Source organism: Natator depressus, chromosome 2 (assembly GCF_965152275.1).
Source record: "Natator depressus isolate rNatDep1 chromosome 2, rNatDep2.hap1, whole genome shotgun sequence".
NCBI lineage: Eukaryota > Metazoa > Chordata > Testudines > Cheloniidae > Natator > Natator depressus.
Window position 1 is genome coordinate 78,620,485 of NC_134235.1, and position 144,179 is coordinate 78,764,663.

The following is a 144,179-nucleotide window of genomic DNA, read 5'->3' on the forward strand; positions in this document are numbered from 1 at the left end:
TGAAAATAATATTGCCTTGTAAGAAACTATTGTGTCATATTGCACAAGTTTGTCATTCCAGCCTCACCCAAAAAAATGAAGATTTCATACACAGCAATTTCATCAGCAGAATTTCTCTGTCTCCATTTTCAATATGAAATAAATAAATACCCTGTGAAGTTATCTGTCTGACGTTGCCCTTGGAGATAGTCTCTAATGATCAAGTCTGTATAACATAAGATCTGTATCATTTTTTCCTCTAAGACCCACTGTAAATGAGAGATTTGTGCAATATATGACTTTTAGATGATATGACTTTAAGATGTACAAATACGTAAGACTGCTTGGAATTATGCACTTTACATATTTCAACAAGAGACTTTAGAAAGAATCAAGGAACATTTCCGGAAGATTACAGGGAACACAGGGGAAATTTTTATTTAAAAATTGTATATACAGAGCTGATGGTAGGCACCTGAAGAACAACTATTAAACATTAAATTACTAAGCCTAAACTAACTAAAAATTCCTAATTCCCATACTATCTCCAAACCTCAATCAGCCCGATGGGTTCTGAAAGAGACAGTGTATTTAAAGCACAGTACTAATTATTCAGGACTCCACATTTAATGACATCGACAGATTGGACTGGCCCCATAGTTAATACTGAGCACTGTGACACAAGAGTGGATTTCAATCTCCAGACCCAGTTTCTCATTCCCTAAGCCAGCAGAGGCTGGGTGAATTGCAAAGGCAAGCCTGTTCTAATGTGGGAGACACTGATGAAGGATGCACATTACTGTTCCTGCTAATCCCTCTATCTTAATTTGGCCCTCAGTGTTCTTCCCCATACCTAACAGAGGTTTGGATTTTAGATCCTACTCCTTACTCTGGCTCCATCCGTTACTGGGCCATATACGGTAATACTATCTTATTCCCCCAGCCTGGAGTGAACCATTGTCACTTTCAGTTGCTATTTGCTATGAAAACAGTGGCTTCTAGATAACAAGCGTTGACATGACACACTCTGCAAATACCACGTTGTGGCAGCCGGGAAGATAATGTGTGTTACCACTGAATTCACAAGGGAAAGAAATTTGCAACATTTTAAAAATGCAGGTGCACAAATTACTCATGCCAGGAGCAGCAGTGGCATTTTGTAATAAAATCTTATGTTTGTTCTCTGCTATTGAACACACATACCTTTGAGTTCCCAGAGAGAGACTCGTATTATGCTATCCAATGAAAAGTTTGCAGATGGATTAAATACATGTACAAAAGGAAATAAAATTTGCAGATTTAGAATGGACGCCATCAACTCTTGTACTGTGTATGGAATTCCCATTGATGCCAATCGGAGTTTGGTACATAATTGAGTGTAGAATTTTTGTAGCTTTCCCAAGGTGGATTTTTGGACCATTACTGCAAGATAGCATAGTATTAAAAATACCACAGTATCCTACAGTAATGGTCCAAAACTCAACAAGTCAGCTCCCAGTAGGTGATGAGCACTGCCTTTAGTACACAGCTTGTGAGGGCCAAAAAAATTCTTAAATCTTTTCTATTTTGACTGCTTGGCCTTTCTGATATTTTCCTTTTTATGGTACTGATGCTGGAAGCAGGAGAAGAGAAAGATGGGAAGCAAATGTAATAACAAAACTCACAATAGTCAACACTGAACGAATGCTGAGTCTGTGTTCCTGTGATCATGAGTATAAATGGGAATGGGACATGGCACAAATGTAGTCCATTCACATGGCAATTTGAAGGTTGTAATACCAGTGTCCAAGTACTTCTAATCTGATTGTTATCTTGTGATCCCTATGGAATACCCAGCCTCCCATAAGTCATTTTCAGGCATATTCTTTGAGTAGAAATCACCCAAAAAACCCTTTTTTTTAGAAAGCTGGTAGGTCAGGTTGCCTCATTATTCATGGTAGTTCTCATATTTCAACACCTGACCATCTTTCATTTTTATTTGAAACAAGCACTCATTATAAGAAATCTGCAGTATCCTATAGTAATAAATCAGTTAATTGCCGTCTTCATTCATTACTCAGTTAAAACTCTCATTGAAGTTAATGGGCCAAATTTTGTGAACTGATTAACAACCTACTGAGCACCCATTCGTTTAATTGAGTTGTCAGAACTCAGGAATTGGCGCAGGGGGGAGTTTTGTCTGAGGCTTTGGCCCTCCCGTGACACTCTGGGTACATTTACACTGCCGCTAGACGGTATCATTCCCAGCTCAGGTAGCTGTATACGTGCTAGTTCTACTCGAGCTAGCACACTAAAATAGCAGCTCGGGCTAGTCACCCGAATACAGGCCTAGGGTCTCAGACAGGATTGTACTCGGGTGGCTGCCGCAAGCTGTTGCCTGTGTTGCCATGACCACACTCAAGCATAGCTAGGGTTCATATGTCTACCTGAGTTGGAAATTACATCTCCCAACTGCAGTGCAGACTTTCCCCCATGTAAATCGTAGGGCTATATCCTGAGAGGTGAGGAATGGAGAAGAAAAGAAAAACACTAAAAGGAAACAGAAGCATTTCCTAACTATACTGTGAATTTTCTCTCCCTTACTATACGCCACTACTAACTTCAAGCAATCGGCACGAGTAGATTGATCAGTCATCACGTAGGGCATGCTGAGCTGATGGATCAGCAGTGGCATATGTGCAGCTGTGCAAGTCTGGTATAGAGGTATTTCAGCCTGTCTCTGCTAACTCGCTACACATCTGCAGACATCTTTTGTTTCTGTTGTTGTCATTTCATCAATCAGGCATACAAGAAAGAGGAATTGCCTGCCCTACATAATGGGCTCTGTGTCTTTCTCACTTACTACTTCTCAACTGCGAGCACCATCAGACTCTCTCCAACAGGAACGTGGGTTGTTTTGGTATAATAATACCATCTGCTATCTGTTCTTTAGTTCTTGTTTCTTCTAAACAAAATTTTTGGTCTTGAGTTCGTGCACAGAGGAAGAAAGGACATTACACTTGTGGCCCGATTCTCCTCATTAAGCAGTTTTACATGGGTCTTACTCTGTTGTTCATCTCAAATTGCTCAGGTCTGAGAAGAGAATCAGGCCCTTAATATTACTGAAGAGTGTCACCAGTGTTTCTCCAACTGACATGTTTGCCTGGTGCTCTTTTTTTGCCGATGTCTATGTTTATTTTGGCTGTACTCGGGTTTCATTTGCTGTATGTTCCCACGTGTAATGCTGTGTGTTGGTTTCCTGCACACTCCTACATGTATTTTGGCACTACTGAAAGATAGTTTATTGCAAGCTTCCATATGAATTTTGCCAATACTGGAGGTTGGTTAGCTGCATGTTACTATTGAGCATACAGATTTGTAATGTTGAGTAAGATGTTTGCATTTAACAATTATTTTATTTTCCTCAGAACAGAAGGAGGACAACAGTTGCTTAAAGGAGAAAAGAAGTTTGTGATTTTAGCTTGGTAATGACACAAATGAGCAATGGAAACTAAGAAAGTATATAATATTCCAGGTTCCTTGAATCCAAAACCAAACCCACCGGTGACTTTGGTTTTGCTATGGAAAGGTAGAATAGAACCACTGAGGTTTCATTAAAACCAGAACCAACACATGATCACTTTGACCCATCTCTAGTGTATGGGGATATAGACATCAAAACTCAGTTATAATTAGGACAGAAAAATCTTACAAGCCCTCCAAAATGAGGATATATCCATTTGCAATTTAGGCATCTAGTTTTGAATTTTGGCTCTATGGTAATTAGTTAATCCCAAAACAATCAGGAAGTTCTCAGGTCTATTGTACACTTGATACTCTATGCATGTTAACTCACATTGACAACAATACTATAATTGTGAGCTATTCATGGGGTCTGAGTGTGCTTATCCAAGGAAGAATGACCACCTAAGAATTTACTCATCAGTGCATTGGCACAGTGTGGCATCACCCCAGTATAGCTCCACTGTGCATTAGTATGGAGATTTTTGGCCTTATTTTTCCTCTCATTTATGGTTTTAAACAGGAGGAGCTCTACTGACTTCAGTGGAGTTATTTCTGGTTTATACAGGTCTGAGGGGGAAATCAGGCCTCAATCCTTTATTGTGATTTTTCTTTGCTGTTTGTCTCACTTGTTTTAGGCCCTTTCGATGTAGTTTTCATTGTCAGTTATTATATAATTAAAGAGTAATTGGCTTAATGATGCAATTAGTGTAAATGTGTGTAGTATTTGCAATGTTAATGACATAATTTCTTTGGTAATGACATAATTATGACGTTTAACCATGTTGTAAACATCCTAATTAAAATCTGAGGAAAATACGGACTTATCTTTGGTTTCGCTATTTCAGGAATTTACAAATATTTTTATTTTAAGACACACTAGAAAAATAATTGATCACATTAGATTTAGAGAGCTTGGATGTTTGGGGAGGAGGAACGTGAGGAATCAGAGATGACACCACTGTCGTATTGACTTTGCTATCAATACAGTGCAAGTGAGGTGAGACTGACTCTCCATTTCCTTCTGGAAAGGTAATGAAAATCCCTGTCAGAAGCACAGTTTGCTATCATTGCTGGTCTGTGCTACATGGTGCGCACAGATATCTACACATGTGCATATAACAGTCAGGAAACTTCACTGCATGCCAGGTTCTAACCTCACAACTTTAACATACTTTGCCATGAAATTACCATTGTGTCAATGGCATTACTGTTGGTTACTTACTGTGGACTTGATTCTTCAGCCCTTGCTCATGTTATGTATTACTTGTTTACCCAAACAGTCCCATTCACTTCACGTCATTGAGTAAGGATTACAGAATCAGGTCCCATATTGTTAGAGAGCTCAGACAATATGGTGATGGGCACTATAGAAAAAATCTACACTAGATTACCACACAATATCCTGCTTTGTTTTACTTTAGAACACAGGCAAGACTGTCAAGCAATCAGATTACTGCATGACTGATGAATATTTATTTAGGTACATCATAAAATTGTAAAAATTCACCATTCATAAAATAGCTCACTACCAAAACATTCTCCCACCTAGGCACCAATAGTCCAACTGAAATGTATAATACTGTAAAGCTGTACTTTATGACCATACTTTTTGTTTATTGGCTACAGCATAGAAAAGAAAATCCCATTTCTGATCCATCATGCTATAAGGACACCAAGGGCACTGTACTCATTATATTCATTATGTAAAGCGACAGTGTATTAATTGCAGTGACGACTTCTTTAAATTAATTTATTTTAAGTCATTCTTTAATTCAATATTAATTAAAATGAACAATTTATGGTGCCTTGTTGCCTGGTTATAACTTCTCCTCTCCAGCTTGTGCAACTGATGCTGATGACACCAGGTCCGCTCTTTCATTTCTGCTGATTTAGGGCGAATGTGAATGCACTGCATCCAATAAAGGCAAAGTGACTAGGATTTACTGCAGGGGAAGTCCACGGGCATTGGCCATCAGCTCAGGTTCAAGATGCAGGGCTGCATTTTAGTTCCCCGCAATTGCCATTGCAGTCAATACGGAATCTCAGAACCACATACACAAGGTGTTTGGGTTCTGTGCAACCTTGAAGCCAGTGGATCCTCCTCTGGCCCACAGTGCCCCATCCCATCACAAGTCTCCATTCTAGAGTAAATGGGGACAGAGTGGAGTTTTGGGATTAACTTCATGACTTCCAGAATCTCCTTTATAAGCCACTCTGCTGGCAGCCCCACCTGTACAGCCTGACTTCAGAGTACAGAAGCCTTTATATTTGTCATCTGTAGCAAGGGAAATGCTTCCCTTATTTTTTATGCATTTTAACATTAGGTATAATATTGATTAATAAAATCTGAATGTCTCTTCCCATATTACAGCCTTTGCCTGATTTCGTTTCAATATTTCTGTATCTGTGGTAAACTGACATCAAGATGCAAACTCTGATTGCACTGCTACATAATTATCAATGAACTGAAAGGGAGTTTTGCCTGAGTTAGGAGGCATGAGGGACAGATTGTCTTCTAAGATGCATGCACAGAACTCCCCTTGAAAGCAACGTGAGCTACACCAGAATGAGAATGGCAGGGTTTTGGGTCAGGACTGCAGGATTTGACCCCTACTTACACTGTAAGCTCTTTGGGGCCAGGATCATCTCTTTTTTATGAGTTTGACCAGGGCTTAGCACCATGGCCCTGACCTATAACTGGGGCTTTTAGGGGCTATCACAATACAAATAGATACAATAATAAAAATATGCCATTAGTTCTATGGTTGCTGCACAATGAGATTTGGCTGTAACCAGGACATTTTTAAATATACTTTTTTTTTGTATTTTTCCCCCGTTGAGGGACTTCTCCCTACAACATGCAGCTAAATAAAGCCTTTGGGGACAGAAAACTTTCTGTCGATACCAAGAAACAGCCACTAGTGATGAGCACGTGACAAAATGTTTGACTTTGGGTTTGGAGGCACACCCACAATTTGGACACCATCCCAAACTATCAGAAATTTTACGGCAATAGCCTGGCAACTTTATTTATGGTAATTTATATTCCTGAGCAGGCTGGACGTACCACCAAAATAGCATTTATCACCCATTTTACTTCAGGACTTCATCTCCTGGACTTGGCTGGAGCCAGCAAGTGTAGAGGCATTAAAAATGGAGAAGAAAACAAACAAACTAAATGCAACAACAGAATACCACAAGGAGGGAAAGGTTATCCACATTTTTGATCCTCAAAAAGGGTTTGGTACAATTTTCACTGAATCCAAATTATTTATTCATCCCTAACAGCCAGCTTCTTCATCACAGAAATAATAATATATCTATAGCACTTTCCACCTGGAGATACTGATGTGCTACACAAAGACCGTTGCAAAGAAGGTAAATACTATTGTCTCCCATTTCTCAGATGGAAATACTGAGACACAAAGTGTAGCATACAGAGCTCATCTTTCAAAGGAACCATAGGTGGCAACTGTCCTCTACAAGAGGGGGAAGGTCCTTGCTTAAGTAGCTTCCCCCACACACCCTGGCCACATCCTCCAACAGCTCAGAGCCCTCCAGGGTTCTAGAAATAATATGAGGAGAAGTGTCCCTTTGATTAAGCTATAAGGAGAGGTAATTAGCAACCTCAGCCTTTAGCTGCTGGTAATATTGCCTCAGTCTCCTTGATGGCAACTGAGCAGTTTCCAGTGAAACATAATACTAATAAAACAATCAGAAAACCCCAGCACACCAGGGCCTAGTTCCACAAAGGGACTTAGATGTTGCAACACCTAACATTTTTAGGCACTTAATCACCCAGTGGTTTAATCACAAACTCTGGATTAGGCGCAGAGGCACCCTATACAATGCATGAGGAAAGATAGGTGATTGATAATGAGATCTATGAGAGCCAGCACACTAGGCAGGGAGCTGCCTAAGCTAGCCAATGGCAGACAGTGAAGAGGGAGTCATGCCCTAAGCCCCACCCCTCCCAGTGAGTTAGGCACCTAAGTTTGCGTGGGAGGAAAGTGACTATCTCTGCTTGGAATCCAGAGCTGTGAACCCTCTCCTGAAGTCAAGTACCTAAGCCATTTCTTGCAATAACGGCAGTGGCACATGCCTTACTCATAAATATTTAATAAAGGGCTCCTCAGGCTAGCAGAGAGACGTAGAAAATGATCCAATGGCTGGGAGATGAAGTTAGACGAATTCCGACTGGATATAAGGTGTACATTTTTAACAGTGAAAGTAATTAACCATTGGAACAATTTACCAAGGGTCATGGTGGATTCTCCATCCCTGATCATTTTTAAATCAACAGCGGATGTTGTTCTAAAAGATCTGCTCTAAGAATTCTTTTGGGGAAGTTCTATGGCCTGTGTTACACAGGAGGTCAAACAAGATGATCACAATGGTCCCTTCTGGCCTTGGAATCTATGAACGCCACACAAAATGCCAGGGAAGGGGAGCAGGCAGGAGGAGAAGAAAAAGAAGACACCCATATAACATTAGGGAACTCACTCAGGATATAGGAGACCCCAGTTCAGTTTCCCCGCTCTGCCTGATGAGGAGAAGGGATCTGAAGAGGGATTCCCACCTCTCAGCTAAGTGCTCCAACCCCTGGATAACAGTCACTCACCCCCTCTCTGGCCCAATTAATATTAAATTATTTAAGTATTTATGCAAAGTGGGACAGGTTCTACAGGAGAGATGGACTGTCCAGTTCAGTGGTTGGAGCACTCCCAGGGCTGGCCCACAACATTTTGGCACCCGAGGTGGGGAGCTCAAATGATGCCCCGATACCCCCTCGCTTGGGCCAAAACTTCGAAAGGTCTCAATTCTGCCTTCTTCCTGTTCTACTCCTCTCATGGTACTTCTCTGCTACCTACCCCAATAAAGGAGAACTAACAACTTGAAATGCCTTGCTCAAAAATTTTAAGTAACACTTAACTTTCAAACACCTGAACAGCAAATGTAACTTTTCTTGTCTGCATAATAAACACTGGCATTTTTATCTGTTTGAATAATCAAAGTGGTCCTTTCCTTGCCTTCTTGGTTGCAAAGATTAGAACTGCTTCCTGAAGGTCCACAGTCTGGGCCAGCTCATGCTCTATTGAGATGGTTGCAAGGCCGACCAGCCTCTCCTGTGTCATTGTGGAGCGTAGATGTGTTTTTATTAACTTTAGCTTGGAGAAGCTGTGTTCTCCACTGGCAACTGTTACAGGAAGTATTAGAAGTATGCGCAGAGCAACAAAAGCATTTGGAAAGAGGGTGGTCATCTTATTTGTGCACATATATTCCAGAACAGCCTCTGGAGTTGATCCTGCTGAAATGTATCTTGAAAGGGCTTTCTGTTCATCACTTAAATCACTCGCATCAATATTGCGCATGTCATCATGTGTCAACACTGTCTCTAGTGCCCTGCATTGCTGGTGCAGGTCTTCTTCAGGTATAGTGAGGAGTTTTGGAATATCATACAACATCCCAAATATACTGCTGTGTTCCTTGAGCTGCATGAAATGTTCTTCAACTGACTGTATTGCATAATCTAGCACCTGGTTAAAGAATTCAACTTTGAATTGTTGTTTGGGGTCTCTTATAGGATTATCCCATGCCTCGTAATCAAAATGTCTTCTTCTCTGATGACTCTTGCATTTTTGAATGGGTGGGAAAATAGCTTCAGTGTGAAGTTCCTCTGCCAACTTCTGTGCACTGTTCAGAACGCTTTGAAATCCCTCATCTGACTGGTAAGACTGTAGGTATGACTTTGCTTTGTCCAGTTGTTCCATTGCTCCAGATATATCAAGGCCAACACCTTGGAGTCTCTTGCTTACAACATTTATTTCAAACAGTATGTCATGCCACAACACTAAGCCACACAGAAATTTGAAGTTATGTATGTTTCTGGTGATTCCATTTCCCTCTGCCACTGTTCTCCCACGAACAGTTCCTGTCATAACATTATCCTCCATAATGGCAATTATGGCATCATCTGTTTTCCCAGTTTGGTGTTTGATAGGCTTAATCACCTCCACTCGACTTTCCCGTCATGTGGCACTCAGTGGTTTCATTGTCAGAGAGGATGTTCCCAGATGTTGCTTCAAAATTTGCCATCGATGAGTTGATGAAGAGAAAAATACATAGATGCTTTGAATTACATTAAAAATTCAGCAGCCTCACTAGAAGCTGATGCTGCATCACTGACCACCAAGTTCAATGAATGAGAACTGCATGGGACAAAAAAAGCTCTAGGGTTTAACTCTCGGATCCGTGTCTGCATTCCTCTGTTCTTTCCTCTCATGTTGCTACCATTATCGTAGCCCTGACCTCTCATGTCAGCTATTGCAATTCCCATATCTTCCAGCTTTTTAAGAAGCACTTTTGTCATACCAGCTCCTGTAGTATCATCAATGTCAATAAATTCTAGAAAATGCTCTCTGACAGTCACCATTGCAGGGACATTTTCACTAGGTTCTGTTGTTGTTACAAAACGCATCGTTGAAGTCATTTGTTTCGTATGGCTGATGTCAGGTGTGCGGTCCAGAATAACAGAGTAATATCTTGCTGACTTCAGATCTGCCACAATCTTCAAAAACTATATGATCTCATTTTGAATTGTTTTTCCAAGGTAGTGGTGTGTGTACATTTCTTGGGTGGTGACTCTTCTTAGATGCTCCTGGAGTACAGCATCAAACTCAGCCATCAGCTCCACAGTTTTGGACAGCAACCATTCGCACAATGGCAATGAGCCTTTCAGAACATTTTGCCAGTAAAGAGACTCTGATGCAATCTTCTCTTGATGCTGATCATCTATGGTGGCCTTTAACCTTAGTCTCATCTCAAGTTCTTTCCACCTGTGGAATGCTCTCTGGTGATTTGCTGCCTTCTCACGGCATGCCAGATTTCTAGCCAGATTTTTCCCGTCCTTTGTTCCTGTAGTACCCAATGTGCCTGGCACATTAGACTGGAAGAGTTTGCAACAAAAACAGTATGCAGCATTCTGGGTTTTTGAGTACATAAGCCATGGCCTCTCCACTTTGTCACCATTGGGGATTTCACACCAGTAATGTGTTGCACGGAAACTTCTATTTTCATTGTCTTTGGGGTACATGAAGTTTTTCACTTGCTGTCACCCATGCAGTACAAGGAAGTCCCTCAGGCTACTGCTCAAGTGGGTCCACAGTCCTGGATCATCTAGCTTTAAGGAACTAAACTCAGCAGCAGCTGTTTCTTGCGCCTCCACCACACTCTTCTCTGATCTACACTTTTCTTCAGGAATGTGCATGGTTACATCCATTTGAGATGGAGATATCGATGCTGCAGTAGCTGCCAGGTCACCTGCACTCTGACTAACTGGAAGATCAGGCATCTCCTCATCACTCACATCCTTACTGGGGCCAGAAGGCTCACTGTGAACATTTGTGTCTATGTATCTCAGGAGAGCTCCTTCCTGCTTAGATAGAAAAGCTTCCTTTGCTTTCTTTCTTTTTCTGAATGCTGCCCCAGAGGCGCATTTTCTTCTTTCACTCTTGACTGCTGTTCTGTGCCAGCTATAGCGGCTCTCAACACACAATTGAAGGGGACAAATAAGCAGGCTGGGTGAGGGAAGATAACAGCGTCTTAAGGGCCTAACTGGCTCCTACTACTTCAGTTGACTGCCTGTTCTCCTCAAGTGGGTTCAGGGAAGCAGCAGGAAACAGGAAGCTCCCTGAGAAGCTGGTGTTAATCAGTCCGGGCTCCTGGGGGTGCTAGACAGGTACATAAGAGGCTCCTCCTCCTCTCTCTCCCTGCAGCTTCTGCTGCTTTCTGTTATTCCCTCTCACCTTTTCTCCTGCTTGCCTGTTATGTCTCTTGTGCCCTCCTTCCTCCAGCACAGCACTCTACCATCTCTGTGCATCTGGAGCAGAGAGAATACATATGCACCAGCAGCAGACACAATTTTCTACACCCTGGGTCCTAGTGGTGCCCCCAAGTCTGGCACCTGAGGAGGCCACCTCAGTTTGCCTCATGGTAAGGCCAGCCCTGGGCATTCCCCTGAAAGGTGGAAACCCCCTTCTCATTAGGTGGAGGGGGAATTGAATTATGATCTCCCACATCCCTGATGAGTTCCCTGCAGGTGAGACAGGCAGAGCACTGTCTGCCTTCACCTGGTTTAAGTGAAGTGGGAAGTGGGAGATAGGTGTCTGGGGGCCTAGAGTGAGGCAGCAGTCCTCAGAGCAAGTGCACAGGCAGAAACTTAGGCACCTTGGGGACTTTTACAGCAAACATTTAGGCAGGGAGTGAGTCTAGGCTCCTACAGGGTTAGAGCAGGGGTTTTGTAGATTGCAGTGGGGCCTAGATCTGGGCCTCTAAGTCCCTTTGTAGATCTGGGCCCAGGCTCCAATCTGGTAAGCCTAGGATGTCTTTCAAGCAAATATCTTGTCTCAAAAACAATAAGAATTTTTTTTTTTTATAAATAGCTAGTCACTACTGAAAAGGAGTACTTGTGGCACCTTAGAGACTAACCAATTTATTTGAGCTCACGAAAGCTTATGCTCAAATAAATTGGTTAGTCTCTAAGGTGCCACAAGCACTCCTTTTCTTTTCTCGTTACAGTGTGTATGGTAACACCCATTGTTTCATGTTCTCTGTGTATATAAATCTCCCCACTGTATTTTCCACTGAACGCATCCGATGAAGTGAGCTGTAGCTCACGAAAACTTATGCTCAAATAAATTGATTCGTCTCTAAGGTGCCATAAGTCCTCCTTTTCTTTTTGCGAATACAGACTAACACGGCTGTTACTCTGAAACTAGTCACTACTGAAATTCCCCAGTATTTGATCACTGCTATATAAACCTTTCCCAGCATGCTTTTTGGGAAGCTGGCCTTATACATTTGGAAGAGACCAGCAACTTTAATCCTAAAATGGCTGCTTTCCTCCATCTCACCCTTCTGTCTTGTGAGTTTTATCTTTTTCATTTTAGATTATATGCTCCTTGGCCTTAGGGTAGTGGCCATGTCTGTGAGTTTCTGGGCAGTTCCTAGAACCAGTGAGCCCTGATCCTGAATGGAGCCTCTTGGTACTACTATAATATAAATATTAAACAATAATAGTTGAAGAACTAGCACATCCTCCAATTCAGGAAATATTTTTTCCTCTTTATGAAGTATCTTACTCCCATTGTTCTCAGGAGCAGTTGGTCCTGGCTGTTACATACACAAAAAAAGAGCATGACCTAGACATTGGGGGGCAGGTTGATTTATAAAAAAAAGAAAGCTTTTTGGAACTGTTATATGTAATGCAGGATGAAATGAATCAGTGGGCAGTGCACAGATGAGAGAGTCAAGTTACACAGTGAATGTAACTGATCATATGACTATCTTCATCACATGTAATGAATATTTATATTATGTCCAAAAATATACATTAAGGTTGGAAAGTTAAGCATCCAATAGGTAGGAAGTGGCAGAATTATGGTTGCCCGTGCAACCTTAACTTGGGCCCCCTAGTGTGTATGCATTATACTAGAGTGGATTGAAAAATAGGGACACTTTTTGCAAAAAGCAAAACCCAAACTTGTTGGTCAAAAAACTTTGAAATATGAAATCTTTCAGCTAGCTCTAATGATGATACATACACTACAGGAGTGCATGCTTTTCTCCTCACACCCCATATTGTGTTTATCACAATGGGGCCTCGGTCCTCAATGGGACCCTTGGGTGCTATAATAAACAATAACATAACATCTCCTGCCATACTTTATTGTTTCCCACCCCAAAGGCTCCTCTCAGAAACTCAAGCAAATGCACTGACACACCCACCTTCCCCAGAATCTGCTCTCACTTGCAGCCACCCCAGTCCCATTCTGCATGCATGGGTCTTGTTACACAGGCTCCCCTATAAAAAGTCCCCCCACCCTCCAGTTCACTTTCTCTGCATCCCCATGCTCTCTCTCCTCCTCCTCCTCTAGCCCATCCGTTATCTCCATGTGCTGTCCCCTCAGTGTCATGCAGGAGGGTCTGTGGCGGCTCAGGAGGAGGAAGTGCTGGAGGAACTAACTTCTTCTGGGCTGGAAGGCTGAAAGGGCATGTCTGCACAGTAGGTGGAAGTGTGCTGCTCAGCCCAGGTAGACAAACACACTCTGTCTCTCGAGCTAGCGCACTAAATATAGCAGTGTGGATGTTATGGCATGGGTGGTGGCATAGGCTAGCCCCCGACTAAAGCCTGCCCCACCTTCTGGGTCCATACTTGGGTGACTATCCCATGCTGCTGGCTATGCCACAATGTCCACATTGCCCTTTTTACCATGTTCACTCAACCTAGTGTGAGTGTCTACCCAGGCTGGTAGTCCCAGCTGTGTTGTAGACCAGTGGTTCTCAACCAGGGGTCCTGGGCTGCAGGCAGGTTTCAGGGGGTCCACCAAGCAGGACCAGTGTTAGACTTGCTGGGGCCCAGGGAAGAAAGCTGAAGTCCCACTGCATGGGGTTGAAGCCTGGGCCCTGAGCCCTGCCACCTGGGTCTGAAGCAGAAGCCTGAGCAACTTAGCTTCACAGTGCCCTCTGTGGCATGGGGTCCTGGACAATTGCCCTGCTTGCTACCTCTTAACACTAGCCCTGGCTTTTATATGCAGAAAACCAGTTATTATGGCACGGGTGGGCCATGGAGTTTTTATAACAGGTTTGGGGGGCCTCAGAAAGAAAAAGGTTGAGAACCCCTGTTGTAGACTTGTTTGGGGTACCCACCCCATGCAAGACCTGATTAGAGAGAGAGGGCCAATTAACCCTGTGACGGGCTGCACCTGGAGAAGATTCAGGGCTTACAAGATTTAATTGGTAATGAAGCCCACCTGGACAGGCTAAGCTGTTATAAATCCCGGCAGCAGAGAGTAAGAAGGGGGCTGTAGTCACTCTCTGGACTTAGAGGGAGAGAATAGAGGCTCTGGGGGAAGGGCATACCCAGAGGAGGGTGGAGAAGGAGCCTGATAGAGGCAAACTCAGAAGCAACCCAAGGAAACAGCACCAAGGTTTGGGACAGTGCAGACCTTAGCTGATGGTTGTAGGGTCCCTGGACTGGAGTACTGGGTGGGCCTGGGATCCCTTATAAGCCACTGGGGAAGTGGCACAGTCTAGGCAATAGACTGGAAGACTGCCTGAGACAGATTGTCCAGGGGGACTTTGATACCCTGGAAAGAGAAGACTAGGAAAGAAAGAAGCAAGCCAGGAAGAGTCCAGAGAGAGAGACAACAAGGCAAGTGACTAAAGGAAGGGCCATCAGACCTGAGTGGTGCTAATCCCCCCAATGTGGCCAGCAGAAGGCACCCAGCCATGAGCGGACATATACATACCCAAAGTGACCTGGAAATGGGGGCATCAAATGGTGATAAACAGCAACAGGTGGAAGCATGTTTTAAAGGAAGAGGGAGAAGCCTTTTCATTTCTAACTCTCCAGCTCTAGGGCAGGCAGACGTTTGGGGTTTTGCAGGGGTGATGTTGCCATGCAGGAATTAAAGGGCACCTGTGGTTCTGCAAGCCTGCCTCCGAATGCTGACGAGCACGTGAAACAGCTCAGTCAGGACAGAACATGTTCAGTGCCAATGGAACATTCTGAGACTTAACAGCAAGGTTCTAGCAGGTTCTCTTGAGCCTGACACAGACTGGAAATGGTGACTTTGAACAGTTTATAACCTGGCCAGATCTGGACAGGATTCACAGGGGCTGCAAAAGGTACCTTTCTGACCCCAGGATTATCTTGCTGCTAAATTTCAAGGCTTTGATACAAACTAAAGGAGCTCTGGAGTTCTTTAAAATAACAGTTGGGAAAAATGTATCATCGTGTGTGAGGTAATATACATATAGAAGTTATTATCACTCCTCCTATAAACTATAACACTGCATATTAACAAGCTCACTACAAATCCCAAATTATCATAGCTAGTGTAACCCTTCTGCCAGGTGGAGCTGGCAGCAACCAGGGCCGGGTTCAATATCTAGGTGTTCCCTTTCAACAATACAACACAGAACCAGCTTGAGCACCTACCCAGTAACCTGGGAAAATTACTCACCACTCCTGGGCACCTCTGAGAGGGAGGGAAGTCACCCAATGTTAATTAGGGAAAATGCCACAGGCAGGATTCATAAACCTAAAACTGTGAGCAAGACACCTACCCCAGAGTACGTGGGGCAGAGTCTTCTGCCTCATGCTCTTGAGTCCAACAACCAGAAGTTCTTTTACTGTGCCCCCTTCTGCTCCCTCACCATACCCCACTCACAGTGGTTGTCCTTGGTCAGTGAGGACCCAGGGTTCAGAAGTAGATCTGTGTGAGTTCACTGCCTACCTGGGGAAGAAGACACCTGGCTTGCTTGGCCATCTGAGCACTTGCTCTGGCTGGCCGCCTCGCCAGCCGCTGTTCCTCTCTGCTGACCGCCTCGCCAGCCACTGTTCCTCACCGCCTGGCCACCTTGCCAGTCACTGCACCTCCCACTGTCCAGCTGCTCGCTACTTTTGCCAGTCGCTCCTACTGACCATCTATCAGTCCCCTCCTGCTGCCACCTGCCTCTCAACTGTGATCTCTGCAGGTCAGTCTCCTCATAATTTTTAGCTCTCAGCAGGCTGGGCAGGAACACTGCCCCACCACAAGTGACTGCATCCGTTCACGCCTCCCGGCAGAGTTCCTCTGGGCGGCGTCCACCGACTCCCTTGACGCCTTTGAGGAGCGGTGGGCGCTGTCCGGGGTCCTCTGCTCGGTGTCCCCGTCCGGTTCCCTTTTTTTGACCCTTTGACCGCACTCCCGTTCCTGTTCTTCCTTAGTTGTCCCACGTAATCATTTGGTTTCCAGGTCCTGTGGATCCCCCCCTTAGGCTGGGGGGGGATCCTTTAGCAGTGGGCGAGCTTTGCCCGCCCACTTCCTGGATCCCAATAGGACAAGTGACTGCAGCTCTCATTGAGTACTTAACATAACAACAGGCTCCTAATGAAGGTTGTTTAGCTCTATCTTTGAACAGTGGGGAGGAACAGGTTAATCCAGACTGGGGACCCTTAGGGAGGGTCCACATCTCCTAGCTGGGACACTTGTATCTACCCCTCTTACTTTCACAGGGGTCTGGCATTCAAGCCCCTAGCTTAACGAGGTCTTTTCAGCTGAGGATGACCCGTTCATTTCAGACAGGTTAAGTACAGTTCTGCTTCCCTTTATTCATACAGTAAAGACAACATTGATAAAAGCATTTCACTACCCCTGCATTCAGTACTAAAGTGATTGTAACCCAACACTAGCCAAAGTTGATCACTTTGGGCAACACTGCTCTATCTACTGGATATCTAAGCAGAATAGGTGTGTTCATGTAAATACAGTTTGCTCCTGAAGTCTCTCCTCCTCCCAGCTAAATATCAGGAGAGAGTTCATTCAGACCCTGCTTACACTAGTTACAGACTTCCCAAGTCTACTTAATTTCTGATGGCACTAATAACTATTCTATTTACAAATTAGGAAGACGCTACAGTGATTGAGGCCATCCAAGTGTTGGGGGGCAAATTTATAATTATCCAGGTCAACTATCTGGCAGCTGGGTGTTATAAAAGTGCTTTAGGTTTTACCCCCACCATGGGTTTGACTGTGCATCTTGCTGCAACACTTCACGTTGCATCACATCAGGTTGCACCAGTCATATCTTGTCACTACAAATCACTTTGTTTTTGTAATGCAACTTGATCGACAAACCCAATGTGATATGCCACAGTCCAATTTGTCAGCCAAAATGACAGACAGAAAGAAACTTTTGTTTGTTTGTTTTGTTTAAATAAACAGAACTTGCTGTCCTTAATGGTGTTGCAGCAGCACCTAGAGACCCCATCAAGATCAGTGTCCTATTGTGCTGGGTACTATACAAACACCTAGTAGGAGACAGTCCCTCCCTTAAAGATGTCCCTCAGTGCATGAGGGAAATAAGGATTGAGTGACTTGGCCAAGGTCACATTGCGAGTCAGTGGCAATGCCAGGCATAAAAGCCAGTCCTTGCCCAGTCGAGTGCCCTAGTTACTAGACCACTCTGTCTCCCCATGACCATGCAGTTTCCCCCGCTTCTTATGAAGCTCTGATAATATTTAAAAAAATCTGCTCTGCTTTGTGCCAGGTAACAATCCTAAACTAAAGTGCCAGGGGAGTTGCACTGTATGTAAGAGAGCAGTATGACTGCTCAGAGCTCAAGTATGAAACTGCAGAAAAACCTGAGAGTCTCTGGATTAAGTTTAGAAGTGTGAGCAACAAGGGTGATGTCGTGGTGGGAGTCTACTATAGACCACCGGACCAGGGGGATGAGGTGGACGAGGCTTTCTTCCGGCAACTCGCAGAAGTTACTAGATCGCACGCCCTGGTTCTCATGGGAGACTTCAATCACCCTGATATCTGCTGGGAGAGCAGTACAGCGGTGCACAGACAATCCAGGAAGTTTTTGGAAAATGTAGGGGACAATTTCCTGGTGCAAGTGCTGGAGGAACCAACTAGGGGCAGAGCTCTTCTTGACCTGCTGCTCACAAACCGGGAAGAATTAGTAAGGGAAGCAAAAGTGGATGGGAACCTGGGAGGCAGTGACCATGAGATGTCAAGTTCAGGATCCTGACACAAGGAAGAAAGGAAAGCAGCAGAATACGGACCCTGGACTTCAGAAAAGCAGACTTTGACTCCCTCAGGGAACTGATGGGCAAGATCCCCTGGGAGAATAACATGAGGGGGAAAGGAGTCCAGGAGAGCTGGCTGTATTTTAAAGAATCCTTATTGAGGTTATAGGGACAAACCATCCCAATGTGTAGAAAGAATAGTAAATATGGCAGGCGACCAGCTTGGCTTCACAGTGAAATCCTTGCTGATCTTAAATACAAAAAAGAAGCTTACAAGAAGTGGAAGATTGGACAAACGACTAGGGATGAGTGTAAAAATATTGCTCGGGCATGCAGGAGTGAAATCCGGAAGGCCAAATCACACCTGGAGTTGCAGCTAGCAAGAGATGTTAAGAGTAACAAGAAGGGTTTCTTCAGGTATGTTAGCAACAAGAAGAAAGTCAAGGAAAGTGTGGGCCCCTTACCGAATGAGGGAGGCAACCTAGTGACAGAGGATGTGGAAAAAGCTAATGTACTCAATGCTTTTTTTGCCTCTGTCTTCACAAACAAGGTCAGCTCCCAGACTACTGCACTGGGCAGCACAGCATGGGGAGGAGGTGACCAGCCCTCTGTGGAGAAAGAAGTGGTTCGGGACTATTTAGAAAAGCTGGACAAGCACAAGTCCATGGGGCCAGATGCGATGCATCCGAGAGTGCTAAAGGCGTTGGCGGATGTGATTGCAGAGCCATTGGCCATTATCTTTGAAAACTCACGGCGATCGGGGGAAGTCCCGGACGACTGGAAAAAGGCTAACGTAGTGCCCATCTTTAAAAAAGGGAAGAAGGAGGATCCTGGGAACTACAGGCCAGTCAGCCTCACCTCAGTCCCTGGAAAAATCATGGAGCAGATCCTCAAGGAATCAATTCTGAAGCACTTAGAGGACTTAGAGGAGAGGAAAATGATCAGGAATAGTCAGCATGGATTCACCAAGGGCAAGTCATGCCTGACTAATCTAATTGCCTTCTATGAACAGATAACTGGTTCTGTGGATGAAGGGAAAGCAGTGGACGTGTTGTTCCTTGACTTTAGCAAAGCTTTTGACACTGTCTCCCACAGTATTCTTGCCAGCAAGTTAAAGAAGTATGGGCTGGATGAATGGACTATAAGGTGGATAGAAAGCTGGCTAGATTGTCGGGCTCAACGGGTAGTGATCAATGGCTCCATGTCTAGTTGGCAGCCGGTATCAAGTGGAGTGCCCCAAGGGTTGGTCCTGGGGCCGGTTTTGTTCAATACCTTCATAAATGATCTGGAGGATGGGGTGGATTGCACCCTCAGCAAGTTTGCAGATGACACTAAACTGGGAGGAGAAGTAGATATGCTGGAGGGTAGGGATAGGATACAGAGGGACCTAGACAAATTGGAGGATTGGGCCAAAAGAAATCTGATGAGGTTCAACAAGGACAAGTGCAGAGTCCTGCACTTAGGACGGAAGAATCCAATGCACCACTACAGACTAGGGACCGAATGGCTCGGCAGCAGTTCTGCAGAAAAGGACCTAGGAGTTACAGTGGACGAGAAGCTGGATATGAGTCAACAGTGTGCCCTTGTTGCCAAGAAGGCCAATGGCATTTTGGGCTGTATAAGTAGGGGCATTGCCAGCAGATCGAGGGACGTGATCGTTCCCCTCTATTCGACACTGGTGAGGCCTCATCTGGAGTACTGTGTCCAGTTTTGGGCCCCACACTACGAGAAGGATGTGGAAAAATTGGAAAGAGTCCAGCGGAGGGCAACAAAAATGATTAGGCGACTGGAACACATGAGTTATGAGGAGAGGCTGAGGGAACTGGGGATGTTTAGTCTACGGAAGAGAAGAATGAGGGGGGATTTGATAGCTGCTTTCAACTACCTGAAAAGGGGTTCCAAAGAGGATGGATCTAGACTATTCTCAGTGGTTGCGGATGACAGGACGAGGAGTAATAGTCTCAAGTTGCAGTGGGGGAGATTTAGGTTGGATATTAGGAAAAACTTTTTCACTAGGAGGGTGGTGAAACACTGGAATGCGTTACCTAGGGAGGTGGTGGAATCTCCTTCCTTAGAAGTTTTTAAGGTCAGGCTTGAAAAACCCCTGGCTGGGATAATTTAATTGGGGATCGGTCCTGCTTTGAGCAGGGGGTTGGACTAGATGACCTCCTGAGGTCCCTTCCAACCCTGATATTCTATGATTCTATTCTATGATTCTATGAATCTATACACTATGATCCACCAGTAAAGTGGTTTAATATAATCTTTCTTTTCTAGTATGGATTGTCCACCATGGATAAACAGCAGTCTCTCAAACTGGCTTGCCATCAATAAGCAGTGCCAAGCCCACAATGCTTAAAAAGGTAAAGTCAGCCATATCAAAACCAGTGTAGGAGTTTCACATTCAGAGGAAACCTAAATTCCATAAGAGATGCAGCACTTGCCCCTCTTCATTTACACACACAGAGTTCTCCCCTTGCCTGAGGAGGGAAATTATCCCTGTGCTTTGGTTGCTTTTTGCCAACTATGCTTGTGTACAGTGGTGGTAAAGGGGCCATCAGGCTGCTCCCTCAATCCTGGAAATATTCTTGAACCACGGAACCTCTGTAGCAGGAGCAGAGCTGGCTACATTGGCTCTGCACTTCCCGTGCAGGAACCTGCAGTGCTTGAAGGGTGGAGGAGTAAGGATGGGGGTGGTATACCAGACATGGCAGGAGAGGTGGCTGTGGAGTTCACATGTTTCAGTTATCCCATGGCTGCTACAAGGCCCATGACACCAGGGATGCAAGCCAGGAGAACCCTGAGGGATACCCTAAAATGAGCAAGAGGACGAACAACCCCATGGTAGTCCTTGGGTCAGCAGGCACAAATCAGCATCCCCGCCGTCCCTCAGCTGTTCTCCACAATGTGCTCCACAAATCACTTGCCCAGGGTCCTCACATCTTATCTCTCTCTTCCCAGCTATGCAACAGAATTTGGCAATTCCACGGCATTCAGACAATGGCTGACTATCTGGATTTGGCCCATTGTGCAGATATTATTTTGGTTTTTCATGCCAACTTTGTTGTCACCATATACAGTGAGCCAGTGTCACCACCACCAAACAAACATCGCACCCTGCCCCTTCCCTCCCACCCTGTAACAAAGAGAAGAAAACGAAGAGCAGGACTTGTTATTTAATATCTGTGTCAATGTCAAAATGAAGGCATGCATTATTCTTTTGCCTTTTGCAATGAATGTGTGATACCTGATATAGTAGGTATTAATAAAGTAGAGTGCTTTATGCTATTTATATTGGTAATATGATTTCAGTAAAATCCCCAGCTAAGAGTGTAGGAATGTAGATTTTCCTTTTATATTATTGCCAAGCCATGTCTGATCAAGTATATAACATGCACAAGTTTTCTGCTGGTGTATGCTTTATTTTGGATTTGCTTTAATGAAAACCAGCTATCTGTCTTTCTCAAACAGATGAAGTGGTAACGGGGCACCAGAGTAGTGAATGACTCCAGGATCCATTAATGTATTTTAGGGTATGTCTGCATTGTGTCTGTGGGCGAGCCCCCCAGCCCAGGTCAACAGACTTGTGCTAACGAACTAAAACTAGCCATGTAGACATTCTGGCTTGGGCTGGAGCTCAGGCCCACAAGTCTGGAGGGAGAGGCTTGAGAATCCCAGCTCCAGCTACAGTTTCATCTTCAAAGCACTGCCTATGCGACAAGCAGTGGATTATGTTCTCATAGGGTGATTTCATATTAAAACACTGAGGCAGATTCTCTGCCCTGCTCTGCTTGGGGAGGGAGCAGAGGTAAACTCCTACCTTGGAATTCTCTCAGCATGGAGGACTCTTCAATGGTCTGGTGCCTGCTTCACCAGCTTTTACTCCTCCCTCTCTATAGTTCCCCAGTACAAAAGGTAAAATGTGGATGGAAAGGGGAATGGCTGGAATGCTAGGTGCTCCAGCAATTCCTAATTTAGGCACCGTTGCCAGTCAGTACATGTTACAGCACCCTGCAGACTGCTTTAACCAGAGTCAGGGCTAAAGCAGGCAGAGAATCAAGGAATTCATTACTGTGATGGGGTGTACCAGGCCCCCTGCTGGGCGCTTTGTGGTCCTACCACACCCCACCCCAGGGAAGGAGCAGCAGAGGTGGGTCCTCCAGGCCTGCCTAGAAAGGCTGCAAGGAAGCAGCCAATCAGAGCACAGCAGACTCAGTTAAAAGGCACTACAGGGCTAAAGCAGGTCAGTTGCTGGCTGAGACTAGAAGGGTGAAGGAGGATTAAAAGGTTGTGAAACTCTGCAGGTAAAGAGGCTTGAGGGAGACCCTGCTCAACCAGGGGAGGACTGTGAAACTCTCCGGGCAGAGAGGCCTGGGACAGGGAACCCTGAGAAATCAGTACTGACTGAGAAGCTCTCCTGGCAAGGAGGCCTGGGAGAGACCCTGTTTAAACATGGAACAGACAGAGAGTTCCAGAAGGAGATGGGACAGAGTGGGAAGCAGCTCAGGGAATGCTGCTGCTGCAGCAGCTATTAAAGAAAGCTACACGTGGTTGCTATTTGTAGGGTCCCTGGGTTGGGACCTGGAGTAGTGGGTGGGCTCAGGTCCGGCCACTGGGAAAGTGGCCTATGCCCCAAGAAGGGCATAAGACTCAGTACTAAAAGCCCGAGAAAGGGACTAGCATTTAAATAGGCACATGGATGGCTTAGACTCTGAAGAGGTCCAACCATTTGGTGGACTGTTACCCCAAGGGGATTCCTTCATGAAGTTAGACTAGCTGGAGGGCTGAGCCACCTGGCGAGGAAAGCTGCCAACAGGGGGTGGTGGGAACAGAGAAAGGAAAGAGTGCAGGATTGCACCCAGCTGATAGGAGGCGCTCATGAGAGGTGAGTGCACCCTGTCACAGTTACACCGTGTAGGCTAGATGCAGTAGAGAATCTGAGCTATCGTTTCAAATTTACGGCAGTAAGCTATTAGCTAGGGATGAATATTCATACTGGTGCAGATGACTTAAAAAGAGCCCTGAATCTTCGCTCCAGAAAAGGACACATTTATTTTCACTTGAAGTTCAAAAAAACTTGGTCAATCTTTTTGGAGAAGAGGGAAGAAAGAAATTTGGTTTTTGCCATGACAGGTGCTTGTTTATTTTGTTTTAATTTTCATGTACTTCTGTACATTCTGGATTTAGCTAGGACCAGAAACTACTAGCCATGTAACGCAATAGGTCTGTATGGTGTTTTGGATAATCTTCAGATGAGGCTTGGATAGGCCACAGAGAAGCACCCAAATATTTATCACCAAACTTCTTGAATTTGCCAGTCTCTGCTATTGGGGTACTACTTCCAGTCAAAATCCATGACTTTTACCATTTAAAAATCTCTGGGAAGAAATCTTCATCCTTTTCCATCTCATGTGACTGTCACATGACTTTTATTATGCATCAGAGGCCACGTTCCCATGATCCTCAAGAAACAACAAGGGTTGTGGTTACAGAAAGTTGCAGGGTGTGAGATGCATTAAAAGTACCCTGTTATAATGTGATAATGATGCCGTGTCACAAGTTTAGCATAACATGGAGGGCAAGTCTTCTAATACTAAAAATGGACCTGAACAACAACTCCAAAAAACTCCCAACCTTTGAATGTTGACTCCTGATCTAAATGTTGCAATGGGCTAATATTTCTATAATAGGCTGAACTCAAACCTTGGATTGTGCCACCAGCTCAAGGAGCTTGGCTTGTTTAGCCTAACTAAAAGAAGGTTGAGGGGAGATATGATTGCTCTCTATAAATATATCAGAGGGATAAATATCGGAGAGGGAGAGGAATTATTTAAGCTCAGTACCAATGTGGACACAGGAACAAATGGATATAAACTGGCCATCGGGAAGTTTAGACTTGAAATTAGATGAAGGTTTCTAACCATCAGAAGAGTGCAATTCTGGAATATCCTTCCAAGGGAAGCAGTGGGGGCAAAGACCTATCTGGCTTCAAGATTAAGCTCGATAAGTTTATGGAGGAGATGGTATGATGGGATAACAACATGATTTTGGCAATTAATTAATCTTTAAATATTCATGGTAAATAGGCCCAATGGCCTGTGATGGGATGTTAGATGCAGTGGGATCTGAATTACTATAGAGAATTCTTTCCTGGGTATCTGGCTGGTGAATCTTGCTCATGTGCTCAGGGTTTAGCTGATCGCCATATTTGGGGTCGGGAAGGAATTTTTCTCCAGGGCAGATTGGAAGAGGCCCTGGAGGTTTTTTGCGTTCCTCTGTAGCATGGGGCACGGGTCACTTGCTGGAGGATTCTCTGTTCCTTGAAGTCTTTAAACCATTGTTTGAGGACTTCAATAGCTCAGACATAGATGAGAGGTTTTTCACAGGAGTGGGTGGGTGAGATTCTGTGGCCTGCGTTGTGCAGGAGGTCAGACTAGATGATCATAATGGTCCCTTCTGACCTTAATATCTATGAACTATTTTTGGACATCTTCAGATCTACATCAGAGTTCTTCAGTTGGGGACCATCTCTAGTATTTACTAAATAATTTCACAATATACAACATCTTCCACTGAACTGCAATTAACTGAGGTGCACAGCTATCTGGTATTTTCAATGATATTGCCTCTAGCAGCTGGAGGAATGAAAGCAGTACCAATAGTGGCTCAATAATCCCTACTGTGAGTCTGATTTGTTATTACCTATCCATAGGAATGATATGTCTGCCAAGTACAAGCTCCAATGGAATAGGTCCACATGTTGGTGTACTAATGGTTACATTCAGTTTGGTGCGGAGGTGTCACCCACTAGTGACTGGAGGACTGAAATGCTACAGATTCTGACCAAAAAGAAGTTATCTTTTAGCTTCAGCTTACCAGTGAAGCTACAGGAGAACTTTTTTGGTCAGAAGCAGTGGCATTTCAGTGAAGCTAAAGGAGATGTGAGGGTTGTAGGTTTAAGTCCAGATATTCATCATATAAGACACAAGCAGTATCCAGCTACTATTAAAATAAAGCTCCTTCTTACAATCATCACTCGTAGCATTAGAGCATGTTTTTTCCCCCTCTTGGCCCATATGAGTACACATGCAACCCCCCTCTAAAGGATTTCTTCTCCTTTTGCCTGAGGGGTCAAAACTTGCTTTCTGCACCATGTCCCCCTCTATAGGCGTGGCTCCCATACACATCCTGTAGCCAGCTGACTGAGCCAGTACCATCTTCCTTACCTCCAAGAGGCTCAAAAGTTATTTCATGGCTCGGTGAATATGAGACAGTGTCAGTTTCCCCCTGTAGACTAAGAACATCCCCCTCCATGACAAACATGAGGTCTAACCAGCCTGACAACTGCACCTATGTTGCTGTTGTCAATCTAGCGGGGAACAACTTCCTGAACTGCTTGAAGGTAATGGGACACGCAGCACATTTTTCTCTTGTCACTGTTACATTTTATTTTTTTTAAATGCAGAAAATCAGAATGTAAGAACTAGGGCTGGGCCTAAATCACAAAATACGTGGCCTCTAGGGAAGTTTGGATCTGGATCCAGATCTCAGTCTGAACTCTAACAGCTCTAACAACAAAGCCCTCCACTGACCACCCCAGTTCTTTGTTTATACTTCCTATCGCTCCCCTCCATAGTGTTGTCTTTTGGATTCCATCCTACATAGTGTCAATATTTCAGTGTTGCTCCTCGGCTTGCATTTTGTTTAAGATGTATGTCAGCTTCAAATAGCAATGACGGAGGACATGAATTACAAATATTATGATGCATTAAGCTGTGAAAAGACAATGGTTAAATAAGGAAGCTGATCGGCTGAGACCAAAAGAAAATAAGTGGAATTCCATCAAAAGGAAAGATGAATGAACAGAGCTACAGTGACATCTGCTGGTCCGTTCATTAGTATTAGAGATGGTACTGAAAATTGGCACAGTGAGGGGGGAGCGGAATTACACGTTAAACTTAATAAATCCTAAACTAAAATCTTCTTTTTGATGAAGATACATCATGTTTAACTGCTATAATGTATAATTCTGCACCCAGGAGAAAAACAGTGATTGGAATGGCAGGTTATTATATTTATCATAAAATCATACACAGCAGGGTTGGAAAGATCCCTTTGCCTTTTAGGATAACTACTACCCATGATGGCCTAATTTTTCAGAAGCGAGCAGTGATTTCAGGTGTCTCAATTTGTAGGTCTTCATCTTGTCAAACCTTAAAGGGGCCAAATTTCTGGTAAGTGCTGAGCACCTACCCTTTGAGAATTTGGGCCTTTTTAAGGTGTCTCAATATGGACAGCCAGAAACAGAGGCACCCAAAATATCTGGTGCCTGTATATGTGTGTTTGCGGGGAGGGGTGCTGGAGTGATCGCTATGAAGGAAAAATATCAATTTACAAGACATCTGGAGACGTGGCTTCACTCTGATCTGTACCTTTTAGCCTAATAACCATGAAGTCCCTGTTAAATACAATCTTCGCAAATGAGATGAAAAAAATTCCCCTTCTCCCACAATCTAGAAGATCATACAATGTTTTTATTTGCTTTGAGTAAGGTATATTTCTTAACATAGAAAGGAGGTTTCCAAAGCAGCATATACTTTAGCCTATATAATGATTGTCAGATTTCAATAAATAAATACATGTTTATTTACTACTTACCATATCTTCTCAAGCAAGATGCCTTCTCAGCAGGACCTCTTTTCCTCAAATGAGATATTAATACTTTTCTGTTGCCATTACTAAAAAATTAATAAAGTTCTCATCCTTTGGAAAACAGCTGAATTATTTAAAAATATGCAACACGCACCTTTGCTTTCTTAATCCAGATGACAAGGGGGTAGGCAGACAGAGTGACAAAAGGAACTTTGCATTTCATCTCTAAAATACTGCTTTGAGATTGCTGTAGGTGGGTTTAGAGTGCTGTAATTTTATGGTGCACAGAGCATCCTTCTTGCACATCTAAAAACTGAGAAAAAGAGATCACATTATTGCAGTATGTGGGAGGGAGGAGATATATAAATAACAGAAGTGCATAAAATATAGACATGAATGATACCATTGGACACCATCCTACCTTATACCTATATTAATCGGAACCAGTAGCACTTAACAGCAATAAAATGTACATTTGATAAAACAGTGCTAAGAGGAGTATCCTTAGGAACTGTGCAACTCATCCAAGATTGCCCCCATAAACACTTCACCTGCCACAAGACCACTAACAAATATAAAGAAGTTGGATGAGACTTCCACCCTGTCTTCATAGCCAAGTGCTATCATTGTTGTTGAGTAAGTGTTTATGGAGCTCACTTTCCAAATAAAGTAGGGTTTGGGGATTTTGTTTTAATTTCCTTTGTTTAATCAGAACTTTTCTCTGTTGCCATCCATACATGTTCGAGATGCTTATTCTCTGGTTCAGATAACAAATAATCCAAACCTTCTGCCTAGGGAGAAGGGAGTGTCCTAATCAGCGTTACATGCAATGCATTCTGGCGTACTTAATGACTAGGGAAGTCTCTAAGTGAAGTATATTTATGGGGAGTAGCACCTGGAGGGCTGCCAAAGAGGCTGACTACCGTATAGTTTTTAAAAGAGAGTGGCCTATTAGAAGATTATGGAATGGGAAGGGAGTGTTATGGGACTATTGGCAGCTCAATGAAAGGGAAAGGAAAGCCTAATTGCTCCGGGAGCGTTGGCGAAGAGAGGGAACGAGTGAACTATTGGAAGGTTGCAAGAATGGACCTCAAAAGGTTTGGATAGTAATCTAACGTTGGGGTTATGTGAACCACGCTGTACTTCCTAGGCCTTTGAAGTTCACTTGTCCATGTTGCCTGGCCGTTAACATCTACTGTAGTTTCCTGTCCCGAATTCTGAATTTTCGGAGGTTGGGGTTCTATTTTTACCACTTTGTAATTATGCTGCATTGAAAATGCAATGTCATATTGTTCCAGCCTGCTCAGTTCCCACTAGAGCTGGGTAAATAAAGAATTTTGTTATTGTTGTTCACTGGCAATTCTGAAAAATCAGAAGAAAAATTGTTTGGGTTGAACAAAATATTTTGTTTGACCTGAAACAAAAAGTTTAATTTTGATTGACCATTTTTTAATGTTTTGATTGTGTTTTTGATAAAATTAAAAGAAAATTTTAAACAGTCATTTTGAGCTGATAAATTGAAACATTTTTATTTTGAAAATATCAAAATGAAGGTTTTTTAAATTAAAAAAAATATTTTTGTTTTGTTTCAGTAAAAAACTAATTTGGTGAAATTGACACAAATTTGTGAAATCTTTGCATCATTATATCTGCATTTTTGTCTGAAAAAAGTTTAGGGCAAAAAATTTCACTGAGCTCTAGTTCTTATCCATTTCATTGCCTACACCATCATATCATGTTGCTCAAATGATTAGCTCAGTTGACCAGGGCTTCCCATCCACTCTTACTGTGTTATAGTATTATTATTTAGGGTGACCATACATCCCGTTTTGGCCAGGACAGTCCTTTTTTTTAAGCCCTGTCCCTGCTGTCCAAATTTTTTTGACAAAAGTGGGCATTTGTCCCATTGTTCTTGCCAGCTTGAGCAGTTGACAAGAGTAAATAGGCCAAATGTCCACTTTAGTCAAAAAAGTGAGGTGCGGGGGGGAGCTGCGATGCCAGCCCCGCAAAGGGAGGGTGGGGGCTTGGGGGAGCAATGAGGGCAGCCTTGTGCAGGGATGGGGGTAGGGGGCCTGAGGCGAGCGGCTTGAGCCAGGCCCACATGCAGGGTGGGACAGGGGCCTTGGGCCAGCCCCATGTGGACAGGAGGGAGGGAGGACTCAAGCTGGGCCCTGTACAGGAGGCCTCGGGCCTGCGCCGTGCAGTGTCCTGTTTTCCCTTTGGGAAAATATGGTCACCCTATTATTATTACTAGGCAGAGTTAAGTCTAATACAGAATGGAAGGATTATACTGAAAAGCCAAAAAAGGAGAGAACAAGACAAGATAAGAAACTTGAAGACTGTGAATAAGCTAAAAGAGCTGATAATACTGGAAAATGGACTGTACTCACAAATATGGAGTAGTGAATGGAAAACAGAGCAAAGGCTATTGGCCAAGAAAAGGATGAGACCAACTGCAAAGCTTAATATGTGATCACCTCAGGTAGTGAGGTGGTTTTATCACCCATGCTGATTTTGCTGTGTCTGTCCCATGTCTCGTGACCCAGTTATTCCAAAATTCTTCCTGAGACTGGCAGTGTTACCAGATCATGATATGGTGTTGTGCCATGATTACTTTGCATTGTGATTTGAGGGAACAAATACCATGACAGCTTGACACAACAATCAGAAGATAGTTGAAAAAGCAGCAATGCTATTTCATGGTAATGGTGGCCTTCAGCCTGCATTGGCTAAAATAAGGCTCTGAGGGTGACTTTTTTACCTCTGTGATGACTACTAGGAGTTTTGGACCTGCTGCGTTTGCCAATATCTTTGTACTGCTAATCTAATCAGAGGCAGATTTTATTATGGGTTGTCTTTTGCTTTATATTCCATTCCCTTTCCTTGATAAGTTGCAGCTTGCAAAATTAAAACACACCATACTTTATGCATCTGGAGTTAAGGCCAATAACATACCCAGCTTGTCAGATATGTGCCTATCAAAAAAAAAAAAAAAAAAGCTGAGGTGCCATGTTTTAAAATAAAGTGAGAGGGTCACACAGAAAAAATGTCAGCATGTGGATTTTTAAAAAATAAGAAAGAGTAACACACTAATATCTCCAAAGAGAAAATCAGCCTTCCCTGGCCCATGAGCCACATGCTTAGTTTGTCGTGTTGCTTCTAGGTTGGACTATCTTAGTAATGTGCTTTATTTAGGGAGCATCCTTGGAAACTACTCAGAGCCTTCAGCTGGTGCACAACATGGCTCTCCGCTTGCTTAGCTGAGTGAGCCATGACAAGCACACTAAGTCTAAACTCTGTGTCTGTACTGGTTTCCTATGTGCTTCTGAGTGCAATTCAAGTTGTTTTAATCTATTAAGCCCTACATGGTCTGGATTCTGGCTACTTTAGACAGTGCCTCCCTTTTACGTACCCTCTCAAAAGCTGAGGTCTGCCAAGGCACTCTGACTAAAAGTGCCAAGATTTAAGGCTGACTGTAGGGCATTTTTGTTGAAGGGTCCATGACCTTTGTAGTCGTTCCCCTCACCAGTGTCAGAATTTATTGAACCTTCAGGATTCACTCCATGGTGCATCTTGTTTGTCCAGACAGTTTCTTGGATAAAAGTTTTTGGAGGAGAGATACCTCATGTCCAAATGGTTGGAAGGGGATGGTGTTCTGAGTTCCTTTAGATTACAGAAGTGGTTGTGATTGATCTAGGATGTGCCTGCTTGCTGCCAGTTCAATGTGGTTTGTCATTTTAAAAACGGTAAAGGTGCAACGGGACCTTGTCTTATACTGGCAGTTCTGAGAAGCATTTCTAATAATAGCAAGAAAAAAGAATCTTGAGTGATATTGGTGAAGGGAAAACAGGGTCATGTGTTTGGACCCTTTCTAGCTCATTTGAAGGCTCTAGGTTCAACAGAGAGAGGCACGCTCTGGAGTCATGGGAAGAAGCCCATAGATGAGTGAATGAAAAACTTTAACCCTGAAGCAAATATCTGTACTTGGTAAACATTTGGGGCGGGGATTGTCATTTAGTATATGTCAATTCAAAATCTATCACAAGGGGGCACTGACATGTCCAATAATTGTGGACTTGGGATAATTAGAGTTCAAAGAATTTTGTGAAATTAAAGAGAACTGTGTGAAATAATGGAAATGCTGGTTTGGTTAAGGCAGGAAAATCCTTAGGCTCATATTTGCCTATTTCCATGTAAAATATGCAGAAGGGTGTAATTAAAAGGTCTTTGGTTTGTGGATTGCTACCACTTTAGAAGCTTCACTCATGGTGAAGAGTTCCACTGACTTCAATGGGGCTCCTAATAGAAGTGAAATCACCCACGGGGTTAAGTGTTTGCAGGATCAGGTTCTTAGAACCTGACCCCCCCAATCACTTACGTACATTATTAACTTAAGTATGTGACCCTTCTGATTGTCTGCAGGATCAGGGCCTTCCACTGTAAGTTTCTTGGTTCGAGGACTGAGCACAGTGTCAGCAATTAATTACTGAGTAATTAATAATAAGAATACTTTTAATATATGGAATTTGATAAAGCAAAATGTCTGGGTTTGTGTTAAAAACATACACAAAAAGCCTATAAATCCAATTGAGCAGGCTGTATGTAACCTTCCTCTGACTTGACACTGCAATAATGTATACAATTTCCAAAACCATGTTGTAATTGAACACAATATGTAATCTGCAAATGCTTGTTTTACAGGTGACTCAATCCATTTGTCTGATTCTTGCAGCCCTGCTCTGTATGCATATCACATGCAAGATCTTGTTTCCACATACGCAGAAAGATTTGATGCGTCTTTTGTGCTTTTGACATCCAAACAACCCAGTTCCCATCCTGACACAGCAATTGAAGTGTGTTCAACCTGGCGGCCCTGAGTGTTTACTCTTGAATACATAAATCAGTTATTTCACTGCGCGGTTGTAATTCCTCAAAAATTATATTCTGCCCAAGTCTAAGGCTTTTAAAAAACAAACAAACAAAAGACAATCCCACATAGGGCAGTAGAGAAATGAGCTGTGTAGCTTGTCACCCCCTTAAGAAGTGTTCATTTTCTGCCTGCAACAGTTGTCCTTCAGCAGGCGGCTAATGAAGCAGCAAAAAGGGGGTGGGGGTGGGGGACGAAGGCTTGTGCTCCAGTGATGTGGAATTCTGGGACCTGTAGATTTAGTCTACCAAGGCTTTTTTTCCTCCCTCTGGGGTATCAACAAAGCTGTATGACACTCCAGGCTCCTAATTCATGGGCCAGTGGCTGTTCATTCTGCTACCTGCTGGGCCTCCGTCATAATGATGAGTTCCAGCCTTCAAGGGTAATATTTTACATACTGTAGCTATCTTACTCTCTACACACAGAGGTACAGATTACATCGGGAGAGTAGCATGTTCTATACATGCATATACCAATCCGAATAAACATCTTGAAGGAAAAGGGAAAGTAACTATCTAGGAAATATCAGTTGATTATAGGAGGGGTGAATTACTGAAGTTTGGAGATAAATGTAAAACACATTAACTGAAAAACTCACAAGCAATATATGGCTTTATTTATTTCTTCTGATTTTCAGGGGTACTGAGTACTCCCAGCTCCCATGGATATCACTTGGAATTGTGACTGCCCAGAGCCTCTGAAAATCTTAAATTTGCAAAGAATGTGTAACTACCAAGTAAGCTGGTAGCTATACTAAAATAAACAGACACTCAGCTCAAAACCTACATTTCAAAAAAACTTTTTTCCATTTATTAACAACTAGAGCTGGCCAAAATGTTTCAAACCATTTTTTTTCTTTGAAAAGTAGCCATTTCTCATAAATGTGGCCACTTCTCATGGACGTTTTCTTGAAAAAGTTGTTTTTTCTGAAATTTTCTGGGATTTGGGTCTTTTTCTGTTTTGATTAAATTAGAAAATGAAAAATGTAGCATGATTTTCTGATGATGGTGTTGTTCCTCCTTTTTTCTCCCTTTCTCTCCCCTTTTCAGTGACAAAATGAAAAGAGGAAAATGGAAGAAGGAAAAGGAAAACCAAAAGCTGAAAACGTTTCATATCTGATAATGTTCGAATTTTGAAATATTTCATATGCCCAGAAATTGTGTTCCTTTTCAAACTTTGGAAAATGACTTCAAAGTTTTCTAAATTTTTCAGAACAGGTTTTTATATTTTTTGACCAGCTGTAGTAACAACACCTTAGAAACCTCAAAGTCAAATGTGTTTCTAGATTTGTCATCCTCCACTTTTACATGCAGAGGGGAAGGGATTGTTGACACATCCTGGTAGTTTCTGTTCACATGCCCTGGTATGGTAAGCCATGCCCTTTCCTGTCCATTCACTCTATGCTGTGGAGAAGGGCATTCAGGAAGCTGAGGGAAAAGACTTTTATCCCAGACACAGTGTGTTATGAGAGGGACCTCACTGGACATGGCTGATATTGAGAGGGTTTCCTCCTATTCTGACAATCTCCTTATCATCCATAGCTTCCCCAATACAGAGACTATCCTGATAATTGAAATAAATAAATACTACTGTGCAATGTGTAGCCTTTTTTTAATGGCACCATTTATCTGATCTGACGGACAGTAGAACATAGCTTCTAGCTAAGCAGTGTCTCATTTTTTTAAAATATCAGCTAGGTAATAAAACAAATAAATACTTTAAAACTATCCAAAATTAGAGCTAGTCAAAATTTTCCAAATTTTCATTTTTAAAATAATTTTTCCCTTAAAATTTCAAATTTTTCAAAATTGCAAAAAGAGAAAATAATCAACTGTGTTTTCAGGATTCCCACCCCCAAAACTTGTCAATCAGCTCTACCTGAACTTAATAGTGAAACCAAGTGATTGTTAAATATAGCCATTGTTTATGTACTGTTGTTAGAGAAGAGGTGGCATTATTTAGTGATAAATTTAAAAAAAAAACTATTAGGGGAAGTGTTTTAATAATAACTGTTAAGCTTTTTCTTTTCTTTTCTTTAACTACAATACTAAGAGGAAGGGCTAAATTGATTCAATTTTTAAAAAGCATCCTCCCAAAATTTCAGCAAAGCTTAATCTGAACAAAACCTTACTTGTGGGGCAAAGTTCACCTAAGTTTTTCCCACATTATTAATCTTTTTCACATGCCTTTGAATATCCTGGTACAATTCAGGACCAAAACTAGAAATATTGGATTCCTCACAAGAATTCTAACCAGTAGGGCAGTGTTTCCCAAACTTGGGACACCGCTTGTTCAGGGAAAGCCCTTGGTGGGCTGGGCCGGTTTGTTTACCTGCCGCGTCCGCAGGTTCAGCTGATCTCGGCTCCCACTGGCCGTGGTTCACCGCTCCAGGCCAATGGGAGCTACGGGAAGCGGCGCAGGCTGAGGGACATACCGGCTGCCGCTTCCCGCAGCCCCCATTGGCCTGCAGCAGCGAACCGCGGCCAGTGGGAGCCGCGATCGGCCAAACCCGCAGACACAGCAGGTAAGCAAACTGGCCCGGCCCACCAGGGGCTTTCCCTGCACAAGCGGCGTCCCAAGTTTGGGAAACACTGCAGTGTGGCATACTGCAGTATGGCATATTCATAAAACGTGAATATTTTGTATAGTGCTTGGATAAGGAACCAAAATTTGGAGTGCCTCTCCAAACCCAATTCAACTGAATTTGTTTAGGTCTAACCACCAATTTAAAATATTCTTCTATTTATTTTTATTACAGTAGCAACTAGAGGCTCTGGCCAACACTGGGGCCTTACCTGCTAGGTGCTGTTCATAGACATAGCAAGAAAAAGCCCCAGCTTCATGGAGATTACAGTCTAAATAGACAAAACAGCTAAAGAAAGTAATACTTTCCCCATTTTACAAGTGGGAAACTGAGCCACCGAGATTAAATGACTTGCCCAAGGCAGAGAAGGGGACTGAAACCCAGATCTTGTGAGTCTTAGACTAGTGTCTTAACCTCAAGATTACAAAGCTGCTTCTATTTGAATTATTCTTGAAATTTGGTTTCCAGCTTCCATTTATGGTGGCAAAATCAAAGTTACAGGGCATTTCCAAAGACAGGACTAGGGATTTGTGCATCACAGAATTACCAAATGGCATAATGATAGTAACCTAATTACATGTTCAAAGAGAGACCGTATTATACTTCTGAAACAGTTTCATTGGATTCTGAAACAATTAGGTCCATTGATTCTCTGGGCTGTCTACATGGTGCGTTACTCTGCATTAGAGGGGCATGAATTCTAGTGCACACTAGCGTTTGCTGGGTCCACACAGGCCAGTTAGTGTGCAACATGCTAGAATTTACTTCCCCTCCAGTGCAGACTAATGCACTATATAGACATGCCCTTTCTTCCTACCCACCACATCCTCCCCTGAAGCTTCTATTCTCGTTTTTACCTTGCCTTCCAACACTTGCTCTTCTACATGATTCCTATAACCACGCGGCAAAGTTCTATCAGTTAATTCCTTCCCTGTGACCCACTTTCTGATTCTATTGCTTCCTCTTATTATCCCCCACCTATTAGTCCAGTGACTGTACACATACACCACTGATTTCCAAGGTTATGGTTGAGGGTACTATGACTGAGATTCTGTTGAAGATCCTCCCTTCACTATACCATGTATTTTCAAATATTTTTACCTCAAAATAAGTTGTTTGAGAGAGGATGAGAGCCAGAGGTTGTGTATTGTATTTCTGTCTTGCAAACAGGTGCCCTAAGAAACTTCTATTTGTAGCAACAAGATCCAGATGCTGTAGGGTACTCCTTTTTCAGGACAGTCTGGTTCTTTCCCAAGAGTTTTGCCTTCCCCCCTGAGCGGTAACCTCACAAAGTTTTCTCGTCCTGGTCTGGCTCCTCGGTACTAAGAAACTCATAACTAATTACTATGACTTCAATTCTTAACTTGACCAGCTGTGTCAAAGCAAGAGAGCCATAGTCTCACAACTGCTGCAGGATCTATAATTTATCTTCCATATAAAAAAATCAATATTGGACAAAAGAATGACATTTAAAAATCATAAAATAAGTAGCTTGGTTTTACCTAAGATGCTTTTTTCTTCCCTTAGTTTTATATAACATGCACTGCTCTGTTTATATTCCTCTTGCGCCTTTTTGTGAGCAGAATAATTCTCTTCCTGCTTTAGAAGACTTCTGGACAAGAGAAGAAACAAGACCATTGAGGAAAGATAACAAAGGATGGGAAAGCCTCTGAAGATGTTGCATTTTTAATGCTCTGAAAGAGGGTAGGACTGTGTAACTTGTGTTTTTCTTAATTCTAAAATAGTGTTTCAAAATAGCATTGTTTTCCAGGTATACAAAGGGAAACACTTCATTGTATACAGTGACGTTGCCCCTGTGCTTGTTCGCAGGCGGAAAGTCACTTACAGTCTCACAGCAACAAAGCATCACGAAAAACCACTTATTCTTTTAATATTAGAGCAGCAGCAGCAAACACTTCATCAAAGATTTAGTGACCAGTTCTGCCTTACTCATGTGAGTAGTAGGGGCTGCAGGATCAACCACTCTATGCTCTCTTGCCCCAAAATGGAGCCCAGACTACAATTCACCTTTGAGGATTTTGTTCTCTCTGGTGATTTCAGTAAGCCAAAGGAAGGGGGGGGGGAGGGGTATTAGTACATTAGGCCCCTATTCTACTAAAACTTAGACATATGTATAATTTTACTTGTGTGAATTGCCCCTCTGATTTTGAGACTACTCATATGAGTAAAATTATGTATATGTTTACATGATCCATTTGGGCCTTAATTAGTATTGGGGCCCCCCAGGGATTGGTATTAGAACTGCTGATATTTAATAATTGTTTTGAGGCAAATGAATACACTTGGATACCAAGGCAATAAGCAACTTATGAGTAGTTAGGAAAGACAGAATTAGACTGCAAAGTTGGTGTGGATTGCTGATAACAATAAGGAATCATTGTGGATCATTCAATTAAGGTATCTATTCACTGTGCAACCTGATTTACACACACAAACATGTTTTGCACATTTAAAAAAAGAAAATAAAATAGTACATACAAATATTTTAGCATGACATTAGGTCTGCCACTCTGCTTCTTTACACCAGCCTTTCGCACACAAGTGTAACTTCATTGACTTCAATGTGGTTGCTACTGGTTTTTATTGCTAAAAACAGAGTCAGGTCTGTTCTATGAAGAAATGATAAACCAGGATTTGTAGCACTCTTTAATTTTGGCCACTTCACCTTCAGAAAGGTATAATGAAGAAAGAAATAGGTCAAGAGAATGCAGATGGTTAGAGATACCAAGGTACAGCATGATGTACATCCAAGTGTCTACATAAACTAGGATTATTTAGCCAAGAATCTGGAAGAGCAGGAGGGAATTTGACTGAGATATTCAAAATTATAAAGGGTATAATGAATAGTATTCAGTTTCTCGTTTTGACTCTGTCTTCTTTTATGGCAGCAAAAGGACACTTGGTGGAATTAAGGGGCAGTAAAATAAAAACAAATAAAACAAAATAGTAATATACAGAATTCACAGGTCATTGAATTAAATCCTCTGGCAAAATTTATAAAAGGGCAGTTTCATGACTACTGGCTACATTTGTAACTTTGCTCATATTCCAGAATATAAACTGTTCAAAACCAAATGTTTTTATTTTAAACTCTCTTTTTGTAGGGAACTGAGTGAGAATTGCCAGTACTGCAAACTCCATGGATCGCACAACAGCATAGGAATGACATTTCCAATTTACATCAGTGCAGTGAAGCTCAGAATCTGGTTCAGTGGGTCCAAAAGGAATAAAAATGGCTTCCCCACAAATATACCAGGTGAGGGGAAAGGGAATGAAATATTGAGAGTAAGAAATAAGGAGGGAGTTAATTAATGATTATTCAAAAAAGGCTGAGTTAATGAACTGCTGTTTTAATACTGGTCTCTAACAGGGAAAATAAAGGAGAGGCATGTGATCAAGCAGGGGGTGTGACAACTGTCAACAGATATTTGGGAGGATGGGAGAGGAAATGTGAAATATGGTCCAATAGCTTATAAATAGGAGTAGAGGGATGAAACTGAGCCAAGAAAAATCAGTGTAAAGAAGTTGTCCTGAAAAGAAAAGGTATTAGCAGTGATCAAAATCCTTATTTTCCCTGATATTTTGTTTTGGTGCAGTGGTATTGGCATGGTTGTCTTGTGTTCTTGCTTTTGCTGTTTAGTTTTACGTTGTGTATGTGTTGGGGGGGAGGGGATGGATTGTAGCCAATTATTTCATTTAATCATCTAATAGAGGATTTATTGTTGTGGTCAAGTAAATTAATTCATGTGTGATGGATAGGTTTAAGTAGGATAGTATCATCAGAATGTAAGGTTAATAGCATTTATGAGTGATGAGTATGTATTAGGTATATCAGCAAAGTAAGGCTATAATTAGGGTGACCAGATGTCCTGTTTTTATAAGGACAGTCCCGTTTTGGGGGACTTTTTCTTATATAGGCGCCTATTACCCCCCCACCCCCGTTCCATTTTTTCACAGTTCCTATCTGGTCACACTAGCAAGTCCTACAGGTTGAGGCCTGTAATATTTCAGCTTAGCCATACTAGGCTTAGGCCTAAGAAGGGTTGACAGAAGTAGGTTACCCAGGAATAACCCTGTACCAGTAAAGTTACAATTTACTGTAAAGAATGTGCCAATGGGTGATGTTTGTGAAAATGTCAGAATGTACTTGTCTAGACTGCAAGACACCAGATTGTAACATCATGAGAAATTCTGCAGTAACTGCAGGTTACCATGGGGACTTGTCTACATAGATGCTAGGGGGAACTAAGAGGATAACCTACGAAAAGTGGAGCACCTCAAAGTTTATGGGGTGTGGAAGTGCACATAAGGATGTCAACCCCTTTTTCCCTATGTATATGTATGAGCCTTAGGAGGTGTAAGGATAACTCAGATAAAAGGTGTTGCCCAGTGTATGTGCTGGGGGAAGAAAGGCACAGGGAGATGGCAGAATAACAACCATGGGTAATGAGAAGGAAGACAATAATGACTGACACTCCAGGGTCCCCCAGCAGGAAATGTGAGTGATATTGGTCATAGGACTAAATTCTCTGCATTTTATATCTGCTATTGGATTTTAGTATTTGTGAGATTGTTTCTCTGCTTTCTGAATTTGTTAATACAGGAGCTTGTAATAAACTGGAATAATTTCTTGTGTGCTTCTAGGGTCTCTTAATGCTAATAATATTCCTGATTCTGTAGCCCTCAGGAGACCGAATCTTTAACCTGAGCAGTCTAAAAGATTACTCAATATATACCCATCCATCTATAAGGCTACAGTATGTTTTGGGGAGATTTTAGTGTATGTAAGGGTTGTGCAGCTTTTTTCTTTACTGGTTCTTTACTGGTCCTGAAAGTATTTTGTACTGGACAGCCAAAGTTTTTCTAATTCTAGAACTTTGTCAAATATTGGACCTTAAAACTAAATCATTCTGATTACCATTTTGCTCTCTTTTCTCCATTTCAGTTGCTACATGATTTTAGCAGCTGAAAGCTTGTGGAAAAGGTTAATGTTTATAGTTTTTATGGTATAAAGCACTGATTTCTAGAACACTCGTTACAAAAGACTAACTTCTAAACTAGCATGAGAATTCAAGCAGGGAAAAAAGAAAGATGGTATTTAGAATGATATGACTTTAAAGGTCTGATCTCACATGTTACTAGAACTAGAAATGAATGCTGTGTACAGCTAGGAAGCTTCTAATGGTTTGCAAGACAGCAATTAAGCCTTAAATCTGTTACTTATTCCTCATCTACAAATACTTTTGCTCCTGGTCCCGGGGCTGAATATAGCAGGTCCCAAATTAGTGTAATTCTTCCTCATGATTAGATTGTGGATTAATCTCCCAAAAAGAAGGGGTATAAGCTGTTTATAACTAGATTGTAGCCATGTATGCTTTGCCCAGAGGATAATCCAGCAGCCGGATGAAATGACCTAATAGGTTGTGAATGTCTCTAATTTCTGTGATTCTGTGACTTGTTAAACACCAGTACATTATCTCTGTTTCTCCAGTGGATTTGTGAAATATGAAAGGTAACAAGGAATTTTCTGGAAACTGGCAAGCAAAGATTTTTTTAAATAGCTATACACTTTCCTCTGACAGACATTGAGGATTTTCCGTTATATAGGCAAGCTTCTTCTCATTGATTAGAACCTTTTAAATGGGTATCCGCTATCCTCCTGTTGTCCAGTCTAGCAAGCAATACAATATCCTGACAGCCACGAAGTATTCTGATTCTGCATTCACATTTGTACTGCCAGCATATCTCTGATATTCGTTAGCGTTCTGACCCTTCTTTCCTGTTCATGTGCACTGCAGCTGACCTTCAAAAAGATACAAATTCCAGTTTATATTGCTTCAGATGCAAGTGAGTGAGTCAGCACCCTCAGGGAATAATGAGGAATTCATTACTACTACAAAAGTGAAAGATGTAGAGGAAGCAATGTGTGTTTCTCTTCCCACAAAGAGAGAAAGAAATAGAAGACAAGAGCACCAAGCAGAAACCCAAGGAATTTTGGGAAGTAATCTGACTTGGTGGATGGGACTTGAATCCTTACCATCTTGGGCTGTGTGATCTCATTAGCTTTCACAAACTAAGATATGTCTGGCCTGGTCAGTACTTGGAGACCTCTAAGCAAGGTAGGGATGCTACATGGAATGGGACTGATTATTCCTCAGGTGGCTATCTTCATGAACAGCCAAAACCATTGGGAGCACTGTGCTGTTGAAGGTGAGGTCTTTCAGATTGATGTAAAAACCAAGATCACTCCATTATACAAATTAGAAATGGAAAAGACATATTAGAGTGTCTAATCTGTCCCCGTGTTGGTGCAGATTATTCCCTCTGGTGCTATATCAGCTTAGTTTTTTGTTTTTTTAAAAATATCCCAAGTGATGAAGATATGAGATCCTTCTGCACCCATGTAGTCATTAAAGATCCCGTCACATTTTCCTCAAAGATAAGGGTGTTAGACTTCCAATTATAGTATGACTATTTAAATTCCTCCTGCAATTACTTCATCTTCTTCTTCACTTTCTATCCCATGCTGTTGGGTAGTGCTGCTGTGAATTGTTAAAAGATTGTCCTGTTCACCAGAGAGGTGACTGCATTTAGAGTACATACTGCATTTGGGATCCTTGGGAATGAAAAGAGCTGTATACATGAAGGTTTTTGTTATCAACTGCTTAAGATGTAAATGTAATTGGAAGGAAGTAGAGAAATTCTCATATTAAAGAGGCAATGTTGCATATGTATACCTTGGACATGGGGATGCACCCCTTAAAAAGTTTGTATAAGTGTCCACTATACTGTATACTCTCTCATTCATTCTTATAGGTATAAATGGAAAATTCATTTGGATTTAAAAGCACACCCAGAAGAGCAGTGAAAGGTTAAAAATTTGATTGGGAATCTGGTTTTGTTTTAGTTAAAACTAAAAAAATAAAGGAAAATTTAAAATGTAAATATATTCTTAAAATACTTTACACTTGTTTGTGTAATTGTTAAACAGTTTATATACTTATTTGTGGTCCATAACAAACCATTGGATATAACTGTAAATAGTTTGTGGGGTTATCCTCATTTTTACTATTCTCTATATTAGATTTCCATAAACCACAAGATATAGCCTTATATTTGTTTTCTTTCAATAACATTTTTGCATTAAGCTCTGAAAAGTCACTAATAGTTAAGAATACTGAACTACATACGTATTGACATCTATGGGCAATATCATAATGCATAAAGATGTCTTGTAAATTACAGTCAAACATATTTCTCATTCACAAGGATGCATTAGATCCAGTACGTAATGCCAAAGTCTTGAAATGGATGGATTTAATGATGGTAAAATACTGTGTGGAATTTGGTCCAAAATCCCCATTTCCCAGAAATTAAGGGATTTCTTCAGTGCATGGGATATAGATTAACCATTCTGCTTAATCCAGTCATAATACTCCACTGCTTTATTGTTTTTATAAACATGCTTTTTGATATGTTGACTGGGGGTGTGCTGAAAAGTGCAGGTTTTTTGTGTTCTGTGTATTACAGTATTCCTGTCAAATCCTTGCTTCAATCTCTCAGTATAATTAAAACCTTTCTCTGGAATACAATGAAGTGTAAACGTGAGCTGTAGCTCAAGAAAGCTTATGCTCAAATAAATTTGTTAGTCTCTAAGGTGCCACAAGTCCTCCTTTTCTTTTTGCGAATACAGACTAACACGGCTGCTACTCTGAAACCAGTATAATTCCAGTTATCTGAATTATCTTTATCCAAAAACCCTAGTTATCTGAATCCACAGCGTGTTCCCCATGTTAAATAATCACCTGCTAATAAGGTCTCAATTAGTCTCTTAGCACCTGTTAGCACTATCAATGGTTGTGTATTTGTATAGCGTTTCTGAATGGTTATCTGCAGTTACTGGGACCTAATACTGTTTCAGCAGCAACCACTGTTTGGCAGGGTAATGTCAGTATTAGTGCTAATCAATGGTTTTGTATTTGTATAGCAGTTCTGTTGCATCAGCTGCCTCGGAAGGCTGTGCAAAAAAGAGATCTCAATGACAACAGACTGTGATTACTCATTTTTTAAAGAAGATATAATATTCAGAATTAAATTATGCCCACTGTGCTTTTAATACAATTTTGGTGTTTTATTAAACTCAGTAAAGTTGGGTGTTTTTACTTTTTAATAAAGTATCAAGTATTAAGGAAATATCAGTATTACTCCCCTTATTCCCCATATTTCTACATCAGTGTGAAACTGCAGCTCAGAAAAGTACCTCCATTTATCCAAGTGCCCAGTTATCCAAAAGTTTGGGATGTCCCCCAGGCCTTTTGGATAAATGGGAGTGTATTGTATTAATAGTTGTGCCAGCTACTAGCATATCTCATTTTTCACTCCTTTGTGGAAACAGAGACAGGAGCCATACACCTAAGTCATAGAAGTTAATGAAGAAAAAACCTATTAAATCACCTAGTTCCTCTTCCTGACAGTGCAGGATTATCCTCAGCTGTACATATTTGGCCAAGTTTTATCCATACTAGAGAAAATATCCTATAGCAATTTGTTCTTCCACCACTTCCGCTTGACACTAGGGGTTGAGCAAATTGGAGTTGTTCAGATTTAGAGAACCTTCTGAAGGGTTTGGATCAGTCAACATTTACACACTTGAATGTAAGCACTTTGTCAGCCTCCCGTTCTTTATATAATTATTTATTATGTGTTCCTTTAAATGAATTTAGTAATTATGGAAGGTGCTGGATTGACAGCCCCAAAGATTGATGTCCTCTGTTTTCTCACAGATTATATACAACATAAACAGCTGCAGATATAGGCTTCCCCTATACAACCTACAAGTTTGGAGGTGAAGAACTGGTAGGGAAGCTCCACAAACTTTTTCTTCATATCTGGTATAATGAGAAGATTCCAGAAAACTTGAGAAACACTAACATTGTTACAATCTTTAAGATAGGTGGTAAGTCGGAGTGTGGAAACTATTGGGGCACTGCCTTGCTATCTACAACAGGGAAAATTCTTGCCCATATCCTCTTAAATCAATTACTTCTACTTGCTGAGAAAATATTGCTGGAATCTCAGTGCAGTTTTAGACCACCCCGCAGGACAACCGACATGATCTTCATTGCCTGCCAAATTCAGGAAAAGTCTCCGGAACAAAATCAGGACCTGTATGTGTCTTTCATCGATTTGACAAAGGCCTTTGACTTTGTCAGTCGTGAAGCCCTGTGGAAGATGTTGGCCAGATTTGGCCACCCTCCAAAATTTATTAAGGTCCTAAGGCTTCTCCATGATCAGATGACTGCCATGGTTCTCTGTAATGGCCTTGAGTCGAAACCTTTCATCATCAAAACTGGGGTTAAGCACGGATGTGTTATTGCCCCAACCCTGTTTTCCATCTATTTAGGAGTCATTTTGGTCCTCATTAAAGATCACCTCCTCAATGGAGTTGACATTCAATATAGAATGTCTGGGAGGCTTTTTAATCTTCGACATCTCTGCTCGAAGTCTAAAGTCTTCAGGGCATCCATTAACTATCTTCAATATGCTGATGATTGTGTCATCCTTGCGCACATTGAGAATGACCTTCAGTCCACACTCGATTTTCTTGCACAAGCTTACCAAAGCCTAGGACTCTCACTCAATACTGAGAAGACTAAAGTGCTCTGTCAACCTGCTTCAGGCCTTGCACATGACCCACCACAAATCACCATCAAGGGTCAGACTTTGGAGACAGTTGAGCACTTTGCTATCTCGGTAGCCAACTTTCTCAAAATGCAAAAATCGACAGTGAGATCCAGCACAGGATCCTGGGTGCAAGTGCTTCCTTTGGGAAATTGCTCCGATGCGTTTTCATGGACCATGACCTATGGCAGGACACCAAGATCCAGGACTATGAGACAATTGTTGTTCCTACACTCCTCTATGGATGCAAAACCTGGCTGATGTATCGACATCACCTCAAGAGTTTGGAGAGGTATACCAGTGATGCCTCTGGAAGATCCTTCGTGTCAAGTGGCAGGATTACTGCACTAACGCCAGCATCCTGCTGAAGCCAATGTCACCAGCATCGAAACACTGATCCTCATGCACCAACTTCGCTGCGCTGGACATTGTGTGCAGATGCCAGACTCTCGCCCAAAACAAGTCCTCTACTCTCAGCCCACTGTGGACAGAGATCCCGTGGTGGTCAGAGAAAACACTACAAAGACACACTGAAAGCGTATCTTAAGAAAACTGATGTGGACATCACAAGCTGGGAAGAGCAAGCCACCAACTGATCCCAATGGGGCCATATCCTCCATCAGGCAGTGACCCACTTTGAGGAGAAGTGCCTTGCCCTCGAATCTGAAAAGAGAGAGAGGAGGAAGGAAAAAGAAATAACTTTTCTCCCAGTAGGCCACTGGCCTGCCACAAAATGTCTGCACCTACTGCGGGTGGATTTGCCGTTCTAGGATCGGACTCCTGAGTCATCTCAGGACCCATATGTAAATCCGTGATAGAGATCATCCTCGAATCAAGGGAACACCAATCAATCAATCAGTCATAGGCTTCCCCAGTTTATTTTCATTGCCATTGCATTGATAGCAGTACTCTCTGATGGGTACTTGTCCTGGAAAGACCACCTCTAGGAGTGAGAAGATAGTACAGTCTTTGGCCTCTAAGCTGAGATGACCAATAGGAAAGGGAAAGTAACTTGTGTTAGTTATGGTGTCTGTGGGGTGGAGATGTATATCTACTAGGAACCAGGCTTAGAACATCATCTCATTTCACATGCTCTGCAGAACAAACAACACATGCTAGCAGCCTTCCGTCTCAAGAGATCTGGGTCAGATTCAAATCAGCAACCTAGAGGTGAAAGTCTCCATATCCCATTACCAAATCCTGAGACATCCAGTCCCCTATGCACATGTTAATAGTTGATCATTATGAATTCCATGTTGGGATAATTAATTACTGCATCTGAACTCTGCCTTAGGATTTATGAGATCATCTGGAGCCTATAATTTATTTTGTTTAGTGCTGTATGAAATTTGCTCCTTTTTTAAACTTTTTTTATGCTTTCAAAAGTGCATAGTGTTTTATACAACATGCAAGCCACAAAATAAGTATCTCATACTGGGTCTAGAGTAGCCCTACAGGATTTGTTAGTAGGCTATGATGAGCGGCCATGCATCCAGCTAACAAGCTAGCCCAGGGGATAAAAAACTCACCAAGTCACCAGAGACGGATGCAAAGTGAGAGCCAGGGAGATGGCAAAGAATGTTGCCATCTGATGAGCCTTAGAGGTTGTTTCACATATGAAAGTAAAGTTTTTTGCAAACGACTATTTTTTTTTCAATTATACCCCAGAACAATAAGTGAAGTTTATTTTTTAAATGTATATGCTACTGGCCTCATTTATTTTTATTGACAAGTGCACCAACTGAAAGCCAAATTCTTCAGACGTTACTCAATCCAACTTTCCAAGAGACTGGTAAGAAATTACTTCATTGAGCATTTGCTTTAAATAAGCACAGAGTCAAGGACTGCAGGAATTTGGCCCTTAGTGTACCCAAGTGCAATTCCAAGAACGTTGCCAGAAGCCCAATTCTATATGTAAACAGTTAGGGAAAAGCATTCGCAACCTTTTTACTACTAAGCGTGCTCGTTATTCATCCTCTGCTGCAGGCATTTCTCTCATTTTGGGCTTAAATTATTTCAAATCTAAGGGCCAAATTCTGCCCTCAGGTTTATATGTATGATTTATTCCTTGAATTATACATATTTGTTTGATTGGTGGTTAGTTTTGTTTTGATACGTTAGGCTAAAAATACTGTATATTGATTTTTCTCACCGGCCTTTGTGCTGTTTTCATTGGTGCCAATAATTGGTGAGTGTCTAATCATCAGATGAAAATTCTCTCTCAAGGTATAGAATACCATCCACATTTGTTAATAATCATAAGCCGCTATAAAACCTCAATTTGTACAGTATTCGTCTATGCAGCAGTATTAACCCCTACATGTTACTAAAAGCATCTACAGATCTTCCAAAAAAGTGCCATGCCAGAAAAATTACCTGCATGCAATGGAAATCAGAAACACTCATTCCCTTCCTTCACCTTTCCATGTGCTAGGAGCCACATTTACCCAAAACTCTAGTAAAGTCCCTGCAGGTTGCTTCCAAACCAGGAAGATTTCTCAGTATTCTAAAAAATAATCTCTAGCTCACCCGTATATTATGGGCTTCATGCAAGAATCACTTGGTGAAACTCAAGGAGGCCATAATGGGCCATAAAATCTATGAATCTATGATCCACTGAACACCTGTGGATCTGCACTAGCTCTGTGTGCATAGTGCTGGCTCTTTAGTTCCTCAGTCAGTGGCAGCCCAAAGGTGCGCCCTGTCCAGTCCTGGGTGAGTGCACCCGCACTTATGTCTCTGTAGCCAAAGTCAATGTATTTGCTCCAGTCAGCAGGGCGGTAAGGCCTAGTGGCCACAGCCCACTGTTGGCAGGGAAGGGGGCCGCCACTCATAAAAATGGGGTGGTGGTGGCCCGGGTAGGGGGGCCCAGTTAGGTGCAAGAGCTCATGCCACTAAGTCAGCAGGGGTGGTCTGACCAAAACACGCTGACTCAAAGTTTCAGTTCCCTAACCAGGATACTACCTAATTCCCCTGGGCTGCTTCCTACTGTGGCTCCCGTTGCTGCAGTCGGAGCATCTCCACTATCTCCAGGTTACCTGGTCTGCACTGTGCCCAGCAACTCCGGACTCTGCAGGGCCTACATGTGTATCCTGACATCTACCTGGGTTGTGGCATCTCCGGCTCCCATGGCCTTGGTCTTCGACTGCTCCTCATCTGGAGCCTGCAGTAAGTGTCCTTCCCCTTTGTCACTCAGTCCCAACTGAGCTGAGCTGCTCCCTTTTATACTAGTGCATTTGGATTATGCCCAGTAGAGCTGAGGGGGCACGGTTTCCTCAGCCCACAGTGTAGGGTTAACCCTTCCCCACCCAGTGCGGGGTGAGTGTACCCCATCACATTCTCCCTTAAGGGGATATCCTACCATGGAGATGGCTCAACAAAACAAATAACAGCCCCTGCCTGTATTAATGTTTTCATTTGTGGTCTAGAGGGGGAAAGATGTGTCCTTCCTGCCCAACCCCCTTAATGTGGAGCTGCCCCATGTCTGCACCCAGCATGCCCATCCTCTGTCACCTTCCTCTGTGGGGACCCTGAGGAGTCCTAGAAAGGATGCAAGGAAGGTGCTCTTGAGGAGGCTGAGACTTCTCTTTCTGTGCAGCAAGCATGAGGTCTATGTTTGGTGTGTCACCTCTTCTCATAGATCAAGGGAGATTCACTTTCCCCAGGTCTCCTGCTGCTATTCGAAAAGGCAGGTAAACATATCCTCTACTTCAGGTAAATTCAGCAAGTTTGCCTGGATTAGCCTTTACGTTACCATTCTCCCTCTATTCTATTAACAAGCTGTGTGAGTCTGTGTGCGCATGCACATACATGTAACTCCAAAAAAGCATAGCCTCGTCACGCTATATTTGAATTTCATAACTAAACCAACACAATCTCATGTGTTACTATGAAGATGTGTCATAGTTCCTCCGACATTTTAAGTTTTAAGCTGATGTCACATCAGCATTTTAAGGATCAGTAACAGTGTGGCACTCTATCCACCTCTACTCATTGCTGGGCCACATGGAGAGGTTGATGAGTCTGCTACTGCCTTGCCTAACAAGGCTGAGTCTTTTAGCTCAGGCAGTAGGGGCTCACGCTCTGAGATCCTGAGGTCCCACGTTCAGTTTACACTGCCAATGACCCACCCAGGGGCATGATGTTACCTAAGTTGATTTTGCAAACCATATAGGACCTCACTGCCCTTTCCATGTCTGAGCAGTGGCTGGACATTGAGAGAGGTTTTGTAGAGGTCCCATGGAGACTGCTGAATAGTGCTCTACTCCACTGAAGAGTCTGTAGGAAATGTGTAGGATACTATGTTTCCTCCTGCAGTAGAGGCGGATCTTACGGAATTCACAGAAATTCAGCACTTTTCAAAGGCTGCCAGGGTGCACAAAATGACAGTTTCACCGATAATCAACCATAATCCCTCTTGGAATCAGGAACAATAGCACTTAAATGCAATCAAATTATCAGAAGTCTCTTTCTTTAACTGTACCACCCCTTCACATGGGCAACAATAATCACACTTCTTTTGTAAAATTAAAATAGCTGGCTGATTTATACATCTACTGCTGAGGAGGTATTTGCACTTTGGAATTAATAGCTTGGACAGGATGTTCTGTCAGATCACCCAGGCACTTAATAGCATGTGGCACTTGATATTTTGAATAACCATGGCACTATTAGCCCAACCTGGCTGGTATTTCAGTCCACTCTGGCACTAATAGTCTGGAAGTGGTAATTGTTTTTCAGACTAATGAGTACCCTAAAATCTGCACAAATTTTGATTAAAAAAAAGGATGTTGGAACTGCCTGCTGCCTTTTCTTTACTCACATTCCCTGTCCTCCTCTTCTCTCCTCCTCTAACAGTCTACTCTGAACCTTTTAAAATAACTCTATCCTTGAAGTTTAAGACCTATAGTCTGACGCCCTAGAATGTGGGGGGGCTTGTATTGACACCTGTTGGTGAATGAGTGAAGAGAAGCCCAGAGTTGCTCAAGAACTCCAGCTAGACAGAAGTTCCATCCAGGAGAGAGGTCTCTGTCGGCATCTGTTGGTGAACAAAGGGGGAAATGACCTAATGGGTCAGGCCTTATTTGCATTTCTGTTTTGTGACCCTTTGGGGTATTTTGGTCAAAGTTCAGTGGTTTTTTTAGGTGTGGGGTAACAAAATGTTGTTATCCCTGTTGAGAAATGAAAGTACCCAAGAACTGCACCAAATGTGCCCTGAGGAGAGGTCACCCTGACCAAAGGCTCAGTCTTCCACTGATGGGCTGTGGAGCTGGATCACAAGCCAGAGATGAGAAAGAAAGAAGAAAGCTTGCTTCCTTCAACCCTGGTGGCAGAATATCCCAAATAGTAAGGACTCTGGTCAGGTTCTTATACGCCACTGATGCCCCCTTGAAGACTTTGTGAAGAAGTGGTTTTGAGGTGTGTGATAGCACAGAGAACAGCAACATAGTGGGAGGAACTCTGGTGAGGGCCCACCTCCCTACCAATCAATAAAGGTATAATCAGAACAGCTGGTTTACTCCCCTTAGGAGCTAGAGATGGACTTTCCTGGACTCTGGACTCTCTGCCAAACAATAAACAGTGCATAGGGGAGTAGGGGAAAGAGGACTATTGCAAACTGTCCTATTGAACACCCATGCTGTGAGAATAGGTCTGAGTTTAAGACTATTGCCAGGATGCCCTGGGGAGAGGAGACTTTCACTTAATAGTTCTATAAAGGCAGCAGAGCGTCCTGTGGCACCTTATAGACTAACAGACGTATTGGAGCATAAGCTTTCATGGGTGAATACCCACTTTGTCAGATGCATGTAGTGGAAATTTCCAGAGGCAGGTATAAATATGCAAGCAAGAATCAGGCTAGGGATAACGAGGTTAGTTCAATCAGGGAGGATGAGGCCCTCTTCTAGCAGTTGAGGTGTGAACACCATGGGAGGAGAAACTGCTTTTGTTGTTGGATAGCCATTCACAGTCTTTGTTTACTCTTGAGCTGATGGTGTCAAATTTGCAAATGAGCTGAAGCTGAGCTTTGACACCATCAGCTCAAGATTAAACAAAGACTCTGGGGATACACCAAATTCAACTGCAGGAGTCAAGGCATGAAGTATCCCAGAGAGGGACTAGCCAGTGTCCCTGCAAGAGTCGGCGTATTGCGGGCGGATTCCCTACCGACTTTGTGCCGAACCCCTTTGCCACTACCAGGGTGGAGCAGGGAGGGCCCAGGTCCCCCTACTCGGCTGCCCCACCAAACCCCCTTCTATTGACTTTGGCCATTGTGCCGCACTTCCCTGCAGCCAAGGGGAGTCCCACTGACTCTAGCCATTAGTCTGTGCTTCCCTGCAGTCCAGGGGAGCCCTATTGACTTGATTGTCAGATCAGCATTTTAAGGATCTTTAACAGGAGAGTCCTATTGACTTTGGTCATTGGGCCGCACTTCCCTGCAGCCCATGGGAGCTCTGTTGACTTTGGCCATTGGGCCACGCTTCTCTACAGCCAAGGGGAGCCCTATTGACTTTGGCCATTGGGCCGCGCTTCCCTACAGCCCAGGCGAGCTCTGTTGACTTTGGCCATTGGGCCGCACTTCCCTGCCACCAAGGGGAGTCCCACTGACTTTGGCCAGTAGACTGTGCATCCTTGCAGTCCAGGGGACCCCTTGTAAATCTGGGCATCAGGCCACACTTCCCCGCAGATGAGGGGAGCCCTAGTGATGCCAGCCATTGGGCCATGTAGCCCTAGGCCAGCCATTAGGCCATGTAGCCCTATGGCTGAGTGCAGCCATATTGAATTAACTGTGGGGTTACCCACCCTTATCCCACCCGCAGGGTGATGCGGTTTACTTGCCCTGTGACAGTCCCCTTTTCTCTCCAGATAATATTTTGTTTGCAGTGTACAATACTTCCAGTGCTTGTGTTGAAGGAAGCATTACCTACCAAGGGCGCCCAGAAGGTAAGTTAGTTTTCCTTGGTTTTTAGGTGGGGGCTTGAGCTGGTGGTGCTAAGTTGTCGAAAAGGAATATCTAGAAAATTGAACTGGCCCTTTTTGCTACCAACACCACCTGGCAGAAGGGTTACAGAAGACTGTGCATCTTTAGCTTCACTGTCCACCTTTCCATTCACTATTAATGTTATTGATTAATTACGTAATTTTGGATTTTTTTAAATATAAAGGGAAACATTGACTATAATGTGCATAGCAATTTTGGGAGGAGGCAGAGCCATCTCACCATCTTCTGGTCTATCCATGATCTCATTTGTGTCCTGTCACACTTTGTTTGCATTTCCACTCTACTCCTGGGTGATGTTAGGGTTTTCCAAGCCATGCACAAAGTCAGTTGTAGAGAGTGTTAGACAGAATTCTGTATTCTACACATCTAGGAGGTGGAGTACCAGGGTTCTGCAGGTTGGAGTGGTCAGTCTGATCACTCATCATTTACTGGCTGATAATCAGCAAAGGTTTGCAGCTGTATGGAGGTCCTGCATTAGTTATTAGAAATGGCTGACCCTCCTCCCCAACCATTCTGATATCAGGTCTGCCTGCACCAATCCTCACTGAGCCCAGTTGGATTCCATGCAGGTGCAAGGATTCACCTGCATGGACCCTATTGCAGGACTAGGACAGGGGTGGGGGAACAATTTTTATAGTGCAGGTACTAAGAGCCATTGAACCAAACTGTAAACCCTGTATATGATGGAAACCACTTCAAGCCAGGGGGTGCAGGAGCATCCCCAGCATCCTTCATTCCAGTACCTATGGACCAGGGAGGTCTGTATTTGAATCTTCCAGTCTGACAATTCCTCAAATTCTTCCTGCAGTTCTTGAAGCATTTCTAAATCCCAGAATCTGAATTCTTTATATCTTTTATATGCATCAACTGGGATTCTGACTGGCTGCTGAACCATCCTCCTTTTCAGTTCATGTGGAGTTTTTAGCCCTCAGTTAAATGCTCTGTGGTTATATTTAGTTATAAAAAGTTTTACACAACAGGTAAATGACATTAAACTGTTCAATTTTGATTAGCCTATTACAGTTACGATGCAAGTTTTACACTGACTATAAATCATTACAAAAAGTGACTTTTTTTTTTTATTAACCCGAAGCAAAACTGCTCTGCAGTGTCATGATGAGGCAAGCCTTAGAACCAAGCTGCAGCTTTCCCAATAGCTCTGCCACAATACGTAATCTAAACAGATGTTCCTTTCTGCGTTTTGAAATGGTGTCAGTAAAAAAGTTAGAGGGTCAGTTACAATTAGTGTGACAACTTTGGAAGACAAGGAGGAAATCTGGTGGGAGCGGACACCCCGGCCTTCAGTACTGATCTTCGGCCCTCTCTAGTGTTGTTCTAGCAGTTGTCTTTGAGAAGAAAACAGCAGGGACTTTGCAAGGAGCGGTGTGGTTGTGCCAAAATAAAGCTTCATATTTTTTAGCTCTTCCTTTTTGTTCTACCACAGACTTGATGTCTGCTCCCTAGTAGAAGCAGCGGTTAGTTGTTGCCCAGTCTAACAGTTCATGAAAATAAGTGAAAGAATGTTGTACAACCTTCCTGTCCCTCCCCACAAACCCTGCCACGTACATATAAACTCTATTAGCAGAAAAGAGCTTTCCTTAGCACATTGTTACCGATGTAAGTTACTGACATTTTTAAGGAAAGCCAAAGCAACTTTGTTTTATTAGTGCTATTTTCTATGTCTTAACATTTCACATTTAGACATGCTGCCAGTCTACAGGGAAATTGCCTCTCTAAGTGATTATTTGATGTTGCTAGTGTCAGAGGTAACAGAAACGGGAAAAAGAAGATTGAGCTAGTAGTAACTAGCCCTAGAAAGGATACAATTTTTTTTTTTGTGGCAGCTTCCAAAGTACTTTGTGAAGAAGAGTGATTTGGAAACGTTATCACTGTGATTATGTTACACTGGTCATCGCAAGTGGATCAATATTAGAAAATCTTCCTTTCTGGGAAAAAAGGGGAAGGTGAGCTTACGTTCATCCTAGAGCACCACTACTGAGAAAAGGTCTGATTCAAAAACCATTGATGTTCATGGAAAGAGTCTTATCATTGACTTCAGAGGTCTCTGGATCGTGCTCAAAGTGTGCATAATTTATTAACACTAGCAGACTTCTTTAGCTGTACACTAATCAGAGATCAAACCTTGGGCTTAAGGAGTTGAGAATCCAAAACTTATCTACATGTGTAGTTTGTGAGCTGGACTCACATCTAATTATAATAATACTTTTCACTTCTATAATGCACAAGTACAAGTTACAGAACAATAAAATGCTACTGTAATGTTTAAATTGTTTACATCAGTATTTAATTCACATTATTTAATAATGCTGTGGAATGGTATGGAATAAAGCATGAATTTGGTCTTACTCATCAGTGGCCTTGCCCTAGAATGTTCATTTTCCGTTGGTGTAGAAAGGAGCAAACCTCAAAATGTTTGGAGCTTCTGTAAGTTTAAGTTAGGCACCAAAAAGTGCCTCACCTTATCGAAATCTCATGGACCTGAAAATTAGGATGGACATCTTACCATAATAGGCTGTCTGTTGGGATTCCAAGTACTCCTGCTCCTATTTGGCTAGAATTAGAGAAAGAACAGTCTTTTTCTGGGTATTTTCTTGTTCTGGGTAGAGCAAGGAATTGCAGCAACATGCAAAAACTACAAATAATGGGGCAAGCTGTGCTCTAGTGAAGACACTAGGAAAACTCCCATTGACTACAATAGGAGTAGGAGTAGTCCAGTGAAAACCAGAATATGGGGAAAAAGTTAATGGAATAGTTTTGATCTTCATGAAAGTTCAGTTTAATTTGAGCTTTGTAATCAAAAGTTCAAGGAGGTGTTCTTAAGACATCTGAGCTGATGCATTCATCATTAACACAAAGGCGGCACTTTGGGTCGCAGCACGATCTGTGTAGTGTAGGGACACTGGCTCATGGCCTTAGTCCTCCGATCTGCTACTTGTGAAAGTGCTGTAAACCTTTGCTGCCTTTTTGCAGTGCATTTATATTATTTAAAATGGGACAAACCCTGGCAAGATAGAGGCTACTAATGCATTTCTCACAGCAGAATGACTCAAATAAAAAACCTTCTGTGCCAGTAATCCACAGGCATATTTCCATGAATAGGTAAAATGGAGATTTTTACAGTAATATCTTGCTTTTATGTAGTGCCTTTCATCCCAGAGTACTTTACAAACTGCAACATGGCCTTCACTCAGGGCAACTTCCATACTCCATCCCCAGTCTTAAGTGTTTAATTAGGTTTAAACTGTGCTTCAGTGTTGATTTTTATATTTAAACCCAGTTTAAATGATCCCAAATTGTTTTTCATTATAATTTTGTTTAAAAAAAAAATCCAGCCTTTCCTAGGCAACTGACTTTTGTTGGCCTCTTGAACAGTGGCTTCAGACAGGCTTCGTTCGAAATGCACAGACCACCACTAAAACGCAGCCACGTCTGGGGTGGAATGACAACCAGCAGCATATGGCTTGCGGCATGGCTGAATGTGGAGGAAAATGTATTGATCAAGAACGCCAGGGTAATCATAGAATCAGAGACTATCAGAGTTGGAAGGGACCTCAGGAGGTCATCTAGTCCAACCCCCTGCTCAAAGCAGGACCAATCCCCAACTAAATCATCCCTGCCAGGGCTTTGTCAAGCCTGACCTTAAAAACTTCTAAGGAAGGAGATTCCACCACCTCCCTAGGTAACCCATTCCAGTGCTTCCCCACCCTCCTAGTGAAAATTTTTTTCCTAATATCCAACCTAAACCTCCCCCACTGCCGCTTTAATCCTGACTCTTAAACTGTTGTGGGATCCTTAATGCCCACTCAGGGTAAAATCTGGCCAGCGGCCAATGGCAAAACTCCCATTCTCCCATTGGTTTAAAATGGGGCCAGGGTTTCACCCATGGAGTAGACAGATCCTTGTCATTTTAGGGGTCACCTGAAATTCTCACACACGCAACAAAATAAATAAGCCTTGATTTATTTACCTAAGGGTGATGAAGGCCTAAGCTGATGCTTCTGGGAACTGAATCTAAGTATTTCAGACTTGTTCCTTAGACCACAAAACCCGCCCCTCCTGAGGAATGTGACTATAGCTCTGTTTTTTTAATACTTTCTCTCAAGGTGCACCTGTTCATCTGCTATGTAATTAGATGTGTTTGTTCTAGGGGGAGGGGTGAATTTTTTTTTAGTGCTAGCTTTAATGGTGTTGAAGCAGGTAATCATCTATTCCTTAAAATCCCTGGCAGTTTATCAGAGAGAGTGTTTTGTTTCTTAATGAGTGCTCATAATAGTAGGGGGGCTTGATGGTTTGTTTTTTTCATACTTATCAAGGTATGATGTATTGCCATGAACAGCTGAAAATAAGTTCAAATGAATGGATAAAATCATAAGGTGATGAGCTACTATACAGTAATGAACTCCCAGTTTTGTGATTTGGCTAATAATGACCTAGGACCTGGATAAAATTTGCTGAAACAAAAAATAAATGCAGACACTCCTGCAGGTTATGAATACTCTTCAGCTGGAAACCAACATCTCTAATATATCAGAGGCAACCATATGTTAAAGTGAGGCAGGCCGGCCTTAGAATGTGCAAAGTAAGATGATTGGAGGCCTTAGGGACACATCTACAAATAGCAGGGTACACGAGAAGAAAGGAAGCAAGAAATTTGGCTGCCGGGGTGTAAGGAAAAGGTCTGTGTTTCTGAGGTGAGGGCACAGCTAATAGATCTTTGTCATTTTGGAGATAGATGAGGGTGCTTCTTCCTGGGGAGCCTTCAACAGCTGGTAGAAGGAGGTTGAATTGGGATATCTGTCACTGCTGAGACTTGTGTATGTGTGGTTGTGGCTGTGTATTAAGTGATAGGTGGCAAGTTGGGGGGTAGTACTCATGCACTATGGTGAGGAGGGCCATATAGGAAAATAAGCAGATAGCCAGGTATCATATGCCAACAGATGGGGAAAGGCACTCTTAGGTATGTGTTCAAAGGAAAAACTGATAGGGTGAGCTGATTCCAGAAGTGAAGGGCCCAGCTTGGCATATACAAGGGCTAGCCCTATGGTGAAGGGGACACAGAAACATCCGGGGTAAAAGTAATGGACTTCAGAGGATATGGAGGGAAGGGATCAGGAGCTGGTTTAAGTTAACTCCCACCCTCCCTTCTTTCCTTGTGTCAATATGAGATTAATTGTTACTGGAGATTGGCAAACTCTGACCAGAGAGGAGCAGGTATAGTATCACTCCGCGTAGCAGCCATGTAGAAAGCAGAGCTCACTGCTCCCTTCCCTCCCTCAGAACTTCACGAGGGCTGCAGTTGGCTGAAGCGCTGAGTAGGGGTGAAACTCCTCCTGAGCTGAGTCTCCAGGTCTGGTGCAGGATTCTCCCCCTTGGAAAGCAGAGGGAATGAAGGGAGCACTGAAAAGTCATATGATCTCAGTTGTTCGGTGAATCTACAGCCCTGTGAAAACAGGCTAAAAAGTAAAGATGGAACCCAGTCAAAACACCTGCCTTATTATTGTTTGTTATTGCACTAACCTTCTTAACACTTGCCTAAACTGTCCCCACCTTACCACTGCTTCCCACAAGCATCTCAACTTCTCACTTTGGACATCCAGTTATGTTATAAATATGGGTCCTGGGTAGACAAGTACCCAAATTGACCTTGGACATTTGAAATACACCTTTGAGCATAGACACTAATATTTCTAAGGCTTTCTGACCCATCCCTTCTTCAAACATAAATTATTTAGTATACTTTGATGTGCCTTTAGATTGGCTAGTTTTTCATGAGGACTTCTAGCAAGAAGCACCATTGCACAAGGAACATGGTTCTTTGAACTGCTCTAAATAATATGAGTTTCACTTTCATCCAAAGAAGTGTTAAAGATGCACAAAAACACATCAGAAATTTTGTGCTAGTACCAGTGATTACATTACTTTCAAAAGAGAAATAACATCTCACCCTGAAACTCAGACTTATTAGAAAGAACAGCTAGAATCTATTAAACTATAGAAATATCACACAGAGAGCATTCATGAAAGAATTTCCTAGGCAACTTGCCACGGTATGAAATTTTTCATCTTGTATACATTGTCTCATTACTTACTTTTCCCCCTTGTTAATGATAAAGTCATTTGCTGTGATAATATGTTTGTAAATTAAAAACCTTCTACTGTAAAACAAACAATTTCCATTACGGAATCTTTTATAGGGTTTTACTTAAACTTTCAGAACCCAGGTATTCAGTGCTATGGCTGCTCATATTGAGATAATCTTGTGTGTGCAAGAAGCAGACCAGCATTTACACATGCAATTCAGTTAGCTGTTCACCTAACTATTGTTAGTGACACAGTGGGTACTCACGTATTTTTGAGGTTGGATCCACATTTAAACATTAAGCCATCTGTCTGTTCAAATCTCAAACCTTTAAAAACTATTTATTCTGCCAGGTTTACCAACTAATTTTCCATTCTTGTGTAATTCATTTCCTCATATGTTAAATTAAAATTTTAAAACTAATATGAAATTCAATTTTCCACCAGTTTCTGCTGCTTATTCTCTCTGGGGCTGTGCCCCCCTCTTCTTTTCTGCTGTCCTAGTCACAGCTCTCCATATGTGGCCATCAGATTGCTTTGCCTTCGATCTAAACTTTACAGACAATCTAAACTTGTTGGGTCATGAATCTTATGTTAAATTTTCAAAAGCACCTCAGTGACTTAGGGGAGTATGTTTCACTGAAAATCACTGGAAAGTCATTGAAAATGGAACTTGAGTGCCTCAGTTCCCTTTGAAATTTTACCCCTTGTCTTTTAAAATTTGTTTGGAATTCATATTCATAGATTCCAAGGCCAGAAGGGACCATTGTGATCATCTAGTCTAACTGTATAATGCAGGCCATAGACCTTCCATAAAATAATTCTAGAGCATATTTTAACAAAAACCAGCCACTCTTGATTTAAAAACTGTCAATGATAGAGAATCTACCATGACCCTTGATAAGTTGTTCCAGTGTTTAATTACTCTCACTGGTAAAAATTTACACCTTATTTCCAGTCTGAATTTGTCTACTTTCAACTTCCAGCCATTGGATCATGTTATACCTTTCTCTGGTAGACTGAAGAGCCCATTACTGAATATTTGTTCCCTAGATAGCTAATAATAGACTGTAATCAAGTCACTCCTTAACTGTCTCTTTGTTATGCTAAATAGATAGACTCAAGGAGATCATTCGCTATGAGCCATGTTTTCTAATCCTTTAATCGTTCTCATGGCTATTCTTTGAACCCTCTCCATTTTATCAACATCCTTCTGACTTTTGGGCAACAGATACAGCAGTCTAGTGGTGGTTTGGATACAGCAGCCTAGCCGTGGTCACACCAATGCCAAATACAAAAAAAATAACCTTTCCTACTTGAGATTCCCAGTTTATGCATCCCAGGATTGTATTAGCTATTTTTTTTTTTTTTTTTGGCTATAGTGTCACATTGAGAGCTCACATTCAGCAGATTATCCACCATAACCCCCAAATCTTTTTCAGAGTCGCTGCTTCTCAGGATAAGAGTCCCTCATCCTGAGAGTATGGCCTATGTTCTTAGTTCCTAGAGGTATACATTTACATTTAGCTGTATTAAAACACACCGTGTTTACTTGCACTCAGTTTACCAAGCAATCCAGATTGCTCTGAATCAGTGACTTGTCCTCTTCATTATTTACCAGTCCCCTAATGTTTGTGTCATCTGCAAATCAGTAATGATTTTATTATTTCTTCCAGCTCATTGATAAAAATGTTAAATAATGTAGGGCCAAGAACTGATCCCTGCGGGACTTCACTGGAAACATGGCGCCTTAATGACAGTTCTGTTTACAATGACATTTTGAGATCTAACAATTAACCAGTTTTTAATCCATTTGATGTGTGCCATGTTAATTTTATATTGTTCTAATTTTTTAATCAAAATGTTGTGTGATACAAACCAAACGCCTTATAGAAGGCAACAGAATCAACTGTGGCTTTAGACAGTACAAGTAATAACTTTCTTTAAAAGACACTGCGAGAATTAAGTGTGCCTCAAATATGTGAATCCCATGTAGCTTCCTTTGAGAATCTGTTTAGCAAAATATTTGGTTCCTCAATGGATATTGTTTAGTTACCAAGAACCTGAACAGAGTTTTTTTAAAAGATGTTGCTTAAAACACTGAATCTGAGATGCAATACTAGGTATATTTTGCTGCCTTCAATACTGCAACTTATCATAAAATGTGTCAAAATTAAATATTGTCCAAACCAGGAAATATTTAAATAATAATAATGAAAAATGCTTTTTCAGTTTTTCAACCAGTCATGTAGGTGGGTTTTTTTTTCATTTTAACAAAAAAAAATTGAAGAAAATCTGATTTTTTTTCTTTTCCTACCACAGCTTTAGGTCTGAGTGGGCTGATGATTAACTGACACCGTTTTTCTAGATACATACTGCCTGCTCCAAAGCCGCCTGAAGTCAATGGTGAGCTAAAAATTAAGTGAGAATCCTTAACTCTGCACGTCCTGGTCCTTGAGAACTGAAATCAAATCCTTCCCATTATCTTAATATATTTGTGGTCTGCATCTTTTTGTTAACCCTTTGGCAGTGGGTGAGCGCACACAGCCAGGAGCACGCTATGCAAACACAGACATTAAATTGCTGGAGAAGAGAGTAATACAGTACTGGAAACTCACATGCTTAGCTACTGGACTGAAGGCGGTAGGCTGAGGTAAGTCATTAGTATTAGCAACCCCTGTGTCGTGTTTTTTCTTCTATTTAAAAAAAAAAAAGTTTTGTTCCCTAAACAGGCTCACATGTTGCTAATCAATGTGTAACAAAGACCCTTTTGTGTAAAACATGATCATTTTACACAGGCGATATATCAGTCATATTCTTGGAAGGGCTGATGCACTGGAGTTCTTTAAAAGTCAATTTTTTCCCTAGAGTCTGTACTCCATATATCACTTGTATGACCTGAAAAGCAAAGGGACTCCACATGCTGTAGGGTTCAGTAGAAATTATTGCTGGAATTTTGGAGTACAACAGTAGGGCCGTGATCCTCACAAGTCTCACTTTTTGTTACTATAACATACGAAGAGTGCATAAGGATCAGAGTTCCAAGCCAGCTCTTCTGTTTTGTTCTGTCTTTGTGCTACATTTTGTTTCTCCCTTTTTGTCTATCTGAGGGTCACCCAGTGCAGCCGACGACATTCTTAGCCAAGAGTTTTGTGGTCATTTGAACAGAGGTTGCTATGTACTGTTAAAAAATACTTACACATATAAGGTGTGCCATTGTACTTAATCAGAAGTGCTGAAAGTCAATGGAAGTATGCAGACTGATACATGTAAAAACATCTCTACTTATGACAACCAGTTCTGCATCTTCAGTGCATTACAACATTCTATCAGAGGAGTCTCCAGTATTAACAAGCAGCCTTCACCAGTGTCAGTAGTACTGCGGTGCTCAAAATATGTGCATTGAATTTTACCTTTCTATAAATAAAAGAGAACAAGTTTTGATCCAACTTGAGTACTCCATATTTGAAGTCAATGGAAGCCTTGCACCTCTGAAAATATGGCCATTTTTATTTAGATGCCTAACAGTTGGCCCCCAAGTTTGAAAATGATGTCCATCATGCTTGTTGAGGACTAGCACCTTTGGGCTGATTGTTACTTTACAAGCTGTGCTGAGGAAGGGGCAGCATGTAGCTGTTAGAACTGTTCAGGAACTGGAATTTCCATTCTGTGGGAAACTCATGGGTTTGGGGGGAGGGGAGAATGTTCTGAATCAGAATGAAAAGCGGAATTATTTTTAATATGGGGCCAACAAAATGTTTCATTTTGACTTATTAAAATATTCATGTAAGTTAAAATAATATAAAACTCCACATCTGCCTGTTGACACTAACAAAATGAAACGAACCCTTTGGCCTTTTCCTGCAGAAGAATGTTTCAATTTTGATGGAAAACTGTTTCATCAAACTTCTTTCAGCCAGTTCTAGCATCTGCACCACCCAAGCAGAGCAGAGAATGATTGTGACTCAGAGTCCCCCTTCCTTGGAGGAGAAGTTAGCTTACCCTCTTCGTGGAGCAGCTTGCTCCCCTTGTGTGCCAGACCAGCTATAGTAGCCATCAAATAGGAACAGGAGAGTAGAGCCAGGACTCCTCCTACTTTCCACCTCGCAGCACCTTCCCTATAACCCATTTTCTCATAGCAAGGAGTATCAAGTGACTTTCTCTGCTCTCTCCACCATGGCTAGAGCTGCAGTCTGGCCAGGCCAAGAAAGGGTGCAAAAAGGAACTTATTCCCTTTTACTTCCTTGCATGGATCAATAAGGGCTGTGGCAATCTAGTTTTGTGGTTGGTTTGGCAAGAGAGAGATTTTAAAAATGAAGCAATCAGAAAAGTAATTTCTAGGCACCTGCTATTTTATTTAGAAGCACCGCCTAAAGAAGACCTGTTCCTTCTTGCTGTCTCTGAAGATTCTCCTGCCCAACCTGGACCTGTAACAGAGGCTGCTGCTCAAACAGTTTGCACGAGGGAGTTTGTAAATGTCTTGTTCAAGGCAAAAGTTTCCCTGCAAAAGCCCCTGCCTTAACAGAACTAGGATAAAGCTATGTGCATGCAAAGTATTGCAGATTTTATTATTTTAGGGCTTGATCCAAAGGACCCTGAACTTAATTGGCATCCTTTCTGTTGTCTTCAGTGGATGATGAGCAGCTGCAATTCCCATTGACTTCAACAGGAGCTTCAGGAGTTTGGTAGCTCTCAGGATTTGGCCTAATGTACATAAATGTGCTATTACCCAGTTTAGAGAAAACAGATTCTAGTTTAACAATAGCAGTGGCAGGAAACCCACACCATCACAATTTTCCTTGAAGAAATGAGAAGAAAGACAAAGTTGAGACTTGAGATGTGGACTCAGTTTCCAGCTCTGCCAGAGTCATCTTGTATGATCTTGGGCAAGTCACTTAGCCCCAGATCCTCAAAGGTAGTTAGGTGCCTAACTGATTGATTTCAATGAGAATAATAATACTTCCCACTATTCGTCTGTCTTGTCTATTTGGCTTGTAGCTCTTTAGAGGAGGGACCATCTCTTACTATGTGTCTGTACAATGGGGCCCTGATCTCTGGTGCTTCTAAGTGCTACTGTATAATTAATAATAATAATGAAGTGTAAACAACATCAAAAATAATATGGATATAGCATAACATATATATGGATAAGCAAAATAAATTCAAAACGAGATGTTTAACGACCTCTAAATTATCGATTCCAACAGCTATGGTAATTTGTAGCATTGCACAGAGGTAGTATTCGCTAACATTTTCCAGGCTAATAATGGAGTTCAGTGCACTAAATGCACGTAACAATTTCAAGTCATCCAATGCAAGTTAATAGTATTCTTGGAACCTTAATTTTTGCATTTCCTGAATGTTTGTGTTTTAGCTGTACAGTTTTAACACTGTATTAATGTAATTGTTGGCACATGAATATGAATGTGAGTGTGCATGGATAGGCTGGACGTGTTGTTATTATAGGGCTAGCTGTAAGGAAAGAAACAGCGTGCATAAATGATGCTTCATTCTAGGGCTGATTGGGAAATAGGCACAGCAGAAACTTGAACTTGGGTCTCCCGCATCCATAACTGCTGAGCTATTGACTTTTTTTTTTTCCCCTTCTCCTTTTCCCTCTCGCTCGCTCGCCATCCTGGACCTATGAAAGCTTTTTCAGAACTGGTACATTCCAGTGAAACGCTTTGGTTTTGACAAACCGACATTTTTCCAGATGAAAAACCCCGACCAGTTCTACTCTACTCTATCCCTTAAAACTGCTGCTTGCTCTGGGCCTGGAGGCTTTGTTGGAAGCCATTCACTGCTCTTTGTAATGCAGAACAGAGTTTGAACAGAGTAAAAGGCAGCTTAGTTTCAGAAACTTGCTCCAGACTGTATTCATTAGGGCTGTAACATTGAAAAGAAAGGAGACTGTTGCTCATGAACACATTTAAAACATTCGGCTTTTTGAAACAACTTCCTTTGTAATCATTATCTTGGCTTCTGTCCCTCTTTCATTTAACCTCATCTGCCTGACTTTAAATTCATGGAACAGATTTGCACTGCCTTGGACTCCATGCAATTGGCTGCTGTAATATTCTTGAAATTTTTTTTAAGCATTTGATACCATTAATCATATTGCCATATGTAATAAATTGGCTGCCTGTGGTCCATTGCCTAAAACGGTCACATGGTTCCAATCACCATTCTGCCAACTGAAAGTGGTTATTGGAAACTCTGACTCTTCCTTTCAGCCACTTCTATTCCGAGTTCCACCGGGTTCTATCCTGTTTGTACTGTACGTTAATGACCTGCTGGCTGCATAGATGCACAAAGGCCAAGACTTACAAGTATGCACATGTTTGTAAGTGCCGCTGTACATAAGCAATAATCTGTTTGATATCAAAGTCACATCATTACAGTCAGCCTTTGACAGCATTTGCAAGGCTTGAAGGCTAATGCAATACCTTTCTAATTTGCAACTTAAACGTCTGCCAGAATGAAAAAACAAAACAAAAAAAAAAGTATTAAATTTAGCTGTGTAAGATAATTCAGAGAACAAGAACATTTCTGTTATGATTCGGCTTTCGCAGTTGTCAGGGCTCTTGTCATCTCACAGCTGGAATGCTGCAGATTTGTAAGAACAATAGAATTATTTTGGGGAGAAGAGAGTACAGTGCTCTTTGTAGCACTTCAACTGTCACTTTGCCACAGGCTCTTCACATTTGCTTTTAGTAGGGATGAACAAACTGGTTTGGATAAAACTTCCTTGAACCTTTCCCTAAAAGGTTGAGCCATACCTTTTTCTGAGCTGGGAAAATAATCCAGGGACTGTAGAGATGGGCCCAAACACAATTCTGGATCTGAATATTACTTATCATTTGTGTTGCTGTGGTGCCTTAGGGCCCCAAGCGGGGATCAGGGCCCCTTGGTGCTAGGCACTCTACAATCAGAACAAAAAGAGACAGCCCCTCTCCTAAGCAGATTGCAATCTAACATCCAGGGCCACCCCAAGGGCGGGTGCGAGGCCCGGGACAAATCAGCCTGTATGGGTCCCCCTTAACATTTTTTATACAGATGAAATCTGGTGTGGAGAGGGGACAGCCGTGCTGGGGGGCAAGGGATGACGGAGAGTCACAGGGTGGCACCTGTGTTGGGGGGGGCTCCCTGTGCTGGGGGGTCCCAGAAAAGGGGGGGTCCGGGGCAGAAGGACAATGGATGGGGTCAGCCTGGCGCTGGCATGTTCCGGCAGTGCTAGGACACTGGTGACCGGTGCAGCGGCAGGTGACGCCGGGAGCCGGGGGGTGGGGCGGAGCAGGGAGGACTGGGGTCGCTGCTGCTGCTGGAGACTAAGCCCGAGCCCCACAATGCCGAGCAAGGAAAAGAAATACAACACACGTTTCTCGCCAGTGAGTGGGGGCCAGGCGCCCCGCTAACCCCCCAAGCCACCCTGGCCCCCCGAACCCTTAACCCCACCCCCCGGGCCAGCCTGGCCCCCCAGGCAGCCTCCCCCCAGGACCGGCCTAGCACCCCCCACACAACACATGCACACTGAAGCGCGGGACCCTCCAAAGCACGGGGCCCGGAGCGGTTGCCCCAATTCACCATACCCAAGGGATGGCTCTGCTAACATCTGAGAGTTTCATTGGCTTGGGCTAACTCTCTTCTTCTCCCTATCCTCATTTAAAAAATAAATAAAATAAACCACAGACATACCTCTGCATATCTCACCCACGGCAGGATGAGAAACAGAACTGCTGGGATAGTGTAAGGGAGGCTGTTTTCCATGGAATCCTCAGAGGAAAGCTCTAGAACGCCCATGGAAGAGATTCTGTTTTGAAGAATCCATTTTTACCTAACAGAGGAGCTGGGATCATTTGGTCAATGTTCAGAGAAACATCCAAAACAAAGCTTTTGAGGCTCTCTGTTGCTTTTTAGTAGAGATGGGCTGAAAATATCTTTAAAATGTAATACTGCCTAACACATACTGTCCTGTTTCCCATTGCTCCTCCAGACACAGGCCCACATGTTGCTTCTTTCTTTGTCCCCCATTCCGCAGTTATTGACCTGAATGCTTAGGCCAGGTAGAACCTAGGTGGTGACTCAATATGGCTTTATCTATGCTACAACATTTTGTAGCTATTTTTCACACAAAACTGCTAGCACTGGTGTAAGCACTAGTGTAGACTGGGCTCCAGCATATTCAGCACTGTTTCATAATACCGGGATGATGGGGGCTTTATAAATACATAGAGGAGAGAGAGTGCGATGAAACCCCACTGAGAGCAAGATTTCAGACCAGACCTTCAGACATAGGGGTGAAAAACCTAAGCCTGGTCTACTACAACATGCAACAGCAGTATCAGTGATGGTAGAAAACTGAGCAAAAAGAACAGGAGGACTTGTGGCACCTTAGAGACTAACAAATGTATCTGAGCATAAGCTTTTGTGAGCTACAGCTCACTTCATCGGCTGCATTCAGTGGAAAATACAGGGGGGAGCTTGTATATACGCAGAGAACATGAAACCATGGGTGTTACCATACACACTGTAACCAGAGTGATCAGGTAAGGTGAGCTATTACCAGCAGGAGAGAAAAAAACCTTTTGTAGTGATAATCAAGGTGGGCCATTTCCAGCAGTTGACAAGAACATGGGAGGAACAGTGGGAGGGGGGGAATAAACATGGGGAAATAGTTTTACTTTGTGTAATGACACATCCACTCCCAGTCTATTCAAGCCTAATATAATGGTGTCCAGTTTGCAAATTAATTCCAATTCAGCAGTCTCTTGTAGAGCAAAATGAGCAGCCTCACCTCTGGATGCAATTGAAGGCACTCGGCACATCACAGGAGTGCCCAGCACCCTATGAGATTAAGCCCTAAAGTTGCTGCAGGGTCTATAGAACAATCTCAGTGCTACTCCTATTTCCCGTGTTCCCCAGAAGGGAGAATCCTGGGCATAAGGAGAACAGGCTGAGTGGGGTCCTCCTCTTCACCCCTTCTTTGTGCTTCAGCCAATCACGGCCCTCGCAGGAGAAGAGCTGCAGATTCCAAAACTGCTCTGGCTACTGCTCAGAACAATTCCCTGGGAAGGGAAGCTGGAGGAGCCAAAGAAAAGTTGGGATTCTCACTCCATGAGCCAGGGCCAGTAAAACTTCTAATATGTGAGTTGGCAGCACTGTAGAGTGCTCAGAGGAGAATGGTCCTTTTTGCAAACCTCAGTCACATAACATGGAACAAAGTTCCAAGGGCTGTCCCCTGCTGAAGGGCTGGAGACCGTATTCATTGACTGCAGAAGTTGCTATTACAACCCTGCACTAGCCCAAGGCTGGATTGGTACGCATGAGCAGCCAGGGCACTATGTCATAAATAGGCATAAATTCAATTGGAACCACTGCCCTTAATTTACCAGCACTCTTTGTGTATGGTATATGCGCACACAAACTGAAGTGTATTCTGGGGAGTCCAGTTTTGTGGTTTGCTCCAGAATAAAATGTCTCCCACCACCATTTCTGGGGAAAAGGGACTGTCAAGTGAAAGTTAACCGCAGCTAATTGGCCCTGCTGACCTATCCAGACACTTAAGCCCGTGGCTGGAGAGGAGAAGTAACTTGAGGTCCTCTTCCTTCTCCAAGCAACACTTTCCCTTCTGATGGTGAAACAGAGAGAGACAGGACAGCAGAGACACTGGAGGAAAGCAGAAAAAAGGGTATGGGGAGTACAGAAATGCTGGGAAGGAAGGGTGAAGAGGACACCAAAAAGGGACAGAAAGAGGAATCCTACTACCACAAAAACAAAAAACAAACCAACCACCACCTGGTGTTAGGGATTGCTACGCAGCAGGGACTCACAAGAGAAAGTCCACGTTAGCATAAGGGAAGCAGTAGTAGAGTTATCCACTGTGTTTATGAATATGCCAATGAATCCCTTGCTCTTGTGCTTTTTATGAATGCTCAGCTAGAAAGAACCACTGGAAAGAAGTAGAAGTAGTTTGAAACAAGGAGACAAAACTAGGAGCCAATAGCGTTCACCATTCCTGAAAAATAAACCGGTCAAAGTGACAGTGATTCGACTCATTTAGCATATATAACGACCTCAGCTTGAAGACTCCATACAGTCTCACTAAGGCAGCAATCCAGCAAAGGCTTACATATGTGCTGAGCTTAACACACTATGAGTAGTCCCACAGACTTCAGTAGAACTACTCAGCTCAGCACGTGTATAAATCTCTGCAGGACTAGAGGCTAACGCCCTGATTCAGTAAGGTACTTAAGTACATGTCTTATTTTAAGCACAAGTTGTTCAGTTTAGGTCAAGGAGCCTATTCTGGTGCTCAGAGTTAAGCATGTGCTTAAGCACTTACTGCATCAGGGCATTAGTGTTCAGTCATTGCGCAAAGGCCTCTAAACAAAACAAATAACTGGAAATATAAGCTCTTTGGGGCGTAGTTTGTCTCTTTTTCTGTCTGTTGGGTGCCTAAAACAGTGGAGCCTTGACCCTGATTGAAACTCCTAGGCACTACAGAAAGAAATAAAATAATAATAAATAATAAATAATAATATAATAATAATAATAATTAATAATAGGAGCAGGACCAAAATATTCTTCTAAGAAATGAAGCTGCAAAACTACTTCATTTGCTTGTAAAGATTGTTAACTTTTTGTGTAACTTGTCAAATAATGTAACACAAACATGTGAAAACATTAAACAAATGGAAGTTTACAACAGGTGCTACTCAAACCAGATAGTCAATGGTAACAGTACAGGAATACACATAATTCTCTAGCTTTAGGGCCAGAGGGAAATCCAGCACTAAGCAAAATTTACTTCAAAAGACTAAGCTTCCCCCCCCTCCCCCCCCACTTTTTATTTCCAAACTCCACCTTGTATCTCCAATATTATCTTGGAAACTGAAAATCTGTTCCACTGGTAATAGCTCATTTATTTAGCTTCACCAAGAGGACATAGCCAAAATAGGCTAGAGAGTGCCTGACATCATGCCAACAAGAGGCATTTCCGATTACCAAGAGCAATAGAAAAGATGATTAGTCTGTCTCCTGAAGATCCTGCTCTCCAGGAATTTGTTTTCAGAAATTGTGTTCACATGATCAGGCTGGGCTGTATCTGAATCCAAAATCCAGGAATCTTAATCCCTTTTTTTAAAAAAATGGTTTGCTAATGGCTAAGTAAAGGAAATGTTCCAGTCTGAGGCATTCACATTTTGATTTGCATTCTACCACACACAATGTCGCAAAAACAGGATGAGGGAAGTGAAAAAAGGATTTTGAAAAAAAAGGCTACGTGAACACTCTCAATTGCACTGCAGTTTTTACCGGTGCCTGGGAGCTTTTTTAATACTGTTGAAGGGATTAAGTAGACAAGGTGCTCTAGCTGTCTCATGTTGTGCACGTAACAATCTGTGGCTGCATATATAAAGAGATCATTGTGAGCTAGCCAAATATCTGTAACATTGGGAATAGAACTTAGAAACCTGGATCCAAAAGCCAAAATCAGCAGCCAGCAAAGAGAATTACTGATATGTAAACAGGTTTTGAGTTTAGCTGATCTAACAAGTAGTGGGTATTAGAAACCACTGGCTTCTATGACACATTTTCTCATATTTTTCTGTATGAGTCCTATCTTAGTACATCTCTAGGCTTTCAAAAGGAATTATAGTCACCCCAAATTGGACTGAAACCCCCTTTCTCCAATTTTTAATGCAATATCAGTACTACGAACATTCAACCTCTCAAAAATAAAGCAAGCCTATTGTTTCCTGTTACTAGATCTGCTTGCCAGTCCAAGAGTAAATTTTATACTAGATGTTTACCAGCTTGAAGTTCTCTGAACCATTCTGGCTCTACTATAAACAGAAGTGTGTTTTGTTACAAGTTGTAAATACACAAACTGGAGTTTGCATTTCTAACAGGTTTGGTTTCATTGAGTCTCTCAGGACTCTTATACCCTCTTAAAATAGTTTTCCACCTGCTGATTGAAATTCTGAGAGGAATATTTCTTTAGAGTATTTAATGGAGTCAGTAAATACTCCAGTGCAAGCCCACTTGGAACCCACTCCCTGGCAACAGATGCCAAGAAGCTGGTAGCCCTGGTATCTGGGATATTGCTGTCACAATCTATGTCCTGGGGAAGACATTCCTTTCTCTCCAAGGGGCTTGAACTCTCCTCCTGATCTGAGACTTTCGCCCCTTTCCAACCAAGTGTAAGCTGTAAGGGGATGTGGTCTTCTTTTGTAGATGGGGATGGCCTAGTACTGCCCCTGGCTCCACATCTGGGTTTAAGTAGTGGTGAAAAATTGGTAGAATCTGCCCGCATTTTCACAACATTTCCAGTCTCAACAGACAAAGAAGTCCTAGAGGGTCCCTCAAAGTCTTCGTCACTATTGTCTGAGAGAGTAACTGTGGTGTAACTTGGCAATTCCAGCACAGGATACAATTTGTTTCTAAATCTGCAAACTAAAGACACAGAGTCAGATGCATAACCCGTACTTTTTTTTTTTCTTTAAAAGCAAATTTGTTTCTCAGTGTATGGCCCTTATCTCCACAGTATCTGAGCATCACAGAATAATTGATGAATTTTATTCTCTTCTCAGCCCTTTGAGACAGTAAAGTAGCTTTCCCAGAGTCACACAGGAAATCTGTGGCTGAGCCAGAAAACTCAGGTTTCCTGAATCTCAGTCTCTTACCCTACCCACTAGGCAATCCTTCTTGCCTCTCTCATAACAATACAGAGATCAGTTGATTTGAAATGATTGGCTTAGAACAGGGGTGACCAACCTGAGCCAGAATTTACCAATGTACATTGCCAAAGAGCCACAGTAATATGTCAGCAGCCCCCCAGCAGCTCCGCCACACTCCCAGTGCCTCCCGCCTAACGGCGGCCCCGCCAATCAGTGCCTCCCCCTCAACTCCTGATCAGCTGTTTTGTGGCATGCAGGAGGCTCTGTGGAGGTGGGAAGCGAGGGCCCGGTAGGCTCAAGGGAGGGGGTGGAAATGGGTAGAGTGGGGGCAGGGCCTGTGGCAGAGCCAGGGGTTGAGCAGCGAGCACCCCCCGCCACTTTGGAAAGTTGGCGCCTGTAGCTCCAGCCCCAGAGTTGGTGCCTATACAAGGAGCCGCATATTAACTTCGGAAGAGCCGCATGTGGCTCCGGAGCCACACGTTGGCCACCCCTGGCCTAGAATTAGAGCTGGAAGTCTAGTGAGAACAGACTCAAGAGATTTCTGCTATTCCCTGACCCCAGCCATATCACACACGTTACAGGAGCTTTCCTTGCAGCATTAAAGTGCTTGCTGGTTTTGACTGGGGCTGGAGGTGGAAGAGCAGAGGCATGAAAGTATGAAGGGAATAAAAATTAACCCCAAACCATCCTGAGCCAGCCTCAATGCTTCATTTCACACTTGAGTTCAGCAGCCCCACAGGCGGGGACAGCAGGGTCTCATATTTATTTATTTCAGAATTCTCACTTTGCAATTCAACTATCTTTCTCTGCATTTCTTTCCTCCCCCCGGAGTTCTTTCCTTGTTGGCAGTTGTTGCTCCTGTACTGACCTTTGAACTGGGAGCCTTCATTGATCTGTGCATGGACCCTTCAGAATGCCCAGCAATTCAGTCTGTCCTCCCAGCAGACACTGCACTGCTGGTGCCAGGACGCTGCTGGAAGGCTGGCTGAATAGGTGTCATATGTAGCAACCATAGTGATGTGGTGAGAATCTCCCATAGTTTAAGCAGCATTACCACCACCTGTATCTAAAGTCCTCCACATAGCTGAGCCATGCTATGTAAAACGTGCATATTTCAGCAAGGTCATACAGTGCGTCAGTTGCCTTGTGCCTATGTTGCTCTTGTGCTCTCAAAAGGCTGACAACCTGCTAGAGATGAAGCATGGGGATGGGAGGCTTCCTGCAGTCTCTTCCTACACAGCAACCCTGGGGTTCAATGGGGGGAGAACCCTTAAACTTGGGGGTGGGGGAATCAATACACACTTCCTTCCATATCTTTTCTTAAATAGCTCTGGACAGATGCAAACCTAACAGGTCTTGTGCACCTGCTGGACGGGATGACATCCAACCCTTTCCTGTACTGTCACTGCCAATGATAACTCCCCTACTTCAGTGGCTGCCTCTTGTGATCCCTCTCAGAGAGGCTGCAATGGGTTCCCAGTTTCCTACTCAAGGGCAAAAGTTGTTTTAAAAGTCCCATGACACAAGTTTTAGATTTGCACATATTTCAACCAGGAAACTGAGACTGAATTGCAAGTGCTTCGGAGGATAGGATTAACATTCAAGATAATCTAGACAAATTGGAGAAATGGTCTAAAGTAAATAGAATGAAAGTCGATAAGGACAAATGCAAAGTACTCCATTTAGGAGGGAACAATCAGTTGCACACATATAAAATGGGAAATGACTGCTTAGGAAGGAGTACTGAGGAAAGGGATCGGAGGTCATAGTGGACCACAAGCTAAATATGAATCAACAGTGTAACGCTGTTACAAAAAAAAGCAAACATTATTCTGGGACGTATTAGCAGGAGTGTTGTAAGCAAGACACAAGAAGTAATTATTCTGCTCTACTCCAAGCTGATTAGGCCTCAACTGGAGTATTGCGTCCAGTTCTGGGAGCCACATTTCAGGAAGGATGTGGACAAATGGGAGAGAGTCCAGAGAAGAGCAACAAAAATGATTAAAGGTCTAGAAAACATGACCTATGAGGGAAGATTGAAAAAATTGGGTTTGTTTAGTCTGGAAAAGAGAAGACTGATAGGGAACATGATAACATTTTTCAAATATGTAAAAGGTTGTTACAAGGAGGAGGAAGAAAAATTGTTTTTCTTAACCTCTGAGGATAGGACAAGAAGCAATGGGCTTAAATTGCAGCAAGGGAGGTTTAGGTTGGACATTAGGAAAAACTTCCTGTCAGAGTGGTTAAGCACTGGAATAAATTGCCGAGGGAGGTTGTGGAATCTCCATCATTGGACACTTTTAAGAGCAGGTTAGACAAACACCTGTCAGGAATGGTCTAAATCAGGGATCCTCAATGCGGTGCCCGCAGGTGCAATGGCACCTGCCGGGTCAATTGTGTGCGCCCACAGGACACCGCGCCGCCAAAATGTGTTGCCATTTCTCGGCGGCATTTCAGCGGTGACGCTCCTTGCCACTGCCGCTTCTCGGCAGCATTTTGGCGGCGGGGTGTCTGGCGCCCGCCACAGTCTTCTGGGAATAGGAATATGCTATTCCCACAGAAAGATTGGGGACCACTGGTCTAGATAATTAGTCTTGCCTCAAGTGCAGGGGACTGGACTAGATGACCTTTCGAGGTCCCTTCCAGTTCTATGAATTATAACAGCATTTGTTATGTTTAAAAATACATTTTCCTAAACATATTCCTATGCCATGGTGTGAAGTGATGGGGATGCAGGGAAGTAAGGAGGGTGACATGGAGCAGCATTTCGTGCAGAAATAAAGGTGGAGTGGTGCATCCCGAGCTCTTCAGAACTAACAGCCACAGAAAGGGGAGTGTAGTGTAACTTGGGGTGACCCAAACAGGAATGTGTCATTTACACATCCTCAAACCCCAATTACTAGTTCAAATTAAGGGTCTCATACATAGCGTGGGATGGGAACTTTGCTAGGGTCTCAGAAAAGAGTATTCTTAAAACCATGACTGTAATTATATAACTCAAGTCAATCCCTTTTATATAGGTGAAATTGGGAAAGATTTGAATTCTGATTCACGAACAAGGAACTAGGAACTTCAGCCTTCACCTGTGATCCTGCAGTTGGGCTTGTACAGTACCCCCTACAAGGCAGCAAACTTTATATAGCTCATACCATCTCCCCACCCCACAACACTCGGTGCAGGGGGGAAGGTCAGGGGAAGAAGTTGGCAGAACAAGAGGATAACCCTACCCAGGAAAGAGCCCCAGAAACCTCAGTCCCCAACTTCCTTCCTTATAGACTGCCAGCAGGCATATGACCACCTCACTAGGACAAAAACCCAACCTACCATCACCTGGCGGTACTGCCACCTTCCTCTTGGTGGTGGGCCTCTTAGAAGGCCCTGGCTCTGCTTCCTCCTCTGCAGAGGGCAGTTGGTTGTCTGCATACCTCTCTGAATCCTCCATCACTGCCTCTGGCTCCTCCACTGCTAGCTGGGGTCTGGGGACCTGCTTGATCTGACCTCCTGGTGCCTCACTCCCCTGATCAGAGGGAAACAACTTTGGAAAGCTCATGTGATGTCACACAGTGGCCACAGGGGCAGCCTCAGGATTTGGAACCACCTCAGCATTTGGCTGAGGCCCAGCCTGGGCACACAGAGCAGGAGCAATACTGGCTGTGGCAGCAGTAAGCCCTTTATGAGGGCTACCTCTCCCATGTGAGGGTGGAGGCCTTGCTCCAGAAGCTGCATGAGAAGCCCCATCCAATCATAGCAAAGGTAACAAATTTCCTCCAGCAGCTGAACTTACTGGGAAGAAAGGAGTTGAAGGCTGCAATGCTAAGGGAGCCCGAAGCTTGGAATGGTGCTTTCTGGGCATTTTAAAGATTCACCTTAAGTCCTGCCAGTGAGACAGGGGTGACTAAAAGGTCAATCTCCCTGCAACCCTCCCTTCCTTTTAGGAAAGGATAAAGGGGCTGCTTAGCGCTTTCCGGCAGCTCAGGGTTAGGATGAGCCAGAAGAATGAGATAATCCATCCACAGCTACTCCAGCCAGGAGCAGCTGGGCAGGAAAGGAGCTAGCACTGCAGCTGGATCATTGAGTGAGCAATTAACACCAGCAGCATACAATCCACTAGGCTGCTCTCTAGGGCTGCTGGCAGTCCATGGAGATCAGGAGGGGGATGGCCAGTAAGGGTGAATCACATGGTTGGTTAGATCGAAGAGTCAGGTCTTACAGAAGGCACAGCAAAAAAAAAAAAAAAAAAAAGGCTGCTTCGTTCTTAAAGAGACAGTGCACCTGAATCGGAATTTTTGTTCCAGGTGAGTTAGGCTTATGTAAGGGGACTGTTGTCCCCTTACTGAAACTCAGTGGGTGTGTTTTGGTTGGCTAGCTCCCAGTACCAAAAGAATGGGGAAGGGTCAATGGGAAATCAGGACCCTGAGACTAACAGCCCCCAGGAACAATGGAGAGAGGCCAATGCTCCAGGTCAGCCTGATTGACAGGGCAGGCAGGCTAATCAGGGAGTCAGGATGCCAGGCGGGGTCCCATCCTCCCTGTGAGCTGGAATTGCCTGGGTCAGATGGAGTGGGGCCGAGCTAAGGAGAAAGCAGGGGCCCACGCTGAGCTGGGGAGCAGAGCCGTGCCAGAGCCAGAGGGGCCAGAAAAGCAGCCCAGGAAGCAGGTCAGTGCTGGGAGCAGAGTCACAGAAGCAATCCACAGAGCAGACCTGTGCTGGGAGGAGAACTGCAGCAACCAGAGCTAGAGGGGCCAGAGAAGCAGCCCAGGGAGCTGGAGGCAGAGCAGCAGCAGCCATGCTGAGGCAGAGGGGAGCTGGAGCCAGATGCAGTGAGCAGCTGGGGAGAGCGAGGGGGACCCTGGGCAGTGGGCCAAGCGTAGGGAGACGCCCCTAGCCAAAACTCCTGGCAGGTCAGACTTGGACGGGGATCGTAACCCTGATGAGGCGGGGGCAACGCTGGGAAGAAGAGTCCTGCCATCTAGAGCCTGAGAGCACGTGGCCACTGCCCGAGCAAGTGCCTGACCTGCAGCATCCCTGCAATATAGCCAGGGCCTGAGAAGGAGGCCTGGGACTGGTGAGAAACAGACTGAACTTCCCTTCCATTCCAGAGACGCTGGTTGTGATGTCCCCGTGCCACAGAGCAGGGTGATGTGTTTTCCTTTAACCTTTCCCATTTTTTCCTTATGTTTTTCAATTGATTGCTATTTAATAAATTGTATTTGCTTTGAACTATATGTAAGGATCAGTGGGTCAGAGAAGCATCCAGTTCAGAGAAAGCAGAGAAACCCTAGCCCCTCGTGTCACTTATCCTAAGTGACCACGACAAGGTTGGGGGTCGAGCCCCCCAGGAATCCTGGGCCCAGCCTCGTTTGGGTTATGAGGACTCTGCTGCACAGGAGAGTGGAAGGGGAGCCCTTGAGGTCAGGCAGGCCTCTGGGTAAAGGAAGTGGGAGCAAGGACTCCGATCCTTTTGTTAGCCCATTTCACCAGGGTAGTGTATAAGCCAGGAAAGGTCCCCACAATAGCAGGACCATTCCCCCGCTTACACTTAGTGCCGGAACTCAAGGGGCGGGGACGCACAAATGTGGCTTTAAATCACCTTTGTGCTTCCTCATTTCTCTATGGAAAAAAATGTTTTATTGTATAATTTTACATTGATCTAATACATTTGTTCAAGTTCAAGACGCTACTAGATAGACTGGAGCATTGTTCTCTTCACATCCTCCTAGAATCATAGGATATCAGGGTTGGAAGGGACCTCAGGAGGTCATCTAGTCCAACCCCCTGCTCGAAGCAGGACCAATCCCCAATTAAATCATCCCAGCCAGGGCTTTGTCAAGCCTGACCTTAAAAACCTCGAAGAAAGGAGATTCCACCACCTCCCTAGGTAACCCATTCCAGTGCTTCACCGTCCTCCTAGTGAAAAAGTTTTTCCTAATATCCAACCTAAACCTCCCCCACTGCAACTTGAGACCATTACTCCTCGTTCTGTCATCTGCTACCACTGAGAACAGTCTAGATCCATCCTCTTTGGAACCCCCTTTCAGCTAGTTGAAAGCAGCTATCAAATCCCTCCTCATTCTTCTCTTCTGCAGACTAAACAATCCCAGCTCCCTCAGCCTCTCTTCATAAGTCATGTGCTCCAGCCCCCTAATCATTTTTGTTGCCCTTCTCTGGACTCTTTCCAATTTTTCCACATCCTTCTTGTAGTGTGGGGCCCAAAACTGGACACAGTACTCCAGATGAGGCCTCACCAATGCAGAATAGAGGGGAATGATCACATCCCTCGATCTGCTGGCAATGCTCCTACTTATACAGCCCAAAATGCCGTTAGCCTTCTTGTCAACATGGACATACTGTTGACGCATATCCAGCTTCTCGTCCACTGTAACCCCTAGGTCCTTTTCTGCAGAACTGCTGCGTAGCCGCTCGGTCCCTAGTCTGTAGCAGCACATGGGATTCTTCCGTCCTAAGTGCAGGACTCTGCACTTGTCCTTGTTGAACCTCATCAGATTTCTCTTGGCCCAATCCTCTAATTTGTCTAGGTCCCTCTGTATCCTAGCCCTACCTTCCAGCGTATCTACCACTCCTCCCAGTTTAGTGTCGTCTGCAAGAGTGAATGGGAAAGTGTGCATGTGGATTCCCATAGTGCCCCAATATGCCAGGCACTGTAGAAGCAGAAAAGAAGATGCAGCCCCTGCCTTGATGAAGTTCAAACAAAGGCCAAAACAGAAGAAAGACTTGTGTGTTTTTAAACAAGTATCACTTTGTGTTAGATAGACGTGTGTTATACACAGACCCACAAGTTGAGAGAAAATCCAAAATGTCTATGGTTTATTTTTTCACACTCACTGGCTCCTGTGGCCAAACTTTTTGGTATAGACTGGTTATTTTGATACATGCACTAATAATCACGAACAAAAAACTTTGAGCTAAAAATGCATCTGTCCTGGCAAATCTTGTGTTTGCTCCTTCTCATGATATTTCACAAGCAGCTAATTGAACGCAGACCTATTAAATGAATAATGTTAGACCACAGCAAGCTTGCTTGGTTGTTTGACTTCAGCTATGTATGTGTTCAGCGGCAAAATGCTTCTTGCACTTTCTGATCTGTGAGAGACTAGAGCATCATACCATGAGTTGCTGCTTGAGGAGGAGGAGGGAGTGGGTGGGTCAGGGATAGTGGCCCAGAACTCAGGGTGGGTGAATGTCTGATGATCCTAGGGTTTCCAACAGTCCCTTACTACATCTCTGTACAACAAGATCAGGAGTTTCTGAGTGCTGCAAAATGCAGCCAGAAATACCCCTGGTGATTTATAGGTGAGTACTTCTTATTAATTATTATTTCATTTATTAATAATATTGGGAGGAAGGGGGGGTGGGGTTGCTAAGAAAACAGTCCCTTATTTTTGAAATACAACGTTGGCAGCCCTCTCCAGCTCCTATAACCTAATATACTGTGTCACTGCCTTTGGGAATTAAGAACCCCTTGACACATGCCCTTGGCTGGAAGGTCAGCATAGAAAAGCCTGAAACTGGAGCTCTCCAGCTGAGAAAAATAATCCAGCCATGGTTTGGCAAAAAGCTTTTTTCTTCAGATTTTTTGCCTTGGCATGTTGCTGTTGTGCACTTCACGTCTGATTAAATTAGTCACATTGCATTATACCATATCAAATGTGACATGATGCAATGGAATGTGAACAGTGCATAAAGATGTACTGGCATCAGATAACTGCTACCTGCTTCTGACTCAATAGCCATGCTACCAGCAGTTAAGGGAGGCAAATGATGTCCAAAACCTTCTTTGCCATTAAACCATGCCTTTGCAGCTGGATGTTCTGTTGTTGTTGTTGTTGTTGTTTTTTTTTTTTTACTTTAAATCAGGGTAGTAATCAGATGCACCTGGTTTAAGTATTTGACTAATCCTCCAAAGCCTCTGCATATCCTCAATGCAGTGAATTATACAATATTAGGTGTCTAATCAGAAATCAACCCATCTTTTTAAAACTTACATGTATAGTAACCAAAAGAAGACTAACAAGATGCTAGATACACACACACACACACACACACACACACACACATTGCAGCCTATGGAGAGAATGGCGGAGATATAATGTTATTGTCTATACACATAGTGCATATTATTTTTAGGTTTCAGGAATCACACAGCAGTGGATTACAAGTGATTACAAGAATCAGAGAAGCTCCTTATTACAAGGGACTTGTACAAAATTGCAGTTTATTGCTTCAGCACTTTCATCCATGTCTTCTGCCAGTGGAGTTCCTCTGGTCAGAGGGAAACAGAGAGAGGACAGTGCTTGCCTTTTCTTGGAGTAAATCCCCATACATCACAGTGGGGCTTTGCTTGCACAGAAGGGTATCATCTACACCTCCATAGGCAAGTTCAACTTAATCTCTTAAAGGACGTGCTATCTAGACTATACTCCAACAAATCTGGCTCACTAACTGGAAACTGATTGGAATTGAGTGAGGTAGGAGAGACAGCCTTAGGGGGAGGTTCATTTTAATCCTCACTATTCTACCTGTCCAGGAAATGAAACCTTTCCCCATTTTCCTAGGGTGGTCTATATTTGAAGTGCATAATACTCAGTAAATCACTTTTAACCCTTTCCTCGAGATACTTTAAGCAATTATTAACTATCTATGCTTATATAATCAGCCATGGAAGACCACAAAGTCTGAGTCAAAGGAAGGGCAACAGATCTTTATTTCTGCTGATCCAGTGGCTTCAAATCTCTTGCACTCCTAGTGTGGAAGGACTTGTGGTACTATTCCATCTGTAGACTGACACTGAAGCTATGAGAGGAGTAACAGGGGCTGGTCCAATTAATTATTCTGAACCTCACTATAGCTACATGTTTATCTAACCCAAAGTCCTGTGCCTTTGTTTTCAATTATATACTGTATATATTTTTCATATTATGATTGTCTGATTTTAGTAAGCCAGCTCTCCTGTGGGCATAGGTTCTAAGGCTGTGCAATAGCTCAACAAGCAATTATTTGGGATTGTTTATTTCTGATTATGCCACGTATTTCCAAATGTTCCCTGAAATACAGAGGTATAATCCACCTAGAGGCTGATATAATCAGCAACCATCTACTTGTTAGTGGTCTGTTCATTTTCATGTTCCTATGAGTAAAGAAAGTACCATACCAGGAAATTTTAGAGGTACTAAATTTCATTTCTCATAGTTAACTCCTTGAGGACAAAGAGGGAAGTGGCAAAGGTGAGAACAGGGTGTCACCAAAAGAGGAGCTGACAACAGCCAGTGGGAGAAGAGGTGTCTGGTTAGAGTGAAAGAGAAATATTAAGATTGAAAGAGAAGGAGAGGGTCTTATAAAAGAAGCAGCATGCCCCTAGTGGTGCTGGACTGGGCCTCAGGAGTCCTGGGTTCTATTTCCACCTCAGCCATGACAAACCATTTGTATGACCTTGGACAAGTCATTTCACCCGTCAGTGCCTCTTGTCCCTCACATCTTTCTTGTCTGTTTAGAGTAGACTGTGAGCTCTTGGAGGCAAGGACCGACTCTCAGAATGTTTGTACAGTGCCTAGTGCCATGAGGCTGATCTCACTTGGGGTGTCTTCTAGGCACTGCCATCATAAAAGATAATCAGAATAATAACTGAAGAAAAGATACAATATCGTTGTTGTATTTTTAAAATTAAATATTGTTTTCTAGTCCCTCAGAAACAAGTTCCCTTTGGCTCTTTGGCCTTTATTGGTTGTGATACCACGATGCCAAGAACCAGTTTTGAATCTCCTAATCCAGGGGTTCTCAAACTGGAGTTCATGACACCTCAGGGGAATCACGATGTTATTACATGGGGGTCACGAGCTGTCAGACTCCACCCCCAAACTCTGCTTCGCCTCCAGCATTTATAATGGTGCTTAATATAAAAAAATAGTGGTTTTAATTTATAATGGGTTGCACTCAGAGACTTGTTGTGTGAAAAGGGTCACCAGTACAAAAGTATGAGAACCACTGTCCTAATCACATATTCTGGGATTTTAATTTCTAGTGAGTTTTCATTCTAAGGTGGAGCCTTACAACATAGGGGTAAAATCTCAGCTTCTGAAGACTGATAGGAAATTCATTAGGTTTCATCAAATTCATGCAGTTGAAGTGGTATATCTAAAGGAAAACCAATATGTGAAGGAGGAAGGATTGCAGTCTTGCAGCCCTTATTCTGGCAAAATTCCTATTGAATTCAGGGGGACATTGCCCGAAGAACTGCAGGACTATGCCCCTTTACTCCTTGGAATGCAAAGTGGGTATTTTGTTACCATTGCAAGTAAAGCATGGCTCATCCAATGTGTTTCTATCCCCTCCCTGAGCTCTAGTGGTTTGTTGGTTGAATCTTTAGGTAAACTTTCTTCCAGTGTGTGGTCCAAAAAGGAATTGATATTCCTTTATGAATTTTCCCTATGGCCCTATTTCCATTTAATCTTTTCATGGAACCTCTTTCTTCTAATCCAAATCCATGCCTAGAAGGATTTTAGCAGCTGAAATGACTAAAGGTTTCATTGCTGTAATTAATGCACATATACAAATTAATAATTGCTGAGTCAACTTTTTTATTTGGCTAAATTTGGCAGGACATAAAACCAGGGTTCTCAAACTGGGGGTCAGGACCCCTTAGGGGCTCGCGAGGTTATTACATAGGGGGTCGCGAGCTGTCAGCCGCCACTCCAAACCCCTCTTTTCCTCCAGCATTTATAATGGTGTTAAATATATAAAAATGTGTTTTTAATGTATAAGTGGGGGGGGGGGTTTGCACTCAGAGGCTTGCTATGTGAAAGGGGTCACCAGTACAAAAGTTTGAGAAGCACTGACATAGAAAGAGGTGCCAATACAATTTCCCACTGAAAATGATAAATCTATGACTATATTGTACTCTAGCTCCTCCCACTCTCTGATGGTCAAATGGATCCTTGATCTGAACCAAAACCTGCATGGTACTTTTTTCAAAAGTTTGAATCTGTTCCAAGAAAAGTTGTCTTCTCCCAAAATCTCCCTGTGTTTAGCTGTTAGTTTATTAGTACTGGAGGACCAGTAGCCTCTCATTTGGGACCTGAAAACTCTCAATATATATTGTGTACTCTTCCATACAGTGTATTCTGGACCTGACAGGGAAAGCAAGGAGCAGAAGGGGTGGCCCACTGGAGAAGAGACAGCAAGGAGATAGCTTTATTGCAAAAGGGTGGTCCTAGGAGGAAAGTGGGATGCCATATAAGGATTTTTGTGGTTTTTAAAAGTATTGTTATCAACTCTCCCTGAGTGCCAGGGCACAGCAAAGCAGCTGCTGAAAATCTGATAAGGTAAGGGAGCAGTCTGCAGCCACAGAGTATTGCTCTTGTAACCTGATCCCTAACTCAGCAACAATTTTCCTTCTTGCCCCAGCCACACTCAGCTTGCACTAAAGGCTGCAATCAGACAAAGACAATGCAGCAGACACTGAAAAAGTCCAGGGCTCTATGCATGTTCATCAAGTCTTTCCTGAGCTATAGACACTACAGCCCTGATCGTGGGCTATGTTCCAGCCCATTTATGCTGTGTGAGCATCATACTGGGGTTATAACTCAGCTAGATGACCCCCAAAATGGGAATTCCCCTAATTCATTCATGGGTTTTCCTGGGCAGCATAGGTCCAAAAGAACAGCCTAGCCCTAAACCATGTCCCCTTTCAGCATGCAGCACAGAGGAATGGTTGAGGTGGGACAGGTGTATGGATGGATGACTCTAACCTCTGGCTACTCTGGGATGAAAGATGGCTCCATAAGGAGCTGATGGCAGCAGGTGTATTTAGAGCAGCCCCAGGGCTGCTCTAACTTACATGAAGGGCTATGCCAGTGCCTAGCCCAGCCCAGAATCTAGGGGGTGCATAATGGTGTACAGCCAGCTTTGCTCTCCTGGTTCATGGGCTTCATCTCTACTTACTACAGTGGCAATAAGGTTTGGGTATAAGTATAATTCAACCATTTGATTTGTCAGGAGACCAAACCAGTGTCACTCAGTGCTGGGGAAAATGGAGAAAAAGCTTCCACTTGAGTGGACAAACCTAAGACATCATTGAGCCTCTCTTAAATTTGGTTTGGTCTGCTGAGCAGGACATTTATGAAACAGTGCAGGAGATTGGGGCAGGGGGCCATGGTGACTAGGACACAACCATGGTAATTTGGAGAGAGTACTTCCAGCACAAAAGAAAGGCACATTCAGATGAGCAGCCTATGTAGTGGGAGAATCCATATTTGCCTTTGTGGCAAAATTATAGTCTCGGAAAAAAAACATGTGACTCCAGGACTCTTACTAATGTTATTAAAGCAGATGCTGAAAACAAGCTCCGCAGTGTGAGTGTGTTCAATCATTCCAGAGCTAGAAACACTACTGCAGCAGAGAGGGCTGCTGTGTGTTGGGAGATTGTGTGTGGAGAAGGAATTACAGTAACTAGGAAACTGTTGTGAAATAAATCTCAGTAGATGTTCATCAGAAAAGCATTCCAAATGTTTAGTGTCTGCTGCTAATGCCTAACATCTTCAAAGCATTGCACGCTATGCCAACAAACCCTCTCAGTGTCTTTGTGAGACAAGCAGGAGTTAGCATCTGCATTTTACAGATGAGGAAACTGAGGCAGAGATGCTTAGTGACTTGCCCAGGGCCACACCGTGATCAAGTGACAGATCTGGAATTAGAATGCAGGAGTTCCTGATTTGCAGTTCCCTGCTCATTCATCTAGATGAGGCATCTTCAGAATGGCATCCTCGTCCTTAACTAACAAGACTATTTTGCATAAAAGACTGCAGAGGAAAAGAAAGCAAGACCAGGCAGTGGATGTGTGAATTAAAGAGAGAGAGAAACCAAGGTGTTTCCTTTAGCTACAAGTAGGGCCTTTTTAAGAATAAACTGTTTAAATACAATGCTGTCTGTTGTCTCTGAAACTGTGTCCCTTGTCTCAGTTAGGAACCCAATAAAGAGAAATCCAGTTCAGAAGAGATTATCTCACGTGCTTGTCTGAACAAAGCAGCCATCATTTAAGCTTCATCCAGTAGCTCCCCGCCCCTCTGATTTTGTACTATGCCCACTACATTGTAGGGGATTCCAATGATTTTAACAGGTGAGTTAATTACAGGAAAAACGTGTTGGGAAACCCTTCTCCTTTCCATGTTTAATCATCAAAACACAATACGGTCTAGACTTCTGGCCCTGGAATGTGCTTATACATGGATTTTGATGTCAAACAGGATATACTTCATATGAATTCTGTAGCACTTACATAATATTATCAATTAATTTCTGTTTTGTGGTTTTTCAGAGGTTTCTCCTATTACATTCATGAGCCTGCATGGACTCCCTCTGTTAGCTAATTAATACCTCTCCATTTTTTTGACCAAAGGTTTTGCTTGTCTGCTTTGATTCATCTGGCTGTAGATCCCAAGATTTTGGGGGGCCATGTGCCCATTAACAATGTAGCTTTTAATACCAGTTTCTCTCATATTAAGGGTTCAGGGTAAATAATCTCTCACTGTGTCATTTTTTATTTTGAAAATAATCATTTTATTTGTGTTTTGATATTAATGATGCCACTTTCCTTTTATGTGGGAAGAGGAGATAACAAAATGTGTCCAAGTAGTTAAGTGCTCAGAAAGACTCCTCCTTCAGCACACCGTCTGGTTCTACTCACGGTAAATATGTGGAACCATGGCAAACAAGGCTGTCTTGCCTAATGAGTGAGATTGGAAATGGATGTTGTGTGCTGTGGGATCAAAATGATTTCTGCAATTAACTATTGAGAGAGCAAATATAAAATTTTATCCCATGCTTACCTTATTCTGCATCCCCATAATTACTGAATGGAGGGCTGAGGCCAATTCTTCAGTGGCTGTTTACAGCATCCGGAAATTGAAAATCTGACTCTTTAGGAATGATGTCCTTTCATGGGTAGCATTGAAAGATAATGTCCCCTTTCCCCTTTTAATACGTAGGAAAAAGTGCATCTTGCCACCCAGTCTACAACCTGTCTTAATTATTCCTAATCTGGGTGACTATAAAGAACACCTTCTACAATTTGTTTGGGTTTTTTGTTTGTTTGTTTTTTTTTGTTTTTTTTTGGACCAAATCCAGAGCTGGTCTTCACATGTTATGCTGGGCTTGCAAAATAATTTTCTGGGACCACCCCAGACTAAACTGACTCCTCATGGTGTCGCTAACTCCTCTGAGTCTTGCAATATCTGATGCCTTTCTTAAAACCCTGCTCCTGGAATCATGTTATTGAGTATTTCGGTTTTCATTTTTTTTAAAAAACGAAAAATATTCCTGTGCAGGAGAATTTGCCTTGAATCTCTCTTACCCCAAATCAAGGAAACCATGCTTGTGGATTTTCTTGGGTGTCCAAGGCGAGATCTAGGCTCTTGTGGGTACTGTTAATAATCCATTATTTTTAGGGGAAATCCAGCCACAAGCCTTCAGTCCTAATGACCCGTTTATACTGACAAGGTTCTTGACAACAAAAAGGACTACACATCTCTTAAAAAAAAAATGTGAAAGTTGAGATCAGTCTTGTTGCCTATAGAGTCTCAAAATCAAGGGAATTTGCAACTACATATTCCAGAGGCCCCATTGACTGGTTCTGACAACACAGGGTTCTTACTACAGCTCTTGAAATGTGCAGACTTCCTCTGATACAGGACCATTGAAGTTCCCTAAAGTGGTATTATAGCCAGCAAAAATAAGTGTTGTGTCATTCTGTTGCAAATTTGCTTCCTGATGATGATGTGAGTGAGGTAATATCTTTTATTGGACCACCTTCTGTTGGAGAAAGAAACAAGTTTTCCAGCTACACCGAGCTCTCCTTCAGGTATGGGAAAGGTACTCAGAGTGTCGCAGCTAAATACAAGGGTGGAACAGATTGTTTAGCATAAGTAGTTAACAGATATTGTAAGAAAGGTGACGTGGCTGTTAACATCTCTGCTGTCATAGTACAAAAAACGGGGGTTAGTGGGTTACTGATGGCGTTATAAGCCACAAATGAAGTGTCTGTATTAAGACCATGATTTTTAGTGTCTAGCAAAGTTATGAATTTAAGCTCCGAGGCTTGTCTTTTGAAGATGTTGTGCAGGTTTCCTTTTGAGGACAAGGACTGAGAGGTCAGATATGGACTGATTGTTTTTGTGAAAGGTGTTTGCCCAAAGATGATAGGGTGTTTTTATCTTTTATCATTTTTGTAGTGAGTTCATCTGAGAGCACTGTGATTGTCTGGTTTCACCCACATAGTTGTTACTGGGCATTTAGTGCACTAGACAAGATACACCACATGTTGTGATATGCATGTGTAGGACCCTTGTTGTGGGGGATATATGTCTACAGGTTTTGCATCAGTTGTTCTGGCAGGGTCTGGTGCTGCTTTGAGTTGGTGTATCCTGGTCTGTGAGGAGCTTGCTTCTGATGCTGAGGTTGGTGATGTTGGTGGATTGTTTGAAGTCCGGAAGAGGGAGTTCAGGAAAGATTTCTTTAAGGATGTAGTTGCCATCATAATTGTTTAAAGAAACCTCATATGGGTTCCAGTGTGGGGTGGCAGGTGACAACTAGGGGTGTGCAGTCAAAGGCTTTTCCCCCCCTATATTGAAGCAGGTTTTCTTGGAGTATTTGGGTGGCCCATTCCATGATGAGATCTACTTCTCTGACGAAGTGTCCTTGTTTGGTGAAGGCATTTTAAATGTTAAGATATGTATCCCTGACTTTCTCCTCAGAGCATATTCTGTGGTTTCTGAGTGCCTGGCTATCGATGACAGATTTCTTGGTGTGTTTGGGGTGGTTCCTAGATCTCTGATGGTATGTAGTGATCTATGGGTTTCTTATATGATTCCATTGTTTTCAGTAGGATTCCATTGTTGAAACTGATAGGAAGTTGATGCTGGTGTGGAAGTGTTCTAGAGAACGGTGATGGTGGTTGTTGAAATTGTGGACTTGAACTTCTGGAAAGGAAGAATATGAGGAAGGGAATATGAGGATGAAAATATCATTGGTTTCATGTTGCATTTGTCCAGAAATTCTTCCTCAAGGTGGCCATGAAGAGGTTGGCATGTTGGGGAGCCATCCTAATACCTATGGCTGTTCCCATGATTTGGACAAAGTGTGTTTGTTGAATGTAAAATGTTCATGAGTGAGGATGAAATGAATGAGTTTGGCAATGTGTTTGGGATGGATATCTGAGTGTTGTCAGTTATCTTGTAGATATCTGAGGTAAGCAGGAATGCTGTCATTGTGAGGAATGATGGTGTATTAGGAAGGTGGCATCTATGGACTGGCAAGAATTGTATTCTTAGAGAGATTGTTAATGTTGCAGAGTTTCTGGAGGAAGTTATTTGTGTCCTGTAGGAAGGTGGCCCTTTGTGTGGTGAGTGGTTTGAGGATAGTTTCTATTCCTCCTTATTCCTTCAATAAAAGTGCCAAGGCCAGATATGATGGGTCTGCCTGGGTTCCCTTGTTTGTGTATTTTGGGAAGCAGGTAGAATGTCCCTAAGTGGGTTCGCGGGGAATGAGGTTGTAGAGGTTCTCATGGAGTTGTTTGGGGAAGGATTTGCTGATATCCTTAAATTCCTGGGTGAATTGTCGTATGGGAATCCTCTTTCGGTTCTTTATAGTAGCTGGTGTCAGAGAGTTGTTGGCCTCATTAAGTATACATCTTGGTTGAGAACTACAATGGCATCCCCTCTGCATATCATGCAGATGTTTCTGAGACAAAGACAAGCTACAATACACTAGATATTAGTGTACACCCACATAAAGATTAAACACACCGCCACCACCAACAAAACTATTGGCCTGCACATTTATATTGTTTTTTACATCCACACATGGAGAAATCCAAAGAAAAAATATGCTTCCCTAAATTTTCGATAATAGCCTTATTATAGACAGGGCTGGTAGCTCCACCTATTATTAAAGTAGTTTGGAAGTTTCCATGATAAGACCCTGTTTTCAGTTACTTATAACTAGGGCCGTCAAGCAATTAAAAAAATGAATTGCGATTAATCATGCAATTAATTGCACTGTTAAAGAATAATAGAATACCATTTATTTAGCTATTTTGTACATTTTCAAATATACTGATTTCAATTACAGAGATTGCACTACAGGACCTGTATGAGGTGAATTGAAAAATACTATTTCATTTTTACAGTGAAAATATTTGTAATAAAAATAATATAAAGTGAGCACTGTACACTTTGTATTCTGTGTTGTAATTGAAATTAATATATTTGAAAATGTAGAAAAACATCCAAAATATTTAATAAATTTCAATTGGTATTCTATTGTTTAACAGTGCGATTAAAAGTGTGATTAATCGCAATTCATTTTTTTAATCGTGATTAACTTTTTTGAGTTAATCACATGAATTAACTGCGATTAATCGACAGCCCTACTTATAACTTTGCCAAACTTTAAATGTTTGGGTTGAATTTTTCCATGCTGGATGTCTGCTTTAGACTGAATATTTTTTTGAATTTCAGTTCTGCCATTTTCTAGAATAAGGCTAGGGAAAAATAAATTGTTTTGCCCAAGTAAAAAATTCTTGTGACTTTTTCTATGAAAAACTCAAGAGCCCCCCATGCTTTGGAGCAGGGACTTGAAATTTGGCAGAGGGGAGAAAGGGAAACATACCTGATAAGGAGCCGAGGTGCAGGGGTAGAACTAGGCCTGTCTGGAAAAAGAGCCTGGGACAAGGAGACTGGACAAGGATCCTTGGGAGGGAGGTTGGGACTGAGACTAAGTGGGGATGGAGAATGTGTGGGGGCCAGGAAGTGCAAATGGAGGCTGGGTGGGGGAGAGTGACAGATCAGATGAGGAACCAGGAGGGAGACAACTGGGACAGGCTGAGCAAGGAGACTGGAACTAGGATTAGGGGGGAGACTGGCATAGGGGTTCAGAGGGCTACAGACACTGGGATGGAAACCCTGAGGAATGGACACTCGGACTGACTAAGTGAGGAGAACGGGACTGAGACAAAGGGCAAGGAGTGGGGAAGAGACAGGACTGGGACAGGGGAAGGTTGGAGAAGAATGGGCAGAAGGGGTCATGCTTGTAGGAATGGACAGGAGAATCTCTGCCCATTAGCGCCCACACCCCTCCAGAGCCTAGAATGGAGACCTAGATTCCTGAGTCTCACCATTCCTCTGCTATCAACAAATATTTGTGAAACCCACAGGTAAAGTGTTCCATCCCCCGCAAGTGTGACCACATAAAGTATGATAACCTACTACTGCTATCAGTTACTCAGTTAGCTGTACCAGACATCTGTGTGGTGGATCTAATGGTCCCAAGCCTACTGATGACCCATGTGGATGTCAATATGATGCCACATGATGGAATTTATATTTTCTTTTTCTCCACACACACAAACTAAGTTAAAAGAATGTTATTAAGGTTGCGAAGTCAAGCATCCAAAAATTAGGAAACGCTAGACTTAAGGTTGTGTGTGAGCATTATGATAAACTGTTTAATTACATGATCACATTCTATTTTCCCACACGACCCCTTCCTGATTCAGTGCACAGGATGCACCTGCTCTGGGGATGAATCAGGGTTGTGTAGTGAAAGAAGGCTGTGCTCTGTAGGACCCCCTACTTTAATGGTTACTGAAATGGGAGAGCATGTAGTGAATGAGGCAAGGGACTGAAGGAAGAGATGGGAGAATCTCATGGTTATGGCAGTTGAATACTGCCCTCAAAAATTAGATTCTATCCCTGCCTCTGCCACAGAGTTCTATGTGATGTTGGGCAAGTCACTTCCACCAGACATTTCACAGGTGGTAACTGACTGTGTGTTCCTCATTTTCTGGGGGCCAACTTGAGATCCCAAGCACACACATCTGCATCTGAAGTCAATGGGAGCTGTGCTCTGAACATATAAAGTGCTATCTTTCTGTGCCTCAGTTTCCCCTCTGTAAAATGGGGATGATACCATCCCCCCCCCTTCCCAACCTCACCGGGGTGTTGGGAAGATAAATTAATTACTATCTGTGAAGCACTCAGCTACTGTAATGATAAGTACCATAGAAAAGCCCCGGAGTAAATAGATTCTGTCTTCAGAGCAAGATTTAAATAGTGTGCAGTAAATAAAATATGGGGCCACAGACTGAACAATAAGGAGAAAACAAAATATGGAATAGCTGCTCAGTAATAGAGCACAGTACATTCTGTGCACTGAATGACCCTAAGGTCCTGTGGAAAAATAAACATGATCACGTAATTACAGACTGTTTCACGCTGTGTATACAGAAGTGGGGGCAAGTTCAGGTTGCATAGGTGCTTTAACTGGCATTTCCTAACTTTTGAGTGCTTGACTCTACATCTTTAATAATGGTCTTTTAATATGCGTGTCTGTGTACTTCAGTAATGTGCTGTATGTCTGGGGGATGGGGGGAAGAGAAAGGATCTAGAATGCAAAAGGCAATTTCGGTATCCAAGTGCAGTTCATCAGTCTTGTAAAAGTTGTGCCATCCCATTTCTACTGAAAACATATTCAATTGCAATGAACATACTTCTAAAGTTATATAAGGCAACCAATATAAGGCAACCTTAACACATGTGAAATCTACAAGCATCACAATGAAAGAAAAATGTGGGGAATTTAGGAGACAAGGGTGGGATGGGGGACAGAAAATGATGAACACAAATCCATGCAGCCTGAAAAGGAAAATCATGAAACAGCTTGCAAAAAGTATGCCAATGAAGTACTAATCTAGCCAGGCAGAGGGCTGAGAGATGCTATTGAACAATTTCATTATGTCATCCTTTTCAAAGGGAGAAGAATCCTGCTCTCCTATTTCATGATAATTGGATGAAGAAATGTGGGTGGAAGCCCAATTCATTTCAGAGTTTGATGAATTATTTACTAATTAAGGAGAAGAGCAGAGAATAGTGTGTGCTATATTACTTTGATATGAATGTTCCTTTTATTATATTATTTATGCACAAGAAAATGTTGCTTTTATGAACTAAGAGGTTAATCACTGGAATGGGTTGCTTTGCATTCTTTGTAATCACATACACTGGTAAATTGGCTAATTTTATATGAAGAAAATAACCTGGCAATTTTTTGAATACTTATCTGTACGGTGCAGTTTAATATCATTTTGCACTGTATAAAATGAATAAACCAGCTGGCCTGATATTTTGGCAGTCGCTCAGCACATTGTAGGATGGCAGACTCTCAGGTTCAGGAGCTGGTTCAGGGCTTGGATGAATTGCAGAGGTGACAAAACTGAATGGGACAAGGTGAGCTGAAGGGATGGTGACTTCCTGCAGCTCCAGCCAGACTAGTTAAGGAGCAATCTTGAGGATGACCTCAAAGGAGGCCACCCAGTTGTCCTCCCAACTTATAGTGGAATAGTGCAATGTCACTGCTATATTTTCATCTAGTGGTTTAATTGTCGTAATGAACTAATTACTGCATATTACTGGGTGAAATCAAAATTACTTGACTGTGTCTGTCATAAACCCAAGTAGTGCAGCAGCCAAAGAAAGTTCTTTATGTCCTCAATGAGTAAGGACTTGAACTTCTGGAGAGGAAGAATTTGAGTTCTGTTCTGATTGGTGCTATGAAGTCCTGTGTGGCCTAAGTGCACAGCGTAGTGATAACCATGAAGCTGGCCACAGAATATTAAATGTTAATGACAGATGAATTAAAATGTCAATCCCTTTATATGTTACTCTGCTGCGAAGTTGCTCCAACCAAGCCCATTCAGGTGTTTACACTTTCTTCAGACGTCAACATCTAGTAGAATCAGTGCTGTACAGACAGGATCAGAATAGTGGAATTGTGTGCCAGAAGGATAATGATTTTTCATTTGGACATCTCTGCATATCGAGATCATCTAACCAAACTACAAAAGAGCCTGTACCATAAGAGTGCGTACCATTTAGAAGTGCATTGGTTTTTCTTTCCGTCAGATTGTTAAAAAACATATGTTCCCTAATCAGAAAAACCTACCTCTAATATATATGTATACATAAAAAGGAATCCCTTTCTGTAAATGAGTCTGTTTAGATTCCCCGCATGTGCAAGCCTCCCATTCTCCCCCATTCATGTGCAGCCATAGCTATGTGTAAACTCCTGTCACCAGACTTTAAAAAGGAATAAATTTCTTCAGAACAAGGCTTGGGCTGATGATGTAATAAACCATTTAACAATTTGTATAGATTTCATGAAAATGTATCATTGCCCATCAGGTTTTTTTGACCTAAATGGTTTTGTTTAGGTAGAATGAATACAGTTTTTGAAATGTTAATGGGATTTTTGCTTTAATCGTAACCACATGGGATTTTATTAGATAGAGACAAGCCCAGCCAGCTAGAATACATCATATCTTCATAACAAAGAGCACAATCCAGCCAAAGGGAGCCCAGTTTCTAGAAGCTCTGGTAACTGTCTGGGCTCCACAGCTCGGGAGACTGTTTCTTGATTTTGAGGAGTAAGTAGCACCTCTCTAACATAATCATTCCACAGACTCCCCCCTTTCTGAGGCACCATAGCACAGTCCATTACTCTGTCCTGCATGATCATCATCTATGCAAATCCAGCTCTTGAGAATGTTATCAGGGACTCCACAATATCCAAAGGCAGTGGGTGCATTATTTAGGTTCTACAGCCTGAGTTTACTGGCCTTTCCCTTGGGTGGGCAGCTCTATTCCAGTGTTCAGCCACGGCAAAGTAGCAAAGGGCTCTATGGTCCAAAGGTTAACATCCAACCTGTCTAAAATGTGCAAATTAGAGGGAAAGAGTAGTAAAGGCTGGGGAGCCCAAGCAAAACCAACATGATGGTAGTGGGAGAGAGATCTTCTCTGCACTTCCCCAGTGATTGTGAGAAGACTTGCTCTATTGCATTTATGGGTTATTGAGCTTTTAATTGTTATGAGAGCTGGTTGGAAGATGAAATTTCCATTCGATGGGACTATGACATTTTGAAGAAAAAAAAAATTCGTTCCAAGTCAATTTTTGAAAATTCTCATGTAATTTAAAATTTAAAAATATGTTGATTCAGAAACATTGAAGCATTTTGATATTGTGAAGTTATTTTGATAATGTCAAAATGTCATACTATATAATATCAAAATAATGTTAAAATATTATATTATATCAAAGTTGAAACAAAATGAATTGAAGTATTTGTACCTTTCTGAAATGAAGTGTTTCAACATTATCATAACAAAACAAGAAAATCAAAAGAATTTGTTTCAACTTTTTCAGGTCAAAAACTTCATTGAAATTAACAGGGTCATGTGAAATGTTTGGATTTCAACAAAACTTCATTTTCAAATGGAAAACTGTTCTGTCCACAAAAAAAAAAAAATTGACCAACCCTAAGCATTATTTTGTTTAAAATCTAACCCAGAAGCCTCCATCCCCTCTACATGGTGTTATATAGGGGAATGATTCCAGGCTATGTGGGGTATAGAACTCCCCAGAAATGAGCACTATAAAGTGCAGATATCAGGGAGGTCCCCTCCTCTTCAGACACAGCTGCAGATCACTTCCACAAAGCTTTTCTCTGGGTTGATTTGGGGCATCAGTAGCAGCAATTTATTGTTTGAGTCCAGACTCCTGACCCACACGTTGAAGATTGCTGGATTTCTTCTACACCACAGTTACACGTAGCTCATCTTTATTTTTACCTTTTTAGCATCTAAAAGAAATAATAATTTGAAATTAAATATCACTCTTCAGAGAAGAAACTCTCAAAGCACTTTACAAAGTATGGCCTATATCCTGCCATAGATTTTTACACAGGCTTTTCCTTTATTTCAGTGGATTTGTTCCACACACAGATTAATACATTTTATATAGCACCTTCCAACTCAAAGTACAGCTTAAGGACTGATCAGAAAAGGTGCTAAGCACCTGCAACTCTCAATGAAGTTAATGAGCAGTGCAAGTGCCTATCTCAGGACCAGGCCCTAAAGCTACTATACAAACTACACAGGTGGCTCACTTCATCCACCTCAGAAAGGCAGCCACCTCTGGGATGAAACATGCTAATTTTCAACAGTGTTCAAGAGACTCCATGAAAGTTTATGGTAGGAAATTCAACATGCATTATCCAGCTGAAATGTAAATTGTCGGTGTCACATTCTGGGGTGCAATCCAGACCAGTGAGGGGTTGTGTCATCACCTGCCTTGTAACCCTGGGTGCCTTAAAATGCTCCTGTCATAAAAATAAAGGGAAGGGTAACCACCTTTCTGTATACAGTGCTATAAAATCCCTCCTGGCCAGAAGCAAAGCCCTTTCACCTGAAAAGGGTTAAGAAGCTAAGATAACCTCGCTGGCACCTGACCAAAATGACCAATGAGGAGACAAGATATTTTCAATCAGGAGCGGGGAGAAACAAAGGGTCTGTCTGTCTGTGTGATGCTTTTGCCGGGAACAGATCAGGAATACGGCTTCATTACTCCTTAAGTTAGTAAGTAATCTAGCTAGAGATGCATTAGATTTCCTTTTGTTTAATGGCTGGTAAAATACGCTGGGCTGGGTGGAAAGTATATTCCTGTTTTTGTGTCTTTTTGTAACTTAAGGTTTTGCCTAGAGGGATTCTCTATGTTTTTAATCTGATTATCCTGTAAGGTATTTACCATCCTGATTTTACAGAGGTGATTCTCTTACCTTTTCTTTAATTAAAATTCTTCTTTTAAGAACCTGATTGCTTGTTCATTGTTCTTAAGATCCAAGGGTTTGGGTCTGTGTTCACCTGTACAAATTGGTGAGGATTTTTATCAAGCCTTCCCCAGGAAAGGGGGTATAGGGCTTGAGGGGATATTTTGGGGGAAGACATCTCCAAGTGGGCTCTTTCCCTGTTCTTTGTTTAACATGCCTGGTGGTGGCAGCATAGGGTTCAAGGACAAGGTACCTCGGGGAAGGTTTTAACCTAAGCTGGTAAGAATAAGCTTAGGGGGTCTTTCATGCAGGTCCCCACATCAGTACCCTAGAGTTCAGAGTGGGGAAGGAACCTTGACAGCTCCGCTGCTATACCTTCCTTGACTGGGTGCTCCCTGCCAGCATACCAGCATGCACTGAATGTACATGTAATAAGTAGCTCTGGACTAGCAGCCTGCTTGTTACGCTATAGCCATGCTCTGGCCTCCACTAGCCTTGATTACATCTAGCAAGATGACTTGAACACCCCTCCTGTCCTGAATTTTCCCCAAACCGTGTGCTCCGCAATGCCCATCCCTTTTCAGAGCCCTTCAGAGGAACTGAAATGTTTGCTTTCTCCTCTAAAGAGACAAAATGCACAGTTTATCACTTTAACTGGAGTTAACAATCACTTCAGTTCAAGCACAGCACTGGTGTGGTTCACTTTAAAAGTAAAACAAGGTTTATTAACAAAAGGAGTTAGGATTTTAAGTGAATTCAAGTATAAAGGATAGAGATAGAAATGGTTACAAGCACATAAAAGTGAAAAACAATTTATAGAGACTGAGACTTAACAAAAGGTTCAAGGTCAGATTCTTACCACACTACTTTTCAGCAAGATGGCTGATCACCCCCATGGTCAGGATCTCCCACAAAGTCCAAAGTGCTTGGTTTCTTTGTCTTTATAGGTGAAAGATAACTCCGGATTTGTTGTCTCTCTCTTTTATAGTCCCGTGAACCTTTTAAATGGATTCTTCTGAAGGTTATCCCTCCCCCAAAGTAAAGCTCATTCAAGCTGTGAGGAAGGATACACGGAGTCTAATGGTGAAGGAAGTTTCATGTTGGTTTCTCCCCCTTCTGTTGTTTACTAAAGTGCAAACTGATTAGTTCCTGCAATCTCCTCCCCCTGCCTTGATGCTCAGTGGTTAGCTTCTCTCCTTTTAATATGGCTAGGTTTAGTTTGCTTTTAATGTAAATGCATTCCCATCATCTCTTGATGTTTCTTGGAAGTACCTTCAAAGTGGAAGAACCACATCCCTTTGGCAAGGGTGGGGTAACATCAGCCCTGCCTGGCACGCACACATTAAGAACATAGTTTCCAACATGTTTGTAATTTTGCATTTGTCCTCCATACATACACCATGCGATAATATTAATGACCAGTATATTAGCTTTCTATTGATATCTTATATGATACCTTTTAGATACAGGTTATGGCATCAGTGAGTTGGGGTATACTGAACTGGTCAGCCAGCTGAAAATCACTACCAGATACCAGTGAGGCCCTTGCCCTCTTGTACTTGGGGGGCTGTTAGGATCACAGTCAGAAAGCATTTCAATTCCAGCTTATGGCCCATATTTGTGATGGGTAGAATATAGCCTCATTCAGCAGGACAGGGAGTAAATTAAAACTACTTCTCTGAAATAAGGGAAGAGAACGTGTTCTGCCCCTAGAAACTGCATTAGCTTCCAGACATGGAGGGAATAGCCTTCCCTAAGGAACCAACATAAAAGAGGGTAGAACTAGCTCCTCTCCTTCCCAATGGAAACTGTGAGCTGAAGGCAAAGGGCCAGATGGAGAATTTCTGGCAAGATAAAAATAAAGGGGAATTCTGTATTATCAAAGGAGCACAAAGACTTTAGAATTCTGATCTGTCCATTTATATTTGTTCTAAGGCAGGGCCAGTCTGTGTCATGATAAAGCCAACACACTGCACGTGAGCACTCAGATGCAGAGTTCATTTAATCCGGCCACATCTGGGGTAGAATGTGGAAACTAGATAGCAGCCCACCACAATATGATGTAAGCAGGGTCTGAATGAATGCTTCCCTGACAGTTATCAGGGTGGGGAAGAGACGTTGGGTGTGTGTATGTAAATACAGTTTGCTCCTGCTCTGCTTACATATTCAGCAGATACAGCAGTGTCAAAGTGATCAGCTTTGGCTGGTGTTGGGTACAAATCACCTTAGTACTGAATGCAGGGATAGTGAAATATGGTTACCAATGTTGTAATTATTGTAGGAATACAGGAAAGCAGGACTGTGCTTAACCTGTCCCAGAGAAGCGGGGGCACCCTCAGTTGAAAGAACCCCATTAAGCCAGGGACTCGAATGTCAGTGCCCTGTGAAAGTAAGAGGGGTGGGGACAGATATCTCATTAAGGAGGCTGAATACGCTCATCAAGGGTCCTCCCTAGACTGGTTTAGCCTGTTCCTCCCCACTGTTCAAAGAATAGAGCTAAATAGACTTCCTTAGGAGCCTCTTTGTTATGTTAAATACCCAATCAGAGCTGAAATCAATTGTGGTAGGACTGTGATTCTGCCCTGCCTGCTAATAGCTGAAAATTACTAAGAGACTGATGTGCAGAGGTCACAGCAGAGAGGCAGGTGACAGCAGAAGGCAACTGATAGCTAGTGAATGAGTGACTGGTGCATCAGACAGGTGTGACAAGCAGCCAGCAGGGTGGCCGGTGGAGAGGCATGGCAGAAGCAGTGAGCAGGCACCTGGCTGGTGAGTGGCCAGCAGGGTGGCTGGCAGAGAGGTGTGGCGAGCAAGTGCCCGAGCAGCGGCACAAGTAAGGTACCTTTTCACCCCTACCCAGGGGGGAAAGTAAACTCTGCAGATGCACCTATGGACTCTGGGTCTGCACTGACCAAGGACAGCAACTGTGAGTGGGGTGCAGAGAAGGGTCAGGCATGTGAAAGGGACTTTTGGGTTGCTGGACTTAAGAACCTGAGGGGAAAAGGACACTGCCCAACCTATTTGGGGGTGGGTCTTTTTCTCATGGTTTATGTTTATGAACCCTGTTTGTAGTGTTTTCCCAAATTAACTCTAAGTTGCTTCCCTCCTTTTATTAAAAGTTTCTTTTCTACACTCAGACCCTGTGCTTGTGAGTGGGGAAGTATTGCCTCTCAGAGGTGCCCAAGGGAGGTGTATACATTTCCCAGGTTACTAGGTGGGGGCTCGAGCCGGTTCTGTGTTGTATCAATGGAAAGGAACCCCTAAATATTGTACCCAGCCCTGATTGCTGCTGGCTCCACCTGGCACAAGGGTTACATTATAAACAGGGAAGAGAAGACACATACTATATCCAGTGTTGAAACTGCAGGATGTGTTAAGGTGAGGGAGAATATAGCTACTCAAACTGTAATTTGGTCATGTGACTAGAGCGAACACTTCTACCCTTATGAAATATGCCATGGGATCCTTAATGACCCCAAGTGGTCAGGCCCTCAGTTTTGTGTCTCTTCTTAGACAGATATAACAGCCATTATAGATCTAGATACAACTCACTGCTAACAAAAGCTGAAACTTTTATATTTAATGAAGCTGAAGATCTAAGAGCAAATAGCAACTATTGAACTTGTTATAGCTAAACCTAGAGTCTGATTAAGTCCATTGGGGTATTCAGTCAAAAAAGAAACCCATTGGGCTTTACAAATCAACTCTCCTTGGCTATTAAAGGAATCACTAAGTTTGTTAAATAAATAAATACATTTGTTAGTCTCTAAGGTGCCACGAGTACTCCTTTTCTTTTTACTAAGTTCTGTGTGGTCCATGGACTAAGACCGGGGAATGAGTGTTTAAATTGAGACAATGCTCTCTTGTCCATGTGCTTCTACCCAGTAAAGAAATTTCTATGGGATTGAATACTCTAGAACTGGATTCTGACATCCAGGACACACCATGACTTGAAACAAAGGATCTGTGATCAAATAGCTCTCATAACATAAGAAGGGCCATACTGGGTCAGACCAAAGGTTCATCAAGCCCAGTACTGTATCCTGTCTCTGACAGTGGCCAATGGCAGGTGCCCCAAAAGAAATGAACAGACAGGTTACCATCAAGTGATCCATGCCCTATCCCCCAATCCCAGCTTCTGGCAAACAGAAGCTAGGGGCACCATTCCTGCCCATCCTGGCTAATAGCCATTGATGGACCTATCTTCCATGAATCTATCTAGCTCCCTTTTGAACCCCATTATAGTATTGGCCTTCACAGCACCCTCTGGCAAGGAGTTCCAGAGGTTGACAGTGTGTTGCGTGAAAAAATACTTTCCTATGTTTGTTTTAAACCTGCTACCTATTAATTTCATTTGGTGGCCCCTTGGTCTTGTATTATGAGAAGGAGTAAATAACGCTTCCTTATTTACTTTCTCTATACCACTCATGATTTTATAGACCTCTATCATAACCCCCCTTAGTCGCCTCTTTTCTAAGCTGAAAAGTCCCAGTCTTATTAATCTCTCCTCATACAGAAGCCATTCTATACCCCTAATAATTTTTGTTGCCCTTTTCTGAACCTTTTCCAATAATATATCTTTTTTGATATGGGGCGACCACATCTGCATGCAGTATTCAAGGTGTGGGTGTACCATGGATTTATATAGAGGCAATATCATATTTTCTGTCTTATTATCTATCCCTTTCTTGATGATTCCCAACATTCTGTTTGCTTTTCTGTCTGCCACTGCACATTGAGTGGATGATTTCAGAGAACTATCCACAATGACTCCAAGATCTCTTTCTTGAGTGGTAACAGCTAATCTAGACCCCATCATTGTATATGTATAGTTAGGATTATGTTTTCCAATCATCATCATTCACAATTTGTAGAGTGCTTCGGGATCTTTCCATGAAGGGTATTATGACTTAAATTTTCCAGAGTGACTAGTGATTTTTGGATGCCCAGCTTGGGATACGTTAAAAGGGCCTGATTTTCAGAGGATGGTTACTCAGCACTTTCTGACAATCAGGCTTCTTTGAGGTGTCTCGCGCTGGGCACCACAAAATCACTAGTCGTTTTGGAAAATGTAGGCCTCTATAAATATCACACATTGCTATTCCAACATATACATTTCAGTTCAGGGAGGGAGAGAGGTCATTCAATGCAGGTTTTAATGCACATTATGCATGAGTTGGCCATTTTATCTGCCTCAGCTTGAATTTGCTCTTCTGCCAGAGAAGTGAGGTGTGTTTTGGCCCACAATTTGTTTTGCCTTTTCATGGTGGCTTAGGAGCTCCTCTTTCATCATCAAGGGAGCCAGTGCTGTGTGCTGTCACTTCCAATGTGTCTTTTGGGACCTACAAATGCAAGTATGGCAAGTCAAACATTATACGTTCCTTTTGTCCAGGGAAATCAGCTTGCAAGGAGTGAGGGTTGCATCTTTTGGGCTCATTTCCCATTGTCAGAGCAGTGGGTGTGTTTTCTCTGCACTGGGACTTTGTAGCTCTTTGTTCTGCAAGTCTTTGGGTTTCCCACTGAATTAGGTAGTCTTGTGTTGCATTGAGTTGTTTTCTTCCAAGCAGTGAAGGTGTTTGACTATCCCTGTGTCATGATGTGGTGCCTCTATGTAAAGTTTCTGGTGCCTCTATCTAAAGTTTCTCAGTTTATTAAAACATACAAACATCCACCATGACAAGGTCAGAAGAACAGTGAGCTATAGGGGACTTGCATAAGCCTCATCTCCTGTGAGGGAGTCTTGCAGGGTGCAGCATCTGAGATATCCACATGGCTTCTCAAGGAAACCCAATCAGATGTCTGGGATGCTCAATCCAGACATCTTTTGGCCAGAGGCTGACTGTTTCCACAGTTTATCCTGGTGCTGGAAACCATACCCAAAGGGTGAGTGGTTGCTCACTGGTGGAAACTTGAATCTCAAAGCCAAATTGACAGGATTTCTGGGTGGTCTGACTCACTGATGTAGAAGAGAAAATTACAACATTTTGAATAGTTTTAATCCAAGCTTGGAGTCCTTAACAATTCTCTCCTCCCTTTGGGACTAAAAAGACTGACTATTGGCAATTTCCCCAGGTTTCGGGAGAGTTAACCAGAGGTTGCCTCCAATGTGACGTGCATCTCAGTTTTGAGCATTCCTATAGCAATAGGGAAAGAAAAAAACGACTTGGGTTTTGTTTAATACAATTCAGTTTTGTAGTAATTTTCTATATATGCAAGTGTTTTCTTCTGTATTAGTGTTCCGTTCTGGTTTATCATCTCTATTTCTAGAGCAGACATACTTGTTATAGCTATATAGTATAGATTGATCAATCTCAGTTTAGACCAGTCAGATAACACAAAAGACACTGGGACATATTCTGATCTAAATAAGACCAGTGCAAAGGAGAAATAATATCATGGGGGCTGTGAGTAATAGTTCATAGCAAAGGAGCTGCTGGGTCTCAGCCCCTTTGGCAATCAGGCCACTTACTTCAGTACCTAAATATGGATTTAAGTGCCTTGTTTTAGGCACCCAAGTTTGAAAATGTCGGTCTTAACTTCACTGTGCTTCAGTTTCCCCATCTGAAAACAGGGATATTAATCCTTTCCCACCTTTATAAAGCATGTTCAGATCCAGTCATTGAAAATCACTATGGAAGTGTTTATTATTATTATTTATTACTATTATTACTATTATTAATAAGCAATAACAGTGTTGGCCTTGGGAACAGACCCTTGTTCAGTCTTCCTCATTCAGAAAGATGCTCTTTGTGGCAGAGACCCTGGAGAGAGCGAGAACTAAAGCAGTGGTAATAAATGGGGAGAGCCTCAGACCTGTAGTGGGGAGCCGGATGGAGCTTTGTTTATTTCCCTGTTAGTGGTATCCCTTTAGAAAAAATAAAAAGGTTTTTGCCTAAATAAAAGTTTTATAGATGGGTTCCCTGTCATATAAATACTGCACCATTATACTAGGCACAAAATTTACTCTTCCCCTCATACGTATATAGTAGTGCTGGATCTTAACATCTGTAGATAGGCTCATTGTATATGGTAGACAAAGAAGGGCTGCTTCTAGGCAACAGCATGACAGACATCAGGCATTTGTGTGATTTTTATATTGGCCACTTGATCTTTTTAAACCAGTGTGTATTGTTAAATAGACAGCATACATATTTTAATATTATTGTACTGGTTGTGTTAGCCCCTATAGCAGTTCAGTCTCAGTAGATTAATTCCTTCAGTGTCCTCTGGAGGTAAAAAGTGCAAAGTGGTACCCATATGGATGTATAACATACATCCTTCTAGTGTATACAAATGAATGGCACTGCATTAGCATGGGCTGCTCTTTGGTGCTGATTTCTTCCTGCACTCCAGGGATTAAAGGCGCCTCACACTATCCAGATGTTCAGTGGCTCCTGTAAATGAGAGATTAGCTATTTTTGCTACTGCTGCTCTTTCCTCTGCTCCCTTTTTAAAGCTGATATTTTCCTTAGGAACTTGCTTAGAGTCTGAGTCAGAGGAATCTTTTCCCTGAGGTATATCAATCAATAGGCTGCACAAGAAGAGAATCAAAGTGGAGAGGAGGTAGACCTGGGTTGTATTAATTTGTTTACAGGACTCGCCTTCCAGGGACTGATGCATTTATCCCGTGGTTTCACTTTATCCTGTGAAATACAGATCAAACACAGTGGTATTTTTCAGTGTAGTAATAATAATAAAGAAATCCATGTTCTTGCAAATGTGTCTTTTGTTAGTGCTAAACAAAAAAGTGCCCCCTTTACTTTCAAGCTTGCCTTTAAGCAAGAGGTGCAGGTATCGGAAACAGGACTGTAGCTAACTCACAGATGCCACCAACAATGACTTCCCAGGAGAGAAAGAAGAAGAGTAGCCAAAATGGATTCTGATAAATGAATGCCAGTTTAACATCTACCAGGCCTGTCTTTTGTATACATAGGTGTACTCAAGATCCTGCTGTTCCAAGAGCTGTTCAAGCATAGAATAAGTAGCGTTCCAATGAGACGAAACCTTCTGCCTCAGCTGGCATTTAACAAGGTGTTTTCTTGCTACAACTTAGTCAGGATTTTTCTAGCCCTCACTGAATCACTAGATTCCACACCCTACCCTAATACATACATTTCCAACGCTCTGGTTATCACACGGGAGGTCAATGATGAACCAACTTAAGCAGAAAGCAACGTCCGGTATCTGTTACTAGTGTCGCTACCATCTTTCATGACAAAGGGGAAACTTGGCTCATAGACTGAAAGTAAGCCAGGCACCATGCTGCTGCTGCATTTCTTATGTTGTCTTTTCTGGAGCATGATCTTTTGCAAATCCTGAAATATACCACGCTATAGGCCAAATTCTCCTCTTGTAACTCGAGGTAGATATTTGCCCCTCCATATTTTGTAATATTGATTATATTGGATATGTTGGTGATTGAATCAATCATCAGTAGCCAAACAGGCTACAGACTTAAACCTGAAAAGATCTGATTTTTATTTGTTGTTGATTTTGATGGATAATACTCTCTATTTTATTTGATTTTTATCATTTTAAGTTTTCACACCAATAGGCAATTAAAAACTTTCAGACCAGTGGTGGACAACCTGCGGCCCATCCAGGTAATCTGCTGGCAGGCTACCCGACTGTTTACATTTGCACGGCTGCCCGCAGCTCCCAGTGGCCGCAGTTTGCCATTCCCAGCCAATGGGAGCTGCGGGAAGTGGTGCGGGCCACAGGAATGTGCTGACCGCCGCTTCCTGCAGCTCCCATTGGCTGGGAACGGCAAACCGCGGCCACTGGGAGCTGCAGGCGGCCATGCAAATGTAAATAAACGGTCTGGCAGCCTGCCAGCGGATTACCCTGATGGGCCGCGTGTGGCTCGCGGGCCGCAGGTTGCCCACCACTGCTTTGGATGCTCTGTGGACCAGTGCTGTTGAGCTCCAGGATGGGTTGGGGAATATACATCTCCAGCTTGTCCTTGGAGGATTCTGTCCTTCTGTCTCCCCCATACAGGATTAAAGGAGGCTATTGAAGTCCTAGAGCTACAGGTGGGGTGAGAGAGAGAGAGATGCCTGTGAAACAATGCTTTTGGCTGGAGGACTTTAAAAGAATGTGTGATAGCCTCCATCTTGGCTAACACCAAGGATTTAATTTAGGACCACCAGAGCTCAATGCGTAAGTCTCTACAGCTTGAGCTAGAGAGCCAGGCTCTGTAGCAGCGGGCTATAGCAAACTCTTATCCTCTGTGGATCAGGCACAGAGAGGGACATGTAACATACGCTCAGCAGTGGGTTATACTTCCACCTCTTCTCATCTCCGATTGTCCTGGGGGTGAAATATTATTTACCCTGATGAGCCCATTGTTTCCTGATGACAACTCCATTTTGGACCTGAGGGACTCGAGGCCATGCTTTAGTGAAGAAATATATATCTCAGAGCAAACAGGTAAAATGCTGATGTCCATAAGAAATTCTCAAATCCCTACCAACCTACATGCAATATAATAAGATCATCCTCTCTATACTTATAATGGCTGCTATTTCCTTGCTTTCCCCATGACACTGGAACCTGGGGATGGAGTGGGACCAAGAGAGAGTGCAAAAGGTGCTGCAGATAGGTTCATCAGAGTAAGAATCATTTAGGGCACGTCTGTACTTCAAGATGAGGGTATAATCCCCAGCTCAAGGAGACGTACTCATGCTAGTTTTGATCAAAATAGAATGCTAAAAGTACAGTGTGGCCACAGCAGCACAAACAATGAGAGGGACTAGACACTATGGGTATGTACCCATTCAACACACGAGGAAGGAACTTGGGGAAGCTAGCCCCCTCACACTGATGTGGCTACCCTCTATTTTTAGCATGCTAGTTCAGTCAGAGCTAGAGCAGGTATGTCTCCTTGAGCTGGAAATTATATCTCCAGTTTGAAGTGTAGACATACCCTAAGTGTAGAACAGCTGATCTCTAAGAGCCTCCCATAGCCTCGGTCCACCCCAGTATGCTTTCCTTCCATTTTCATGGCAATTTATGCACATTTTGTTTTATACTGATGTATATAGTTCTAAATCTGATATTTTTACACCATTAATTATCTAATATTAATATTGGGAAATCAAGAATCAACAAATCCAAATACTTAGGATTCAAGTGGGTATGTTTTTGCCTACAAACCAATTCTGAATCAGGAAGACATCACATACCTAAGCGAACAAACAAAGGAAAAAGCCTAGAAGGGGGTAGGAACAAATATCAGTGGTGAGCTAGCATGTCCCTTTGTTGCAGCAGCCAATACACTACTACAAAAGAGCTTGGGAGATTTGTAAAACAAGCTCTGTTGAGGTTAGAGGAAGCAGATGAAAAGACTTCTGGTTCTGATCTCAGGAACAGCAGTACATGTGGGGAAGGAGGGCAATAATAAGCCATGGTGAAAAGCACCAAGAACAACAAGGAAAGTTAAAGATCAACCCAAGAAATCCCAACCTCCCCACAATTTATTTTTAATTTAATTTCACCTTCCAGTGCTAACAAGGCCTAACAAACATAGGGTGTGGGCTTTGTCGCACATAATTGGAAATTGGGTTATCTGACTGAAGAACCATCCGTGCCTTGATTTCATACAGGAACTACAAGCCATAGTGACCAGGGACTGGTATTCAGAGGCTGTAGAATCAATAGTTGGACAAAAAAATCACTGTTGTTTCCTGCCAGAGCATCAAAAGCATGATGGTCTGTCAAAATGGTATTCTCCCTCACAGCCCTTTGGAAGCTTAGAAGTTCCATTGGATTCTGAGCATACACCATTAAAAAAGGTCTCGCCCTGATAGGAAAGATGTACTGTGATCCCCAACTAACAGCGAATGATAAAGGAGTAACGTTTACACCCTCCACAACCTTTACAATCTCCCAACCAGAATACCAGGTGACCAGCTAGTTGTTAGGCCATATGCTTCTTGGGCAGTGCCATGCTTGTCATGACACCCATACAGTCTTGAATTAGCCTGGAAGAATTCTCTTCTACAGGGATACTGAAGTCACTAAGAAACAGCACAACCTCACCTCCGCCCTGATCCTACACTTTATATATATGAAATCGTTCTCCCTCCAAGTCCCTTCTATACCTATCAGCCTTTTCTTCCCACATCCCAGTCCAGCCCAAAATCCCACACTAAACTCCATCTTCCTCCCTCTGTCACCTAAAATATCATTGGACACTCCTCAGGGCTGAAACCATGTCTCCCTCAGTGTCTGGGGAGTGCCTACCACATCATAGTACCACAATTTAGGTAATAAATAACAGTAAAAATCACCTTGATTCTCATCATCCTCTCCTTGAACTCCAACAGCTCCTTGTTTTTTGAAATACTCTATCACAGAAGGGTGATCTCTGAGGTGTAGCATTTTCTTTGCTCCAGCCAGCTGTTCTGTTCTTCTGCATTTTTCTTCATTGGCAATTTTTTTGCTACCCTACACCTAGTTTATTTTTTTCTCTTAAATTCCTCCATATATTAAGAATTGTATCCCCTCTGGACAAGCCTTATATCTAACTCACCTAACAGTATATTTCTGCTGTACTTCAGCAGGAATAGGTCAATGGATAAGAATCTCTCCATCCCTAAACCTGCTTCATTGTTAACAGCTGTGCCTGTTAACATCAAAATATAATGTTCTTGGGAAATGAAACTGCTTTTCCATTTCAGTGCTGCATCTATAGCTGGCTTATCTGGATCATCTCAGAAGGCTTAGGAGAATGATCTCAAACACTCCTTCCTCCCTACTCACCAATGGCTTCTCCTTGCCCTGTTTCCCTATTACCATCATTATACCTAGCATCTCCTATCAGTATTAATTTCTATGCCTGGCTTTGTAAAGCAGGTTTAATGCACTTTACATTTAAATGAGCAAAGGGGCCAGAATGTTTGGATTATGACTAAAAACAACTGTGTCATAACTAATTTCTTTTGCTTTGAAATTTAGAACTAGATTAAGGAAGGATGGAGCTTCCCCTCTTTTTTTCTCTTCATTCCATCTTTTAGTTAATCCTTGCAGCTGACAGTACAGGAGTAGCTTTATTTGCAGATTGTCCATTCCTAAGACTAATCAAAACTGGCCACAGGATGTCACTATTACTCCACACACATACAGTAAACGAGATGTTTGTTTATAGAAGGGCAGGGTCTGATTTTCTCAACTTTCAGCATGGAATTTCAGGACAAGACACCTAGATGTTACTTTCCAAAAGCCATAGCCTATTCACTAGATCTGTGCAGAATTCAGAGACATTTGGTTGACAGGGTTAATGTGAGGATTTTTGTCCGGGTTCAAACAACCCTTGAGGATATGACTGAACTCAGCCAAGTATGATGTTGTTTCAGGTTGAAGTTATGTAAAGCCTCTGAGTATCAAATGGTTCCCATATACAATCTCAAATCAGCCCACGTCCCTTCAAACTCAACCCAGATTTATAAACCTTGTGGCAAAATAGAGTTTCAAGTTTGTAGCAAAACCCAAAGGCAAGCTACAGATTCATGTTTTGGATTTACATAAGAACGGCCATAGTGGGTCAGATAAATGGTCCATCTAGCCCAGTATCCTGTCTTCTGGCAGTGACCAATGCCAGATGCTTCAAAAGGAATAAATAGAACAGGGCAATTTCAAGTGATCCATCCTCTGTCATGCAGTCCCACATCTGGCAGTCGGAAGCATGGGGATACCCGGAGCATGTGGTTGCATCCCTGACTGTCTTGGCTAATAGCCATTGATGGACTTGTCTTCCAGGAATTTACTTAATTCTTTTTTTAATCCAGTTATACTTTTGGCCTTCATTACATCCCCTGGCACTGAGTTCCCCAGGTTAACTGTGCCTTGTATGAAGAAGTGCTTCCTTTTGTTTGTTCTTAATCTGCTGCCTATTAATTTCAATTGGGTGACCCCTGGTTTTTGTGTTATGTGAAGGGGCAAATAGCACTTCCTTATTCACTTTCTCCACACCATTCATGATTTTATAGACCTCTATCATATGCCCCCTTAGTCGTCTCTTTTTCCAGTCTCTTCTCATACTCAATCATTTTTGCTGCTTTTCTCTGTACCTTTTTAGATTTCTAGTATATCTTTTTGAGGTGAGGTGATCAGAACTGCACACCGTATTCAAGGTGCGGGCGTACCATAGATTTATATAGTGGCATTATGATTTTTTTGTCTTATTATCTATTCCTTTCCTAATGGTTCCTAAGATTGTGTTAGCTTTTTTGACTGCTGCTGCACATTGAGCAGATGTTTTCAGAGAACTATCTACAAAGATTCAAAGATCTTTCTTGAGTGGTAACAGCTAATTTAGACCCCATCATTTGTATGTATAGTTAGGATTATGTTTTCCAATGTGCACTGCATTGCATTTGTTAACATTGAATTTAATCTGCCATTTTGTTGCCCAGTCACCCAGTTTTGTTACTTTGTAACTCTCTGCGGTCTCCTTTGGATTTAACTATCTTGAGTAATTTTTATCATCCACAAACATTGCAACATCATAGTTTACCCTATTTTCCAGATCATTTATGAATATGTTGAACAGTACTGGTCCCAGTACAGATCCCTGGCAGACATCTCTATTTACCTCTCTCCATTCTGAAAACTGACCATTTATTCCCACACTTTGTTTTCTGCCTTTTAACCAGTTACTGATCCATGAGTGGACCTCTTATCCTATGACTGCTTACTTTGCTTAAGAGCCTTTGGTGAGGGACCTTGTCAAAGGCTTTTTGAAAGTCCAAGTACACTGTGTCCACTGGATTACCTTTGTCCACATTTGCTGACCCCTTCAGAGAATCCTAATAGATTGGTGAGGCATCATTTCCCTTTACAAAAGCCATGTTGGCTCTTCCTCAACAAATCCTGTTCATCTGTGTGTCTGAATATTCTGTTCTTAACTATAGTTTCCACCAATTTGTCTGGTACTGCAGTTAGACTTACTGGCCAGTAATTACCAGGATGACCTCTGGAGCTTTTTTTAAAAATTGGCATCACATTAGCTGTCCTCCCGCCACCTGGTAGAGAAGCTGATTTAAGCAATAGGTTTAAGTGGTAGATTTATTCTGAATGTTTTGCCTAGTTCTGCTGAATGTCGGGTCACACAAACTGAAAAGAGAGAGTCATTTTTTAATTTAATTTGTCCACTTACAATATTGCAGCCTCAGAAAAAAGAGAAAGCATGTGACTGAAAACTGGGGCTGAGCAAAGGCCAAACAGTACAGCAACAGGCGAGAATGTCTGTTTGTCAGGGGAGAATCTTCATAAATACAGATCAAAACATAATAAGCAAAAAGAGTAAAAAGCATACTTCTCTGACCTGGGGAATCTACCCTCAGAGTCAGGGTAAGGGAACCTTGCTTTTCCCTGAAAATTCTCCTCTGCCTGTCTCTGCTGAACCCATTCTAGATCCCTTCCTCTTCTTTTTCTGAGGATTTATGCCTTAACTATTATGCCTTAATTCTGAGGTCTTCCAGGATTCTCCATCTTTCTTCCACACTAGTCAATTTTAAAATTCCCACCATCTCATCTCACTCACTAGATTTCTTAATTCCCCAGACTATGCCTTCCTGAAATCTATTATCCTTGCACTGCTGTCTCCTGTGAATTTATCTTTACTATGCTAAATTCAAAAGGCTCATGGTCACTGGTACCCTATTACCTTTCTCACATGGATGCTGTGAGGCTTAATGCATTAATGCTTGCCAAGAGATTGGAGAAGCTCTGATGGAAAGCACTACAGAAGTGCAAATATTACTGTGTTTTTAATCAGTGCCTCCGTATGGGTAAGTAGAAGAGCCAGGATGGCTTCCCCACTAGTTGGATTCTCTATTGTCAAGATCACAAAGGGGTTGTCGTCTTTATAATTTAGGAACCTTTTTTATGTGTATTTAGCTTTATCTGTTAACCAGTAGATTAGTAGATGCACTAAAATCCCCAAAGAAAATGGTGTCCTGTGGTTTCAAGTACCTCCAGGGGTAGTGCAGGTGAATTAATTTTTGTTCTCTCTCCTCCAGTGCTGTTGCTGCCATGGCAATAGAAGTAAAGGATCATCTGACCTATAAATGGAAAAGAGACTATTAAAAGAAGCTTATGGCCTCATGGCCTAAGCTAACCGCATCTCAATTACCCACCTGCCTTTGACCATAACTGAGTTTCCTTTTCCTTTCCCCCTTCTTCTGTCTTGTCTGTGTTTTGGTCAGGGAAATATACTTGACAAAACTAACAGCTGCAGGCAAGACTTCACAATTTGCCTTAAGAGGCAACCCATAATAGCTGCATTGCCCCAGGAGATGACCAGAGAGGAAATTGTGACCCTAAGGGTATGTCTACTGGAGCAGGAGGTGTAATTCCCAACTCGGATCGACATACACACACTAGCTCTGATTGAGCTTGCATACTAAAAATAGGCACATAGTCATGGCAGTGCAAGTAACGGGGTGGGCTAACTGCCTGAGTAGGTGCGTAGTTTTCTGATGGGATTGTACTCAAGTAAGTAGCCCATCCTGCTGCTTATGCTGGGGTGCCTGCACTTCTATTTTCAGCATGCTGGTTCAATCAGAGCTAGCCTGGGTATGTCTATCTGAGTGGAAATTACACTTCTAGTTCCAGTGTAAACATCCCCTGAATCACAGTTCTCTCCTGAATTGCCCCCTTGCTCTGGGGATGAAGCAATTGGCTAGTCATCTATCTTGGTAGCAATTAACTTCCCCCTCCATGCCAGTTCCACATACTGGGAAGGACTAAAGTCAAGGCTCACCCACGCCCCACCCACCTGCATGGGAGTAGTAGCAGCAGTCCTATGGAGGCTGCTTCCCCCATTCCATTCTGGAATTTCCCATGCATGTGGGGCAGGGATCATCATGTGTGGGGCAGGGACAATCTTGCCTTTAGTGAGTAGGCTGAAAATACTTAGTTGCAGTCAGTTAATAGTTCCAATCACTTATAAAGAAAGAAATCCCTGCACAGTTGTATTCCTGCACCATTAGTAAAATGGATTTCCATCGCGTGTGTTGTTATGAAGGAGTTAACCTTTGACAATGAACAAAGGACCCTGAAGTTTGTATCCAACTAACCATAGGAAGCACACAAATACCAGCTATTTAATCCTTAAACCATGACAGTTCTCTGAGGCAGATGCCCACTGTCATTTCTCCTTTGTTTTCCATACCTGTAATGGGCTGGCTTGCCCCTTTAAGGGTTAGAGGCCTGGAGCCAGCCAGCCTAGTTACTAAGCAGGCAAACCTGAATGGGTATCAGGAGATTCCTCTATGAGAGCTGCAGGAAGCTGCGGGGAGGCTTAGTGAGAGATAACTATAGGAAGCTGTTGCAGAGACTTTAGAAGAGCTGCTGTGAGCAGGAGTTTATATGTGTCTCCTGCAAGAACCTGGACTGGGGTGGGCCTGAAACCCAGAGCCAGAGGGCTGCTAAAGGCTGAGGGCCAGGAAGAGCAGATTCTCTGTGAGTATAAAAGACTCCAGCCAGAGAGGTTGAAGGCTAAGGGCCAAGAAGAGCAGGCTGGGGGAGGGCGCGGGGGGTGAAGAGTTGCCCCCCAGCTGATTGTTTTTTGTTTTATGCCAATAAATTAGACCCTGGCAGAGGGGCATTACTGGAGAAAAAAGACTGTGTGGACTTTTTAAGAGCCTGCGTTAAGAGGGAAACTGAGGCAGGCCTCAGCAGAGCCACACTTGGCCAGAAGGGGGCACGATAGGGCAGGCGTGCCCTGTCACAATTCCTTTATCCAAGTAACTTTCTGTATCTGGAGTCTCTGTCCAAAGAGTCTCAGTCCAAAGATGTTTATCTTAAAAATTTCATGTTCCTCACCATCATCCTCATTGTTGAATCCCTGGCAATATTAACTCTTTGGACATGAAAGACCACTCCACTTCCTCTTCCATCTGTCCAGTTACAAGAATTATCCCACCAAGTTTAACTAGGCTCAGAAGTCATCATTTCCATGAATTACTAACACTTCTTGTGCTTCACATTTGCTTCCCATAAACCTTGCCCTTGTAAACACACACACTAGTGTATCAATACACTTCTCAGGCCTCATCCTCCCTGAATCACTTTCAGAAGTGCAAATCAGGGATAACTCCACTGAAACCAATGGCGTTTCACCAGTGTGAAACTGGTGTAAGTAAAATCAGAGTTGGACCCCACACCCTTCTCCTGCTGTGTCATAACCATGCCACCTTCCACTTTATTTTATATGTTAAAAGCACATGCCATATAATCAGAGTAAAGTAAAAGGTAGCCCCTTCTCTTCCTTCCTATTTTATCTACGTATTTAGTACTTATCACCGTAGCATCTAGTGCAAAGCCTGCCTAACAAGCCCTGTACATTTTGAAGAAAATCGGATGGCTCCCGTCTACTTCAGTAGATTCTGTCTAACCCAAACAGTTCTCTCTCTTTGCAGAAGACAACCCAACATTCCTTAAAATCCAAGTTCTCCTTCTGTACCAATGCACTGGGGGGGAATCCCTGAAGATACTTCAGTGCCTAAGTCTCAGGTTATGGTGATCCCTGAATCCCAGTTTTGGCTTCACTGCGATTCACAAAAAATCCCAACAAACCTGTAGGCACCTATGTTTTTGCAGTAAAGTGTTCTTAGGCAGAGGGCATGCGCACTGCTGCTCCACACTAGGTGTCCAGATGCCTATCTCCCACCTTTGCCCCTGTGCGATTCACGAACTAGAGGAAGACAGGCATTTGGCCGCCTACGTTGCATGTGGGGCCCAATCCGGGAGGCATGCTCGGAAGCTGCCTACCAGATTGGGTCCCATTCAAAATCCATCAGGAGATGGTGGTGCCACCCCTTATAACTTTTAGACTGGCAGTTGGAGCCCTCACTTGTGGTGTGGGAGACCCAGGTTCAATTCCCCACTCTCTGGCTGACAGGGAGAAAGAATTCTAACAGGGGTCACCGACCTCTCAGGTGAATGCTTTAACCACTGGGCTTTGAGATATTCCAGTGCTGGGCTCCCTCAGACTCTTCTGTCCAAGTTGTTGTGCAGTGGTGCCGTGGCTCTTGCGGCCCATATGCATTGGTAGCGGCTAAGAGCAGCAGCTCAGATTTGGCCCTGCCGGCCATCTGTCATGTCGAGCGGGTGGCAGGTCCAAATTTGAGTGACTGACATTGTAACCCCCTTATATAGGGGGTCAAAGTGCACCTCCGGTCACAAGAGGGAGGCTGTGGAGCCAAACCTGAGTGGGCAGGGAGCAGCCAGCACTGCTCCTCCTTGCTGCTGCCATGGGGCTGGCTCCTGCACCAGGGCTCCCCAAAGGGGCCTGCTTGGCCTTGCCCCAGTTCCAACAGCCTGTGCCCCCTCTCGGGGATGGAGTGTGTTTTTAACATAAGAAATTTGGAGAACTTAAAAATTGAAGAACTAATGAAATGATGTGCCACAAAAGCCAAGGATAGGAAAGCTGAACGATTTAGGGGAAGGGATTTCTAAGCACACTGCTTTTAGTAATTGTATTTACTACAATGTCTAATTAACACTTTGGAGAAAGTAGTATTTGTTAAAGAGTCAATTAAGGTGGAAGAGCTAACAACATAAATCCTCTGAGAAATGACCAGAAAACTAGAAAAATGAGAGGGGTAAGCAGAACCTCAAACTTCTTTTATACCACAAAGGAACAAAAAAGGTCACACACCCAGTGTTTAAAAAAGTTCTTTGCAGTATACCTTGAAGGGATTATTATATATCAAAATTGCCTTCCTGGCTTTCATTTGTTCTTACATGAACTAGAGCCTACAGGAAATCCCCAGCATTCTTCAGGATATCTGGTAGCCTCTTTGGGGCTTCTGAGAAGCACCATAGCTACCTGATTTGGTTTTTCATTGGACCCCAGGTGTCTAATGAAAAATATTATCTTATCATTAAATCAGGATGACTTTCTTTCTCTTTGCTTCCTTTCAGTGCTTGCTTCTTTGTCACTGGTTCAATTGCTGTTTTTCCTGTAAACTGCTTCCTGCAGGCTCATCCTTCTGTCTTATCAAGGATGGAATACCTATTGTGCATACCAAAATTAAATAGCTCTATAAACACTTCCACCTCCTTAATGCTCCCTTGGTGTCACATGTCTCCACCTCTCTCTCTGAGGCCCCCATTCAGCAAGGTACTTACACAAGTGAGTGATTCCACAGAAGTCAATGGGACTACTCCTGTTATTAAACTTCTGCAGGTACTTACGTACCTTACTGAACTGGGGGCTAAACCAATAAGTGAGTCCTCAACAATAAGAAGCAAAGGGCAGTGGTGGAGAAATAGAGTGTGTGATTATCTGAGTGCTGGAGGAGCACAAGGTTAGGAAAGAAGTAGGAAGACCTGCATAAAGGTATTCATCAATTTTAAATTAAACCTAATCAGTCAACAGGCCCAGGTTGATAGGGTGGCAATAGATGATTGACAGCTATCCAAACCAAGGCATTGTACGTATCTCTAACAGTTTATTTTTAGCTCCTATATTTACATAGCAATCTGACATCAGGACCCTTCTCTGATTTATAGAAGAAATACAGTTAATGCAGAATTTAGTGTTTAGATGTTAAACACCTTTCAGATATTGATTAATAGCAAGCCACCTGTCTCCTGGTACAGAACCCAGAAAGGAAGAAGAGCACCTGACCAATATATTGTGACCTGCTTAGTCTCCATTAGCTTATTACTAACTGAATTGCCTTTAGGTACCAGCAGAAAGCACAGCGAGTATTTTTAGAAATTATTTTTGAATACATAAACATTCAGAATGCTTTCAGCTGACACTTCATCATGTAGTGTCTTAATAGATTTTCTTTGGCTTCCTTTACTATTTTTCCACTAGATGGTACCCTATCCTTATCTTTTCCACTTTACCAGTTGCACCAGGGCACTGTCTATTATGATAAATGATCCATTTCAAGAATCCTCTAGCTCACTTTCTTAGTGTCAGATTCTACTGTTAGGGAAATATTTACACTTAAATGCTGACATCCACTGAATGTTGTAAATTAAGTGGGGAGGTGCAACTTCTAAAAAATTCCTCCCTATCTAAAACCTGTATGCCCCCTTCTCAGATCCACCTTTGGAAAAGGTTAATAGATCCTTAAGAAATATACAGCCAGTGTAACCAATATGGATCCCTGCTTTTGGAACTACATGAAAGTATCTTTTGCTTGTTCATGATTCCTTGTTCTGGAGGCAAAATACAAAACAGCTTCTTCAATCATATTGGCACTTAATTTAAGATCCTTCTCATTTGGCACAGCATTTTCTGTATCATGTTTAGACTTTAACTGAAAGGCCAGATACCAAATAGAAAATCTAACACAACCCTGGACAATATTTTCCAAATATATAATCAAAAGTAGGACAAATATTATATAATGCCTTCATTGGGCTCCCCTGTGACTCTTCTAACAGGGATCAGGATGACCATGAACTTGAGCACCTTCTGAGCAAAACCTATTTCCTTGACCTAGCTTTCCCACAAATACACAGAAAAGAGAAAGAAAGAAATATATATTTTCATATACACATCATAATCTTGGTAGGTGCTCAAGTACCATAGTGATGGGGAGCATATACCAGTATAGATAAATACCATCACCAAGATTTTAGAAAGTAGGAAACATTAATGACTGCAATATTTTGTGGTGCATGGCATGCACTTAGCTGAAGTAAAAGCATGTCACACACCTGCTTTTTATTTTGTGTGTGTGTGTGCGCGCGCGCTCCAATCTCTGCCCTATTACTGCCACCTGGTAGGAGGGCACAGACAGCAGCAGGTGTCTGCCAGATCTTTCCTTTTAATGATATGCACTTGATGTACCACAAATGCTGCAGCTCTCTCCAATTAGCTTCATAAGCATTTTCTGTTTTTATATCTATCCCTTTCCATAAAATCCACTCCAAGACGGATCTACCATTCCCTGCTAGGGACTGCAGATGTCTCCCCAAAAGCCTCATGATCAAGAAACATAAAGGCATCTCACAGATACTGAAGACAAAGGAACTCAGGCACCACACTGATAGGCATAGTATGAAAACCTAGATAGAGAAGATCTCAGAGAGTCAGCATGGACAACTGATTTTCACCCTGCATCAGGAGGAAATCTTCAACAATGCAACTAGCACAGTTAGCTATACTCAGGCTTGAAACCAGATTGAATGGGGTCAAGAATATTTCCAGAGCTGTCTCACCACAAACTTCTCAGCCCATTTTCCTAGAAAAAAGGAGATTGAACAGAATCCTAACTAGAAAGATTCTTTGTGTAGATCTGATAGTACTTGTACACTTCAGATTATTTTTACACGACAACTGAAAATGCTTCCGAAGTGTCTGCATTCCTTTTGTGTGATACACAGTTGTTAAGAGAACACTTAGAGTTATTACAGTGCTCATTCCAAACTGCCTTTGCCATTTTTATATTTTACGAAGGGGAATGAAGCTCACTTATGCAACACAAAAGCCCTTCAGAGTTCTAACTAGTGTATTTTTCTTTGGCGCATGTAATATGATTACATAGAATGTGCTTTGAGTGAATATGTGTAATATATGTTTAAAATCTATGATGAATTTATTTACATCTGATTGGGTCAATTTACACAGATCTAGGACAGATAGAAAGGAAATGTATTGGAAGGTTATGTATGTCTTTCTGTATTCACCAGCAGCAAAGCATGGCTAAATATTGCAGACTTATTCTAATAGTGTTTAAGTGCTATCTAGATTTGTATCACAGCAAATTAAACTCTAACTATGACTTTTCTGTGCTTAGGGAAACTGATGCTTGGCGTTACATCTGCTAGCCTTTAAAGGATCCCTAGCTGCTTTTCTGCTTATGTGTCCCTGACCCATTCAGTCCTTGTTGCTACCCTGGGCTAAATCACAAACACTGTCCCCCTGCATTCCCACATGCCGTCATGATGACTAGGATGAGAGGGGGTAATGCAGTCAGTTACAAAAAGCCTTCATCAATTGTCAGAATTCAAATACTAATATGTATCAGCAGAGAATGCATGATGTTATGGTGTGGTGTACTTTTTTTATTGGCGTGTATTTGAGGTGGCTGTATTATTCACAAGTGTTGATGCAACTAAATTAACTGTAACTGCTTAGGAAAAATATCCAGGCATTATTGCTGATCATTCAGTGCAAACCTCTGCTCAGTGTCTAGTGGCAATCAAACCCCCTCCCTGCAAACTCTTAGGGTTTTTAAAGAATGGAATAGAAAATACTGAACATGTAATGCCATTATAGAAATCAATGATATGTTCTCACGTGGACTACTGTGTTCAGTTCAAAAAGGATATAGCAGAGGCAGGAAGCAAAATGAGTGAAGGTACGAGAGGGAACCAGAAGATATTTTGGAACCAAAGGAAATGAAGACTGGACATGATAGATGTACTAAAAAGAATATAATAATATAAAATAATAGAATATATAATTGGGTGCTCATATTTATCCTTTGTGATGAAACAAGAACAAGAGATAATTCAATCATTTTAAAGGCAATACATTTTAATACTGATAAGAGGAAATACTTTTTTTTAAAGATATATAATTAACCTTATGGTAACAAAATATAAGTGAGACTAAATTCTTAGTACAATTCAAAAGAGGATATTATCTATCATATCTATAGCTGACAATCTAGTAGGCTAGTTGAAAATGACTTTAACATAGTAAAAAGATTACTATGTAAACACCATTTTCTATTAGATTGTGAGTAACCTGGATTTGATGTAATATGTTTGAAATCATATACTATGGCGAATCTTTAAACTCTTGATGGTGAAATTGAGGTCCATCATCACTCATGACTGTATTGGGAATGCCATGCCTTGCAAACATTGATTTACTTTTATTCATGACTTGTTTGGCACATGTGTTTTCTAGTATAGATATTTCAGGAATAATGCAAAAAATAATCAAGAACTATAACATATGTAATCTACCAAAGTCTTCCATTTTAAAAACAGATATTTATTACATGGAAATATGCTCTCTTTTTGTTATGTGTTAATATTTGTTTCCCATTCATCCACTTTGCTATATTGTGCACCAGGTACATGCTTACAAATTACACACCTAATGTGTTGTCACATAATAGCGAAGACTGAGAAAACAGTGGCATTTTTTTTTTTAAAAAAAAACTGTCACATGGGGCAGCAGCAGCAGCAGCTAAGGGTCAAGGGCTCATCTATGCATAGGGTTATTCAGGAATAGCAGTTCTAGTTTAAATTCACACCCTAGCTTAATCCTAATTAACTTTGCAGTGTAGACAAGCCCTAAGAGCTAGTCCACACTGGGGATTTTGCACCAGTGTAGCAGCTACTCTGATGTGACTTCACCAGCCCAACCCCTATTATAGATGTGCTGTAGCAGTGTAAAAAGTGACACATTGTGCCAGCATGAATCAACACTAGTAGGTTACATCAGTATAGCTATACTGGGGCAAAACTCCTTATTTAAGACAAGCCCAACATGAGTTCTGTAAGGCAATTTAAATATTCCAGGATATTTTATTGTCAAGGCAGGTCAATCATATTGTAATTTATTCTAATTAGCACCGTTAAATTCTTCGCATGCAGCCAGCTGCTAGATTCTTCCCCTGAAGCTGTGTTGCATTAAAAAAAAAAGTACAAAAATCTTTTCTGCTTTATGAAAATTTAAAATAAAATTATTTCTAATCTGGTCTTTACAATCAGAAGCGCCAGTCACTGATCATTAGAATGAATGGTGGTGGGTAGAATGAGTGGTGGGCAACGTGCGGCCCATCAGGGTAATCCGCTGGCGGGCCGCGAGACAGTTTGTTTACATTGACCGTATGCAGGCATGGCTGCCCGCAGCTCCCAGGGGCCACAGTCCCCCATTCCCGGCCAATGGGGGCTGCAGCAAGGGGCACGGGCCACAGGGACGTGCTGGCTATTGCTTCCCGCAGCTCCCATTGACCGGGAATGGTGAACCATGGCCACTGGAAGCTGCGGGCAGCCATGCCTGGAGACAGTCAATGTAAACAAACTGTCTTGCAGCCCACCAGCGAATTACCCTGATGGGCAGCGTGCGGCCTGCAGGTTGCCCACCACTGCTCTAGCATCTACGGCAGCTGGATTTTGGAAAGTAAATCTGATCCCTGGAACCTAAGATAATTAAATAAAGCCAACTCCACTGTGGTGAATAATCCCCCTGCAACCAGATTGCAGCAATGTTCACATCACACCATGATGTGACTATTGGATTCTTTGCAGTCTGAGTGCTCTTCCACCCATTTTAGGTACTTACATGCCACCACCCTCCCACCAGAGTATCTGAGCACCTCACATATTTTTCCTCACAACACCTCCCATGTGGTAGGAAGTGTTGTTATCCTCATTTCACTGATGGGTGGAATGAAGCACTGAGGCACAGATCCTCAAAGTTACTTAGGATTGAAATCTCTGGAAGTTAGGAGCCTAAATACCTTTGAGGATCTGGCCCTAAGTGACTAAGGGACTTAGGCCAGGTCTACACTAAAAAGTTAGGTTGACCCAGCTAAGCCCGGGTGTAGACCTAGCTACCTTCTCTCTGGGAGGGTGATTAACTTTAGCGACAAAAGAACCCTACCCATCGCTGTAGGGAGTCTACACAGAAATGCTACAGCAGTATAGCTAGGCACTTTTAGCCCAGTGATGTGAGCTCTCTGCCGATATGGAGAAGGGATTTGAACTTGGGTTTCCTCCTAGAGGCGGGCCTGAACCACTGGATTATAGAGTCATTCTTGCTCTCTCTCTGGCCCTATGCATTTTTTATAATTTATACACAATAGAATATCTTCAACAGGAAAGCTTTAGAGAAATCTACACCAGACTAGCCCATAGTCCAGTGACAATGGCACCCAGGTCTCCCACATATAAGGAGTGCCCTGACCACTGGGCTAAAGATTATAAGGGAGACCTCACTCCAGCCATTTTGTGCGAGTTACATGTACTCAGGCTCCAAAGGTGAAATAGGTTGGGGAACATCTAGTTTGAGCACTCCCTGGGGATGTAAGGATGAAACAGACACTTAGGCACCTACACTGAGGTAGCTGTGCACATGCTCACTAGGAGAAACTTGGATGCCTAGGGAACATTAATGGTAAAAACTCGGTGCCTAAAGATGTTAGGCAGCTCCAGCTTGGCAGCAGCTGAGGGGGGATTTTAAGGATCTCAGTGGCACCTAAATTGGCAGTCAGGTGCTGACATCCTTTTGAGAATCTAGCCCTAAATGACTTTCCCAAAGTCACATAGGAAGTCTGTGGTACAACAGGAATTTGAACCTGGATCTCCCAAGTCCCAGACTAGCACCCTAATCCTGGGCCACCCTTCCTTCCCACTCACCACTGGGAACCCAAGAGGGAATTGATAATATTCCAAATCGAGAACTTAGTACTGGGCCAGCTTCTAAACTTTCATAGATTCGGTTCTGATCCCACCGTTTGCAGGTTAACATGAATCAAATTCCTGAAGCTATTGAGTAGAGCTAGTTGAAATTTTGCCATCAAAACTTTTTAAAAAACCCTAAAAATGGCTTTTTATCAAAATGAAAAATGCTCCCTGAAAATGTTTAGGTTTTTTTATTGAAATTTTACAATTTTGGGACAAGCCCCCCAAAACTAGAAAAGAGTTTTCATTTTGGGGGAGTTATTTTTTATGGGACAGGTAAAAGGATATATTCATGCCAAGGGTGCCATGTCAATTCTGCACTGTACTGGTTCCCTGCATAAAGGAGTTCTAGCTCCAGGGCTCTAAATTTGGAACATTTCACAACCACTGAATTAAAAATACATAAATAATTTTCCCGTACACCTCCAAACTTTGGTATCATTAACTGAACTTAACCTGCAGATTTCTCTCATCATTATCGCATCTCCTGGGGCTGGCGGAAGAGGAAGAGAGGTGTGGGAATGGTTGGAAAGGTCTCCTTTACACTTTTGATACTAGTCTTTGCTGTGACAGGACCCAAGAGAGTTTCTTTGCGGTACCAGCATGGCATGAAATGTTGGCTTTTCAAAGGTGACACACTTGCTACTTGGTTCCCCCGCAGAGCTTCTGCAAGACCACCACCTGCATCCTGCAAGAGTTCTCTGAGAAGCCCCTGGAGACGAGGGTCTATGAGGAGATCCCTGAGACCCCTGTGGCTGCAGGTGAGGCCAGGCCTGCTGGGCAAGCTGACGGGGAGCAACAAGATGGCCTCTGAGGATATTTTGCCCATTGCGCATGGACCAGCAGAGAAGCAATTTAACTGATCAGGTCCTAAAGCTTAAAGGAAGGTGTTCACAATCCAGATCAGTTCAGAAAAGAGATGAGGTTCAAACTTACTTCTATACTATTAGAGCTACTTTGTCCCTTTCACTATTTACTAACATCAGCTACACAGTGACTTGCTAACTCTCCTTTGGGATAACAGCCATATAGATTTTTCTGACAAAACAATGAAATGAAAAAAATATTGATTTGACAGGAACGCCAAGATATCAAATCCAGATACAGATGCAAAATTTTGCTGGCAAAAACCACAGTTTGACAGAAACTCAGACAACTCCATCAATAGTGAGTGACATGATTGTACATCCAGAGGGAGTGTACAAAGTAATAAATAGCTTTGGTGGGGGTTTTGAGGGAGTTCCCCATGAGAAACACAGGTAATAAAATTGTACTGGATTTTCAAACTAGACTCTAAACTTGAATGTGCATGGAAATCAATTAATTGTGAATCAGACTATTTTATTTGCAAGCACAAATATTCGCTTGTCTGTTCAAATGAGTGTGCATGCAAAATTTGCCTGTGGAAATTTGAGAGCCAGTTTGAAAATGTGGCATAATGGCAATAAGGATTTCTATGTAATTTATTAATAAATAGTTGATTCTGGACTGTGATTGGATGAAGTCCTTATCTCGTTGAAAACTTGTAAAACATGTACATGATAGATCCATTATTATTAATAATAGTATTGTTACAATTTACCGTTTACCCTCTACCAGAACTCATATGCCCCAATCAAGAGCAGGCCCAGTGAACAGGCAATGTACAAGCATAATATAGAAAACAGTCCCTGCCCCAAACAGCTTACAATCCAGGGGCTCAGTTATGAGCAGCCTTACACACCTATGAAAGATACTTAGGGGAAATAAAATCCCCCCCTTCATCTCCTGTGTGGTCTATATCTGCATCACCAGCCAATGCCAGGAAGGGAGAGCAACCTCCATTGGGTCACGACTCTCCATCCTGAGCAGGTGGGTGTGCAGAGGCTGAGCAGGAGCTCCATCCCACCAACACTCCAGTCAGTGCAACTGAGCTAGAGCATAGGGACATATGATGTGAGTCAGGTGTAAGGCTGGTTTAGATTATTTCCCTCTTGGAACAAGCAGGGAACCAAGGGCCAGTTTTGAGCTCTGTGTCCTCATCTGTTCCAGGCTACTCCTGGGGCAGTGCCAGTATGTGCTGTTAGCATAGTACACAGCTGAGGAAGGGTGGCAGCCATAGGCACACAAGATTACCTATATCTGGGAAGTACAGGCGTTGTATTTTTATTTTATTTTTAAATATCTTAGGTGAACAAGACATTAATGAATCACTGACAGACCACTTGTCTAGCAATTAATATTGCTAGAGGTTAACAGGTCAGAAATCTGCCTTTCAAAAATGGTCCTTAAATATGGATTTAACACAAGCCCCTAACAATTCTAGACTAAGCTATAACTGTTGGAAAAACAAATTGATATTTGCAAAATTGCCTGACTGTTTACATAGTTGTCTGTAGTGGCTTGAAAGTGGAGATTCTTCAAATAAGGTGATACTGGTTATGGGTTACTCATCGTGAAGATATGACATAGAGTCAACATAGAGTAGAAAATCGTACTGGAACAATGCTGATTTTTCTTGTACTGAATAAATGGTTTTCACAGCTAAAACATGTTTTGTGTATAAAAATGAATACCTATTTTAAAATGTACTGTTATTCATAAGCATTTATAAACACCTGTATATTATTATGTACCTGGCACTTTACTAAAAAGAGAGTAAGACGTGGCTCCCACCCCAGAGAGCTCAAAATCTAGCACTTACAAGAGACAACGTGGAACAACAATTCCATAAGGGAGGGTGTGGAGAGATCAGTGGGAAGGAAACTAATATAGTGCCCTGGTTTCTGAGCATCTGAGGTTGGACTTCTGGAATGGGCTAATTCCTCTCTGAGACAGAAATGTGTGGACTTGAACCTAGTATCTTGTATTCTAATCCATTAATAAGCTTTTAGGCCCAGACGCTCAAAGAGGTTTAGGTGCCTAACTTCCATTGTTTTCAATAGACGTTAGGCACCCAAATGCCTTTGAGGATCTGGGCCTTAGACCCCAGTTCTGCAAAGCACTTAAGCATATAGTTACGTCCCATTGACTTCAATGGAACTTCACATCATTCCTTGATGGTCTGCTGAACATATAATACAGTGGGTAAACAGTTGAATCTCCAGACTTCTTTTGATCTGGTGTTTGTTGCAGACCTGTCTGCTTTGGGTAATGTGTTTGTTCAACAGAAGTTTTGAGCACAGGCAGCTATTAATTGTTATTTCAGTTGTCTGACTTGTTTATTTAGATGGTAAGTGCTTGGGGCAGGGACTCGTTCTCCCTGTGTGTTTGTACTCCGGCTAGCACCTGATTTTTGTTTGTGGCCCCCAGAGGACTAAAGTAACACAAAGCAACTAGAAAACTAAACAACAGATTATATGTGACTAGATCAGAGAGAGACTACGCAGAAGGTAATTAAAGTAAACTAGAGGTAAAATTGTGTACAAGATCACTCATAATAGGAATACTCCTGACCCCAGTATATTCCTAGACTTAGGGTTAAAATGTGTCATTTAGCGTTAGCCTATGCTGGGGCTGACCCCATGCACACTTTCACAATTCCTCCCACGTGGGAAGGGGAATGTCCTGCCTTCCCCGCTCCTTAGCAATGTACAACATGCCCCCTCCCCAGTGTGGCCAACCCACTCTCTCTCTTTTTTTATAGAGAAAAAGGTGAGTAAGATGTTGAAAAATAGTTTGATCTATAGAATTCCCTCCCAACAATTTTCTGAATTAGTAGAAGTCAATCATGGTCCTTGGGTCTAGCCCATAACAAGTGAATCTGAAAGGTGTCATTAGATTGATGGCAACAAGCAAATAAACGCCTTTATATGTCGAACACTTTCCTATTGCTACTGTTGTGCAGTGTAACATTTATACATAGTAAATGGAAGATTAGCAATTGAGTGTTGTTCTCTACCCTGGAGAGTGGAAATACGACAATTCCTGAAGCACGCAGATGGCTTTTCATCTGTAGGGAAAAATCAAGCAACTCTCTTTGCACCAGCCTCTGATGCTGCTAATGCTCATAATTACTGTATGTTTTCATAACAACATATTAAGCTTTTGCCCATTTGAGTGTTTCCATTAGCTTTTGCTTACATCCTAAAAAAAACCTTAGTCCGTGGCCACACTTTCTGAAGTTTTCTTTACATTTTTAGTTACAACTGGACTGATTGATTTTCAAGCTAACTGTTTTTCTTCTACTGAATAGCATCTAATTGCTGTACAACCAGAGGACCCATATCTTTAAATTTATACACCAGGTGTAGTGCTTACTGTGATCAGATAGCAATAGGACACCTGACAACAGAAAGCATGTCCCCACCCTGGTAGTAAGTGGGCCCAGAGATTGTGTTTGTATGAAAAAGTCTTTGTTCTCTGAAATTCCACTTGTTGGTGTCTCGGCTAATTTATTTAGAAAAAGAAATTAAAGATTGAAAATAATTTCTCCTTTCTGGGGACCTCCAAACAGAGGATGAATTCAGGTCCTTTTCCTTAGACTGTCAAGAAACAGTCAATAGAATAACAGACTTACTGTGCGCACAAAGAAGCAAAGCCTCAAGGGAAATGCAAACCCAGGAGCTTACATATGAAAGTGGCAGGAATGCACAGAAAGACAATGTTTCAACCCATCAGTCCTGATAAAGGCCCACATGAGTAGAAATGTCAGGTTTATGTGTGTTCCAGCCACTCTCAATCAATCTACTTTCCTATGTAGGTTACTTGAGTGCGTCTTCCCCAAAGCCTTTAAGGCTCTAAATCTCGTGCCCAGAGTGATGCCATTATTTTCATGATAGAATTGATCCAGGCAGCCATCAACATTCATTTTCATGGTACCAGACTGGTGGGATTGTACTTTTCAGCTCAGTGGTTCTGGAAATACTCATTGTAGTTGAGATGTATTAAATAGTGCAGTGGGCTTGATTCTCTTTTACTTGATATCACCAAATCTATATTACTAGGTTGTTGTAGGGTTTTTACCCCTTATTGGTTTGATATACTGTAATTTATTGTTCAAAAGCAGAAGACAACATATAACTATAAATATAACTAATTATAAGTCTTAAATAGGTTTTTTACGATGATGTGGATTGGGCAGACAGACTCTATTGATCATTACATACATTTAGTTATTAAAAGTGATGTAGCACTTGGGCAAGGTTCACTGCTATGCTACTTCAATTTTGCATCAGCATAACTCCACAACTGGAATAACACTGAAGTTATTCACAGTGGTGAACCAGGTCCCTTTCTAAGGCCCATGGGATGCCTTAACATCCAGATCCAAACCCAAACTTTCCCAGAGTTCATAGGAGTTCATATCTGGGCCTATCACTAGTTAACATGACATTTCTTTTCCCAGCATTTTCTCAGTCAGCAATATACTAGATGGCACTTTAACGTTTTGGTATTATTTGATTGGGAAGCCACCATTTTAGATGGCAGGGAAGTATCATCAGGTGTCTACTTCAAACACCCGTTGGTATTCAAGATGATTTTCAGACCATATTGTATCTGAGATAAGTGATCTAGAATAGGACAGGAAGATACTAGTAAGAGTAAAAGGGAGAGTCTATAACGCAATGATCCATCCATATATGCTCAGAGTAACACTCATGAACAAAAAAAAAAGAGAGAGACTCAGATGACTTAGGTATGTAAAGTGCAGTCCTGAGACCTATGAGAGTAAGAGAGCCCAACAGTTTTAGACTGAAGGGAAAAGACAGAGAGACCAACTAAAGAAGAAATGGTGGGATGTTATAAAGGAAGACACATTACCATTTGGTGTGATAGAGGATAAGGCATTGAACAGAGTGCTGTGGCGGGAAAGGACCCATCTGATGGGATTACACCAAGGAAGAAGATGGTATCCAAGAGCCCAAAATCTTAAGTACTGTATACATGTAGCAGGGTGGACACCCGCTCAGGCCCAGGGGGGGTTAAGATAGCCCTGGGAGAGGGCTGGGGCAGGGGAAGAGCTGAGCTGATTGGCAGAGCAGCCGCAGCTGGGGGCCACGCCCCAAACAGACCCAGTGGGCCTTATAAAAGCCAGGGAGGGAGCTGGCTGCAGGGACCTAAGCAGAGTACCTAGATTGGAGCAGGCCTGGGGAGCTCCAGCCAGGAAAGCCCCAGGCTACAGCCTAGCATTAGGCCCAACAGGTACTGGGGTTGCAGCAAACAGACCAAGGTTAGACAGAGACAGCAGGTCCAAACCCAGCCTTGCCTGTGATGAGCGGTTCATGCTGCAGTCTGCCCCAGGGCGAGGGGCCTAGCTGGTGACTGGCAGGAGCCTATGACTGAGGCAAGGTAGGGATAGTGGGTAGGGGGTTCCCCTAGGAAGGGGAGACCTAGAACTGTAGGGTACTGCCAGGGGGCAGCACCCAGTGAAAGGGCACTGGGGTCCTGGGTGGGACACAGGAGCCAGCAGCAAGGCGAGACACTGGCCTGAAGAGGGGGCTCCGGAAGCTGGAACGCTAATTCCCTGAGATGACCAGCAGGAGGCACCGCTGGTGAGTCTGGGCCCAGTTACAAAGTGGTGGAGAATGAAGGCATGAGCGATCTGCCCCGATACAAAGGGCAAGGGCATGGACTGTGGGACGATTACCCAAATTGGAAAGGAGAACTTGAAGGTGGAGAAATAAGGATGCTGGATCCCAAGTACACTGGGGTCTTCTACGGGGAGTCCCCGGATGTCGTCCCTGGGTGGGGCCTGGTGTCAGCAGCCCAGTGGAAGGGGGCTGATGGCCTGAAGGGGGACCGCGAGACCCAAGATGGATTATGGGAGGTGCAGGGGGCCCTCCAAGGACAGATGGCCCGGCTGGTGGGTGAACAGCAAGAAGTTCCTCCGGCACGTGTTCAGGAGGAACTACTCAGGCCAGAGGGAGGAGCCCAGTGCTAGGGCCAGGAGGCCCGGTGCAGAAACAAGGACTTGTTATGCCTGTGCCAGGTGCGGGCACATAAGACAGGACTGTCCGTACGGGGCTGGGGACAGGATGCCTCAACCCGGGACAGGACGGCTGCAGGTCCCTCAAGCCATCCGCTGGGTAAAGGAACCCAGGCGGCTTTGGGCGTGTTGGGACTGTGGGCGGTGGGGACACCTTTGGTGAGAATGCCCTGGCCCAAGGAACACGACCCAGGGCAACCCAGGAAGGGCTGGCCCAGCGAGGCACAACGGGAAGAAGCAGGAGGCCTGGGCAACACAGAGGCGGGGAGCCTGTTGGCGTTGCTGGGAGCTGGGCCACCTATGGAAAGACTGCCCCCTAGGGGAAGGGCAAATGCAGCTGGAGGCGGCTGAGAGAGGGGTTGACCGGCCACTGGGCCAACCAGGGGGGTGGCGAAGACCGCAACCAGGATTGTGGGGATCCTGTGACTGGGTGGGACCCAGACCATCGCTGGGGAGGTCTGTGATAGGGAAACCCCAAGGGACTGGGCCCAGCAGGAGGCCGGGACCCAGCTTGGGGCAGGACAGGGAATAGCGGGGACCCAGACAGAGAGAGAAGAGGCTCTGGGGGACCCGGACCTAAGGGCGCGACTTGAGGCTGCAGAACGGGCCTGCCAGAGGTCGGAGACCCAGGTCCGGGAGATGGCCTGGGAGGCCTCAGAGAGAAGGTGTGGGAGCCTGGAGGAGCGACCCTGCAGGTCTACTTCTGGGGAGCCCTGGCCGAGAGACCCCCTTCCCCCAGGTGTGGGGGTTTTGCAGGGGGGGGGGGTAGCGGGGTGGACACCTGCTCGGGCCCAGAGGGGTTTAAGATAGCCCTAGGAGAGGGGCAAGGGAAGAGCTGGGCTGATTGGCAGAGCAGCTGCAGCTGGGGGCCACACCCCAAACGGACCCAGTGGGCCTTATAGAAGCCAGGAGCAGAAGAGACTCTCTCTCTCCCTTCTGAGAGGGAGGGACTTAAGCAGTGTACCTAGACTGGAGCAGGCCTGGGGAAGGGACTGGGGAGCTCCAGCCAGGAAAGCCCAGGCTACAGCCTAGCATTAGGCCCAACAGGTACTGGGGTTGCAGGGAAGAGCCCAAGGATAGACAGAGGCAGCAGGTCCAAACCCAACCTTGCCTCTGATGAGTGGCTCATACTGCAGTCTGCCCCAGGGCGCGGGGACTAGCTGGTGACTGGCAGGAGCCTATGACTGAGGCAAGGTAGGGACAGTGGGTAGGGGGTTTCCCTGGGAGGGGGAGACCCAGAACTGTGGGGTACTGCCAGGGGGCAGCACCCAGTGAAAGGGCACCGGGGTCCTGGGAGGGACACAGGAGCCAGCAGCAAGGCGAGACACTGGCCTGAAGAGGGGGCTCCGGAGGCTGGAACGCTAATTCCCTGAGACGACCAGCAGGAGGCGCTGCCGGTGAGTCTGCTCCCCATGACAATACAGTAGATTTATTAATAAGGAAACCGCATGTTCCAACTATGGATGAATATACAAGTTTAGATAAAATTAAAATTTGTTCTAACTTTTCTGTGATTCACCCTGAACTTAATCATGGAGGCCTCAATTCAGAAAAGCACTTAAGCATGTGCTTAACTCCCGTTTATGTTAATGGGACTTGAGCATATTTTTAATTGCTCAGCTCACTCTCGGCCTTAGTTACCTAGTGTTCATTTTTCTCACATCTCTGTTTTGGTTGAGAAGAGAAAACTACCTGAATACTCAAAGACAAGTGGTTCTGGAGGTATTTTTGCCTAACCAGAAACAGGAAATATTAGAGATCTCATGAAAGAACCTGTTCTTGTAAAGGCCTTGATCCAAAGCCCACTGAAGTATGTGGAGGGACTCACATTGACTTGAATGTGCTTTTAGACCGGATCCAAAAAGTACAGTTCAATTTTGCAGACACAGGAGATTCAGATCCAGCAGTACTCAAACTGTGGGTCAGGACCCCAAAGAGGGGCTTAGACTTGCTGGGGCCTGAGGCCAAAGCGGAAGCCCACGCCCCACTGCCCAGGGCTGAAGCTTGAGGGTTCAGCCCTGGGTGGTGGGGCTTAGGTTACAGGCCCCCCACCTGGGGCTGAAGCCGTTGGGCTTCGGCTTTGCTCTCCCCACCCCTTTTCCCCCCAGGGCAGTGGGGCTGGGGGTTTGGCTTTGTCTCCTCCCTCCCTCCCCGACCTGGGGCGGTGGGGCTTGGGTGGGCTCAGGCTTCCACCCTCCTGGGGTCATGTAGTAATTTTTGTTATCAGAATGGGCTCAAGACGCAATGAAGTTTGAGAACCCCTGAGATAATCCAGAGTAAGAATTTGAAGATTTGTGGGAGAATATAGTGGGACCTAATGCAAATTGAACAAAACCATTTGAAGATGACTATCACTACATCCAGCCCTGTACCAGTGGCGTTTACCAGCAGTGTCACAGATTTCCCAAAGTACCCTTTTTCTCTGCATAAAAATGTAAAGAAGCAAATACTGAATCAGCTTGTATAATGAAGGGGGGGGGGCGGGAAATGTGCAGCTTTTACCACTGTGACTAGATATTCCTTTATTTCCTTTCCATTTAACATTCAGAGAGGGTGGTTTTCAAACAGCCATTTTCTTAAGGGATAGCAACACTGCAGGGTTTGGAATTAGACAATTGTATAAGAACATTGAAAAGGCTGCATATGTTTCCCAGTCAAATAGTCTTTCAAGTAACCATAATGGGTAACTCAACACAGTCCCCTAACCCAACTTGATGTGAATGTAGTATTCAGAATGCACTATTGTCTGCAGCACTGTTGCAATAAAAACATTTATTTATAAAGATTTAACACTTTCTTGACAACACTCTCAGATTCTGACTTCGTGTATCAGTAGGGCATCATTTTCACACAGATGAAGTACAGAAGCATGCTAGCTATTTAAATACTAGCAAAAAAATGGTTGGTTGCACCACTTCATCTGTTACCCTTCAGAATGCTATGAAGTATATATCCTTAAGAATCAAACCACATTTCCTCAATTTTTCCCTTAAAGTTCCAGGGTTTGAATGGGGTCAGTAAGTACTGACATTTCCCCTCAATCAGAGCCACTGCCCAGCAGTGTGAAAGTACTGTTTAAGATGCTCCTAGGTCTGCTAAGGAAGTGATCTGATTGGCACTTTGTTCAGTTTACCCATATCTATCTGAAACAGGATTTACAGTACTGTTCTCTGCTATATCAGGCACTGAGGAAACAGGCATGGTGGCAGGGGAGAGCATGAGATAAAGATTCCAGGAACATACATACCAAGACCTCATTCAGCAATGCACACCAACACCTGAGAACCACAAACACAGGCTAGAGAGAGCCACAGGGAAAATGTGAGGAGGGGGGAAAAACAGCAAGAGAGAGGGTGTTCCTCCCACTTGAAAACAAAGAGTGACTCTTTCAACCCAGCAGCTGAGAGGGAATGAAGTGTTCTAGTTGTGCTGGTTATGAGGTGAGCACCATCTTCCTTCTTGTCCCCGTGTATTGAGGGGACACATCTCAAGGTGGTGAATAATGTTAAGAAACTTGGGGTCACTTGCCATTCCAAAGAAAAGAAGTATGTTGAAGGAAAGGTTTTGCTCCATTTACAAAGGCTGTGCTCTTTATTCTGTGCTGACTTTGCACAAGCAACATACACGGGGCTCAGTTATTGCAATTCCCTTTTCTCAGGGTATGTCTACACTACGAAATTAGGTCGAATGTATAGAAGTCCGTTTTGTAGAAAGCGTTTTTATACAGCTGATTGTGTGTGTCCCCACACAAATGCTCTAAGTGCATGTAGTCGGCGGTGTGTGTCCACAGTACCGAGGCAACCGTCGACTTCCAGAGCGTTGCACTGTGAGTGGCTATCCCACAGTTCCCGCAGTCTCCGCCGCCCATTTGAATTCTGGGTGGAAATCCCAGTGCCTGATGGGGCTAAAACATTGTCGTGGGTGGTTCTGGGTACATATCGTCAGGCCCCCATTCCCTCCCTCCATGAAAGCAAGGGCAGACAATCGTTTTGCACCTTTTTTCTTGAGTTACCTGTGCAGACGCCATACCACGGCAAGCATGGAGCCCGCTCAGCTCACCGTCACCGTACGTCTCCTGGGTGCTGGCAGACGTGGTACTGCAGCAGTTTATTGCCTTTTGGCAGCAGATAGTGCAGTATGACTGGTAGCCATCAGCGACGTAGTCCTGGGTGCTCTTTTAACTGGGCGCCTGGGCAAACATGGGAGTGACTCACAAGGGAAATGACCTGGCTTTCGTCTCCTGGCAATTCAGTCCCGCACTGTCTTTTAATCTGCAGCTAGCAGATGATGATGGCTAGTCGTCATACTGCACCGTCTTCTGCCGAGCACCCAGGTGTTGACGATGGCTAGTGGTCATACTGCACGGTATGCTGCCAGCAAGATATATAAAGATAGATGAAGTGGCTCAAAACAAGAAATAGACCAGATTTGTTTTGTATTCATTTTCTCCTCCCTCCTTCCCTCTGTGAAATCAACGGCCTGCTAAACCCAGTTTTGAGTTCTATCCTTGAGGGGGCCATTCAGTGTCTCACAAAGCCACCCCCTTTGTTGATTGTAATTCCCTGTAAGCCAACCCTGTAAGCCATGTCATCAGTCGCCCCTCCCTCCGTCAGGGCAACGGCAGACAATCGTTCTGCGCCTTTTTTCTGTGCAGATGCCATACCATGGCAAACATGGAGCCCGCTCAGATCACTTTGGCAATTAGGAGCACATTAAACACCACACGCATTATCCAGCAGTATATGCAGCACCAGAACCTGGCAAAGCGATACCGGGTGAGTAGGTGACATTAGCGCGGTGACGTGAGTGATGAGGACATGGACACAGACTTCTCTCAAAGCACGGGCCCTGGCAATGTGGGCATCATGGTGCTAATGGGGCAGGTTCATGCTGTGGAACACCGATTCTGAGCTCAGGAAACAAGCACAGACTGGTGGGACCGCATAGTGTTGCAGGTCTGGGACGATTCCCTGTGGTTGCGAAACTTTGGCATGCGTAAGGGCACTTTCATGGAACTTTGACTTGCTTTCCCCTGCCCTGAGGCGCAAAAATACCAAGATGAGAGCAGCCCTCACAGTTGAGAAGCGAGTGGCAATAGCCCTGTGGAAGCTTGCAACGCCAGATGGCTACCGGTCAGTCGGGAATCAATTTGGAGTGGGCAAATCTACTGTGGGGGCTGCTGTGATGCAAGTAGCCAACGCAATCAAAGATCTGCTGATATCAAGGGTAGTGACCCTGGGAAATATGCAGGTCGTAGTGGATTGCTTTGTTGCAATGGGATTCCCTAACTGTGATGGGGCCATAGACGGAACCCATATCCCTATCTTGGCACCGGAGCACCAAGCCGGCGAGTACATAAACCACAAGGGGTACTTTTCAATAGTGCTGCAAGCACTGGTGGATCACAAGGGACGTTTCACCAACTTCAACATGGGATGGCCGGGAAAGGTACATGACGCTCGCATCTTCAGGAACTCTGGTCTGTTTCAAAAGCTGCAGGAAGGGACTTTATTCCCAGGCCAGAAAATAACCTTTGGGGATGTTGAAATGCCTATAGTTATCCTTGGGGACCCAGCCTACCCCTTAATGCTATGCCTCATGAAGCCATACACAGGCAGCCTGGACAGTAGTCAAGAGCTGTGCAACTACAGGCTGAGCAAGTGCAGAATGGTGGTAGAATGTGCATTTGGACGTTTAAAAGCATGCTGGCGCAGTTTACTGACTCGCTTAGACCTCAGTGAAACCAATATTCCCATTGTTATTACTGCTTGCTGTGAGCTCCACAATATCTGTGAGAGTAAGGGGGAGACATTTATGGTGGGGTGGGAGGTTGAGGCAAATCGCCTGGCTGCTGGTTACACACAGCCAGACCCCAGGGCAGTTAGAAGAGCACAGGAGGGCGTGGTGCGCATCAGAGAAGCTTTGAAAACCATTTTCATGCCTGGCCAGGCTACGGTGTGAAAGTTCTGTTTGTTTCTCCTTGATGAAACCCCCTGCCCCTTGGTTCACTCTACTTCTGTGTAAGCTAACCACCCTCTCCTCCTCCCTTCGATCACCGCTTGCAGAGGCAATAAAGTCATTGTTGCTTCACATTCATGCATTCTTTATTAATTCATCACACAAATAGGGGGATAACTACCAAGGTAGCCCAGGAGGGGTGGTGGAGGAGGGAAGGACAAGGCCACACAGCACTTTAAAACTTTTATTGAATGCCAGCCTTCTGTTGCTTGGGCAATCCTCTGGGGTGGAGTGGCTGTGTGACCCACCGCGTTCTTGGGCATCTGGCTGAGGAGGAGGGCGGTTGGTTACACAGGGGCTGTAGCGGCGGTCTGTGCTCCTGCTGCCTTTCCTGCAGCTCAACCATACGCTGGAGCATATTGGTTTGATCCTTCAGCAGTCTCAGCATTAAATCCTGCCTCCTCTCATCACGCTGCCACCACCTTTCATCTTCAGCCCGCCACCTCTCCTCCCAGTCATTTTGTGCTTTCCTGCACTCTGACATTGTCTGCCTCCACACATTCATCTGTGCTCTGTCAGTGTGGGAGGACAGCATGAGCTCAGAGAACATTTCATCACAAGTGCGTTTTTTTTCGCCTTCTAATCTTCGCTAGCCTCTGGGTAGGAGAAGCTCCTGTGTTCCTTGAAACACATACAGCTGGTGGAGAGAGGGAAAAAAAGGGACAGTGGTATTTAACAAGACACATTTTCTAGAACAATGGGTACACTCTTTCACGGTAAACCTTGCTGTTAATATTACATACATAGCACATGTGCTTTCGTTATAAGGTCGCATTTTGCCTCCCCTCCAGCGCGTGGCTAGCTTCTCCCCCCTCCCCATGGCTAACAGCGGGGAACATTTCTGTTCAGCCACAGGCAAACAACCCAGCAGGAACGGGCACCTCTGAGTGTCCCCTTAAGAAAAGCACCCTCTTTCAACCAGGTGACCATGAATGATATCACTCTCCTGAGGATAACAGAGAGAGATAAAGAACGGATGTTGTTTGAACGCCAGCAAACATACACTGCAATGCTTTGTTCTACAAAAATTCCCGAGTACATGCTACTGGCCTGGAGTGGTAAAGTGTCCTACCATGGTGGATGGAATAAGGCTGCCCTCCCCAGAAACCTTTTGCAAAGGCTTTGGGAGTATATCCAGGAAAGCCACGAATGCCAGGGCAAATTAATCATTAAACATGCTTGCTTTTAAACCATGTATAGTATTTTAAAAGGTATATACACGAGAGGTCCCTTCTCCGCCTGGCGGGTCCGGGAGGCAGCCTTGGGTGGGTTCGGGGGGGTACTGGCTCCAGGTCCAGGGTGAGAAACAGTTCCTGGCTGTTGGGAAAAATGGTTTCTCCACTTGCTTGCTGTGAGCTATCTACAACCTCATCATCATCATCTTCCTTGTCCCCAAAACCTGCTTCCGTGTTGCCTCCATCTCTATTGAAGGAGTCAAACAACACGACTGGGGTAGTGGTGGCTGAACCCCCTAAAATGGTATGCAGCTCATCATAGAAGCGGCATGTTTGGGGCTCAGAGCCGGAGCGGCCGTTTGCCTTTCTGATTTTCTGGTAGGCTTGCCTCAGCTCCTTAAGTTTCACGTGGCACTGCTTTGGGTCCCTGTTATGGCTTCTGTCCTTCATGCCCTGGGAGATTTTGACAAATGTTTTGGCATTTCCAAACCTGGAACGGAGTTCTGATAGCACGGATTCCTCTCCCCATACAGCGATCAGATCCCATACCTCCCGTTCGGTCCATGCTGGAGCTCTTTTGTGATTCTGGGACTCCATCATGGTCACCTCTGCTGATGAGCTCTGCATGGTCACCTGCAGCTTGCCACGCTGGCCAAACAGGAAATTGAAATTCAAAAGTTTGCAGGCCTTTTCCCGTCTACCTGGCCAGTGCATCTGAGTTGAGAGTCCTGTCCAGAGCGGTCACAATGGAGCACTGTGGGATAGCTCCCGGAGGCCAATACCATCTAATTGCATCCTTTACCCCAAATTTGACCCAGCAAGGCCGATTTCAGCGCTAATCCCCTTGTCGGGGGTGGAGTAAGGAAATCGATTTTAAGAGCCCTTTAAGTCAGGAAAAAAAGGGCTTTGTCGTGTGGACAGGTGCAGGTTTAAATCGATTTAACGCTGCTAAATTCGACCTCAACTCCTACTGTTGACCAGGGCTCAGGCCTCAGAGTGACTTCTCTGTCGCTCACTGTTTGTTCAGAATGCAACAGTGCATGTACACACTGGCTTGAGCTTCCACAATCCTATTAAGCCCACTCTGTTCTCTGCATTGCCTGCGTATAGAGTGGCAGACTGCTTTTGTTGTTAACTATTTCTTATATTGTGCTAGCACATAAGGGCTCCAGTGGAAATCAGGACCCTACTCTGATATGCACTGTTATTGTTCAAAGCCCTGCATGGTAACACAGGTCAAGAAACACTAACTTTTTCTGAGAAAATATTCCACCTGCTCTGTTAAGTGGAGTTTGTCCTGGATGCATTCAAACTCTCCTCCTGAAGTTCATGCTAAGGACTACTTGTGTTCTGACACTGCCCACCATTTACAGGTTTCACCACTGAGCCTCACCACTGAGCCTCAGGTTATCTGGCAATCATGCCCTTGCTCTAGTGGGACTCAGAGTCTGGAACTTGCTCTCCTCTTAATATTCATCACAGCCCATTCTTTCCCACCTTTGAAGAGTACTATAGGTGGGATTTTCTAAAGCACTCAGCACTGCCCTATCTCTGCTCCCCACTGAAGTCAGTAGCAGTTTTGGTGGTAGCAGAGATGGCTCGGTGTCGGGCTATCATTTTTGCTTACTCATTCTCTGTCGCAAATCTTTTCTCCTTCTGCTATATCGGCACCGCGGTCTCCATATTTATTAACTTCCCTTATTTCTTTTTTCTCCATTTTAATGAGAGAGTTTTATTATAGTCCTATTTTATGTTGTTCAGCACCCTGACTGCCTCAGCAGGAGAATGGGGGATACTGTGCACTTTATAAATTCATTATGCTTATTAAATTCAGTTCTTGGAAGGCTTTATTAATACAAATATAGTTAAAGTCCACATAATCTCTGGGGTTTGTCTGCAGTATGATTAGACCTCATGTTTATACAAAGCTATTGATTTTTCTTACGTCCTGTGTTCTCAAGTAGCATAATCTGTTGCACATAGGTGCTATTTTAACATGTTCCTCTTCATTATGCTCAAGTTTTGGATAAAATTTTATCGAGGGAGAAGAATCCTGCATATTTTCTCAATCATCAATAGAAACTTGTTTCCTCGAAAATCCTTGTCCTTTTGGGAAGCAGTAAAATTACACTTACACTTGGTTTTTGTTACTCGCTCTACATTGCCATTTCACTTCCACCCAAGGTGATGATGTCCTAAATGAACCTTGCAAGCAAGGAGGAGATTTTCATCCCTAGATGAATTCATAAGAACACTGTGGGTATTTTTAAACAAGGTCTGTTCTACCCATTGTTACCACTTCAACAATAGCCTTGGGCTGTTGGGAGTTTATGCTCTGATTTATTTGAAAGGTACTCATGAACCCTTCATTTTCATGGCTTCCACTCCCTGCCCCCTTCCAAATTTTAAAAATAGTTCTTGGGCATCTGAGGATCAGAGTATTTCTCCTAGAATAATGGGTTTAAGCAACTATGAGCAAATCACTTCCCTTTCTCTGCTGGACGGGGCTTGAACCTCAAAAGGTTCTGCTGCATCCAGATAATTCACACTCAGCCTTCAAAGAGGTTTTGGAATTCCTCAAATCCATGTTCATAGGGAGTAAAACTATTAAAGGGAGGGTTACCTAAGACCCAAAAGGGGCCTGGTGTGGTGAGCCACCCTGCAAAACACGGGAGGCATAGTGGCCATATCCTCTCTGCACGAGTTATACAATATGCTGGGACAACTGGATCGGTGTAAAGGTGGATTTGCAGCCCTTGCCCTTGTACTGCTCCGGGCCCCCGCTTGTGAACTTTTACACTGGATTACATGGAGCTGGCATGGAAACACTTTCCACAGTACAGAAGGGGCGTAGGGTCCCTGTGCAGCTGCTCTGCTTGCACAGTCCCAGAACTCTCATGTGGAGAAACTACTGCAGTGGTTCTCTGCACTATGGGTTGACTTCACCATATCACCATTTTTTGTTTCAAATGTTTTCCCATTCGAATGGTTTGCTGCATCTCAGATGGTGGTGGAAGAACCGCTTGTGGTTCAGCGGATCAATTTGGTGAAGCAGTTCACACAAACAAGTTTATCCAAATCTCATTGCTCCACTTATTTAAACTTGGTTTTACAATCCAAAACTACATCAGACTGTATAGACACTGGAGAGAGGGATGTTTTGATTTGCAGATTCACAACTGTAGAAATACATTAGAAAAGGCAAAGACTGGCACTGATTCCTATGAAAAATGATCCAACATGATAACATCCAAGGAGAGAATCTTCTCCTTATACAAGGGCATGAGTGCCATTAACCTTACTGACAACTATGCATGCACTTTGAGAGGAGAATTAATCGGATCATCTCTATCTCCTCGGAAACCCTGGAGAGCTCTAAGGTTGGCTAAACAAAATAGTGACCCCATTTACCATTTGTAACACATCTTGTGATTCTCAATGTATTTTAGGACTTATCTTACATGAGCTGATCTTTCTCTCTGTCTGCTGCTGGCTGTCAATTACCAATGACCGAATATGACCTGCCAATTGTGGGGAATGTGTCAGCCCTCTTAGCATCAGACAAAGAAATTATAATAAATATTTGCTCAGTGATTTTATTTTTTCTAGGTAGTCCGTTTTGATTGTTTAGCACACTATCTCTGACCTAACATCATGACTGTACAGTAAAGTAAATGCCATAGATTCAAATGGGTTTTGATCATTATTTCAAAAGAAATCTTGCAGCTAATCACACTCTGTTACCTTTGTGTTTGGACTGAGGATTATATTATAAAGCATGGTATAGCAAGGCTAATAGTGTACATTATGTTCTCACCTTCATATATGCTCTGAATACCTTCAAACTCCAATGCAAATTCATGCCTGAATTGTCCTAATTACCAGAGCACAGGCTTATATCTGAACATACTTTTACTTTGAACCATACAAAATCTAATAATGTCACTTGAGGCCATATCTGCTTTCCTTATTATACTGCAGTACTTAGTTTTCTTTGCCAACTCTACAACCACACTGAGACAAGAAAAACACACTGTTGTTTGATGTCTCACTGGGTCAGAAAAGCTAAATGTTGCTGAGCATCAGCTAGTGTTGAAATGTGGGCAGGGAGAGTAGTAGATCTTCACTTCTCTTTTTATAAAAAGGAGTCACCCAGTGCCAGGAGCCTTCATATCTTAGAGATCCTACTTTTTGGTGTGTGCAGCGGATTGGCAAATGGGGGGGAAGCCTGATAATTCACAGTTTAGGCACCACAGACAAAGAAAACAAAGGCATAGACAGGTGATAATGTCTTCTGAGTAAGTGTTCCGGAGTCCAGGCCTGGACCACAGGGCTACAGTCAAACCTGGCAAATTCCTTCCAAGCAGCGGAAGATCAAGCATAGATCCATTCCTGAGACCTGCTGGCAGGAAACCTAGGGCTGAAGAGAATTTAGATCGACAGATCAATCTGAGGAGGGGGTCAATTGCTGGCGAAGAGTCAATCCAGGAGACCCAGAAATTGGAGATTCGGGGGTTGGCTGGCTTCTCTCTGCTGTCTCTTGCGTTTGAATTTAGTACACCACCATGTTGTGCATTACGAGGTATGATCTGAGAAGCCCCCTAATGCATTATGTAGGAACATGCTAAAGCCAGTCACAAGGGGCAGCCAATGGGAGGAGGGCAGCAGTAGCACTGAAACAGCTGGGTCCACCAGAGAATCATAACAAGAAGTGACCACATCAGTGTTTCCAGTGCCCTTATCTGAGGGAGGAAGGACTGTCCCCATCCCACTGAACTCATCCCTCTGAGTAGTGAGTAAGCACAGCATGAACCACCGCTGCACAGGCCATTCTGTTCCAGCATCCTTTTGCTTCCCAGTCCAACTCTGCTGCAGTGCCTATTTATCAGCCAAGCAGCAGCATGGATCATGAGGAATTTGCAGCTGCGACTCCACTTGCAGCTCTGGAGCACGGGAAGCTCCTGGCTTGCAGTGACCACCTTTGCTACATTTTCATGAACTGCTGCAGTAAATGATAAGTAGCTGGTTGTAAAGTGGGGATGTTCAGAGGCTCAAACTTTAAGTTCATTCCCTAAAATGAATTGGAAGCATCTGGTTGTTTTGCTGTCAGTGGGTAATGATGCAGCCATGTCACAAACCCAGATGTGATTCTACATTTCTGCAGCTGTTCTGATGGGAGTTCCAACACTTGAAACATCTGCTATTGGGAATCGGAGGCACGATATTCACACAGTGGTTTAGGGCTGTTATTGTTTTGTTTGGGTTTTTTCCCTTAGAAAATGTGTTTTGTCTCTCTAATGTATCTTCCTATTTTTTACTAAAAGTGTTAATATCCTCAACAAGAGGTTCATTCTCTCTCTCTCTCCTATGTTTCAGTAGCAGATGACACAAAGGTCAGGAAATTCAGAGTGAAGGCTGCATGTGTGTCACAAATGAGGTTTATGGGGATTGACATGATAGAACATTATGGTCTGTCATGTAAATATATATATGGGGAGCTGTTAAAATGAAGCCATTATTGTCTGTTGCATAAATATGTATTTACACCATTTTAATAACGCAGAGATTGCAGATTTAGAACATGGGTGGGAAAAGCTTTTTGAAAATGAGTCATTGCATAAGGGCCTTTTCGGGGGGGGGAATTCAGATGATCTAATTTATCAAAACAAAAGTGATTTGACGATCATACCACGAACTAACTAACCAAATCTAAGGATAATTCAGATGGGATGAAAGTGTCTTGAAAATCAGTAAGCCTCAGGGAGTGGGGGGGTGGTATCTGACTTTAATACTTACATTGATCTATTAAAATATGGTGGGGGGGGTTGCACTCTGGCTGAGACTTTTGAATGCCAAACTTAATCCTGAAGTGGAAGTTTGATTGCATTGTATAAACTCATTAAACCCAGAATTTCTTATGGAAATGCTGATTTAGCACAGTAGCATGAGCAGAAAATGTTATAATTCTTTGATTTCCTGTCACTGTGGACAGTTAATAAACTCCAAGTAAATAGGACATGGAAAATCAATATGAGGGACTGTATTATTCCAGCTGCTACCATTCTGTTAATTACACTTTATTTTTTATTGAGCAATTCAGCACAGACTTTCTGGTGTCCTGGAGGCCATCTCCTGCTTTGGAAAGTTAATCTCATATTTTAGCAGCAGCAAAGGACGTGCTATCCCACTAAGGTTTCTGTATGCTGATGGACTCCCAGACATGCACCACAGTGATAATAATTGCGTCTCAGCTGTGACTCTTCTCTCATATTATCATAGACACCGAAGGTGCTGTGAGATAGCAGTGGTGGCTGGTATGGCTGGGAAGGGAGGGTCAGTCAATATGAAGGGTATGAACCTTAGGAACATGAAAGTGTGCTCTCTGCTGTTGCCTCTAGGGCTGAGAGGGTTAGTGAAGTGAGTGAGAGACTAAAGCAAAATGAGGAGAAGACAGACAATGAGAATGAAGAGATACAAGGTGGTAGTGGGGATTGAACAGAGAAAGTTTGGAAGATGGGAGAGAAACAGCAGGAAGAGGAGGATAAGACAATTTGGAGAGGGAAGAGAGAAAAACTTAAAAGAAGAAGGAAATGGAAGACCGGAAACTGAGATAAGAGAAGGGGGGCAGGAAAAGAAAGAGGAGAGAGGCAGAAGAATTTCTTACCCTGGGAACAGTAGCTCGACTCATTTACTGAGAGCTTATGCTGCCTTGAGAAGAGCCATTTCAAGCTGTGGTGAGACTCATAGGAGGAATTAGGGAGCTCTGAGTTAACCATAAGAAAGCAAAGGAGGAAATGGAATTCAAGTGCAAATATAAGAGGGGAAGAAAAGGGAAAATGGAGAGAAACGGGAGATGTCAGTCTCTCTTTGAGAAGACAGGATGTCCCAGTTTAACTTTACTATGTATTTTTGGACTGTTTCAGGAGAGGAGCCCCACTTCCATGCTAGATTTCAGCAAAGCAAACTCAGCTCCTTGCTTTGGCATCTCAGTCAGCAGTAATTTATATTGCTGTTCCTCCTTAATAAAATCCATCGTGCACTCCAAAAGAGTAACTAGGACACTTAGTTTTTATTCCACATGCATCTCATTTGTCTTCAGCAGGTTCTTCCATAATCTCATCATTATTGCTATCACCCTCTGAGGACAGCTGACTTGCATTAATCAGCTAGGCCTCTCTCATCCCTCACTAGATTCTTTACAGTTTTACTGTGCCCTTGGGCATCCTAACTTTACTTGAAAAATTAATAAACCTCCCCTCTCTTATCTTACCTTATTAATGTCTGTCTTTGTAACCCATTATCTGTGCATCTCATCAGTGACCATTTGAGGATGTGGTGAGCACCAAAGGATTGCACCCTGGTGATGTAGCACATAAGAGTGCCCTACATAAATACCAAAAAAAAAAAAAAAAAGTTCAAAGACTAGCATAGTTGTTTACTAGTTTGGATGGCTGATGGAATGAAGACATGGGAATTGTTAGGAACCAAATAAAGGCCATTAAGGCCCATCAAATAGTTCCCTCTTGCCTTATCCCTCTTCCCATTTAGCCCCCCTCCCCCTCCAGTCCTCTTCCTACACCTCTTTCTCTCTTGTACACTGTTAAATCTGACTCGTTAGTTTTAAATGTTTTGAAATACTGGTACATTAATCACTTGTGTTTGCACACTGTTTATGTGGGTTGTTGGTCATGGTCTGTAGTTATACTGGCTGTCTCCCTTGCTTACTTAAAAGTACAATCCAATTGAAAATAAAGATTTTGCAGGTTTGCTCATTTCACACAGTGATAGCAGCTGGTAAGTGTCTTTTGCAATTCATCAGAGGCTTCCCAGACCACCTGCTCTTGGCATCCTGCAAACAGCTGGCTCTGTGTAAGTACCATAAGCTATTATCTTACTCAATAAATAATGAAATAAAGAAAGCAGGACAAAGCCATTTCTTTGTAAATAAAATAAGTCCATCGCCATCCATCCCTCGTCTTCCAGCAAAGAAGCCTTCAAGTTAAGATACTTTGCAACACCGTATATCAAAATATTGAGATAAATCAACACCAAAATCGAATGCACTTTATTTTCTTTATACAAAATCTGCTGCATTTCTGAAAAGGCCATAGGGAGCTTTTGTGGAAATTTCAGCTAATGTCACCAGATGTCCCACTTTTCAGAGGTGACTGTTTTCTAAGGACTACCCCACTTTTTAACTATGAACTTTTGTCCTCTATTTGTGATCCCAGCAGTAGACTCCAGTTCACTTTCCCCCTCCTAGTGCTGTGCTATACTGCAGCAGTGTCTTCTAGCAGCATGGGGTGTGCTGCTGATCCACCAGGGAGGAGATGGGCCATGCACTGCCACCGGGAGCAGAAGAGTCAGGGGCAGCTTGAGCTCAGAGCTGGTAATGGATTGCTGATTGGATAGAAATCCCAGAGCTATGAAGGAGAACCAGACAGCAATGTCCCAAAATCTCCCCAAGGATGTGTCTAGAGTTTAACAAGAAAATACTGCATTTTGGAACAAAACCCATGTCTAAGAGACTTTTTTTAAAACTGGGAATTCCACAAGGTGCATCTAACAAATAAATGCAATCTGTTGCATGAATGATTTATACCACCCTATTTTAAGTTTAGGGACTATTTTGTTAATGGCCTCCTGTTTTGTGCTTGCTATAGCTTGAGGTTGCAAGTGGTGGCAGTTAGCTATCGAACGACCTGAAGTGGGAAGACAACTAGGCAGTTCAGTGTCTTGCCACGCTTTGCAAACACAGAGCCACCCTTCCTCATACACAGGGAGACCTGATGATGCAAGCAGTCCCTTTTTCTTTAATGGCAGTGTTCATGGAGAATGATACTACTCAATGTCAGCAAGAGTGACAGAATGTGAATCACAGTATGTGGGCTCAGGATGAGAGGTGACGCTTAAAAAATAGATTTTTAGTGTCTTTTAAAAAAATGCTCCAATTCTGATTTCCGTAACATTTTGTTTACACCATGACAGCACCCATGGGGTGAGTTGTTAATAATATTTAACACATACTGGCTCATGGATGCTGGAACAATTTGTATAGTGGGGATGCTGAGAGCCATTGAACCAAACTGTAAACCTTGTGTATGATGTAAACCACTTCAAGTTAGGGGGTGCTGCAGCACCTCTAGTTCCAGCACCTGTGTACTGACTTGATTGACTAGAACTACCCCCCTGTACAGGCTACCTGGACACAGAGCCAGGCACTAGCCCCAGTAGTAGGTAGGTGTGGATGGACTGGATGGGATGGGGAATGGGTGGAGCCTTGGCTTTGACCACAGTGCACCAGCCTGCACATCTGAACTGAGGTAGAGTGCTATATTTGCTCCTGGTATAGGTCACTACCCTCCCCCCACTACCCAAGCAAAGGGGAGGAAGGAGAATATTGTGCCTCAGGAGCAAAGTGCCTCCTGGGGCTACTTTTGGGGTGGTGCTGCTGCTAATGCACTGTCCCTTACTCGGAGCAGGCTCAAAAAGCACAATCTACCCCATACCATTTTATAGACAAAAAGTTAGTTTTACTCACACCCCCTACTGAGTTATGGAGAGGGTGTATTATCCCCATCCTGAAGATGGGGAAACGGAGGTTAGAGAGGCTGAGTGACTTGTCCAGATCACAGAGAAAGTCAATGGCAGAGAGCTGGGATCACAATTCAAGAGTTGCTCCCAGTTCCCCATCCTGTGCTCAGAATTCTAGTGCATTTCTAGAATGGGTCTGTTTGCTGTAAGAGCGAGGGCCATTCATAAGAGGAACAAGAGAGGGAATGGGGGAAGGGAATGACCTTTGAGGTTATCCACCTAGATGCTCCCATTCTTCTGCCCCTCGCTCTCTAGGCTTCCTCAGACCAAGTCTGTCTGGATGCATTTCCCTTTAGCATTTTTAATTGCTGTGTAGATGTAAGCTCACTGCACTTCTCTCTATGCCTCTCCTGTTCTGCTGTCTTGGACAGCAGGTGCTCAACATGATGGAGGAGCTGGATGTGGAGCATTGAGCTGCAGGTCAGGAACAGGAGCTCTCCACCAGCCCAGGTGGTGAAAGAGCACTACAGTGGTATCCCATCCCCTTAGATATTAGAGGAGCTTGAAGAGATACAAAAGGGGAAGGACAGAAATGAGTGAGGGGCAGACACACCTCACTGAGGAGAGGAAGAGAGAAAAGGGATAGCAAAGGGAAGAGAGGAGAATCAGAGAGACAGGCAGAAGAAATTCAGAGGGATCAGGGAGACATGGGCCAGCTCAGAAGAGGAGAAATGACCACCACCACCACCACCCCCCCAAGACACCAGAGGGGGATGGTCCTGTCATTGCCTCCCCCCCAGTGTCTTCTGATGAAATGATGACAAAGTGGTAACTGTATGGATAAGCATCAAACAGCTAGGTGCTTTTATGAACCTACAGAGGCCCCCCCATCCACCCCATAGAGACTCTGCCTCCCCGGAAAACAATAAAGCACAGGAGAACCAGGGTCTCTTTGGGGTGGCTGTGGGGCCTCTTTAGGTTCATAGAAGCAGCTGAGCTGTTTGATCTTTACCCAAGTCAGTCGCGAATACCAAACACTTTGAGGTTCCCCAGTCATGGTATTTTATGGGTAATTTTGCCATTAGGGCAATGAGCACTGCGAATGGGCTGCTATGTATTTTGGCAGTGTTAGCACTAGGTTCCTGTGTTAATACTAAACATGGGCCTGTACCAGAACCCCAGTCCCAAGTGTCCCTCCGCTTTGGATATCAGCTTCCCCCACCTCTCTCTTGAATTTTCACCTTTTTCTCTTTTTGGCACTTAGCATTTTCTGAAGTGCCTGGCTGGAAGCTATGGTTTTATGATATTTTTAATATGCTGCATGCTTATTGAAAGAGCACCTTATAAAACCTCCATCTTCAGTGAGCCCCCTATAAACTGGTTCTGTTTTACATCAACAGGCTTCAAATTTTTCCTGGCCATCATCCCCACCCCTTTTAATAAAACAAGGCAATCTCCAGTAAGGATTTCTCTTGTGTATGCTGGTGCAGCCTACTCAAAATTCTAGACAGAAGGCCTTTATTTTATTATTTCACTGAGACTAAAATCCTCAAGATACTATTTTCAGTTTTAAGAGCAGCCCTGGTAAACAGTGAAATTGGAATTAAGAATGTCACTCTTGACTCAAAGAAACTTGAATAAAATTAACATGGGACATAGTATAACCTAGCCAGGAGCACAGAAAATAAGCTAATAAAAGCAAGAAATTCATTACCAGCAGGCCCCAACTAAAACTCTGGATCCATACACCCCAAAACTGTGACAAAGTTCAAATCT